We start from the raw sequence: 144179 nt of genomic DNA, 5'->3' as shown, positions 1-144179 counted from the left end.
ACAAAGAATAGAGACTAATGGATTAATCCATGGAAAGTGCCACAATGATCTGTACCTTGTCCTTGGTAGAACAGCCTTCCCACAATCCTCCTTCCTTCCTTCCTTCAAATTCTAACAAACAAGACGCTCTGGCTGAAAAGAATTCACTGAAATTCAAGCATCCAAAAATCCTAAACATGTTTCCATCCAGCAGTATGGTGTGACACAGGTAATGACACTTTGGACTTTGCTCCAGTAAATCCAAAACTGCCTTATCTTTTAATTCCTTCCTGTAAGAAAATATACATCTGAAAAATCTATTTCCAATACCTATATTAGGCATATTTTAATAAAAGTACACCATACAAATAAAAAGCCTGCACCAATGAAAAGCCTCAGTTGCATAAAATTAAGCACCTGTGATTAGGTGGAATCAAATTTCATTCTTTCCAACTGTAGTGGTTTTTTAAAAAATAATTTCCAGTGATAGCATTTATCATCATGTACCTTTCTGAAAGGAGAACACACTGACTGGTTCACTGTATTTTAAAGCTCCTGTGATACAGCCAGGAATTAGATTATTTGCATGTGAAAAGTTCTCCAGAGGAATGCTCTTATGCCAGTAATTCTGTGATTGTCAGCCCAGTGACCTCTGAATAGGCATTATACACATCTCCACTACCTCAACAATCATCTGTCTTAAATATATCTCATATATCCATTAAATATATCCATCACAAACACAAACTATATTTAGAGATCAACTCCATAAAGATCACAAAAGGAATTAAATAGCACAGCCTTTCAATGGCAGGGGACTTGACACACTGATGTAGGGATCATTTTTGGCCCAGTGCTCCATATTTCATTGCCCCTGACCTTGGAGGTAAAAGTCAATATCTGAGCTGCTCCACAGCTGCTATTTCATCCACGTTTCTGCTTCACTGCTAGAACACAGAATTATGGGACCATAAGGAAGGAGGAGAGGTCACAGGGGTGGCACAGATACAGCATCAATCACAGGTGTCATCTGGGATCTAAAGTTAACTATTTCCAAGGATAGAGGCTCCGCAACTTCACTCAGGGCTTCCCTTGGCAAACCCTCCCTGCAAGGGATGCTTTTCCCCTGCCTGCTTTCATCTTGCTCTAATCACTTGTAGTAGCTCTACATTTACTCATTCCTTTCTCCTTAACAAAAGCTCTATGCAAGTAGAGGTCTACTGGGGCAAAGCAGTACCTGTGTTGTAACAAAAAATTGCAGTTTTCAAACAAATATTCTGATTTCTTTTGCCCAGAAAATTGTGAGCTACAGCAGCTCATTTTCAAAATGCTAAGGGCAATGAAGAACTGTTCAAAGTTTGCAGCATTACAAAGGAATGGGGCCTTCCAGTGCCTTGCCTGGCAGGAGGAATACAGAATTTATCTGAGCAAATGCAGCTTCAAAAGAAGAAATAAGCCCTTAAAGTCCTGTTGATTTTTCTGTAGAGGTGGAATTAATTAATTGCATCAAAAGGAATTAGAGTTTTTACCCCTCTTTTCTTGCCAGCAGAGATTTTTAAGAAGCCAGGCAGGAATAGTCAGCTGGGTGTGACCCTACACAAACCCTTCCAACCTTTGCATCATTGCTGCTGCCAGCAGGAGCCAGTGTTCTCTGGGATAAAGATCCAGCACGTGGATTTGGGGGTGCACTGTGGGACAGGAGGGCTCTGCTCCTCCATAAAGTCAAAAGGAATCTCAGTTCCTGAAGACTGAAGGTCTATCCAAATGACCCAACAAGACTTTGCCAGATTTTTTTATTACACTGCTCACACTCATCCATACAGATGATAAATAAGATTTTACTGAGGGAGGTACCTAACATTACACCATTGCTCAAAGGGAGACACTGGTTTTAAAAGAAATATTCTAGCCCATCCTCTTATATTTATTTTTGAGAGAGTGAATTTTAGGTGAAGAAACTTCTGAGTGCAGCACAAGACAAGGAATCACAGCTCCAAATAGGGATTTCATAATTCAGAACTGTTCCACATGGCTGCCCATTCAATACACATAATTCATTATCAAATCCCAGCCCTGCTTGCTCTCTGTCTTGTTCCTTGTATGGGTTGGATTTAATTTGAAATGGTTTTGAAATGGTCACTAACAGCATTTAAATATGAACCTAGAGAAGTTTGGTTATGCAAAGTTCCATTAATAGTCCACATGTCTGTGCAATCTGAAGACCTAATTCCATCCCAACACCTGTTTTGTATTTAACAGCAGGTCACAGCCACAAAGGTTGATGTAATACCAGCATAAAACAAAATACTGTGTGAATATTCTCCCTCTGTTGAACTACTAGCAGATGAACTATTAATCCCATGATGAAATTAATGGGGCACTTCCATGAGTTTACACCAAAAAAAATTCCAAATGGCCTTTTCTTTTTGTTCATAATTTGGTTTCTTTTACATTTCATTAACAGTGCAGAGTTATTATGCGTCTTGACTTGAACTGACACTACTCAACCCCCAAACAACCTTTTTAATATCTGGACCATTTATTCCCTTAATAGTGAATTTTCCTGAAGAAAAAAGTTTCCACTGGAGTTTTATAGATCTCATAGAAATTGCCATATAAACTTGGAGAGCCAACCCCAGATCAAGTTAAAGAATGGGAAAAATAAATTGGTTTCTGGTGACTTTCATCACTCAAGGACAGGAGGATGGTTTAGCCTTGCCTGTCCCTCCCCATGAGTGTTGCTGGGGTGTGAGGCAGTGACTCTGTAGAGTTTCCTGTCCTGGCAGGTACTGGAGCCCAAAGGATCAGCCTAACCTTGAGATCTGACACACCTTGCAGCCCTCATGCTTCTGATACTCTGAGAAATGCTGAATCCAAGTGATTGGAAATAATCACCCCCTCAATGGAATTGTAAACTCACAGAGGAAATGATGCATTGTAGTTAGAAATTATTATTGTATTTCTCTGTATACATACAAATGAAATTCTAATCCTCCACGCCAGAGGAAGAATATCTAAAACAAAAACCTGATGGCATTCCCCCACCTTCTGTCCCTGTTAGTTACTGTTGCTTACACACTGAATGTTTCTCCACACTTACACATGTACCAGCACTGTTTTCATAAAAAACAATGCAAAAAGTGGATAAAACTTAACCTCAATAAAACACCGAAGCAAAACAGTGAATTTCAATATAAATTGAAAGAGTCAATCCAGCTAAAATACACAAGAAGACTGAAGTGTCCTGCAAGCACAATACCTGTAAAAACTGGAGATGGATATATACAAGGCAAAGTCAGAAAGAATTAAGCCAAGGTTCTTCTTAAATTAAAATTGAGTGAACTGGTATAAGTTTGACGCAAGTTCTTGCCAATTTCTGTCCATCTGTGGGATTCATTATGGGCAAAAATGCCTGAGATATTCTATGTGTGATTGTGTGATGGAATGAGGAAGCTGTTCTGGACCAGCAGCTCCTTAATGTGTCTGCATCACTGAAAAATAAAGTGAAGGCAGTTTATTCAATTTTCTTATTTTTGGATATACCTGGAAACACAGAAATCACCTGACAAAAGCCCCACATATTTCCACCTGTTGAAATAAAGTTCCAGCATCACACTTATAAAATATCTGAAGAGCAGAGCAGGAGGCAGTGCTGTCTTCAGAGATGTAAAACATCAGAGTAACAGGAGCTCAGGCTGACAGCTAGCTGGGCTGGCTCAGTGTTCACAACACTGTGGTGGAAACAAAGGGTCTTAAGAGCCTGGGATTGCCTTTGATTGCTATATTCCAAATAGAGCAAGAAAAAAAATATTTTTTTCTCAAAAGAGAAAAATCCATTGGGAAAGATGCAACATTATCAGGTTTGGATCAAAGTTGCTGTAAGGCCAAAGCTGAATATATTATTTCAAACTTATGGTCAATGAAAAGAGCTCAAACACCCTTTTTGTTGTAGGTACTCTGCTCAGGTTTTTGTTCAGTCCAATTGTACTGGTTCAGTGAGGATTTTCTAATAACCTCATTGAGGGGTTTGGCAAAAGTTACATCAAAGGGGTAACCTGACATTCAAATCAAAAAGATTTTGGAGTATAGAAAAATAAAAGCTTTTTTGACAGCTACTGTTCTGACAGACAAAAAGAAGTCAAATATCACATATCACTCATGCCCTGCAGTCTGAAGTTTAAGGCTTAAGCTTCAGCCTTCACTCTGCCTTGCTCACACAGCCAGGTGTGCAGGAGCAGCTCCTTTGAGCTGAGCCAGGCTCAGCCTGGAGATTTTGGGTTTGGGGTTTAGTGTGAGCACAGCCCGTTCTGCCTCATCCCAGCACTGCAGATGCCAGTGGATCATGGCAGTCAGACCTGGAGTCTTCACAGCAAGTTTTAAACTGCTCCTTTTAATTCTATTTTTAACTATTTTTTAAAATTCTTTCCATTGCAGATGGGAAGTAATTTGCACTTTTCATGAGACATTTTGGACTACTAGCTGCTTTGGTGCTCATCTCATACCCCAACCTCTCCTGTCCAGCCACAGATCCCAGTCTCACTGGGGCAGATTTGTGAAATTTGGGTGTTCAGCCTTCTTTTCTCCACTAGAAACCCTCTTTTCAGTGACACCACAATGAATCCAGATTAGGGAAAAAACACTTTGGGAATTCATTGGGAAAGTAGGTGCTCCTGGACTGTTTAGACATTGCTCCTGCCTAATCTTTCACTTTTCAAATGGAAGCACTTCCTTTGTGGGGCTGCTCAGCCCACTGCACAATTGTCTAAATCCCAAAGTCTCTTTACCAGTCACAAACAGTTAGCTCAGATGGGAATGCACAATGCCCTCAAGATCAGGAAAAAACCCCTCCTTTCCCCCTCAAAAAATACCAAAAAACCAACCAACTAACAGAAAAATCACCAAGAAAAGGATACAGAGTCTTATATCAGAACACAGGAGATAAACTTCTAATTACAGCCTGAGCTGGCAAAGGGAAATCACAGCTCTGGAGCAGAATGGGAGAAGTGCACACGAGAGTTACTGTCTCAACTACACAAGGTTGTAAAAGGCAACTGGCCTTTCCATTCCTTCATAAATAATAACCACAAATATTTGGTCTTTTTAAAAAAACTCAGCTGGTATAAAACCCAGCAGGAAGGCAAAAGGCAGCAGCACACAGGTTAATGAGCTGCTGGTACAGCTGTGCCACTTCAGGATCTGCTGCTGTCCAGATAATGCAAATTTCTCAGGCCACCCTGGCCACCATCACACATGGATAGGAAGGTAAAATCTTTATTCCACTCAGCTAATTTTGATTTTAGACACCAAAAATGCAAGGCAAGGGAAGCATTTCCAAAGCAAAGGAAGACATCAAGCATTTGAACTGCAGTGGTCTTGTATCACTGAGAAATTGGTTTTTTTTAGTGATGGAACAATATGACAACAGCAGAGCCAATCTGAATCTTTGCAGATCTGTAAGTAGGTAGCTATAAATTGCAATATATTCTGACATTCTTTACCAAATACAACATTAAGGTGACAAATTATACTAATACAGTATGATTTCAAGGTGTATCCACATTTGCAGCATGTGTAAATTTCTCAAATAGAATCCGATGTTTGCTAATATGGTACAATCTAAGTTAATAAGATCAAATTATGTCTGATCATACTACATTAGTAAATGTCACATCAAATTAGTCATTTTCAGAATTATAATGAAGCACAGAAAGAAACCAAAAATAACTTTTCCAACACAAGTAAGCAGTGCTGAAATTGAAAACTGAGCTAAATACCAAGCCTTCAGAGAATGCTTTTTGAATGCAAGATTTACCAGTTTTCCTTCTCAGTCTTTTTCCAGAGAGCTCCCATACAAGATGGAAATAATGGTCACAGTAGAGTCTTGTGCTAAGGTCACTGATAGGAACTGGAGATAAGGTCATGAAAGAGGAAAAAATGGCACTGCCATTGAAGGGCTTTCAGTCAAATTTCAGTGGTTCCAAGTAGGAAAATCCATGAAAATCCACTGAACAGAAATTCTGAAAGAGAAAGCCCCTTGAACAGGAAGTTGCTTAAGCAGTTATTAAACTTTCCTCTCCTGAAGTGTATTATCTGAACCACTGTAATTAGCCAGACCTTGCAAGATTTTATTTCCCTTCTCTCTTACTGAAACCTGACAGGTGCACCTGTGGTACAGCCCCATTTATTTGCAAGCATACAGAGTTTGGTTTCTTTGAACACAGCTAGAAAAACAAACAACTTCTTGGCTCAGAATCCCAGAGCCTGCCCTCAGCACGTTCCTCAGCCCAAGCTCCCTGGCCATATGCTGGATTCCAGAGCCACAGCTATTTTTTCCCATGTTCTTCCACAAACTTGGAAAGTTTCCTACAGATTTCCTCCCTGTCCCTTCACCTAAAGATAGGAAATATTTTTTGAAATGCCCACATTAAAGCTGGCCTGTCTTGTGGCAAAAGCTATCCAAGGAGGGTCCCCAGAGTCTCGAACCTTACCCTAAAAATTAGAAGGCTGAAGTCAGTCCTGTTGAGTCTCAGGGATGTCTCACACACAGCCTTTCCCAGAACCTTTAACAGGGATAAAAACCTGGCAAGTGGCAGAAGCAGAAAGAGCAGAAATTTGAAAGAAAATCCAACAGTCCCATATATACTGGGAACATGTGGAACATAATTTAAACATGAGAGTAAAGAAAAAGAGGAAAAAACAAAAACAAAACAAAACAGACCCCACCCCAACAACAAAAAGCCCCAAACAAACCCCTCCAAATCCAAACAAAAAACCCATTAAAGAAGGAATTTTCTCCCTATGTCAACAGTAAAAGCAGAGTCCAAGACTTCTCCAAGTCATTCTGTCAACTCCAAGTCACATTTTAATCCCTTTTGATGAACTAAAAGACATTGGAAGGGAACAAATGCTTGAGAAATTTAATTTCTATCCTCACCATGTTAAAATATAACCCATGTAACCCCAGCTATCTAAATCTTCTGGGTAAGCCACCTTTATGCCCAGTTGAATAAATTAGTGCCAGCTGCAGGCTCCAAGGCAGAACCATTATTCTCTACAGTGTTATGAAAAGTGGAGGCCAAAGAAGTGGTGAACACCTAAGTTATCAGTTCAGGGCTGGGTTTTTTTAAGACTAAAAATCACACTAAACAAGATGTCCACTGTTGGAAGGAGGATTTCTAGCTACTTTCTCAGAAGGTGGAACATATGTTCAGTATTGTGACATGTAGTGTTTAATATTAATTTTCTTGATTTAGCATACACTGGCATATGCTTCAAAGAGCACTTTTTCCCACAATGACTTTACCAGCCCCTGTTGCTCATGACTTTTGTTTATTTGCTTGATATTTTGTTTCTTTTTAATCTAAGCTGTCTGCATGAATTTTAACAGAATTATGGGTGTTTACATAAGGCAGTCTGTTCAGGGACAAAGTTGTTGATCCCTAGAGAAAGCATTGTTCCTATCCTGTCTGTATTTCAGCAGATTAGGTTTAAACCAGACCTATCATCAAAATACACTCACCAGCACATGAGCTTTACATGTGTTTTAGTTTGAATGAAATAGTCATAATAGAGCAGCCTTTTGTTATTAGTAATTATGAATACTTCTGTTGGATTCTAGTATGTCAGTGGACTAGAACCCTTTGTTGTGTTGAAACTAATGTCTGCATTATTCTGCATTTTCTTCTTCTAATCCTTTCTCTATCCTAAAGGATTTTAGCAACGTTTTACTGTCATTCTGTTATGAGACTTGTTTTCCCTTGAGCATGTGGCAATTTCATTAGGTACCTGAGGATTGGGTAAAAATCAAACAACAGTATAAGCTAAGCCAAAGTAAAAAAAAAACAAAAAAACAAAAAAAAAAAAACCCCATTAACAGGCCAACATTTCTCCTTAGCTCAATACAAAAATAAAAGCACATGGGAGGAGGAGGGGAAAGAAGGAGAAAAAAAGGGAAGCATTATTTTTTGCATTATGTTTAACTCCTTGCTGGCTGTTTTGTGGTGGATCTCAGAAGTGCAGTAGCAGAAGCCAGGCAGCTCAGTCCTCTGGTGGTTCCCAAGCCCTTCTGCAGTCCTGGAGCAGCCTCTGGTCATTGACTCTGCTCTAGAACTGGCAACAGGGAATGTAACTTTGAGGGGGAAATGGGTGGGTTTTTTATGGAGACACAAACTGTACCCTACAGTGATGTCTTTAGCCCAACCTGCTCTACCCTTATTGCCTCCTCGCCTCCAAAATCTTCCTCCTGGCTCAACTTGGCTTTAAAGGAGAGTATTGCAGAAAGTCAAGTGAAATTGTACTGGACTTGACCTGATGACCCAGAAGACCCTCCAAATCTTCTCCCAGTGTCATCATCTCAGCTAATCCCAGTAAAAAACACATTGGAGTTGCATGTGACATACTGTCCTATAAACTCCTCTCCCTGATCAGATCAGGCCACCTAGGACAGCATAGCCATTGTGATGGGACAGACTTTTGACCATTTTAGCAGGACAAATAACTCTCCTGCTCATTATATCAAGCCAAACAAGGGGTTCCTCCTCCTAGGACCTGCTAACATGCTTGAGCATTTTCTGAAAAATTATTTGGTCAGTCATGGGTGTTGTCCCACTGGCCACTGAGCCACTCCTGTTACAAACTGGTTCACATTCATCTCTCAGAAACCCAAGGGCTTGGACATGCAGTGTTTGCATTTCCCAGAGAAGCAATCTGAATCTAGCTGCCATCATGTAGAAAGGGTGTAAATTCAGGAGCAGGCTGGAGCTGCTCCGTGTAACGTCACCGGGCAATCAGGAGTTCAGCTAATTGAGCGCAGCTCAGTGACACCAGCACAGTGAGCAGCACTGCAAAGCTGGCAGCAAGAAGGGGCTTGGCAGAGGAGCCATGTGTGCTGAGGCTGCATGAACAGCATTTTAATCAAAGCCAGGTTTCCACAAGTCACAAGTCTCTTGGCTTTGGCTGAAATCTTGGGTCATTCTCTCGTTACACCCAAACCCATCTCTCAGGATAGAATGCTGCTGTGATTTTGCATGCAAACACGCACACACCCTGGAGAAAAGTAACTTCAGTAAACAGCAACTTCAATGAAGCAAGTTTTTCATACAGTAATTTATGCCCACAGCACACAGATAGTGCCCACTGGCCTTTGCTGGGCACGGAAAGATGGGACATAAATTGGTTGTGGAGTGTGCCAGTACAACAGCTGTGACAGATCAAAAAGGAGACTTTGAAGATGAAAATGGCTTAAATAAAACTGGCCTAAAATGAATTATTGCCAAATTAAACTTAATATTTTTTAAGTTTTTTTAATAGGGTGAAAAGACAGCAGTAACAGCTTTTCTTTGTGTTTAAGGAATCAAATTTTCAAAGCAAAAGGGGTTTAATTGGTCAATGCTTGTTATCCCTAACTGAGTACTGGGCAAGTCCTTGAATTGCCTTTGCTAATTGCAGTTTAAAACTTAGGAGTCGAAATAAGATTTCTCCTGTTGTTTATAAAAATGAGTCATGTTTATGAGCAAGAAAATTAAAACAGGTCTTTGTTCATGGCAGGAGAGTTCAGATATATTTGAAGAGGGAACCATGCCAAACCTTTGCTTTTAATTCCTCCAGGGTTATCCACCCCAAGAGCTTTCCCTGCCTAAACTTTCTGAGAAAAAAAAACCCCTCTAAAGTTATTTACACCCCCTTGGACATGAGAGGTGTCTGCAGGCAGATGGACACCCAGGAACAGAGCAGCACCCAGGGACCAGCTGGACTAAATGAAGCTCCCAGGGAATTTACAGAGTTTTCTTCCCTGTGAGCACAGCTAAAGATCTGCACTCTGTACGTCCTGACCAGCCTGGGTAGACACTATGAAATCTCAGCTTTATTACCTTCAGCACTACTGAACAATCCATTCCAGTCTCCCTTACTGCCCTTGAATTAAGGGATGGAGCAGCACTTTCATCTGTGCTGCCTAACGAGCAGCCCTCAGTGACCTCCATGTGCCGAGGCTGGCTGAGTGTGTTATCCTCTGTCTGAGCACATTGCACAACCCAACAGGACAGAGCAGGGGGTTCCACTGCTGCCCTGACAGCACCAGGATCCCCAGCAGCACCCTAGGGCTTGCTTGATGATGGGCTGCTGATTTTAAAACTCTGCAGCCACTAAAGTATCTTTCCATTTCAGCATTGGATGAAACGCAAGGCAAGGGGTGGTCTTGGAATTGAAAGGCCATCCAAAGCCCAATTATCCTCCTGTTTCTTTGGCAAGGCTAATCCACAGCTGGCCTGTGCCTACAGCACACCAGACAGACAGACACAAGGCTCAGCTCATTCCTTGGGCATCTCCCCCAGGGTGTGATTAAACAGACACATCCAGCATCTGTTTCTCTCTGCAGAGCTGTTCTGCACAGAGCAAGGAATCTCCCTATTTCCCTCTTACACGTGTGCATCAATAATTAATGAGTCCTATACAGTCAGTTGCTCCCTCCAAGAGACAGAAAACTCAAGATCCCTAACTCACCATTCACACTGTGCAGTGTTTTCAAGGCAGAAACCAGATCCTGGCCAGAGGAGTTAAAATAAAGCCCTTCTCCCAGCAAATCTCTGGGGATTTAGCCATACCTTAAAGCTCTGTGATTCCAGGATACTGCTGAAAATGTGCTCTCTGCTTGCAGGAACAAACAGCCAGGTGCCATCAGTCTCCTTCCCTGCAGGACAGACAAAGCACAGGAGGGCTGCAGTGAATCCCCACTACCAGGGCTGAGTCTGCCCTTGGAAAAGCAGCTCTGTGCTTAAAGGTTTAGATACCAACAAGGTCCACTTACTCAGATAGAGAAATATGGGCATATTTTTGTATAAATCTTTCTATTAATGTATCTTAACTTATCTGAGATCTATAGGGCTGTTTTATCAATATTTGTTTCTTCCCCTCCTGTTCCCATCTTTGGTTTAATCTCCTGAGATGTCTTCTCAGAAGATATTTTTGATATTTTTCTTTCACAGAAGTTTCATTTCATTTGATTTGAAAAATGAAATTTGATTTGAAATTTGATTTGAAATTTCATTTCATTTGATATTTTTCTTTCATAAGATAGGCACAGAGGGTAAGAAAGCAGCTTCACAGAAGCAGCAACCAATTAGTACCCCCACCAAAAAAAAATTCTAGGTTTAGAGCACTTCAGAAAAGCCAACTTCTTAAAAACTGCTATTGAACCCAACAGCTCTCATGAGAAAAATAAAGAGGAGAGGAAGAAACACAATTTTCACCCTACCCTAAACCTGCACAAACTCCAACCTCCACGCAGATTGGGCTCAGTCAAGCAAGTTTGCTGGAGCAAATTAATTAAATATGTGAGGGAATCCCTTCACCCAGGCCAGCTGTCCCTGCCCTGGCACCCCATGTACTCAGGGCACACAGCTGAGGCCTCTTCTGCTAAAGAGCAGCCCTTGAACCCCTTCCCTGCCAGCCCCAAATGAGGGCTGCAGAGCACACAAAAGGGGAGTGAGACTGATGGCTCTTGCTGAAATCTTGTGCAGGGATAACTATCGACTTTGCAGCTGAAACAAATTCATTTTCCAACCAGAAACACTTGCCAGACTGTGCTCCTCCCCTGCACAGTGACCACACCACATGCCATTCTGGTTTCCCCTTTTGATTTCTAATTTCTTCTTTTCTGGGATTTCATCACCTGGCAATGAAAGAGTCTCCAGAGGTTCCTGAAGGACTCTGAGCTCAGTGGATCTGCACCACACAGATCAGAGACATCAGATGGTGATTTTGCATAGTGTGATAGTTCAGATTACAGAGACACTCTAAGGACAATGTCCCAGAGGTCCCCAGCTTTGGTTCACCCCACAGGGAGGAGCAGGGAATGTGAATTGGATTGCTTTGGTAAATTACTCCACGTGCCAGAGGAAAATATCACCCTGACAGCAAGGGTATTGCCAGTAACCACAAAAGCCAGGAGGCAGAGGAAGAGGGGATAGGTGTGGATGTGGAATGGACCATGCTCTTTGTTCAGATTAATGCAGGCTGAAAGATTTGAGAAAGGAGATTTCTCCATGAATGTGTATTCTCCATCTTCTGTGAAAGCATTTTGGTCCCTCAGCCTCAATATTTCCCACAGACATGTTCACTTCTGACCTCTGGCCTGAATCTCCTGTAAGAACCACGTCACATTCTGCACCACACCCCTGGACATGGGAGGAATTCTCTGGTTTACAGTGGTTTTACTGAGAGGACAAAGAGGCCCATGTGGAATTACAGAAAAAGGATACAGTAAAAACAACATTCTTACAAAAACATGGGGCCCAGCCTGCAGCTTACTGTAGCTTTGGGGAACCAGGGGTAACTTGGTAAACTGGCAAAGTTCAATGGGCAGTCAGAGCAGAGAGGAAATCAGACATTTTAGCCTCCAAAACCAGCATGTGCTCGTGTATTTATCCACAGGCATTAAGGAGGGGGGGTCTAGTGCCCCATCAGGGCCACCAGCTGCCATACACTCCCTTCATGTGACCTCAGGACACCTTCACTGTCCCACCACAGACAGAGCTGCTCCTGCCATTATCACATTCCAGATCTGAGCGTGGATTCTGGTTTGCCCTGCAAGCTCCTGCATGCCACTTGACAGGGGTTTATGCCATTGTGCAAAGTTAATCCATGGCCTTCCTCCTTTGGACTGGGAAGAACAAGCTACAACTCTGCTCAGCACACACCCTCCTGGGCTGCAGCTTTTATCCTCCATCTGGATCTGCTCACTAAGGAAGCCAAGCCCTGTAAATATATTTTAAAAACATCAAGGCGTGTAAACGCTGCGAGAAATGATTACTGGCCCTCAGTGATCAAGAAGAAATATGTCCTTTCATAAATGTGAACCATCTGACCCCAAAAAAAGGGAAAAAAAAGAAGAAACAAGGGGAAAAAACTGCTATTGCTTGGAGTTGGCTTGATCCTGACTGTGCTACAGAGACCTGGCCCATCAGGGTGCTGGTGAGAGTCACAGCCTGCTGACCTCACTTAGAGATGTGAGATGTGGATGATCCTTTCAAATTTTCAACAGCTGGAATTGCATGGGCTTAAATATGTAGCCAGGTGGGTGACAATCCTAGAGACTCCCTGGTATGTGACTACATGAGAATGATTACTTTAATTAATTTCTGGGTCATTATAGGGATCAATTCTGGTGTTGTGGCCCATTAAGCAATTTGATTTGTCCCAAAGCACTTGGTCATTATTAGCTTAGAGCCAATAAGCCACAGCACACAACCATAATCAATAGATGAAAAAGAATTTTGAAGGAAAAGAAAGAAAAAGCATGGATTTTGATCTTACTTAAATCAATAATCTCCCAGAAATTGGTGGAATTCCCTGATGTAAAATCAATGTGAGCAAGTTCAAAATTGAGTTGTTTTGCTTTGTCAAGAAGATAAAATGGAGAGCTTGGGCTGTGCCTTTAAAGAGAGACGTTTATAGATTAGATTTTATTTGCAATATCTTCCTCTCCAGAGATTTTCTCCCCATTTATAACCTTGAAATAGCTGTGTTAGGAGCAGGGGGAGGCGGGAAGAGGATAGAGGGTTTTGCACATCTGCCTGAAAAGAACCTTTGATAGCACTTCAGACCACTCATCATTCACAAACATATTTACCCTCTGTCCTTACCTAAGACAGGGAAACTGATGCTCCATTTAAAACCAGGATTTTCACTGGGACACACCACTGAAGTCTGACCTTGATTTCCCATGGTTTTAGCATTACCCCAATGTGTGGCCTGGCCCAAATGTCACCTTTGGGGATGGGAATATGTTCAAGTGGGCAGCCCCATTGTCCCATTGGCCCTTTGGCCCATGCACTTTGTGCAATTCTCAGTGCAGGGGCACTTCTGAGTGCCATTAGCATCACACTGTCCCTCTCTGAGATAAATCCCAGGGTGACAGAGCTGCTGGCAGGCTTTAGGGACCCCTTGAGAGAAAAGCTGTTTAAGGATATCTAAATGGATCAAAACCATAAAGCAGGAATTTCCAAATCACAGACTAGCATGTGTACATAGATAAAACAAGCTTTTTTGCTACTGATCCTTTGAAAAAATTCCAAGATGTTTTTTGATTACTCAGTGGCAAATATTGAAGCACATTTCATTTACAAAATGTAAAAATGCACACAGCAGGTAAATGCATGATCTGCTCAAGCTATGCACAAGCAGAAGAGGATTCCCTTACACCTGCAAGTTGGTGAGTTGTAGAAACATCTTCTTTCAAGCACAACAGGAGACTGAAGAAAAGGGGTTTCACACCTAGAGTTTGAACTTGTGCTTGTCCACTCATCCAAGGAAGGCATGAGTGAGTCGTTTGGTCTCCCACTTTTGGATGCAATAAAACCCCTGAGTGCTACAAAGTGGTGATGTACACATGGATGTCACCATCTGCTTAAAATTTCAGAGGAAGATTTCGGTGCAAGAATAAGTTGTTGTGCTGGCTGCAGGCTCTGGGAGCTCGGTGTGCTGCTGAGCCCCTGTGTCAGCTGTCAGAGCCTGGGATCTTCAAAGGGTTTGGGCAGGGGTTACTGAGGGATTACCCTCAGCATGAACCTCTGGGCACTCCATTATTTGACAGTAATTGCCTGTTTCTAGCTGCTACAGCATTTCCTGCATACAGGAATCCTCACCTAACTGAGGCTTTGCTCATTTACAGGGTAGCAGGGAAGGAGCAGCTCTTAGGGGTCCTCAAAGAGCTGCAACTTCCACACTTTGTTCCCCCTGCAGTGACTTGTTAAACTCCTCCTTCTTCTGTGAGAAAGTTACAGCTCCAGCAGAATCTGTCATCACTGATAACTGGTAATGGTGCTCCTCTGAGCCTCTCTAAAAATCCCAGCCAAAAAAATCATCTCCTTTGGCTATCAACTGCTCCATGTATGTACAGAAGATGGAAACACTAAAAAAGGGTTTTAGGAGAGATTTTTTTGTTGTTGTAAAATATTACATCTGTGTCTGCAACAGTTCACTTTGGAAGCCCTCAGAAAGCCCAAGTGCTCACTAATAGCACGAGCCAAATGCTCAGCAAGGGAATTGACAGTGTGACTCTGAACCCACCTCTTCAGCTAAATCTTGGCTTAGGGGGGAAAAATGTGAAAAAAGATGCAGATAGCATAGAAAAAAAGCAGATAGCAACTTCACACCCATCCTGCCCACCCAAGTGAATATGTGCCCCTGTCCCTGTTTCAACTCTTCTCCAGTTGCTTTTTAATGAATGCTGACTGTTAGGATGGGAAGCACTGTCAGCATGGAATAAAGGGCATGATTAAGAGCACAGATTTTTTTCCAAATTATCTGTAAAAAACACTGAAACATCATTACAACCCTCCAGGGGCTTTGGGCAATTTAATCTCCAACACCATTTACAGGCTGTTTTGCTACAGCTACCCAAAGGATGACAGGGACAGCAAGATGTGATGGCAAATTCTGCTCTGTGGACACTCAGGGTGGGGATCTTTGCCTCCACCTTTCCCCATCTGAGATGGAGATGGAGAATATTGCAACAGGAAGGTGGAACATGTCCTGCTTTGAAGAGGAGACAAAGTTTAGTTGTGGGCACACTCAGGAGTTTTTGTCAGATATTTCAAAGTGCCAAGCAGTGCATGAAACCCAACTCTGCCATGAAGCAGAGCAGCAGTTCTGTGGCCTTGCAGAGACATCTGTGACTGATGTAACACATACCTGCACTTTCCAATAGACCTGGGAATTGGTGTTGTGTTTGTTTAAATGTTTTGCTTGTTCTGCTTCTCTTCAAGAGAATGATTATGGTCTTACCTTCTCTCATTCATTAAATCAAACCTTGTTCTCCTCAATGGAGAGCACTCCCCACTGGATACACTCACTCTTGTGCTGAGACCTTGTCAGCTCAGTTACAGCCTAAAGCAAAATTTTCTGGCTGGCTTTATGAGCTCTTCTATACAAAGGGATTACAATGGAAATTGCAATTTTTCCACTACTCTGGGAACCTGCCTACCCTGCTATGGGACTCTCAGTACCCACCAGCCTCTCACACATGCCCTGGGGCAGTGTGAAGTGACCACTTCCCTATCTGACAGCCAAACCTCATGACTCAGCCCAACTCTGCACTATGCTGCTCCACTGACTTGTTTTTATAGAAGAATAATTAATTCACAGTGACTGACATTGTTTTATTTCCAGCCCATCACTGACATCTTGTCTGAGTTTCATCATATCCCTCAAATTGCCTATCTTTTTGGGCTGCTAGTGCTCTTTATTCCCTCCTCTTTAGTATGATACTCATTATAATCTACTTTCTTATACTAAGGCCAAGACTCCTGCTGTGTTTCCAGGTAAAGTATTCTTTTACTGAGTGATTCATTGGGGAGGAGAGAGGAAAGAGAGAAGGAAAAGCCTTTAGATGAAAAATATCCAAGTTTCATGATTTCTGAGTCTCTGAAACAGCTCCAAAATTCCTTGGTGTTCTGGAGGCCTTTCCCTGCACGATGAAAGCACTGAGCTTTTGTATTGTTTGCTTTATTTTGCAATATTTTATGATTCTCATATATTCTGAATTGTGTTGATTTGTGACTAGTTTTTCATCATTACCCCAGGAGGAAATTTCTCTGGAAACACAAGCAAGAAACAACGCCCTGAAGTGAGACACTGCAAATGAGCAGCTGCCATCAGACAATGGATTCTCTTATTTACCCCGTCCTTGCAGAATGCTGCAGCATCTGATCACCTCAAAAATGATAAAGGGAAAACGAAACCATCCTTCTCCCCCTGCTTCCCCTTCCCATTTGCCTCCTGCAGGCTGTTGCACAGTGAGGAAGAGCCACACTCTTCTCCAGCCAGGGAAGCATGTTCTGTGATTAAAGAGGTAACCATGAACGTGAAACGTGTCAGCTCAGTTCCATCCTTCAACATATATTTTCTGGGAAATAAAAATCCTGCCTATTACAGAGCATCTAAAGTCCCTTGATTGGTAGTGAAACTGATAGAAATTATATATCTAAATCTTGTTAGGGAATCAGTCTCCAGCCTCTGTCTCAGATGCAGTCTGTGCAGTGAGGATATTAGCATCTCCTCAGCTCACAGGCAGTAATTGATCCACATAGATATAGAAACACTCAGATTCTGAGGCCATGGGAGCTGTTGAAATATCTAAGAATGATGACTCCATCTCCTTGCTCTGTCGTTATTCTTGATTTACAGAAATATAAATGAGACCAATTTCTCACCATTCATATTTGAGAGCACCTCCACAAAAACAGTGATTTTGTTGAGCACTAGAATTCAGGGACCTAATTTCCTGTGGATTTGCATCTGTATGCTGGGAGTCCCTCTGGATCCTCTAATAAGCACTGAATTCATGATACAGCCATTCTCTTAACTGGGCACTAATAGGATTTCTCTTCTTTGCCCAGATGCCTGCACTCATGAAAAGTGTTGAGCTTATTCTCCCTACCTGTCTGTCTAAGCAGCCACCAAGGCTCATTTCCACTAAGAAACTGCCTTCACTAATTTAAAACATTCATATCCTCAGCTGCTCTAGCAGAAAGGGTATAAAGCCTAATACAATTAGTTTCAAGCCAGCTTTACTTACATTGGAAAAAAAAAATTACACTGCTTTCAGTTCTGATCTCCCAAAGGGCTTTCATCATTTCAAATTCTGTTTGTACATCCCTGGAACTACACTGACATCAAGTCAGCATAAGTTAAGTGAGAATCAGTTAATGGAAATTTAATCTATATCATTTAAATTTTGTTTATCAAAATCTTGGCTTCACTCCAGCATTAAGGGGTAGATGCTGAGTGTCCTCCCTACAGCTGGTAGAGCCACTCCCCATGTGTTCATGGGACTAAAATCAAATCTGCACATGCATCCATATCTAGGGAAAGTGGGCAAAAACCTGGTGTCAACACTGTGGTTGAATACATAGGGCAAAATTTCCACCTTGACATTTCTCTGGAGCAAGAAATAATGATTCCACCAGCTCAGAGGGCTCTTTACACGACCCACATCATCCCACAAAGGAAAATGAAACAAGCAAAAACTAATTTTCTTGGAACTGGCTTGACTGGGTTTGTAAAGGCTTTTAATAAAGAAGCACCAACTTCCAAACCTATACACAAGCCCACTCCTGAACAACAAGTGTCTGATGCACCCTGCATTTTTTACCTGTTCTTTTGCTTCAAAAGCAAATGGGCCTTTTTTTGGAGTATATGTGGAGTAATGTCTTTTGGACAGCTTTCACATTAGGTGTCATTTTATGAAGCTGATATTCTTGGCTACTCACACTGAAGCTCCAGTTCTTATAAGCACATTTTAATGCAGCAATTTATATTCAGAATGAAGAACCTATGGTTATCCCATCATCAGAAATCCTTATGAGCTCAATTTTTTGCTCTTTCCATCGTGGGGGATTATGGATTCCATAGAAAAATAAAACAAAGGTTTTTTTTCTTTTTTCCTTTCCTTTCCTTTCCTTTCCTTTCCTTTCCTTTCCTTTCCTTTCCTTTCCTTTCCTTTCCTTTCCTTTCCTTTCCTTTCCTTTCCTTTCCTTTCCTTTCCTTTCCTTTCCTTTCCTTTCCTTTCCTTTCCTTTCCTTTCCTTTCCTTTCCTTTCCTTTCCTTTCCTTTCCTTTCCTTTCCTTCTTCTCTTCTCTTCCTCATGCAATTTATTTTTGCAATAGCAAGTCTTTATGTTTGGGGGTGTGGGGTTTTTTTTTAAACCAACAAGCATTAGTTGTGTGTTACAAGTTGGGATGGAACATGGCTTTTCCCACAGATGTGTTGACCTGCTGGCCAGATGTGTACTTTGGCACATTGAGTGCTGATTCTCTCATGTAAAGATCCACAGATCAGACACTTTGGGTCTGATCCCTGTTTGCATCTAGGGATGCAAACATCTTGCAATATCAAAAAGTACCAGATAAGGGTTCCTTACCTCTATACTTTATTTTTTTTCAAAGCATGGAGAAAACCCTTTAAACTCTAAATGATTTATGTGAAAGCCTTGAAGTGCCTATTAAACATGCTCAAGTAGGGAAATTTTCTCTAGTGTGAGGTAGCCAAAAAAGAATAATCTGATTCTTCTCAGCAATACTCAGAGATCTGCTCCTTACTCACAAGGAAATGACACGTCAGTGTTGTTCCATTTGCCAGAATATATTTGTGTTTATGAAGGCAATATGAGCCTGTAGCTCCCAAGGCAAATTTATTTTTCCCAATTAAAACTGCAAAAAGGCACCATCTCCCCCGCTTCAGAAATTATATTTTCTTGAGAAAAAGCATCTTGATGGAAAATTCCAACTCAGCTCTTCTCAGATTAAAGGAGCAGAAAGAGCAGCGTGAATTCTGTCATGGTGGGTGAGGACATCCCTGGAGGGCAGAACCTCTCTGCACAGAGCTGCACCAACCCCTGGGGGCTGCACACCAGCAGACAGCTCCATGTGTCCTCTCTTTGCAGAATCAAGGCCTCACCTGGTGTTTCTGAGTTTTCATTTACATAAGTATCTGTGAAAGAACATGATCTAAGTATTTTGCTCCATTTAAGCCCATAACCCCAGTGGAGGAAAGAGGAGCAGAGAGAATTTATGCCAAGATAGAAAAGGAGGTGGTTTTACAAATGTCTCTGTCCATCAACTTAAATTTGTTTGTCTTTTTGTTGCCTTCTATACTATAATTCCTTTGCACAGCAAACTCCCTGGGCAATACCTTCAGATTTTAAGTATTTGGGTATAGTGAGCATTCTGAATTTTTACAGGGTGTTCCACCTCTTTCCTGGATTCTTGCCATGGCTTTGCAAGTCTAAAGAGATGAGAATGGACCTGGGAGTCAATCCAGATATTTGACATCAGATAATGCTGGAGAGGTTTCATCCTGAGCCTATACTCTTCACTGATCCTGCTCAGGAAAGAGAGAATTTGCTGTATCTATGGGGAGAAAATGCATGTACAGAAATCTGGAGGGCAGAGAAGATTCCTGAATCCCACCCATAACCCATTTCAAGAGAAATAGAACTTGAGCTCTTAAAAAAAAACCAAACCAAACTACTCAAAGCTATCAAAGATCCTCAGGTCTATTTTCCAGAGTAAGTTTGCTTTGGCTGCTTTGAAATCCCAGGGCTTGCTTTCCTCTCTGTGTCTCACTGTTAATCCTTCAGTCACTTAAACTGAGACAGAGTTTGCAAGAAGCTTCTTGAATGATGCCACCTAGAAAAATCCACATGCTGTCTGGAAGCAGTTCATTGAGAATTTATCCATCACTGATAGCAGAAATAGACACTCACAGCATTCAATCCAAGCATGTGACACTGCAGGAGAGAGCAATGCATGCTGAGTATTTGTATTTATGAGGAAATTAGAATGGAGAAAAGCTGGGCTTTTGGCTTCTGTCCACCACTTTCCTTCACTTTAAATGTCTGCCCAGGCTTTGCTGTACCTCTGCATATTGTATTAGCCTGGACTTACAAGCTCTGTTTTCAGTATTAACCTACAGAGGAATTATTGGAAGGCCCTGGTGTGCTGTGTATCACATAAACCCTCACTGGGCTGCCATGGCAATAGGCTGGACACCAGCACTCATTTTTAAATGCTCTGGGGATTGGACTGGTACTTTCAGGGAGACTAAATAACTTGTCCCAAACAAAGTTACTTAGAGCTCAATATAATTACATTTTCCCCTGCAGAGGTGGCAGCAAGAGACTAAACTGTGTTCTGGGCTTCACATTCAGTAACATCACTTTTCTGCAAAAAATAAAGTCAACGTCATAGTTTATCCTCATTTAGGATTACAAAATATGCTCAGGGTCCTGTGCAAGATGATTAATGCCTTCAGCTGGCAGTGAGGCAAATGGGAGTTAGAGATGCTCAGGTTTTCACTTTAGTTAAATAGATTTCTGCCTGGACACAACCCCTGGGCTGGAATCCCCGTTCCTGTGGGACACCAGTGGCTGGGGCTGCTGTGCAATTAAGGAAAAGCTCCTGAGAAGAGCCAGGCTGCACCAGAACAGTTCAGGAGCACCTGTCTCCAGCAGTGCTCATCAAAAGATGCTCAGTGAAAAGCTCAAAATGAGGATCTGCACAGACCCACCATTCTCAGACACAATTTGCAGAGCTCCATTTCTGCTTTGTGAAGGTGATGCCGCTCCCTCAAATTTCCAGCACTGGGACAATGGCATCTCCCTGCAAGCAAAAGGTAACACTGACCTTTGTTGGAGTTGTCTCTCTAACCTGCACTGCCTTTTGGATCTTGTCCCACACTCTGAAATCTGCCCCTAGCACCAGCAGCACAGACAAATAGCATTTCCAGCCTTCCAAGAGAAAGGGAATGAAGGACAAAAATGTCCTTTCATTTTTCTTTTGCATGCTGGGCTTTACTGCAGATTTATTAATGTCTGGGCACAATCATTAGCATTCTTTAAAAAGTCTAACTCTCCAGCCAAAACTAAAATTAATTTGATAAATTCTCCTTGACTCTCAGTTATTAGGTGAGTGCAGAAAATGTTCATAAACATGAAGGACCTTGACATTGCATACTGAAAATTGCCCTCATAATAAATTAAAGATTACTAATATAATTTCTCATTGCACATTTTGCCCTGCTCCTTCTACCAAAGAAGGTTTATGTATATATTTCAAGCTCCCCAACTTTTATGTGACTGAGCTGTGTACTTTAAAATCTTGTCTTTGCCAAATAGTTCTAACAGCAAATGGGAAATAACAACATGAGCAGAACTGCTCAGCATCACTTCAAGACTTCACAGTGTGCTACAGTTTGGTTCAGATGTTCACAAAGATATTCTAATTAAAAATCCCAGTGGATTTGCTTTCTAAGGAAACTACCATTTACATGATAATGTTTTATGTCTCAGCAAGAAACTGCAAATAGGCCCTGCAAAGAGAAAGAAAAAATGCCAGTGCTGCAAGGACATTTATATATGAAAACTGGGTCAGAAATGATTTACAAAGATTACAATTATTATGAATACTGTGTTTTCAGCTGGAAAATTTGGTTTTTCAAACTGCTTTTTAATTTTGATGATCTGATTGGAAATCTGGCATTGTGACCTGAGAATGACATCCCTCAGTCCTTCCATCTCCATGCAAATGAGAATTTAGCACCATGAGAGTGATGAAAGTTTGTCTTAACAAGAAATGGAAGTTGTTGTCCAACATGAGACAGATCTGAGGGGTGAAAAGCAGTTTCTTGCTGGGCACAGGTATGAGATGTTGTCACTAATGTCATCCTGAGAGATATTTTCCTGAATTTAAAACTGCAGAACCAAACTGTACTGTGTAGCCACGTGCATTTTACTAGATTATGCCAAAATCTCTATAAGTGGCATTTTTTTATTTGGTTGTTTCTCTCTCTCTACATTATCCTTCGTGATAGCATGCATATGTCTCAATTGTAAGATAATTTTTCATACATTATTTTGTCTTTTTATAAATATTTACATTGTGCTGTTTCTTCTGAATAAATAACAGTCTCTGTCTCAGTGTTGATCACACTTTCACTGCTTGTAAAACTGTACAACATTTTCACACATCAGGTGAAAGTGATAAAATGGCTCTTTTGCTGGTGTGCAGCACATTAATTCAAAATATTTTTTTTTCATATTTTAAACAGCTAATAGATATCCATTTTTCTGTAGAGAAATGAAATATTTTGCTTTCTCTGACAGTTCTCAGGATCAATGCCACCCTTAATTACCACAAACCATCTGAGATCTACTGACTGAGGTGGAGATACACCATTCTAACAAGAGAAGACCTCCTCTCTAACATGCTGTAAAATGTGAAGATTTCCTAAAAATGTAGTACAATGAACTTAAAAGCTAAACAGAGAAAATGTGATCTTTCACTGCCTTTTTTACTTAGGGATCCCAAATAATCACAGTGACCCAGTCTTCATATGACTGACTAGCAGCTGGCAAAGACACTCCAGGAAAAGGCTTAAACTTTCAACCTGGACATCTATCATAAAGTTTCATTACATTTTCAATGTTTTTTCCACAGTGAGGGCTCATACTATGATGCTTTTGTCTTGGGCCATTTTAGCACAACCACTCTAAAACAAAATTTAATAACGTATATTAACAGAAGTTCAATGTATATTTATTTATATATATATATGTATGAGAAAATTATTCTTTCTCCAGGTTCTGCAGTCTTCAAAGGGCCTGAATTAGTTGAGTTCAAGTTGCCAGGAATACTTTTCCAGGCTCACAGAGAGCCTGTGCAACAGAAGGGCAGGTTGTTGAACAACCTCTGTGCTGGTGTTCCCACTGGGATTCCCTAGACAGCTGTGTTGGAATGAGATCCCAAACCTCACATCTCCCTTGCTCCAGCAGTTCCTTGAAATCTGCAGAACTTAGAAACCAAATAGAAAAAATCAGTCTGGTGATGTATTGTATGATTAATTGTTCTGTAATCATGATTACAGGGCTCTCATCTCAGGTAACAGTAATTAGGATTTTCATTCTCCTGAACAAATTTGTGATAGCAGAGCAAATTCACTGCAGTAACACTGGAGAGGCCACATGCAAAGCCTCTCCCTATCCTCACCAACCAAGCCTTAAAATCCATATTCAAACATGTGATTATTGAAATAAGGCACAGCCTCAGTTTATGTAGTGTCTAAAGCCCAAGGGAGCTGCAGAGGAGCCCGAAGGAGGTTGGGATGGATCCTCTCTGCCTGCACATCCAGAGGTCTGGAGAGCACAGGGAGTTAAACTGGTTACCCCAGTCCTGTGTATCAGGCTACTAATGCAGGAAAAGAAGGGAGGAGGGAGAGGCAAAGCATGGGAAAGCACAGGGGAGAAAATAAAAACTAAACCAGACTATAACTGCTTAGTAAACATAGTTTTTTCTCACCCTGGGAAAACCCTGTTTTTCTGAATGTATTCTGCATCATAATGGCACATGGAACAAATTAACTTGCAGTGATGACCTACATTAGGATCAGAAAAAGACTGTTCTAAAACAAAGTTGTGAGTGGATGTTGTCAAAATACTGAGCTGTTGTTTTCTTACAGCCTTTAGGATGATCCCCTGCAGCAAAAGGCTTCAATGTACTCAACAGCAGAGTGTGTCTCTCAATAGATTTCAACCATTTAAGTCCTCAAATCCCTGGGAAGCATGGCTATCCCTCAGTCATTAGCCTCATTTGATCTAAGGACAAGCACAAACAAGAGCAAAAACCAGGAACTGCAGGAGTGGAAACAACATTTCCCAGAAACATTCAGTAGGTGTGAAATATTTGGAGTCCCCCAGCACAACCACATCAAACCAGTGAGATGTATATGTACTTGGCACACCCGTGCTTGCTTTGAGATTGCTTTAGCCCTTTTGGCTCATCTCCAAGGTGAGGGAAAGCCAGTAGAGCCTACTCTTCTGCAGAAGAGGCAAAGCAGCGTTTGTTTGTTCAAGCACCCGGTGCTCATAATGAGTGAAGCACATAGAAATTGCTGGCAGAAGGGTCAAGATCCTGGCTTTGAAGCCTTATTTTTTGTGACCTAAAGAAGGCAGAGAAGGGTTTCAACTGGGATGTTGAGTTCCAAGCCCACAAGCAAGCACAGAATCTTCCCTTTCCCTCTGGCTGGTTTTAGTCTCTCTGTTTTCAGCAGTCTGGCTCTGCCTTTGCTCACATTCCCTGTGTCCCAAATTCAGGCTACACCCTGTGTGTGGAAATGAGCTTCTTGAGAAAAGCTCTGCAGAGCTCTCCCTGACAAAAAGCTCCAGTGTGCTCTCCCTGCCACTCCACTCTCTGAGGCTCTGGAAGCACAGACTGACCCACAAACCAGCCCTGCCAATGAACTTAAATATCAAGTTGCAACTGGGAGGCTGCAGTTGACAACGCATGACACAGGGAGGTATGACAAGACTGACAAGGCTGAAGGAGTGCCACAAAATGTCACCAGACAATATCAACCCCCCTGGGGCCTGCAGCTTTCCTGGGGAAGGCTGCCAAGGAGGCAAGAGAGCACCACTGCTGACTCCATGGCAAGGGGCCTCAGTCAGTGTGAGAGACCCAGAGCTGTCGTGTTTAAATCTCTCAAGGGTGGTGGAAAAACAGCTCATGAAAGCAAGGGAAGCAGCAGGGAGACAACTCTGGAGGCAAATGTTGGAGCATCACCGAACCATATGCAACCCTACAAAGATAATGGCCCTAAATTACCCCTCACTAGCCTTGGTTCATTAAGAACTCGATAGAGCTCTACTGGTGGCACTGGAAGCCTGTTCAGGGAGCCAAGAGGACTCTGGATCAGGCCCTGGGATTGGAAAATGTATTAGGTCATAAAGTACTGTTCCATATTTTATAAGGGAACAGCTATCAATGTCTGCTCCACCCGCAGAATATACAAAAACCAGCTGGAAGCACAAACAGCTGTGCACATCCCAGCCTCTCTTCAGCTGCAGCTTCTTTCAGATGCTCCTAAACTCATGTTAGAATGACATTTCCACATCTCCCTGTCTCTAAAAGGACTCTTAAAACACTGAGAAAACAATTATGTTTGGTGACATATGTGAGTAAAATAATTATAGCATAAATGAGATGCGCTTGACATTATTGTCAGTTATTTGAGCTAACCTCTGGGTATGCAAAATGGGGATGATGAGAGATATGTTTGCAGGCAGCTTTAACAAGTGCTTCTGATATCACAACTTTTCAGTCAAGATTTCGGCACTTGTTAGCCAGATTTGAAACTATTCTATGAACACAGCCCAAATCAGAGCATCCATTGCTTGTGCATGAGATTCTTTCCAGAACAATGGGCAACAGGGATATGTAGAGGGTGGAGGTGCTGCTAATGAGACTGCTACTTAATGCTGAGACAGAAATTTTTAAATCTGTTCTAAGTTACCAGATTCTTTGGCAAAATTCTTCACTCTCACACACAAATTTGGTTTTGATCACACATTTTGTGCTATAGATACATTTGCCAATGGATCTATAGCATCCAATTCTACCACAGTGTCACTGGCACTTCCAAGGAGGAAGAGAATCTGTAGATGGATGGTTCCATGGTGCATCTGGATGGATTTGCATTTAATTTAGTTTTTGGTTGGGCACAAATGGTCCTTCTGGCATGATTTTCCTTCTCCTTTAGCCATATAAACTAGAATATGTGTTTCATTGAACTGTCTTCTTGATCCCTGAATCTAAATACCAAACAACTGATGAAAAGATTGGTTTACTTTTCTGGCATTATACCCCTAGCTTCCTGAGAGTAACAGATGGGTATTTAATTGTTATAAGGCTTCTATTTATTTTCCTAGAGATAAATGATAAAAAAAGAATGCTGTACTTCACAGAGTGCCCTTAAAATATAATGTCTCTGAGTGGAAAGCTTGCCCAGAGTTTTCCATAACACACCAAATTAAATAGAAGCTCTGTTTGAAAGACTCCCAGAGTGCCTGAGGCTGTTTTTAGTGCTGCTCACATGGAAACGTCACAGCTCAAGTCTCCACTGCAGCCCACACAAGGCCAATATTGGTCCCCAGGAACTCAACCATGGCCTGTGCTGGTGGGGAAATGGATGTGAGTCTGCATGGATCATTGGGAGATTCCTGCTGGCTGAGCTCTCTGGAGTAATGCTAGCCTCAGCACAGGACAGATTTGAGTGATTCACTGCCTCTGACTATGGCAGAACTGCAGAAACCTCCACACAAGAGAAGACTTCTGGAGACTGGTGCTTGCTAAAGCTCGTAGATCTCATTTATCTGTCCTCAAGTTTTAGGTGCAATGTTTCTATCATCTGATTTTATCCCCACAATAAGAAGGAGAACTAAAACAATCACCCAGTAATGACAGAAAAGCCCAAAGGTGATAACATCTGCCAATTTAACAAGAAAGTTGCTGTGATGTAGAGGAATTGCTGGATGACAGTGCTGTGATGACAGTGTCCCCTCCCAACTCTTACTAGGAAAGCCTCTGGAGAGGAAGGGCCCAGAGAACAGCAGTGACCTGAAGTGTCTGAGCCACAGAGATCGAGCCTGCTGGAATTAGTTTTAATAAATATGCTAACATGGAGGAAATTCCTGAAAAGTGGACGACAGCTCATGTGGTGCCAAGAGTCAAGTGGAGCTCAAGTGTGAGCCAGCTGGCCAGCATCAATGCCAGCCAAGGCAAAGCTGATAAAAACACTGATTAATAAAGATAATTAATTGAAATAATCTAGTAGAGAAATATAATTAACGCCAGTAATCATGGCTTATGGTAAACAGGCCTCATCATATAAATCTGATGTCACTCCCTGATGAAATTACAAATTTGCTTGATAAAGAGAACCACAGAGATGCAACACATGGAGTTTGGTGAATCACAGGACTCAGCAGAACTCAACTTGCTGGTTATAAAACCATTATGAAACATCTGTAAAGAGAGGTTGTTTGTAGCATGACAGGTTTACAAGGCAACCAGAGCCAGTGGTTGCAAAGCCCCAGCAATCTGACAAGCAGGATCAGAATATAAGGGGTTAATCATGGGGATCAACATGCATTATTTATCAGTTTTGGGCTCTGAAAACAAGGGATGTTTAATTCTACCAAACTCAAAGTTTGACAGCCATCAGTGAGGAATGTAGGTCATCATACAGGCAGCAAGGAGGACTCCAAGAAGCAGAGGGTTGGGAGAGAGTTAAGAAACTGAATGTGAGCCCTAGTTCTAGAAAAGAGAAAAAAAAAGGCAAATAAGCAAATTTGACCTTTGGATATTCTAAAAGAAGAGAATTGGGGGTGGATTCTTACCTCTGCACACAGCACCAGCAAAACTGTCCTGTTTTAGCACTTGCATTTTTTAAGGCTGCTGAAAACTTGAATAAGGAATGAGTCTAAAGTAATTTAGTAAAATGTCATATACTTTTTATGGAATTCAATCAACCTGGTTAAGCAGCAAAACAATGGAAAGGTGATTGCAGTGTGTTTATACACACAAAAGGAGAAAAAACTGGAGGACCCTTTCATCTAAAGCAGCAAAGCATGACAAGAAGGAAGGTCTGAAATGCGAAGACAATTTTAAGGAAGCAATCACAGCACATTTTAATTGGGAAAGTTATACCCTGCTCATAGAAAATACAGAGGAAATGGTGGGTACTGCAGTTCTCAGTCTATACAAGTCAAAACTAGACTCTATTTGCATTTCTGGAAAAAAAGTTAACCAAATATAAGTTTTCAAGCTAAATATAGGGGTAACTGGCCTTCATTAAACAAAATGCCAGAGTAAATGATCTAAAGATCCTTTCTGGCCTTGAGCCAAATGAATCTAAAGTAACAGAGACTGCCTTTTCTTTAAAAAAAAATCACATGATGACTTCTGGTTTTCAGCCAGTTGAGAACATGCTCTAAATTTTTCAGAGTTTTGACTGTTTTTTCCATTCTGCCTTTAGTATGTCAAACAGAGCAGCATAAATATTGATAAAACATTTCCCACCAAAAAGGAGATTGTTCAGTCAATAATTTCCATTGGCATTCATATATTCTTATATGTTTATGACTGGCTTTACAAAGTGCTGGACTTCTCTCAGCATTTCTTGGTGCAAAACAGACCATTTTGTCATTTAAACATGCACAGAATTTTGGTTTGTACTATTTTTCTTACCTACTAGCTGCTATTCTCACAACTATTCTCTTTATCTTTCTAGCACTACAGTCACAAAGTAAAAAAAATAATATTTTGTGAGTAATCAACAAAGTGAATGAACTTGACATATGAAGCTGATGTTTATTCCTATCTTTGCAGCAGAGTTACATCAGTGCCATCTGCTAAAGTTTTAATTTGTGTAGCACATGACAGGATCATGTTAAAGTAGAGCAGTTTCTCTTTGCAATCCTGTGTGTGGTGGGACATTATTTGCACACCTCCATTGCTGCACAATACATTGGATTAACAGACAACCACATGGATTTATGCAAACCTCGGATCCAAAAATAACAGAAAACATAGAAATTTAATTGACCTAATGGGATGTGACCTCCAGGGCCAGTTTTTCCCAGCATTTCTGATCTCCTTGTCTTTCCCACTGTTTTTCCATCTTGCTGGGAAGGCCCTTCTGTGCTGCTGGACCTCATGGTGCTGATTCACTTGGTCCAAAGGGCTCAGCATAGCTCACACCCACGCAGCAAACAACTGAAGGAACAACATCCTTTTGTCTCACCAGCAAGATCAAGGCTGGTTATTTTTTTTTTTTTTAAGTGATACGACCAAATATGAGTTGGTTTATCTCATTGGGGAATTCCACTTTGGGGAAACAAAAGATGAAGTGGTGTGTTCTAATGAAAAGCATACACTGCTGCAACCTACAGGCCACAGCCAGAATGCATCTGCCAAGAAACACCTTCCTTTAGGTGGGAAGACATTTTTCTCTCTGTTTTCCTCTCAGTATTGTACTGACTGTGGAGTTATCCCTAAATTGTACAATATCAATGAAAGGAGAATTAAGACTCTATTTCCTGGTCTCTAACAAGCACCAACATGTCTTCCACCCATCTCCAACCCATGCCAGGTGTTTACAGCTATTTCCTTTTTTCTTTCTAGCGCCATAGTCAAGAAGTAAAAAAATTAAATCCTGCTCCACACATTTGTTTAAGGTATATTTGGAGCAAGTACATGGCAGAGTCTCAGTCAGAGTTGAGAACTGCACACAGGCTCCCTCCAAGTTAAATGAAGGACTCAGGGGGACTCAGCTTGTTGTAAACTTGGGCACCTTCCTTAGATTTTCCCCATCTACCAACTTTGAGACCACAGTTTGTCAAGCAGCTACATCCAATTCAATTCCTTTACTACAGACATGTGAGGAAGCAGTGAAAACACTTGGAAATATCTCCTCCTCCACCTATGTGAGCTCACAGCCCCTTAGTTCTGATGATGATGAGGCAAAACTCCTTCCACAATCCTGACCAAAGCATGTTGTAATTATGGGGAACATCAATCTGGGACCCCAAGGAGCAAGATGCAGGTTTTGCCTGGCTGGTGGTAGTCAGACTCACCATCTACCCCTCCCTTCACATCATTTTTCTTCTGTAACCATCACATCACAAATTCAAAACCAAGGTGGCTGATTATACTCCACAAATAGTAAATAGCCAAGTCCCCTAAAAGGTTGTACATCTAGGACATGAAAGCTGAGCTTTTCCAGTCTTTCAGTGTTTGTTTGTCATTCATGTGGCACCTCTGTGCTTTAGAACATCTCCCTTTGTACAGGAACATTTTGTGTGCTGTCAATGATTTGCTTGAATTATACACATTTCCAAATAACTACATGATCCAGAAACTAATGGTAAGCTCAGAAACCAGCAGCAGTTTGTAAATCATTCACAGATCAACCAGGGAACAGAGCCTTGAAAGTACTATTCAAACAGCTATAATGTACTTAATAATATTGCAATAAAATTTTGACACTTGGAAATCAATAGGGTCTGACAGACTAAGTATAACTCTGTGGTCACAAACAGGAGTATAACTAACTTCAGAAATATTGTCTAGGCTGGAGGAAGATGAAAATTGGCCTTTCCCTTTACTGAGGGAAGAAAACAAGGCTTTCCTACTCCGTGTTCATGTAGAGATTTCAACTCCCTGCCGCCGTGCCGCTCTCCTGATAAGAAGCTGTTTAATCTCCCTGACCCAGGGAACACCAATTCTGCTGATTCTCCATAGGAAGTCAAGACACACAACGTGCCTTCATCTCATCCCAGACGTGTCTGGAGCCCTGAATGAGCAGCGTGACAGGACATGCAGCAGAGCTGCAGCGAGCCATGAGTCAGCCTCCTCCGGCCATAAACCCCAGTCATGGCAAAACTCTCTCCCCTTTATTCCAGCTGATCCTCTCCCCTGATTATTTTTGCAATGTTTTAAAAGAACAGGCCTTCTCCCTCAAGAAGGTACAGAGTCTCTGGGGAGACTTGGAGCAGTATTGCCAACTCACATGATTTTTATCTTGAGTCTTGATGGTTTCTGAGTGTTCTCCAGCCTTGGCTGCCAGAAGCGTGCAATGACATGAGAAACTCCGCGAGCTCCTCTCTTAATTTTTATTAACAGTAATTTTCTAGACTTTATGGTTATACCCTAAAGACCTAGAAATCAGGACACAAAATGAAAAAGGGACCAATTTAGCCATTTTAACTGTGATTTTTAAGATTACTGTGTAATTCATGAAAACCTGACTCAATATATTTTTCTATTGAAGTTGGCAGCACTGTTTGCATTTCATCCTTGCTAAACTGCCTTTTAATATTATTCTAATTTAACTGTCTAGATTATTAAACAAATTGGAAATACAAACTCTGTATCTGGAGGTAGAACGGCAACCTGAGTAATTTTTTCAGGTAGAAAGGACTTGTTGGCACTGGATGAGAAACAGCCATGGGGATGGTGGGGAGAAGAGAAGGAGATAGGTCCTAACTGGAAAGGCAGAGAAGAGAAAGAGTTTTCTTCTCTTAAGGGAATGACCCTCCATGGAGCCTCCCAGAGGAAGAACAGCTGTTTTGGCTGAGATGGGCTGGCAAGAAGCAAAGACATCTTCTGCAAAGCGGGTCCCCAAGCACATGGCTCATCTGCTTCTCCTCTGGTTTCCATAGGACAGAGCCAGCTCTGAGCCAAGGAAATGCTGCTCTTGGGGCAAAGAGCAGCCTGTATTAACCAGCCTTGAACCCAGAGGGGCAAATGACACACATACATGATGCAATTCTTGCAGTCACCCTGCTCCCAAGCTGGGCTGGGCTTCTCTCCCCCTGGCCTGTCCAGGTGCCAGGGGCTGAGCACGCTCTGGGTGCCTCCACAGCGTCGCTGCTCTCCAGCACACCCAGGCTTGCAAATGAACAGAGGGTTCCAATTGTTTCCTCGAGCATTCAGAAAGGGTTTGCTGAAGTCTGCTGCAGCCAAGTGATGCTGCTGGCAGTGCCAAAACCTCTCTGATGCTAACAGAGCAGCCAAGCTCCCATAAAGGGGCGCTTTGTTGGGGACAACTGTTGTGACGCTGAGGAGGCACATGACCATCAGAGCGGCTGTGTTCCAGGGGGCAGGCAGGAGGTTGTGCACAAGTTGTCTTTGCCTCTAAGAAGAGCTGCTTTGACAGCAGTCAGACAATGGCTATCATTGCTCCTGGAGGAAGTGCCTCTGCCCAAAAACATCGTGGCAGATACTCTGTGGGTGTGTGTTCCCTCACTGAGCTGTGGCATGGTCACTCACTGGTGCCCACAACGCTCCTGTGTGATGCTTGGCACCTTTATAAAAGTGTTACTACTGGAAGCATTTAATTAACTGATAATTTTAACCATCAAAACAAACAAAACACAACACAACTGTTTTGCTCTGATGACTTTGGAGAAAACCGCAAAAACATAACCTGGGCATTCCCTGTAGGCACCGGAGGCAAATGGAAAGGTTGCCAGACTATATTTTGCTTTCAGAGGCTGTGGTTGTAAAGTCAGCCTCCTACTTTTAGAGAATCTAACATAATTTTTGCATGGGAGGAGGCAGTAACAGCTTCTCTGGGCATTATCTTTGAGACAAAAATCATTTAGCAGATGTTAAATATCTCTGGATAGTAATGGGCCAGTGAAGAAAAATGTGTTTTGGTTAAGTGTTCATTACCACTGCAAGTTTCACTTGCTTTGAAACAACTTGCATATTAAGTAGCAATAATGTAAGCCTCATTAGGGGCTTCCCATATGTCTGGCAGGGAAAGGATACATAGCCCTGGCACTGTGAAAAAAATCAAAGCTATTCCCAGCCTCTGGCAATCCCACCCTGCCACACTCCTGGGCTGACCTGCAGTCATTCCTCCTCCCCTTTATGAATAGCTACTCACACATCTTCCCATCTGTTAAAAACTGCATTACTCTGTAAGTGCAAAATAGCTGACTGGTATGTCCATTACTAGACTGGACTGCTGGTGAAATAAAGGGATATTCAAGGGAGATGAGTAAATGCATCAAAATGCAGCACTAAGGAAGCATTCATCCCACCACAAATGGAGAATTATGCTCAGCTGCACTGAGCTTGGTCCCAGAGAGAGGGGGAACAGACCTGAAGCACTGAGCATGATAATATGTATGTTAATATCAATGGGGAAAGGGTTTTGACAAATTGAACATTTAAGTATGCAAATATACATTTGTATATTTGCAAATGTAAATTTGCACACAAAGATGTAGATTCTAAGTGTACTGAGTATTTTGGAAATGTGGAGATTTGGCTCTCTCTGGGGAAAAAAATAACAAAGAATCAGGATTTTGTGTATCAATAGCCAGACCCAACCAATAATGGCACAATTTCACCCAAAACTGTAAGATGCCTCACATTTTCAATCTATAACGCAAAACAACTTTAATTTCTTTGAAGCATGCATTTTTATGAAGTTAAAGGAATCAAAATTCTGACCTTGAAACACAATCATATTTATAGTAACAAATGACAAAATACTTACAATTCAGTTTATCGTTAAGCCTCAGTTAGATGAGATTAGCTAATCAGGCAGTTTATTTTCCAAACACCTATATGCTGCTGTTGTGTGTTTGTTTGTAGTTCTGGCAGACAGGCTTTACAAGGATGCACAACATGATTAAGGATTTATTTACATTTTCTTTAACATCAGCAGCATTATTTTATAAATGACACCTCTAATCACCAACCCAATTCTGTGTATATAATGCCAATAAATTCAGAACACCGATTTGGTTTTTTGATGAAACTTTGCTGCTTTTATGTGCAGACCTCTGGAGCCTTATCTAACCCTCATTAAAGAATCAATGGCTTTCACAGACATCTGGGCATTCAACCAGGTCCCATCAGTACTTTTTCAATCACTGGCAATAACACAAGAGCAACAGAGAACTTGCAGCTTCACCTCAAAATATAAAGTCTGTGGTTTTAGAGCCAGTCCTTGGAGAGGCAGAGGTGAACACACTTGTTTTTACAAAGAGCAGATCTCCTCTTGTGGGTGGATTTTTAGCAGTAGCTCTGAAATCCATGCACATTTTATCTCAGTTTCAGACAGGCATAGTGTGAAGTTACTTGGTGCACCTGAGTAGACCCACTGGCTGCCATTGCTAAATGTGAGAACCGTCCTCCCTCCTCCTTCAGCCCCTGCTCCAACCTCCTCCCTGCACAGCCTGGTCCTTGTGAGATCCCACTGAGCCAGTTCCACACCTAATACAGCACAAAACTGTCCACATTTCCCACCCAGTCAGCAATTTTACCACAGTTACCTTCAACCCACACATGTCCACCCCCAGAGCCAACTTACTGCCAAGGACTGCCACGGTATTACCAAAGAATTATATAAAATTATCAGCATCAAATGCCTTGAGCCTGATCTTTACCCTGCACAAATCAAAAGGAACCATGCTGGAGCATGAGACAGCCATAAGTGAGGGGATATTCAAGGCTTCAGCATCCCTGGGTACCCCAAATTTCTCCTGCCTTTGTGGGCTGCACCCAGGCTGTCCACTCAGCACCTTGAATGCTGCCTCTGAGAGGGGAGGGAAAGGAGTCAAAGAGAAACAAAGAAGGTCATCCACCAGCTGTTTCAATCCTGTATTTTAACCACAGCTGCCAAAAACTAAGAGCTGGAAAGACTGAATAGGTCACCCAAGTCAACACTCTGTATTATTTTCATGAAGGCTTTTATCCAGTTTATATTTAAATGATTCAAGTAATGGGGATTCCACAATACACCAGAATTGGCTGTTTGGAACAAACCACACTGCCAGCCAGCTTACATTTCCTTCTGCTCATTTTTCATGCTGCTCCCACTCACTGTGCCTCCCTCTACCAACCAATACAATTTTTCCTGTGCTTGCCCTGTCCCTGCCATGCTATGCTCAGGATGGGATGAAGCCAAGGGAAAGGTTGAGTCATGTAAAATGCAGCTTGAAGCACAATTTTTTCCTCAAGATCTTGGGAATATTTTCTCCTTGGCTGCTGGCATAAAGCACAACAATCCTGGGAATATCCTGAGAGATTTCAGGCACAAACTGGTGAACATACTCTGCCCTGCTGGCTGTCTCCAGTGTCACTATTGATATCTGAATTGCACTCCTCCCTGAGCTTTCATTTAAGCATTCAGGGTTCTTTTGAGCATCCCTCTATGTAAAGCCCTCCCACTCCACTGACATCCTTCTAATCTGTCCAAGGGACCTTTTGTTCTCCCAACCCACTCCAGAGAAACAAGGCCCTTTACAAATGGCAGACCATCCCTTCAATTATATTTCTATTGTAATGCTGCCACATTAGTTCCACTTATCCTTGGTTAATAGTTCAGCTTATATTCAAAAAGCCATTAACATAAAATCAACACAGCAATTTTGTATGAATTCTCATATCATTAATCCATTTAAAGTGGATACACAGTTCACACTCCAAATTCACTTAATTATTGACTCAATAACATTTAAAGAGACCATGGTCTTTGGCTCCGCTGGAATGCAATATAGTTTTTATTCCTCTCTCCCTACCTTTATAGGTTTCCTGCAGAAGTTAGTTCTGCAAGGTTTGGGTAATGCTTGGAGGTGTCTCACCTCACCTCACCTTTCTGAGAGAACTCCCCCTGCAACCACAGACAGTTTCAATCTCATGAGGAAGAGCCTGCTGCCTGGTTTGCTGGGGAAAGAGGGGAAATGTCCATGATGGGCTGCACAAAATGGGCCCCATTTGCCCAAATTCCTCTCAGATGGCAGCCCTGGGCATCCCAGCCCAGAGCATCCTGGGGAAATTCCTTTCAACCTTCTCCATTGGCAGGGACTGCACGAAGCCCTCAGGTTTTCCTGCCCTAGTGGTCAAGCCCTGCTGAGGAAGGGAAGAGAATTCCTCCTTCCTCAGTATTTGATAAAACAAACTTTATAGTTCTGGCATGGGCAGTGAATAGATCACAATAATTTCTAAGCATACACACAAAATTAATAGTTTGATCAAAACTGTCTATAAAGAAGCTGCTTTTCCTCCATAATTTGATTCAGTACTTCTTTTTTTCTCACTTTTTCCCTGTTCCTCTTTTCTCTCCTTGTCATCATCCACAGCAAATGATGTTTGTGCTTCAGCTGCTGTTACAGGCCAAAAGCAATCAGCGAGCGGCAGGTCCTGCATTTCACTTTGAAAAATGTCAGGTTAGGACTTGTTTGAATCCTCACATAATTTGTGTCACCGTTGGAGGCCTTTCCCTGAGACTTGTTTTCCTCCAGTGGCTCTGGCAGGATTTTGGAGCGTGAACAAAGGTCTGGGGAGGATCAGAAAAACATCTGAGAGCTGTGAGGAAAATATGTTCATGGCTGACAGGGACCAACACCCTTCCAGCCTATCCCTGGGTGCCTCTGGTGCAGAGGAAGGTCCCAGCAGCACAGTGTGCCCAGCTGGATTTTACCTTGCTGTCAAACAAGGCAGGACTATCACTCTCAAACCATAGCTAAGGAAGTCCATGCTGGATGTGCTGTTTGCCAAAACTCCTTGAAAACTACTTTGAGCCATCCCTGTGGGTACAGCAACTCATTTGATCACCTTAAAGCCACTTCTGCCTGCCCTGGCCATGTGGGAAGCTGCATCCCACAGCACAGACACATCCTGAACGCCCTTTGTCCTCTCCAAGCCAGCAGGACGAGCCAGGAATCCCCACTGCTCATATATGGTACATTCACAGCACAATATTGGCAGGAAAATTCCACTATAATAGACTCAAATAGAGCCTAATTGCATCAGATTTTGTGCTGGAAATGGTCATTGGAGCCTGTGAGGCCACTCTGCTTCTCCCTGCCTTTCACAGAGAAGTGAATGCTTGAAGATCACACTAATGTACCCTTGCCACAGACATCAGCAAGAGCAGAATCAGGTGCACACTGCTGTAGGTCATAAGCAAACATTTTAATCTGGATAGTGTGGTAAAGAAAGAGCAGAATCTCGCAGCACAGACAATAATGGTAAATGTGTGGTTTCTCCTTCTCAACTGGGCCTTAGGGTGTTTCCCACACCTTCACCATACTTAACACTGTTTCCTCTTAATTCAGGTACATGGAAATTCCCAGGCGGCATTTTCTTGGGATTGCCTTTAAAAGATTGCATTGTACTTGATACAGCTAAGTGCAGTTTTGCACCCATAGTGCTTGCTTTGTTATAGCTCTGAGAATGAATATTGTTTCCTGTTTGAGATCCAAGACATATCTGCAACAGTAAAAACAGTCCTTTCTTCGTTTAGTATCTACTGATGCATCTATTTCTGTCATAACCTAATGCTGTAGCCCAACTTTTACTATAAAATGCAATAAAAACATTGAAAGGAGTCATGAAACTGCCCCTGAAACTCTGTGACATGTCATAAACCCTGAAAGACATTTCCATGATGCCCTTCCTAAATTTGTCACAGATTTCCTAAGCACTGTGTTTAGCAAACACAGCCCTCAAAAATTCCTCTGAACAAGACCCAGAGCCCGGTTCTGGGCATTGAGCAGATCAGTGCTCTGCAGGCACCAACGTGTTTGGGATCAGGGCTGCCCCTGGGAGATGAAGTAGCTCAGCCCTTGCCTGTCCCTACCTGTGCAGTGATCACCACTCCTGGCAGTTTGAAGGGTATGACAGGACAGGAGGAATTGACTAACACAGCTCCCAAACAGCTGCATCCAGGCTGGAATATCCATTCCATCAATGTGTGACCACAGCAGGGCCTGGACCTGCAGCGGCCTCAGGCAGGGCCTGGACCTGCGGCGGCCTCAAGCAGGGCCTGGACCTGCAGCGGCCTCAAGGCCCTTCACAGAGAAAAGCAAGGCACAATTCTTCCCAAGGATTTCTGAGATTCACATTCTCTGAACCTCAGAGAAAGGGAAAACACACTTGCTGTGCCTGTGTTGTGCCAAAGTAGAATGCAGTATGGAGATTATTTCCCCAGAGTGATGGTGTTTTGTTCCTTGGCCTGTCAGGGCCTATCAGTGTGTGTGTGTCGGGACTGTCGCTGGCAGTCATGAATTCTGTGCAGGGTGTGCAGAGTTGAGTGCTTGGCAGATTCAGTTTAGATGAAATGTATATAGTATAGTATAATAAAGTAATTAATTAGCCTTCTGATATCCATGGAGTCCTCCTCATCATTCTCTCCCCTTTGTTGGAGTCACCTTTGATTTACAATACTCCAGCTCAGCTGAGCCTGTGGAGTGTGGGACACCTGGGAGAGACAGGGGTTTTGGAAGAACCACCACAGCCTTATTTCCACACAGCATTCCTAAGAGAAAAACACCCCAACAAACCCATGGTGTATGGGTACAGCATGTGAGAGGGTCAGGGTGCAGAGGGCACCCCCAGCCTGCTCCTGGCCAGTCCCTGTGCTGGCAGAGGGTGGGTGCCACAGGCAGCCCTGGCAGCACTGATGGCCTCCCTGTGCTGCTGCTCACACTCAAACACTGGGAGGTGTTGGAGTGTGAGCAAACACTGGGATGTGTCTGGATACCAGGGTACTGAGCTCTCACCTTGAGCCAGCACGGGATCAGCAGCAGGAGTGGAAAAATACCTTCTGTCCATGTGTAGCCATTCATGCCTCCTGGCTGCTGCCCCCTGCTCCACTCCATGGGACACAGGAGTTCATCCAAACCACCTTGCAGGGCTGCCCTGAATTTGGAGATTCACGTCATGCTTCCTGTTGGGCACCTCGCCACCCTCATAAATATGTACTGAAACCATGGTCCTGGTTCCCAGAATAGATCACATCATCATCAAATCTGGAACTATGTGGTTAAACATTATCTCTGGCTTCACAGGCCCAAATATTTGCTGTGGAAAATCACAACTGGAAGGGACAACTTAAGGTGAAGTGATCACAGATTTAACTCACATAGCTTTTAATGAAAAAACTTCAGAGAAGGAAAGGAACTGAGTCACTGCTGGGCTCCTCTGGGGCTTGTGCCAGCAGTCCTCAGCCAGAGGGATGTACCTGTGGATGTCTCAGCTGGAGCCAACTCCCAGCTGAGACAGCTTCCCTCTTCCAAGGAGAACTGAGATGCTCAAAACACTAGTTTCAGAAATAAAGCAAATTTCCAGGTGTCTACACTCCCATTGACTTTGGGGGGATGAAGGCTCAGAGCCCAGTTGTGGGCCTAGAGATCATACACAGCTCTAAATCAAAGCATAAGCAACAAGAACTGCCTTTACCTGTGGAAGTGATGCAGACACTTCATATACCTGCCAAGAGCATTTGCACATGGCAGGCACTACACAGGAGATCTTACAGCAGGATCTGCTTTGTCTTGCAGAAACAGGACAAAGAAGAGCAATTCTTTGTTTAATTTCCATTCTTGTATGAGAACAACATAATCCTGATTACTGTACACTCCTGTTGAAGGGTAAGATGCCTCTATGCTTACATATTTTTTCAATACAGATGAAAGAAAAATAAGAAAACATGTTCATACCAATCAACAAGGCAGATTAGGATTTTATTCATTTTATGTTTTAGACAGATGGGCTTTTCTTAATGCCTTGCACTTTCTCTCTCCAGTTTTTTTTGCAGTTAAGATGCCCAGAAAACTATTAAGTATTTTTCTATCTGTGCTGAGCCCTGCCCACTCCACAGAAAAGAATCCCATCCAAAATCCCATGTCCAGCCCTGCTTCCCAGAGCAGAGAATTCACCCTACTTTTTGTAGAATTATGTTTCTTTGGTAACTCAGCTCTACCTGAAGTCTTTAGATCCTCTCATGATTTTCATCTACAGCTCTATGATCTGCAAAGTCCTGATAATTTCTGCACAGATAAGAGGTGCAGAAAGACTGAACTATTTAAATATAACAAAATCTATGATAATGAAAGTATTTAAGGCCACATCCACCAAATCCTTGATGGGGCTTAGACCACTTGAACTTTATCAGTAAGAGCAACTTATTGCAGCTCTGGGTCACAACTGGACATCTTGTTTCATGAAGAATATGTTCAGATGAATTTCTCTTCCACAATAGAACAGACCAACATTTCAAAATTCCTGGCAAAAGAAATTTTTGAGGAAATAGTTGCTTTGCATTTATCAAAACATTTGGTTTTGGCATGAATTGCTTCTTATTTTTGACAGTTTCTATGACAGTAGGAAAAATATAATTTGAAATTCCCCAAGGGGAAATTGCAGTTTCTTATTTTACTAATGCAGACATAGACCAGACCCATGCTGCTGTAATTTCCTTGTCATTTTTTTTCTTTTTTTGTTTCTTTTACAACAACAGCAACAACAAAATGACTAAACAACATGATTTCACAAACAGTTTTGGTTCTGGCAGAATTCAGACTCAATGAACATCCTTATGAACAGTTCATTTGTGTTGTCGAAGGTACCAGTCAACACCTGCAGCTGAACAGGCAGGTTTTGCTTTGCCTTTTTTGCTTGCCATGTGCCTGTACTGCCCAGCACCCTTTCTCACACTATTTTTTCCCCTCCTTCCTTTGCTCCATCAACACAACCTTTCTGCAGCAGGGTGGGATGTGAAGTTTGAGTTGGCCAAGCTACAGTTCAGCACGGGACTCCACAAGTGCTGGGGTTCTCTGATCCTGAGCAAGGATTTAAAATGAGAGATATTTGGTGTCACATGAGGCAGTTTAGTTTAAACTGAGGTTTTGGAGATGAGCAGGAACTTCTGCAGCTCTTCAGGAAAAAAGGCCCATCTAAATTGTTATATCAGTTGTTCAAGGGGGTTTCACAGAACTCATGAACTACCTTGGGGAGGGTGGAGTGATTATTTTTTTGCTCTGCATCAAGTACAAATTGCTGTTCATGTGGGGTTTGGCTTTAGGCTGCTACATATTTTGCTATTGTCTCTTCCTTCCCCCAAAGACATTGAGAATTCCTCTGCCTCATGTTTTATTTACAAGTTTTTGTGGGTTTGTGCTTTATCAGCTTGAGTGGGTGGGAGAAGCTCAGTTTTATGGATTTTTAATAGAAAAGCAGAGAATAGCTCACCTCAAAATCTTACACTAATGGTTTGTAATGTGTCAGGAACTCTCCTACTTTCTAGAACATCGAATATATATTTCTCTGCTTTGGGTCCTGAACTGAAACAAACTTTCTCTGAGGAGGATCAAGTTTGAACACCACACAAAACAAAAGAGCACTGCAGCTCTGGTCCCACAGTGATTTGAGGCTGACAGCTTTTTTTCCACTGTTGGTTTTGCTGTATTTGCTGGATCAGGGTAAAGCTCCTCCTGCCTTACTCAGGCATCAAAGATGGGAGGCAGATTTCCACCCTCAGAGGATCAGGATCCAAGGAAATAACAACTATGTAAAAAAATATTGCACATGAAGGGCTTAGAAAAACACAAGAGTGTGCAGAACTCCTCCCTTTTTCTGGAGCAAAAGTTGTATATATGATGATTATTTCCTTGCTTGGTCCAATCCTTTTTATCAGAGCCCCTGGCTCCACCTCAGCACGTGGCACAGCAGGGGGATCTCTGAGGGATTCTTCCAAAACCCAGGCATGGACCAGCCCACCCTAGTCAACACATGGAAAAAATGCAGCTTTCTGACCCCTCAGGGGCTGGGAACAAGCAACACTCAGGACAGAAACATTCACCTCTTGGAGCTAACAAAGGGAAGGGGTCTGCATGAAATGTTCTGTCTGTGCAGGTGAAAAAAGCACCCTTGCTCTAGCTGAGAAATTTTTTTTTTCACCACCCCTATTTTTTCAGCTGCATTCAATACAGTTCTATAATTGCATTTAAATCAGCACCCTTGGAGCAGGGTGGAGCCCAGGTTTGAAAGCCAAGAGTCATTTGAAAACATCTTTCTCTGTGAGCCAAAAACTTCTCTTATTAGATAGGGCCAGAAGGATGGGGAAAGCTTTAAAGGAAGGTGCTCATTGTGAAGTGTCCTGTGAGCCAGAGCTCCCACAGAGCCCCTGCTCAGCAGCCCCTGCCTCTCTGGCTGTCCTCAGCAGCAGAAGGGTCCCTGTCCTGTCCCTTTTTGCCCTGAGCCTGGGACTGGCTTGCATTAGCAAGGATGTGCTGGTACAACTTGACTACACACAGCCCTAAGGGAAATACAGCTCACACCCATAAAAGAATTCATTTGTCAGGATAGCTAACTTGGGCTGGCTCCCTGAGCAAACCAGCTCTTACAGAAAAAGGATGGTGTTGCTGTGTAAGCATGTCTCCATTAAGGCTTTTCTCCAAAATGGAAACAAAGGGATATGTAGAAAAATCATGCTTCTGTGAAGTGGTGAAGTGAGGGTCAGCATTTGAAAAAAAACTAAAAAAAGACTTGTTTTGCAAAAGCAAAGGTCTATAATCCTGATCATTTTTCATTTCACTGAAAGAAATCATGGGTGGATACTCTTATGAAACAGGTTTAAAGGGAGGTCACAAAAAGATGATGGAAATTGGCTATTTAGCATAAGAAAAACTCATGGTTTTAAGTATGGCATGATTTTACTCAAGCAACTAAGATGGGTGATAAATATTAAATAAAACATAATAACATTCTATTATTTATAATGCTTACTGCAAACATGAGGATTTGAAATAGAAAATTGAGCCAATTTTATAACTACTAGTGATAAAATGTTTTAACCTCTGCATTAGCTGTTACCCATACTGTACCTTTGATTCCACGAATCGATCTTAATTGATTAAATGAAAGCTCTTCGTCTTTGGATTTTATTGCCAGCATATTCTGCCACTTTCTACTACAATCCATTTTGGAAGATACCTGATGATCCTACTCTTCTCTTTTCTTCACACTTTCATCCTCTCATTAATTATCTACTGCCAGCCCAGCTTTCTTGCAACAAGGGACTCCAGCACACAGGCACACCTAAAATGCAGCACATCCAGCACAACCAAGAGCAAATATTCTTTTCTACTCGAGTCTCTGCCTCAGTCAATCGTTGTCCAGCACAGAAGACCCCTTTGGTTCATGTGTTCTTTTCCCTTGGATGTTCTTTGGGCATTTTTTAACAGGGACTCAATGTAGAGCTGCTTAATAAAGAGTTTTGTATGTGCTCCAACACTCTATTTAAATCTTGTTAATATTAAGATGTTTTTCCTCTGAAATTTACCCTGGGTTTCAGGGTACAATTCTCCTCTAGAGAACCTACAGTGTACCTAAATGAAGGTGAGGGTAGCAGAGAAAACCCCACAAACTTGGATAACATGAAAGTTGTAACTGCATTTTTCAGGCTAAGGAATTTATTCACCTAGAAGGGAAATATTCCCTGAGCAAACAGTCAGTCAAACACCTAAATTATATTTTGCATATCTTTAATCATGAAGGGATAGGTACTCAAGCACTCACATAATGAGCAGTGTACTACAACCAAGTTAGTAGAGGAATACAGGCCTGTATTTGGGTTATTTGTCCCTAGGTGCTTCAGTCAGAGCTCATCATGCAAACTCAGAATGTAATATATAATCTGACCCATATATGCTACTAGAGCACTGCACAGAGCACTGGGAAAGCACAGAGCAAGGGGAAATGTGTGAGCACAATCCCAGGAATCTTTATTCATGAGAGCCAGTGAGGTAGATAATGTGCAGCCATGGTTTAACCCCAGACAGAAACTCATCCCCAAACAGCTGCTCACTCTCTGTCCCCTTGTGGGATGGGGAGAGAAGCAGAAGGGTAAAATTAAAAAAAAAACCAAAACAAACAAACAACAACAACAAAAAAACCCAACCTCAGACAGCTAACAGGTAAAGCAAAGTCCACACCCACAAGAAAAGTAACTTCAGAATTCATCCACCACTTCCCATGGGCAATCAAGTTCAGCCACCCCAGGGAAGCAAAGCTCCATCTCATGTAACAGTGACTTGGGGAGGCAAACACCTTCCCACAAATCATTCTGATTGTGTTCCCCTTTCTTTATTTCTCACCCCAGCTTTAAACATGGAGCATCATCCATATGGCCTGCAATATCTCTTGGGTCAGAGGGGCTCACCTGTCCTGGCTGTGTCCCCTCCCAGCTCCTCGTGCACCCCCATCCTCCTGGCAGGTGTGTGGGGTGAGGAGCAGGAAAGGCATTGACTCTGTGTGAGCTCTGCTCTGCAATACCTAAAACATCCCAGACTTACCAATAAATCCAGAACAGAGCCTCAGACCAGCTACTGTGATGAATATTAACTCTACCCCAGCCAAACCCAGCACATGGGCAGAAACCAGTGGTGCAGATAATTAAGAGAAAATGGAAATAAGTTCTTCAAGGGAAAAAAATGGACAATTCCCTTGCTCTGTCACTGCTTTGAAAAGGCAGTGTTCCCATAAAATAAAAAAAAAACAAAACCCTGCTTGGTTTTGAGTTGCCCTAATGACTGGAAATGCTGCCACCACCAAGGCTCAGGAATGATAAATCTGGAAAAAGTCTTTTTCACCCCACCATAAGAAGGAAATTCAAATGTGGATGGAAATACTCATCCACATAAGACACAAGCCTTGCAGCCTTCTAAGGTCAGCAGTTTTTGCAAATGACTGCCACACATGTTAGCATGGCATGAAGGCTGTCCCAGAGCAAACTGAACTTCCCCAGCTCCAAAAGCTTCAGAGAGGAGAATTACAACCTGCAGATGATGCCTTGGTTACAATCCAGTCTCCAACAGAAAATACACTGAACCAACAACAGGGCTTTGCTTATACTAGAACACAGTACAAATCCATGCTTGTTTTATTTTTCATAAACTGATGCCTGCTAAGCTTTTTTCTCCTAGAAAATGTCTCTTCCAAGTTCCTGCTGCACTTAAGTTTTATCTCATATATAGATATTTATCTTATCTACTGCATGAGTCAAGAAGGGGAGGAGGCTTTCTTATCTATCTTAGCCAACAGGGAAGAGCTTAATGAAAAAACCTTATTGTTCTTCAGGAGCAATCTGCTCCCAGCTCTCAGCCAGGCACTGATACCCAGTGGAGATACACTGATTCCCATCACACTGCTACAAACATTCCTTTAGATCCAAATCACACATCTGAGCTCTTCTACAAGGGCTCAGACAGCATTTCACCATCTTTTTCCCCCTCTTCTGCTGGACTTCTGAGGTCCATGCAGGTGTTATTGAATTCCTCAGCTGGAAACTTGCTTCATAAATGTTGAAGATTGTTAAATGTGATAAAGTTCACCGTGTTTATACATGAAAGGTGACTGGAATTAAACCAGCAGTCTGTAATGGTTGTTTCTCACTAACTCCTTGTGCAGACAGCTGTCATTCCAAAACATCATCTCCAGGGCAGACCTTTATTTGGGGCAGGCATTAATTCAGAAGTTAAGATTTCTTCTGTTTCAGGAGAACTTGAAGTCCACTTAATCTTTCTGAAGAAATGCAATAATGAGTGCAACACCTAAAGGAGAACCAACAAAAGTCTCAAAAGTCTCTTCTCCTGAAGCATCAGGAAGTATTTTGACTTTGCTAATTTATTCCTGCAAAGGGAAACAAGTAAACTAACCCAGCATTTGTCAGTTTTCATGTCTTTAAAATTTTCATGCAGTCATAAATGCAGATATAAGATTCTCTTAGCCTGAGTTAGGAACACCAGAGACTCAATTAATCAGGTGTACAAAGGGCCAAAGCCCTGACTGGTTTTGTTTTTCCTTACCAGAATGCAATTAAAACCCAAATTCCATCTTCTCCTTGCATCAAATTTGTGAAAAGGAGCCATTTTCCTGCAATAAATTCCTAAAGATTCCGTGACATGAGCAGCAGAGCATAGTACAAGTGCATAATAAATCAGTCCAAATCCTAGCTGTGTCTAAAAGGTTTATAGAAAGCTCTCTATCCATTTTGCACACTCCAAAATCTGAATTATAATTAATTTCAGGAATCAACCAACCTACCCCTTACTTTAAAAATGTCAAGCTAAGGAGTGCATTATGTGAGATTACAATTAAACACAAGTGGAGGCGCGCGCACACACACACACACGTCTTCCCACTTCAATTCTTTGGCCAAAAAAATATTACAGCAGCCTTGGCAGATACTAAATGATCTTTTCAAATAATACTCCCTGATGATGAATGCTGCAGTTCTGCAGCCTTGTGCTAATACAGAGCTTTTCAGCAGTGAGCAGGCATCATTTGACAACTCCTGCATTAGCTCTAATGACATACTGATGGCCCTGACACTCCCTGCTCTCTGGGATGCACTACCCCATCTGGAAAGAACTCCAGGGATAGAAGAGCCCAGCATGCTAAATTATATAAAAAGAATTATCAATGTTGGCAAAACATTAATGAAACATTAGACATAACTGTTTTGTAGGACGATGTTGTTATTTACTCATTTTCTTGCACAGATTAAAGGAGTTATTTATAGCTGCTGTCTTTGGCCCTAATAGTGCTTCTAGTCTAATATTGCCCTGCTGAAAGGCAACTGGGCTTTCTCTGCCTAATCCTAAATATTGGGGAGCCTGGGCTGCAGTCACAACATCCTCAAGAAACCCAATTTCCCATTTAGAGCAGAGCACTGGTACCTCTCTGCCATGGCAGCAGCAGCATGCACAAAGGAGGGGCTGTGTGGGCACCCCCTCTCTGGGCAGGTCCTGCCCACACCCTGGCTCTGCCCTGCAGTGATGCCCAGCCCTGGTGCTGGGAGAGAGGACATCCAGGTCATGCACAGCACCTGGAGTTAAAGCAAACCCAAAGATGAGCTTTCCCTCCCTCCTCTGACCTTCCCTCCTCTCCTGCCCGACAATTCCACCAAGGGAAGGCAGCTCCTTTCCCTGCCTCGGCTCCTGAGGTGCTAATGAAAAGGCTGGACAGAGCCTGTACAAGGCAATATCCCAAAAATATCATTTTGCTTCACTGTCAGCTGCAAGGGGTGAGGAACAAAAATAACAGCTCCCTAATTTTATGTGGGCTTCGAATAAAAGCTCTTCCCCTTCCATTTTTCTACCTGTGGAGCTATTTTTGTCCAGCTTACTAGGAGAATTTCTCTATTCTATTATGCCTAAAATATTTTGCTTCTTTAATCACTGCACAGGGTTGGTTCCCACCTGCAGTAAGTAAGTGGACTGAGCAGACAAGAGAAATTTATTGCAGCCACCACCAGAGATCAAATTCATCTCTCATCAATTATTTGGGACACTATTGTTTCCAGCAGTTCCTCCTCTTAATAAAACTGATCACAGCTGAATGTTTGGCTGCTTCTGTAGAAAATGCCAAGACTTGTTATTTCATTATACATGTATTCTTCTTACCTGTATATTCTGTGGAAGGATTTTATATATAAGTGATGAGCATTGTCTGGTTGACAAAGTGTGACTAAAGTACAAGCCAAAGAGCTTGAAGATAAATTCATCCTTGCAGTGCTGCAGCTAATTTTCTATGCAAAAATTAATAAATGTGCTTTTCCTTTGCTCCTCCATGAGAGGCAGAGCTGACAGTTTGGTGTTTTGTGGGGAGGAAAAATAATAATGCAGAAAAAATCTGGGCAAAGCCATCCCCTAATCCAGCAGTGAAAGGACAACACAGGGTTTGTACAGCCCTGCAGGTAAGGGCTGACAGAGGCACAGGATGGCCTTGCCCCTAAGGAATGGAACAAAATGCAGGCATCAAGTGATGCAGACTTAGAGATTACATTGGGTTTTTTTCTCACGTGTAGGGCACAGGATATGATCTATTCCAAAAAAAACCAAAAAATCCCTTTTAAATCCCAGCCCACCTCTACAACAGCTCATGGGGATGGGAGAGCAGAGTCAGACAGTGCAGAGACAAGGAGCAAAGAGGAGAGACAAGAGTGCCACAAAACCAACCTGGGGAGGAGTGGAAACACAGCAGGATGCTCTGTCAGCTCCAGAGGAGCAGCAAACCCCATCAGGAGCCCCAGCTCTGCAGGGACATGACCCACAGGGGCTGGGGAGGAGCAAGCTGCAGGCAAACCCTCCCCTGGCACAGGGAGCATCTGGAGAGGGACTCAGCCATGCCAGGGAGCAGCCAGCCTGTGCCCAGCACCCTCCAGCTGCTGGAAGGTGAGGATAGACCCCAGCATTTATCACTGGGAACACAGATGACTCTCTTGGAGGAGCCATCCTGAGAGCTTCCCAGAAGCAGGAGATCACAGTGGCACAGGAGGGCATGGGCAAGGTGTCCCTGCCACCCTGAGCCTGGCACTGCTGGAAGGAGCTGCTGGGAACAGGCCTGTTTCAGATGTCTCTCTTTAAGCGTGGCACTGCCTCAGGAGGGATTAGAGTGAGCAGCCAGGGCTGCTCCCCAGCCTTACAGGAGCTCAGCATCTCATAAAAGAGACACTGGCAGCTTTAGGGACCCTCAGCATGCAGGTCCAAAGCAAAAACACTTCTTGTCCTTGAAGAAAGGGCTTTGGGCTGCTGCTGCAGGACTAAATCCATGTTCTCATTGCCCAGAATGAGAAAGCACAGAGAAGGAACTGAGAGCCCACAGAAGCACAGGAGAACAAAGCATGTTTCTGAGGATTTTAAGCCTTTGAGTTAGTGAAAGTACCGTGAGAAATCCCTGCAAGGGATGAACACAGCAGAAGGGAAATCTGGAGACAGAAGCTTGGTTGTATCTCAAGGACTTTCCTCATCCAGCCTTTGAGATGCATTCACTTGTTGTCATTTTATTGCAAATCACATCCTGGTGATTTCTCATGGGCATCACCTTACAGCACTGACTCCTTCTTCCTCAGAGCACAACCAACAAACACCATCTCTCTCCTCACCCACCTAACCCACTCTTTTGTAGCAGCACTCTTCTTATTGGACACAGCTGTGGCTTATTAAGGGCAGGCCTGTTCTAATCTTTGGTGATTAGTACAGCTGCAGCTCCTCAGGTGTGACATTACCTTCTGCACTGTGCTCTTACATTCTATCCCCCCACGTCCACTGAGTGTGATTTGCTCTGGTTCAGAAGACCAGCTCCAAAACCACTAAAATGAGTGCAGTCTTGCCATTCACCATGAGGACTTCTGGATTATGGTTTCATCTTGCACAAGTCATTGCACCTTCCTTTTCACTCACTTTATCACTTTGGAAAGCAAGAATAAATAAATCCCACTACTTGACTGAATTACCTTTGAGATTTCCCAGTTCACCTTTGAGGCCTCCCAGTGGGAATTAGAACTCCTCCAGTCAGAGCAGTCTAAGACCAGCACAGGCAAAGCACAACAGGAGACCTCAGCCTTGGGTGTCTGATTAGAGCACCAGGTTCCAGTGGGAAGACAGTACTTACTCCAGAATATAAAGAAATTGTCTTGATTCTACTAAAAAAATTTACTAAAGAGACAGATAGTTGAAAAATTAAATGGCATAATTGCAAAGGTTAACAAACTCGAGGGAATCATTAGACAAACTGTGAGATCATCAGTTTTAAAAAAGAGCAGAATCAAAGATAATGGAACTCAACTGTTTCAACTCAGTTTTTCTCATTTTCCTCAGCTGAGAAAACATCATAAACCCACGTCAAACACAAGTGTTAAATGGTAATTTCTACAGCATTTCTCCTTGAGCATTAGGTTTAAATTAGGCTTTATAAGGTAAAGGCTGGTGACTGTTTAACCTGCTGTAGTGGAAAAGTATTTAAGGTATTAAACAAGATTTTAAATTATTGTTATAACCCATCATTTTCTAATCCCTTAACTCTTTGGGAGGATTTAAAATAAATTATATAAGCTTTAGTAAACAAATAAATATACCCTATAGGAAATGAAAACTGAAGATTACCTGGGAAGGCGACAGACACACTACAAGTGTGGTTGAAGAGAGTTTTCCAAAGTATCTCAATGAATTAAGAACCTAATTCTTATTTATGGAAACACTTAGGAGCTATGATAAAGGACAGATTTTCCTCAGCAAAATTTTAAACTAAAAATACATGACAGAAGTACTTACTTTATGATTTTTATGACAACAAAAATACACAGTGCCAAAAGGCTCCTGGAGCTCCTGATTGCTTTCATTTCATTTCTCACCACAAAAGTGAAACAAGAGAACGAAGGGGAGATTATATTGCCAGCTTTCTCATTATTAATGGCAAAGGAAATAGCTGCCTTAATGCATTTGATTACATCTTAATAATCACAGTCAGCCAGCTCCCTTTTAAACACACCAGATTCTGTAACAGAAAAATATCTTTACGGCGACCACAAACCGTTGGGCCCCGACCACTGACAAGTTGTGACAACTGCACTGAGCCTGCTGGGAGAGTATAAATGTAAATAGAACTGGCTTTGCACCCACGTGAGTATCATCTGTCACCAGGGCAGCATTATCAGAGCTCAGGGAAGGCAGGGCTGGGGCTGCACAACTTTCCTGAGGTGCTTTGGGAATCCTAAAGAGAGCAGAGCACCTGGAAGGAAGGGCTGCTCTGTAAGCATGGTCAGTGCCAGAGCTGCCCTCTGAATCCCTGATGGTTACAGGCTGCCCTCAGGGATGTTCCTGGGGGAAAAAATAATGTTTAATACTGGTAGAGCTGTGTGAGGAAAGAATTCTGTACCTAAAATGTGCCCAAATGCTGAGATAGGGTTATCAAGTGTGCCAGGCTGTTAATAAAACCTGATCTTTAGCAGAGAAATAAAAATCAATCACTGGAATGTAACTGAAACTTCCCAAGCCTGAAATAGCCTTTCTTGGATTTGAGCTAAAGAAGTGCAGAAGGCTTTCAGGAGTTGCTTGACTTCTTTTTTCCTGTTCCACACCTCCCTGCAAGGTCTTGGTCTCTTTCTGAAAGCTGACCAGCCAGAGCTTGCAGAAATTGCAGTGTGGCTCACAACTGCTCCAGCCTGGACCTTTTGTCTGGTGCCCAACAGAACCAGAAGTCAGAACTGAGCCTCCTTTGTGAGGAGCAAGTCAGCAGCACCCAGAAAGAGCAGGAATGCAAATCCAGCACTCAGCTAAAACACAGACCCGACAGTGACAGCTGCCTCTGACCACAGCTTTGTGTTCTCCTTCACTTGCTGTGAAGTGAAGGAAATTAGAAGTTTGATAATTAGATGTTTCTCTAATAAAAATATAAATCTAAATAAAGTCACATACACCAGCCCATACAGTGGGTTCTCTGCACTCAGATGTGCTGGAGAGAGCCAGCAAAGCAGAGATGCACAATTTTTTCTACCCACCAGACTTTCCTGCTGCCCAAAACCCCAGGAGCACAGTCTCAGCTCCTTTCTTAGTCCCTCACAGGTGGTTGTCCAGAACGAGATCCTAGAGGGATGGAAATGAGAGAAGTGGGAAAATGGAAAAAAATAGAACAATTAGGAAGAATCAGAGGAGGAACAGTAGTTCAGCACTGCCCTGAGACTGCTGTAAAAGGAGGCTGCATATGGGAAGGGAATAATCTATCCTTCATGTGTGTGGTAGGTTAGACAAGAAATAATGAGATAAAATTACAGCTAGGGAAATTCAATTCAGACATCAGGAAATGCTTTCTAATGGTAAAGAATGTTATGTCCTGAAACAGATAGCTTAGGGACGCTGGGGAGTAGATGGTGTTGGTGGTTTAAAGAGGCAGAGGAACTAAGTGAACTCCTCAGGTCTCTTCCAGGCCCATTTTATTTAATTTAGGGTAAATCAGCTCAAATTTCTCCATACAGTCTTGCACCTATATGACCTCTAAGTTTGCAGACATGGTGGATGTGCTTAATTCTGAATTACAGTGCCTAGGGATTATTTTTTAAGAATAGCATATAAACCTCTTGATTATAATTTTAGTATTTTATTATATACTTTTATCACAATTTCACCCAGACTATAGCTCCATTTAATCCAAGAATGTCATCTAGCTACGTGGCCTTCACTCTGTCAAGAACATCAGCCATTTCAAAGAATGGTTTTCAACTGCTTCCAAAAAAACATTCACTGGTTACAATGCATCAGGTCTCTGGATTTAACTACCTCAAACAGCTCAGTACTGTTCTCTGGAATGGCTCAGTTTAGCAGTACTCTGGCTGGAGAGTTTCTGATAGAGTGCATTGTAAAAATTCTGTGAGAGAAGCACTTTTTGGGGTGATTTATTTAGTGTTGCCACTTATTTTTATCAAAATCATGAGCTAGACAGCCGACCTAAAGAGGCAATAAAGAAAACCTTAGAGTTCCCCTGCATGAAAAAACCAAAGAAAGGCTGTGGTGGTGGTCACTAAAAATCTGATCTTGCCATCCATTGCACACACTGGCATCAACCCAGCAAAGCACTTCAGTGCATGCTTAATTTTAAGCATACAGGTAGAGCCATTTAAACTAATGGAATCATTTAAGTGCTTTGCTGGATCAGGGCCAGCCTCCTCAGCATCTTGCAGTGTCAAGTACGCAGAGCAAGGGCTTCATCTAATTGCATCAGGCTTTAATTGACAAAAATCAAAGTAATGCAGCATTCAGACTGAGCCCATCTCTCTCAGGCTGCTATTCTAATCACGGTGAGTAGCACAGGGTTGGTTCATGCTGTCCCAGTGCCTCAAGTTGGATTTGATCCACCATGCCTCATCTCTGGCATAAGCTCTTTCCCAGCAACTCTTGTCTAAGTTTTCCATCCAGCACACTCTCATCAAAACACTCAATTTGTTCACCTGCCCCAGTGATCACACTACATAATTATGTAGTCTTTCATACCAAGGGTGTTCTATCACCTGCTATTTTCTCCTCCTGATATACATTCAAGATTAGGCTGTGCACTCTTTTAGAATGGGATTTTGCTTACTTTTTGCAATTTTTCATGCATCTGTGGAAGTACAAAAAAAATTAATTGGGAGAAATGTTTTGATGCTGCAGCAACTGAAGAGAGCAGATCACACAATGGACAAGCCTAAAACCTCCATAACCTGAACCCTCCCCCTCCTTACAAATATAACTTACTGTTCAACTGCCAAGCAAAGGAATAGTCTGCTCACAATGACACAATAGTCTCACCTCTATTTAAGCTCTTACTTTGCAGTTCTGAAACAGAATATTTGAGGGGGGAAAAAAAAGGGAACCAACACAACTAATTTAGCGTGGATGTAGAATTAACTTCTCACCACAGTGTGTTCCTTTAAACATAGTTATGAAAGGGAAAAAAATGACACATCTGGGAATTTGTCAGACTGTTGCATTGAGTTAATGCAATTACTGAAAAGGGTTGATTAGAGAGCTGTGAGAGGAGTGTGGGCAGAGTACAGTGACAGTGAACTGGGGGTGCTCTGCATCTGTACAGCCACATTCACATGAGCAAGGCCTTTGCCTTATCTGCTTTTATCCAAGCATGAAACAAGTGCAAGGCTGAGCCACAAGCCAGAAACAGAAGATACAGCAAGGAAAAGAGCAGCTAGAAAAGATGGGAAGAAGTTTCCAGAAACTCAAGGGGAGTTTGCAACATCTTTTGCCATTATATTTTTCCACAGTCACCATTAGAAAATAATCATCTTTAATCTACAGTTTATGAGCAGACCTAGGTCTGAAAGGCAAATTTCCCTAGAAAATAGGGAAAGAGTAAGAAATACTAAAGAAATATTAAGAGGGAGGTGGGAAGAATCATGTAATTGAACCTTGCAATGGCAGCATTTCTGTAGCAGCTCTCTGAAATGTAACTGTGCTTTCAGAAATGCAACCACATTTTCCTGTGCTTTCTGCAGGAAGCAAAATTCTGCAGTTAATTGCTCAGGAAACAGCTTTACACAAGACCTAGAAACAAAACTGAACAGTGACCAACCTCCCAGCAGCTGAAGGAGGCAAAGTCCCCCAGTTCTGTTTGTCTCATCTCTTTGTTCTCTGGTAAAACCTGCCCTGAAAGCATCCCATAACACAGGCAAGGAGGCAGGAATAGTTCAAACACAGATCATATTTAACATATCAACACATTTTAGCTTGCAAAGAGGATTCATCTTCTTTCAGTCTGAAGAAACATAAGTATGGAAGAAATCTTGTTGAGTTTCTAAGCTGTTACTTTCAAAAGGAGGCAGAAATGTGTAAGTCACGTGCAGCAACTTGAATGATGCAAAACTTCAAAACCAACCTGAAATGGGTCTTTCTGAAGAAAGACTTTATCTGTCAGCAATTCTGGAAATCTTTGACTTCTGTGATGCCCTTCTAGAATGTGAGCCTTTGTATACACACTTATAAACCAGGTGAAAAAGAGTGAGCCTCAATGCAGACACTGAACTGAACGTGAATTTGGATACAGCAGCAATTTTGGAACTCTGGATTGCAGGTACACCTTCACATCTCACTGATAACACCAAGTCATCAGCACACTTCCAGGCTGGGTTATTCCTGGGGGTGAACCCTGAATGAACACACGAGGTTTCCAATTGCCCTTTGCAACTACCTCGCATGTAAGGCTCACTTTCTAAAATGACAAATATTAAGACATAAAAATCAATTCAAGGAAAAACTAATTTTAAAATGTCAACAAGACCTTCTCTTAGCATTTACTCAGATCTCATATCAAGCTGTACAACTCCACAGTGGCTGTCTCTACCAGGGTTTTTCCCTAAAAAAACCCCCACATTTTAGCTGTAAAAGAAATCAAACACCTCTTTCTTCTTTTTATTGTGACTGTCCCATGGAAAAGACTTTTAGTTATTAACTCAAAATTTAGCCTTTAATCATATCTGCTGAGAGCAGGCCTGAAGCTGTGATGCAATGCACAGCTTTCCTGCACAGCATATGGTATTTGAAAAGAGAGTAGAAGGGAAAAACGACAGACAGGAAAAGGTTCAGACTTCTGTAGCCTTGGTTTTGCACTGCGTGGTAATTATACTGAAGAATTCATGACTCACTTTGGTGCACTACTGTGTGCTGCTAAATTAGAAGTTTGGCAAGGACACCAGACAAATGATGAAATATATAATATTGGTTTCTCTAGCATAGCTCATCACTATAGTCCCATGGGGTTTCAAAGGGCTTTTTTTAGCACTCTGGGAAAACAAGGTCTTTTTTAAACATGAAAAACATATTGAATCAAAAATGTGCTGTATGGAAGTCAGCAGAAATAGGTAAAATTCCTCTTTTAAAAAATCAGCCTTTCAGGTAGTTTGAGTAATTGCTCTCTAAGACTCATTTCTGAGTCTACACAGAGCATCTGACATGGAGACTACTAAAAGCTGTTGTGCATTAAAGCATAAGTGTGATATGGAGATGAAGCTCCTCCACTATATAACATTCATAAGAAAATGTTTTCTTTACACCAGCTTACAAATGTGTATTATCAAAATGATTTACATAAAGGCTCCCCAGTCATTTGACAACTGCAACAAGGCCAAGCACACTGGAAGATGTACACATTGGGATAGCACTTAGGTTAACTCTTAAATCCTTTTCTTCCAAGGACTGCAGTCAGTCTCGAGTTATGCAGCACGTTGGAATTAATCCAGTTTTGCCAGGTGCAGCCAATCCCCCATGTAATGCTGCTCTAGTTATTCTGATTTGTAATGAGAAAGAAGTGGCACCAGTCATAAGAAAGAGGAACCAGCATTAAAAATATTTTGCTGCGTGACCCAGAATTAACATCTCAATTTATCCAGATAAAAACCAAATAAAAATACCCAGCTCCCCACTAGGGCAGGGATGGGAACCAACTTCTACTGGGCTTTCCCTATCTTTTCACAAGTTTACTGCAACGTGCAAGTGATCATAAAGAGTTTCACAGGAGCCAGAGGGTTTGACCATGGAGAGAGTTAAGATGTTAGCAGAAATCCTGTCTGTGAAACTTGCCATTAACTTCAAGACCTCCCTGCACAAACCTGGCAAACTCTCAGAAATATCGGATGTTAGAGCCTCCATATGCTAAACCACCACTGCTCTATGCCATGTACTTTGTTTAAAGGCAAGCACAGAGATTGCAAACAGCTATTTTTAACTCTTTTCAGCGTACAGTACATCTGTTGTGTTTCTGATTTCCATTAAAAATGAGAGTCATTTACTGATCTGGCCATCATCCAGATTTCTACATGAAACACATGGACTAAGCACAAAACAACACTGTTTTATGTGCCTGGGTGCATGTATTGTATTTATTATCTACTACAGTGATCAGAAGTACAGTTAAAAATGCTGTGGGGACTTTGAAGGAACAGATATCGCACTTATCTTATTTCCTCAAAGTCTCTGGACTCAAAACCATCAAGAACAAGGCTGTGAAACCTTTCTTTATGTTTACATGCTGCTGCTGGGACAAAAAAATCCCACTGGCTTTGCTCACTGGAGAAGAGGATCCTGGGGCTGGGCACACAGCTCGGGGTGCAGCAGATACCCTCAGCACAGCTGCAGAGAACACCCATCAAGAAAAGCCTCCAACAATAACGAGCTGCTGAAGGCTCTGCCAACGTGGACCTCAGCCAGTAAGTCAAGCAAATTAAAAGCTGCAATCACTTCTCTGACAATTCTCCAGCAAAACTTGTCCCAAGCTTTGCTTCCCTGGCGAAAAAAACAGAGGATGATCAGCGTGCACCAGAGGTCAGTGGGCTCACACTATCTGAGACCAGCAAAGGGAGGGAATTAAAACACTGTGAGGGCATCACTGGGTGCCCTGGCAGCAGCCTTTTAGGAGCTCACTCCAAAGGCTGCTGGAGTCAACTGGACTCTCTTTGTACATGCCACCAGCTTTAGGTCACATCTCATTGCAGGGCTCCACTGTCCTTCTCTCTGCTGATTCCAAAGGCAGCAATGCAGCATTAGAGAAAAGAGGGACTTTCAAAGAAGCACCAAGTTAGGGCGAGAGAGGTCACGCACCACAGCACTGCTCTTATTGAAACTTTCAGAGGAGAAAATATAAAAAAATTCACTCAAATTTGAAAATTAATTCCAAGGTCACTGTCTGGGCAACCTTTCAGCATTTGTTTTCCATTCTTGCATGCACAGAAAACCTTTTTCTAACCAGGATCCCTATGAAATCAGCAGGCCCAAAACGTGAACAGCCAGATGTCCAGAAAAAGGTGAAATCCAAATTGTGTATTTGATTTCTGATGTGATTACATAACCTGTCCTGGAGGAGAGGAGCTGAAACCCCGAGCTTACACAAGTGACCCAGATGGAGCTTTGCTCGTAGGGCAATTCCTGTTATTATTAGCAGAGGCACATCTGGCTGGCCAGGCCAGCCCAGCACAGCCAGCCCCCAGCACTCACAGGTCCCAGACCATCACCACCATGGAACTGGCAGCAACTGGGGCAGCTACAGGGCTCATCTACCTCCTGTGATCATCACCACAGAGCCCCTCACCTCAAGCAGGGCAAGCCCACGCGCCCATCAGGCAAATGACAAAGTACAGTCACTTCAGAAATGCACATTCCCAAATCTCTCCTCTTTAAAGACAAAGCTTAGGACCTTCTCTCACTGTGATTTATTCCCCTGGCCCTTATGTGCTGGCAACATATGGTAATAATTTCACAGCCATTTTCAGATGATGCAATGAGATTAAATGACATGGCCATAATAACAAAGAGATGGCAACATAAATGCAGACTCTGGGAAAAGCTCCTTGTTTTTTAGCTCTAAATACGGGTGTACCATTTCTTTCATATTGTGTTACTCCTCCATGGCTGCCAGACTTGCCAGACTGACAATAGCATCTTATGTTACAAAACCTACAGTTTAATTTAACTTCAGTGTCCTTCAGAGGTTAAATTTCCATGGGAAATTACTTCTAGAGAAATATGGCTTGCATATGTTTGTGCCAAAAAGCCACTTCTGCTGCTTTTCTTCACAACTGTGATCCGTGCATATTTTATTTCTTGAATCATGACTCAGACTAAATAAAAGTTCAGCTTGGGTTTCAAGAATGCAAATGTGAATATTCAGCATCCAGGGTATTTTCCCACTATTGGCATTAGTCTGCCCAAGCTGAAAGAATGGCACCTCTGGAGGATCCAGCTGGCAGCAGCCAGAGTTGCCCTTGCCCTCTGAACACTGGGGTCTGGAGAGCAAAGAAAAGAGGAAAATGATTTTCTATTAAAGGACTTCAGCAGGGACTGCCACTCCTGTGTCTCTCACCTCTTTAAGGCTCAGTCCTTTTTTCTCTCCTCAGTCTCCTTTACTGCAGTTTGTTCCTCAGCCCTTCTTGGCTGTCAGGTGCCTGCAAGTGAAGAACAAAATTCCTTCAGTTGGCACCTCCTGTGGGGTACAGCCAGGAGCACATTTGCTGTCTCCCCCCATTTCCTGCTGCCATGGCAGGAGCAGACAAGCAGCTGCACCAGAGCACGGCCTCAATAAATTTAATGGTGGAAAAAGAGGCTCCAGGGCACAGAAACTGCCAATATTTCCCTCTGGGGCAGGGTTATATATTCATTTTGCATGGCGAGGTTTGGGTAGACAGGGGTGGCTTTGGTGGGAAGCTGCCAGAAGCTTCCCCTGTGCTCAGTGGAGCCAATGCCAGCTGCAAGACTGATCTGCCACGGAGCCCATCAGCATCTCTGGGATCCCTGCTTAAGAACAGGAATAACCCCACAAAACCTCAGAACTGCAGCCAGGAGAGAAGAGGCCACGCCAGAGCAACAGCCCTGCAGACACCCAGGTCAGGGAGGGAGGGGAAAGGGCTGCTCCAAATGTCAGAGCAGAGACTTGCCTGCAGCCTGTGGGGAAGGACCATTCCCTGTCCCCCTGTGCCACTTTGGGGGCAGCAGGTAGAGAAACCACAAGTGAAGTTGAGCCTGGGAAGAAAGGAACCAAAAGAAGGCATTTTTAGGATTTTATTTCATTTCATTTCTCATTATCTCCTTCTGATTTGACTGGCAAAAAATTAAACTTGTTTAGCCAAGTTGAGACTGCTTTGACTGTAACAGTAATTGTTGATTAATCTATCCCTGCCCTCATCTCAACCCTGAAGCCTTTTGTTATATTTTGCCTCCCCTGTCCAGTGGGTACCTGGTGTCCATCTAGGGTCAATTCACCACAGACTATTTGTATTTTAGTGTAAATAAAACTGAACTCTGAACTGTTTTGCAGCTATGTCAACCTCTCCCTTCTGTGGATAAACCAAAATGCCAGATCAAGTGTGGAGGGGAAGGTTCTTTGCAAGGGAAATGATTTGGGTTCCTGCTGGACCCATGAGATACAATGGCCACTTCACCCTCATTTTGCCACAGGTTTGTGATACCAAACAGGTGGAAAACAGACTGATTAAGCTCTGTGACTTTTGTGCTTCCTCTGTAATGGGATCACCCTGGAGTGTGCTTGGGCATCTGCTACACCCCCAGAGCAGCCTCAGCCCTCACTGGGGCTGCTGTGCCCTGAGCACCAGTGCAGAGGGGCACATGGGGACCCTCTGACCCTAATTCATGTGCTGACCTCCACATCGAGTTTCCAGCTAACAGCTACATGACAAGACTCTGGAAAATGGCATTTTCCTTGGTGCAGAAAGGACCCTGTGGACTGCAGGAGTGCTTCATGTTCCTCTGCACCACTCCTTAGGCAGCAGATGGGACCAGTCACACATTGTCAGACCTCCATCAAAGACTCCTCCCCATCCTTCACCCAGCTGTCAGGAACACCCCCAAGTCCTGCCCAGACTCCAGCACTTTCCAGTGCTCTGCCCTTTGCCATCTGCAACCCCCACCCACTCCTGCCAGGGGCACACAGCAAAGCCTCCAAGCAGGTCTGGACTACCCACAGCGCTGTTTCTGAGAGATCCTAGAGGCAGGAGGCACAGCCTACCTGTAATTATTATTAGAAGGAACTTGTAATTATCTTTTCTGGGTTGAGAAACAATAAAAGAAAAGAAAATGAAAATTATAAAGGAAGTGCTCATATTGCACTACCAACACCTACACAAATGATTCTCAAAGCTGCTCTCACCTTTTGTTATTCCCTTGTTTCATTATTTTTCTTTGTCCTTCATTTTCAGCCCTCCTGTATAAGACATTTTGCTCTCTTGCTTCATAATTTTGTTCTTTAATTTATTTGTCCCTATTTCCTTTCGTTCTTCCTTTGATCTTTATCCTTTTAACTTTTGTTTTTTTCAAAAGCTTTTTTGTAAACTCTGCCAGTTTCAATGTGCTGTCTTTGATGCATTTTTGAATTTGCTGCTCCTTTGCTCTTCATGCAACTTTTATTTTTCTTGCTGGTTTATTTGTTATCTGTGGGACAGAAGCAATCAGATGTCAGGAACCTTATTGCATCCCTGCACACTGTAACTACTAAATTTAATTTTCACTTTTTTGCCCCTAGAACTTGACTTGTCACCTGAACTACATTTGTAGTCTGGAATTCTAAAGTGGGCCCTTTGGATAACAAGCAAAACACATCTGTGGCCTTACATGGAGGTCTCCAATATCATTGATTTGAGTCTTGCAGAACTTAGTCCAGCAAAGTGGTGATCATTAGTGAGTTGGGAAGGAAGTCTCCTCACATTTATGGTGTTATTCACTATGAGCTGAGCAGGACCTCTGCTCCTGGTGATGGAATTATGTGCAAAGGATCCACCAGCCTCTCACTTCAATCTGTTCAGACCTTGAATATTAAATTTCTGTTGATTTCAGTGAGCTAGCAAGGAGGACAAGCAGGTTTTGCTGGCTCACCTCAAGCTGAGGGAATCAGATCCAACTGAGCAAGGCCCTTTCAGTCCCACCAAGGCAAAAAGCTTTGAGCCATGGCACTACCCCCTCAGGGATCTCAAGCATGAACCCTTTCTCAGAGCCACACCAGGGCTGAATGGAATAACACCTATGCAAAATGCACAAAGTCCCACCCCTGTGCCCTGGCTAGCCTGCCAGAGAAGGGCACTACCTATACTTGAAAAGAGCAAGGGAGCTGCAGATGTTTGCACCACAAAATATGAGCATAGCAGAGCTTTGCAGCCACTGTCACTACAACGCCCTTGGAATGATCAGCTCCAGTACCATCAGCAGGTATGGCTCCTGAAGGAGGATTCACAAAAATGAGTCAACAAATCAGCATTTGTATGTATGGCAGTCATGTCTGAAGGGTTCAGATGAGATCCTAGCCCTGCCCTAGCTGACTGTGCTAGGGTGTCTTGTAAAATATTTCAGAAAACAGCCACTGCATTGGCTTTTACCTCTTCTGCTTGTTTTCCTATGAGAAAGGACAGAAATCAGAGCAGACAGCCATGTACAGAGCACTAATCCAAAAGATAATGGGAAGAAACTTTGCAAGGAGAGAATTCAATTCACTTTATAACGAGCAAATGTTCATTTCTCACAGTGACATGCAGAATGAGCAATGCTGGGTTCCTGCAGGCTCAGCTCTTTGTATAAAGGTTGTGATATTTTGTCAGCAAGGAAAACAAAGGTGCTGAGATGGGCTGGTCAAAAATTGACTGAGCCTTGTTACTCACTGCAATCACTATCTTGTCACTATGTCTCTGTCTCAAAGTTTCAGTTAAAACTAGTGAATCGCCACACTGAAAAAGACTTCTTACCTTGGAAAAAAAAGGGAATTACAATCACTGACAACAACAACAAAGACTTCCTATCTGGCTTTGTCAAAGGTCACTCAGCAGTTAAGTCCATTTACACTGTGACTTCTATCAGCTGTGAAGAACACAGAACAAAGGGAACACCAATATTCACTCCTCTGGCTTCAAAAAATTTCCATGGAAACCTTTTTTATCCCCCCTTTCTTTTTAAGTTACCTCAATCTTCAAAGAACCCAACAAGGACAAAGCCTGCACTGGAAGCCACTTTCACTTTGCATGTCTGACATTCGTGTTTCCAGCCCACCTGAGAGTCATAACCTTGACACATTTCTTGGCAACTGCCTGGAGTTTTATCTTCCAGCAGTGAAGGTAAGTGAGCAACTCCTTCTGCCACTGCATTACAGGTGCTGTGTATGGATGTTATCCCCACCCTCCTTCCAGCCTGGATTTCACCTGAGGACACAGCTTGCTTGCTGTAGGCTCTGTACAAACCCAGAAGACAGAAGACACCCTGTCCCAAAGCACCCCTCTCTGAAGAGACAGAGCAGATAAATCAAATCTTATTACTCCGACTTATATGTGGAAAACCATGTTGGTCTCTCAACTAAATGACAAACCCAAAGGCAATTAGGTCTGATTTACAAGGGAGTCTATGGCAATTATGCCTCCAGCTCAGGCACCTAAATTGTCTCAATTGTCTCTGGTTTTGGACCCACGCCTTGGAGAAGCCCAAGGCCTGACAAGAAAAAAGGGATACAGAAAAACAAACTTGCCCCCAGCACCCTGCCACATTCCCAAACTCATAGATCATCCCTCCCCCATAACAGCACAACAAGGGCTACACACCTCCAACCTTCAACAGCAAACGCAAAATAGCCACAACTAATTGCTAAAATTTACTATTGCAACATATCAAAAAGAACAATCCAGAAAGTGAGACAGTATTAAAAAAAGCCCTTAGGAAAACAAAACCAGATTAGCACTAGAAGAGCAGAAATCACTGACAGCAAAACAGTTCCAAGAAAACCCATCCTGCTGATGGCAAGGGAGGGAGAAAGACCCTCAAGAAACACCACCTCCCTTGGCAAAATAACAGCAGACTCCCCACAGCTCCATCGAGGCTGAGCCAGCCCTGGCCCTACCCTAATTTGGGCTAGAATGGGTTAATTCTGAGCTCAGGGCTGTGCAGCAGGAGCTGCACACCTGGCACTGGAGCAGCTGCCTCAGCAGGGCTGCAGCAGCAGGGGAATGCCCTGGCACAAGGGGGCAAGGAACAATTCATCAGAAAGGATGCTCCCAGCAAGCCAAGAAAAAAGGACATTGCCAGGTTTAAGGGGCTTCATGACTCAAGGATTCACCCCAAAGCCCAGTGTGTCTGATCTTCCTATAAAGGATATTTTTAGGGTTCTGAATTTCTCATGGGGTTAAAGTTAGGAGTATGAATTATTCTCCAAAGAAGCAAGACCTAAAACACAACCATTTCCCTCCTGTAGTGGCTTTTATTAATAGATCTCAAAATGCTCCAGGGTATCCTTCCCATCAGAGAAGGAGGCAGAACTGAAGCAACTTCTCAGAATCACATTGGCAAGGAGCATCCAAGTTGGGGAGAATCCTGGTGTCTCCCAGAGTAATTCACAGCCTATTAGGATACACTGCCTGGTTGTAAGGCTTTCCCATGAGGGTTTCTATTAGTGTTTTAATTTCTATTTCAGGCTGTCACATGCTTAAAATGTCTTGTGGTTTGCTCTCAATTTCTCAGGTGGCTTTTTTTTAAATGATCTGATTGAAAAATTAGCCATCCAAGAGGAATAAAGCTCAAGTTGAGGTGTCAAAGCATCCATCCAAAACAAAATTAGACAAAAAAAAAAGAATTCCCAGAAGAGATTCTTCAATATACAATTAAGCTGTTCATATTTCTGTATGCACTCAAATGGGTCCGTGTGTGAGTGCACGCTGCACTAGGCAGAAGCTTTCTGTGTGCATGGGTAGCTTGTTTTAGCAGCAGCATGCATTTTTTCCTGGCATAAATCAGGTAGCTTCCTCAATTTCACTGAAACTGCAAAATTATTTTATGTGTAGTTTAGCAAGCCATGTTTTCTATGCTTTACAACTCAGAAAGTCCACAAGGAACACAGGCTATTTGATCACAATTAATTTTAGAGGAATTAGTTGCTGTAAGAAGATGAAATTATGATAACTCAAGCAGTGCATGCTCTTATGTCATGCACATCAAGATAATTTGTTTTGACTTGGTCTTAGGGATAATTTTTAGATAAGAACACAACCTCCTAATAACTAATTTTCTTTATACCATCCTACCACTCAGGAAGGTAATTTCTCAGCCTCTCTATAATGTAGCTATGTGCAGGATCACTACTCCACTTGAATGCCTGCAGCAAATGTGATCCCTCCACAGGCCCAACCCCATCACTCCAGCAACAACAAGAATTTTGTTCTTGCATGGCCAGGAAGCTCTTTGTTCCAAACAGTGGAAGAATTAAGCATTGTGGCCCAGATCCTCAGCTGATATAATTAGATGGCATTTCATTGAAACCAGGGCCAGCTGATACCAGCTGAGGAGCCAGCCCTTGATCTGCAGCAGCAACAGCTGAGAAGTAACAACCAGGCAGGGAAAAAACAACCTCCTGTTCCACTGCCTTGATAGAATAACCAGCTCAGTGCTTCCAGCAGGTTGGTCAAGAAATCCCTGGGGGTTTAGATCATCCAGAATATTGTATCCCAAATTAAAGAATGGGAACACTCAAAAGGAAAAGGCTGGAGCTGGAAGCTTTGGCTTTCTGAAATCAGTTGAGGCTGGTGATGCATTTCCACACAGAGCCCCCCTTTGCCCTGAGGATCTGACAGGACCAGTCCCTCCTTTCAGCTCTGTTGAGCTCCAGCTTGCAGCTCAGTGCCCCTTCAGGCACCCTTAGCAAAGCCACCTTGGGAAGGAGCAGGTGACCACACTGCCTCTATGGTTTGGGAGTGGAGATTTGCTCAAGATTCATTCCAAAAAATACCAAATACCTAACAAAACCCTGGGCCAGAAGGCAGCCAAAAGAACATTAGTATGCATTATTGAAAAAACACCAGCACACCACTTGAAATGTGTGCTGCTGATTCTTCATACACAGAAAAAGCTGACAGTGAAATCAAGCTTATGGAACCACCTCCTGCTCAGTACCAAGTGTATTCCTCAGCAATAAAAGTGATTTTGGCAGTGTGGGAGGTGAATATGCAGTACCCATCAGAATGCCAGTGTAATCTGTGTTTATAAGGCAAAGCACCAATAAATTAGGTCAGCACATCAGTCTTCAGAGGGAGGAAGGAGAGGGAGAGCAGGAAGAGCACCCTGGGCAGCAAGGCCACAGGGGCCAGGCAGGGCTTGTGATGCCCTCAGGACTTCCAGCATCACAGACAGAGGCTCTCAGGAAGGAAAATCCATTTTGCCATTAGAAGTAACAATAAAAATATTACACTGATTCAAAATGTGCAGTCAGGCCTGACTTACAGCTTGCCCTGCTGCATTCAGGCTTTACATCAGAAGGCTGTAAACCGTTATAGCAGAAAATAATAGCTGGGTATGTTTGCTCACCCCAAACCATGTTTCATTTGTTCACCTGAACACACTGCCACCAACACTGACCATTGTCACTGCTCAGCGAGGCAGGCAGGCAAAAATGGGGAAAATAAACATCTACCCAGATTTCAGCAGCAGATAAGGTATTAATTCATGCACAGAACAATGAAGAAATGCCAGGACATACGACAGTAACCCCTCATGAATTCTTGATTGTATTATCAAATAAAAGCAATGGTAGAACATGCAAAGAAGTGCTGAATGCCAGTTTGTAATACCAAATTAGGAGCCTGTTAGATCCAAAGCAATCCTGGCTTGTGATTGTAGCAATTCAATGTGAAATTCCCAATAACATTCAAGTACTTCAATAAAAGAGAGGAAAGATTTTAATTCAATGACCAAAAATAAGAGTTGATGTGAATGACTTGATTTCATTTGTATTATTGAAATGAGCTGTATGCAATGACTTATTGATGTCATAATATTCCATTAGGAACTTATTATTTTCTTGTTTACATAATGCCAGCAATTACAGGGGTAATGCTGGTCCAACACACAGCACAGCAGAAATAGAAAGCTCTTTGCCATGTACTGGAATTCCATATGAAGGTGTAGAGTTTAGTGAAGGAGAAATATTTAAATATTCCTTATTAAGACCAAGTTAACTTGGAAAACTAAATGATAAACAACTATCTTCTAACAGCTGTCCAAATCAGGCATGATTACAAAGACCCTGTGGCTCTATGCACACAAGTTTGGTACTTAAAAGTCTGTTTGAACAATAATCAGCAGTTACTAAAAATTTTGGGGGTTTTATCAAGTCTTGAAGGCAAATATTTGAAGCCAGAGGAGGTAACTTGCATGCACTTGAACTGGAAGGGAAGGGGCCAGGGCCTCACAGTACATGGGCAGGGATGTAGGGACACAAATCCCCATTTCTTCCCTTGCAGCAGAAAAAGGGAGCACTTCTCTAGCAGGGGTGGATCACTGACCCCCAGATCCCAGCACAAGAGCAAACTCCTGCACCAAGCCCACACTTGCCCAGGGCCAGCAATGAGGTTGTCCTGGGAGGCTGCACCAGCCTTGGAATACCTCAGACCTGGTCCCTGAGCCTGCCTGTCACCTGGCACCCAATTTCCAGGCTATCCTGACCTGCAGCCCACTCCTGACTTCTCCCAGTGGTTTCACACAGCAACAATCTGTGGTTTCCTGACCACAGCCACCTCAGCCCTCCCAGCCCAGCAGGTCCTTCCATTCCCATCTCCCTGGCCAGAACCCCAGGCTCTCTGCCAGCCCCGTGGAATGCAAATGTGAGGTTGGCAGTAATTCTGTGTCCCCAAAGAGATGATTTACAGAGGTGAGAGGGCACAGTGACTCCAGGACAGGAGCAGGGCTGTGCTCTTGCACATGGGAAAGGGCTGTAAAAAACAGGTGGGCTGGCATCCTCCCTGTGTGATGGGACACAGGGGGAACCCACAGGGGTTTGGGAAGGGCCAGCTGAGCTCTGGCTTCATTCCCTGGGCTTCACCAATCAGCACAGCTGGGAGGCACAGAGGGGCTGGAACACACTGCTGGTGCTGATCCTTACCAGCCTTCAGGACAGGGGAAGAAAGGCTCAGAGAACAAGGAACTATGCATTTCCCATCATCCAAAGCAAAGCTGCAGGCTCACTCTCTGCCAGAGTTCACCAGCTGGCCAGAGCACCTCATTTCACAGATGACCAATCAGTGGCTGAAGGCGTTTGTAGATACTGAAGTTGAGAAACAAATGCAGAGACACAAGGCAGCTCTTTTACTCTTTTATTCACATCTCTGGGGCACTTTGGTCCAGGCAAAACTTGCACACAAAGGCCAGTTACAGAAGAGAAGACAGTACATCTACCAATCTCACATCCTGAGATAAAACCCAAGTGTTGAAAAGGCTCAAGGAATAAACAGCTTGTGGAAGACTGGGAGATTCAGTTTACAGGCAAACACAATTGAGATGAAACCATACTTAACTCAATAGCCAATATGCACTAAAGGTCACACTGATGAAACAAAAACATGTTGTTTAGAGGAATTAGTTACTTTTTCACAGTGTTGTCATTTTCACCTCTTGAAAGTCATGTAATTAACTACATCTAGTTGCTTGCATTGTATTTCAAAGCCAGTCTCCTTTTCATTACATAGCTCTTACACAAGGAGTTACAACATGTTTGACACAATGTTCTTTCACTGTGAAGTAAATTAAAACAATTTTAACTTAAAAAACTCATTTAAGTAATTTGCAACTTTCTCCTCAGACCTGTTTAGTTTCACCCTCATCTAACACCACAGGCCTTAATTTTAGTAGGTCCAACACTAAGAAAATGTAGCCAAAATTTGCAACTCACAAATTCTACTGTGCCTCGTTAAAGGAGATAATGTGTTATTTTATCTCTCCTCACTTGAAGTGCTGCAAACAGCTCCCCCAGAACTCCTTAAAAAACCACAGTAGAGTGTAACTTAAGTGATACACAGGGAACCACTTACCCTGCACTCACCCCTCGCTGCCTTCTGCTGCCCTCCTCCATCAGCCAAGTAGTCAATGTCCAGACAGCCTTTGTCAAGCTGATCTTGGTGAAAAAAAGTGAGAAAAGACAGAAAGCCTTGCTTCTGGCTCTGTAGCAAAATGTTTTTCTGTGACTGAGTGCACCTGTACTTGAAGGATCCAGCTGTACCTCTGAACCCTGGGACCACAAGGTCTCTCTAGGACAGCAACTTTTGTCTCTACACAAAGGTGCAGAGCAGTCCATAGGATCATGGTCCTGTTAGGTTTTGTTTTTTGGGGTTTTTTTGGGTTTTTTTTGGTTCATCAATCTGTTTTTCCTGCTGGAAAGTCAGTGATTTCCCTTGTGCAAAACAGGGTGACACTGTAACACTGCGCTGCTTCAGAGGAGTGCAAAACACGGGGCTCTGCAGAAGTGCCAGTAAGGGAACAGTGCTGGATGGAGGAAAGACTTTTTGAGGAAAGCAAATACTTCGATGTGGTTTAATGCAGGGGAAAACGGACTGCCACATTCAGCATTGAGATGATTCTGTGGAAAGGTGGTGGTGGGTCGGGGTAAGCACTTCATCTTTCTCAGTCCTCCTACAGCCCAACTCAGCAGCTGTTGGAGCCCTGCTATGGACCACAGAATCCAGGGCAACGCTGGCCAAAGACAGAAATCTGAGTTCCTGCCTGATTCTGCCACTTCTGGACATCCCTGCCTGATCACCTGAAGAGCCAGGAACAGCTCGTTCCTTCCTCCAGAGTGCCCTCGCTGTCGGACCGCTGCCAGCAGCACCTCCGGGCTGCGCTGGCCCCACGGCCACCCCTCCATCAGCCCGCTGGGCCGCCGGGCACGGAAGCAGCCGGAGGGAGGGCAGCTCTCTGCCGGGTTATCGGGTTATCACCCCCGCGGGATCTCGGCTTGGACAGAGAGGGGCAGCGGAGCCCGGGCTGCCCTTGCCGGGCGGGGCCCGAGCGCAGCGGGCAATGCGCCACTGGCGGTGCCAGCCCGGGCACACACACACACACAGACAGACACACAGACAGACACACACCCCGCGCTGCTGCCGCTTCGCTCTGCTGTTCCTGCCGATTCCTCTCTCCTCTACCGCTTCTCTTCTTTTCCCCTTTATATTTTTATTTTTTTTTCCCCCCAAACCTTTGTGGAACAGACGCCCTCTCCTTGCCCCAGTTGGAGCTGCAGTAGAATGAAAAGGGGGGGTGGGAGGGAGGGAGGGAGGAGAGGAGGGAAAAAAACCCTCTTTTGGTTGAGGTTTTCCTGTTACTATCACTGTAGCGTTTATTTAGCCAATCTCCTAACTATGACGTGAGGAAGGCAGGAATCATGGCTCGCTCATAATATTTAACACACCCACTGAAAGCTGGAGCTGCAGAGCTACTAGTCCAACCAGTCTCCAGAATTCAGTGTGGCTGAAAGAGGTTTTCACTCTGCACCTGCCAAAGATCTCTCCCCCTTTTCCTTCTCTCCCCCCTTCTCTCTTCCATTCTCTCTCTCTTTAAAAGAAAGATCTGTAAGACCCAGCAGAGATCAAAGACCTCTTCGCTAAAAAGAACCTCTACTGATTTATATTAGTTTCTTTCCTCTAATCCTTCCTTCTCCCCCCTCTTTTTTTTTTTTTTTCTCCTGTGCCATATTTAACCTTTATGTTGCAGTTGTGCCATCAGACAGTTTTGCAGCCAAAAAAAAACAACCCAAGCCAAAGCACAAGCCCAGCTCGGATACAGCAGCCACCCAGACTCGATCTCAGTTGAACTTACTAATCTCTCCCAAGCACTGGACGCGATGGATGAAGAAACTGGAACCGCTCTAAGAAAATGATTTTCCAGCCAATGTTCTTAAAGAGTCTGAGAGAAGAGAGGGAGCGAGAGAGAGCGGGGAGCGCTTCTGCTGCATCACTGCTCAAATCCAAGGGAAAGGAGTCAGCGTTTCCAGCACAGCCAAATATTATGGATGATTTTTTTTCTTCTGTCGCCTTTCTGCACAGGTTTTCTTAATATTTTTCTTTTCCCCCTCCTCCTCCCCATTTTTGTTTAATTTTATTTAATCAGCGCCTGTGTCTGATGCCGGTTTCTCTCCGAGAGCCAGTTTTCCCTGTTTGTTGTGATCCCTGTAATAAAAAGAGGGAGAAATCGTGAACAGATGGCTTTCTATATTACCATGCCGCTGGCATTGTTTTCCTGTTGATTTTAAAGGCTCGGTCCGGAGCTCCTTTTTTTTTTTTTTTTTAATTTTTTTTTCCCTTTTATATTTTTTTTTCCCTCCCCCTCCCAAGTTCTTGATGATACTGAGACATGAGGACCTATCGGGTTTAGCCTGCTTATTTCCCGGCGCCTATGGAGGTAACTTTATTGACTTGATCGCTCGCTTCCCGACCCGAGAGGAGCACGCCGGAGCCCCGGGGGGGCTCTGTCCGCCGCCTCCCCTCCCTCCCCCTGCCCCGGTAATTCATCAGCCGCCCCGGCCATGAAAATGCTCCTGGTCCGCAAGTTCCGGGTGCTGATCCTGATGGTTTTCCTCGTCGCCTGCACCATGCACATCATGATCGACCTGCTGCCGCGCCTGGAGCGCCGCGGCCCCGAGGGCCGCCCGGGCTGCTCCTGCCCGCCGCCCGCGGCCGCGCCGCCCCGCGCCGCCGCTCCGCGCTGGCCCAGCAAGCACACGCTGCGGATCCTGCAGGACTTCAGCGCCGAGCCGGCCTCCAACCTCTCGTCGCAGTCGCGGGAGGCGGCGGCGGAGCGGGCGGCGGGCGGCGGCGCGGGCGGCGCGGGCGGCGGGGGCGCGGCGGCGGCGGCGGCGGGGAGGGCGCGGCGCTTGATCGGCCCCGGGGCGCCGCGCCCGCCGCCCCCCGCCGGCAACGCCGCCCCGCTGGCCGCGCTCTTCGAGCACCCGCTGTACCGCGCCGCCCTGCCCCCGCTGGCCGACGGCGACCTCCTCTTCAATGTCAACAGCGACATCAGGTTCAACCCGCGGGCGGCCGAGCAGCCCGAGTGGTGAGTGGGAGCGGGACGGGCGGGGTGGGGACGCGGCGTGTCCCCCTTCCGTGGGAATGCGGGCTTTAGGGTGTCGTGGTTCTAGGGTGGAAGCGGGCAGAGGGGTTTCGGGGTCACCGGGAAAAAGAGCAACCGTTCGCATGCTCGCCCGGTCGTGTTCCTTCGGAAAATAAATGCCCTGAAATACAGAATAAACACGGAGCGTTTCGGGGTCACCGGGAAAAAGAGCAACTGTTCGCAGGCTCGCCCGGTCGTGCTCATTCGGAAAATAAATGCCCTGAAATACAGAATAAACACGGGAGCACGGGAAGGCTGGAGCGCTGAGGCCAAGGGGTCAGTCTGCCCCATCTGCAGCTGCAGCCGAGGAAGATGCTGCCAGAAGAACGGTGTGAGGAAGAGGGTGAGCTCACAGCGAGCCTTCCTCTCCAGCACCTTCCCAATTTCCCACCCAGAGGTGTAGGGGCTGAGCAGTGAGGTCAGACAGTAATACTTAAACTTTTCTCCAAAGCAGGCTCTAGTGCAACAAAGGCATTCATCCTGGCAGGTATTTCCGCTTTCAGGATCTGATCTGTGCTACATTTTTCATCCTCAATTAATTCCCAGTGCCCTGCACCTCCGCTGCTCTCCAGCCTTCAAAGCAGTCAGTTGCCTCTGTGAATCGTATGCCCTGCTGGCTCCTAAGAAATGCTGAGAAATTCAATGACTGAAAAATCAAAAGGGTTGTCTAATACAACAGCACCCTCTTCCAAACACACTGACATTGTAATGTTTAAACAGCTGCATTGTACCGTGCAAAAGCTCTGTCAAGCTGCAGAGCAGCCAGCATGATCTAAACCTTTAGAAAGAGAGGATAAATAATTCTGATTTCCGCCCTATGAGCATGTGAATTGTCGAGGCCCGTTCCATCTAATAATCCTAACTGACTGTGAAGGGAAATAACCTGGAAAGTTTTGGGTTCTCTGAAAGAAAAAGAAAAAAAAAAAAAGTCACAAATGCCTGAACATCTGGAGATGACTGTAAACACAGAGAACTCTGGATCAAAATATGGGTTAGTCTGTTCAGTAGGCGAAGAGTGAAATCAACATGATATCCACAATGCAGCTGCCTGTTGTACATATTTTCCTTAGTGGCTGCAGCCAAGATTCACAGAACTAAAGTGAATTTCAGAAGGTAGAGATCATTTTAGTTAATTCTTTGCTGTAGTAGGTTCTTACTGCTCGGGAAGGGGCAAGATCAGTCAATTCTTCTTTAGCAGCCAGTTCAGAGTGATGTAGTTTCTCTCATTTTCCCTCTTTAAGAGGAGGAGGAGTGGGTGCATTGGGCACCACAACTCAGGTTCTGCTGAAATCTTGCTTTTCTGCCCCATGTCCCTGTAAAAAAAGGTTCAGGATGACGCTAATATTTGAGTCAGACCTGTAAAAGCTGTGTGCAGCATAATGCAACCTAAACACAAGGTAAAACTTGAGCTCTGTGTTTCTGCTACAGAAGGGCCTCTGCCAATGCTCAGTGATGCTTCTCTGAGTTTTGCTCCTGACTTTCATGGGTGTTAAGTCAGGCAGGATGAGGGGAAGTGGGAATCCATCTCCCCACTGGCCCCAGGTGAGAAAAGGCTCCTGGTGCAGGGAGGAACACGGGATCTCTCTCCCTTCTGCGGGGCTTTGCCTTTCCAAGTTGTCACATTTTGAAACCCTGTTTCTTGATGAGTGCTACAAACTGTAACATTATTTCTTTCTCCTCAACTTTGGTTTTTTTTTGGTTTTTTTTTTTTGGTGGTAGGCAAAATGAAGACCATCATGAAGAATTTTTGCCAACTGGAGAGACCTCCATAGACTCCTACCCAAACTGGTTAAAATTCCACATTGGCATTAATCGGTACGAGCTGTATTCCAGACATAATCCTGCAATTGAGGCTTTACTACAAGACCTTGTCTCCCAAAAGATAACCAGTGTTGGTATGTTTGGATATATGTTATTTTTTTATCATTATTTGCTCTTTGTTCAGGATGTCACTGCTGTTTGAGTATTAATATTTTGCATGGCTTCTCTCCAGCATCCCTGCAACTTTGCTTTCTGACTTCCCTGCTCATTTTCCCTGCTAAACATAAAGCGATGATTCCAGCTCTGTATTACTGTATTACCTGAATAATTGCCAAGTCTGCCAGCAAGACAAACCCCATTGGTGTCAGAGATCCTTTAGTCACGACCAGGCTGAAAGTGCCCTCTTCAGTTATTTAAAATAAATACGCTGACAAAAAAAAAAAAAAAAAAAAAAAAAAAGGGGAGGATGGCAGAAAGCAGACAGCATCTTGCACGAGCTAGATTTGCATTGCTGGCTGATTATTATTTAAAAGGCTGTGCCTGGCAGCCCTGCCTTGCCAAGGGAGGAGAGGCTGCCCTGCAGCCCCGCTGCGGTGGCACCGCGGGCTCTGCGGCTGCAGGAGCTGCAGCTTCCCCAGGCATGGCAGGGAGCCCCAGGCAGGGCAGCCTCCTGCTGAGCAGGGCTCAGATCTGTTTGCTCTGCCTCTAAATCCTCAACAGGGATGTGCCCATGTCAGCCTGTGGCTCTGGTTAAACAATGTGACACCGTTCGGGGCTTTTCTGCAGGGTTGTTTAATGGCAACGTGTGTCTTCTTGAATTTGGCTGGGTAGCTGCACAGGGAAAGAAATGTCACAACCTCAGATGAAAGCCCTGGGATACTAAACAAGTGCACACCCCGTGGTTTCCAGAGGCAGGGAGTTGCAGCACAGGCAGTGGTTTCCATCCACCAGGCAGAAAATGGAGTTACTTGTGCTGACCACAAAGTTGCAAAGTCCCTTTCAGAGGGATGAAATAGCAGGAGCTCTGTGAAAGTGCTGATGGTGTGTTGGCACCGTGGGATGAGGTCAGCAGGTCTTTAACCCTGCAAGGCAAAAATTCCCCTGGCTTCAGCAGGAAATGGTCTGGGCAAGAATAGCTCAAGCAGCCCTAAGGTTTACAGTTTCCATTGTGTGAATCACAGCAGCTGCTGAGCAGGAATAAAGGAGATCCTTGGTCATCAGGAGTGGGCTGATTTAGCTGGTTGGGATGGAGTAGGTGTAAAATGCTGGATGCCACAGGAGACCTTCAGCCCAGTGAATCTTGGCTGTGCTCAGTGCAAGGCTCTGCTGGAGCAGCACTTTGAATAAAGCAGTTTGTGGTACCCAGGTGCCATCCCACATGTGGCATTCAAGGGTCCGGTGGACTTGTAGCTCAGGAAAGAGGACAAACACAGGCTTGTTTATTAACCTGTGATGGGTTTTCTGTCCCCAAAAGCCTGGATCAGATTCATTAAGGGGGTTATATTTGCCCATTAAAGCATGTGTTTTCCCTCCCCAGCTCAGAGGTGACACTGCAGGTAGCAGCAGGCTGTCCATGCTCCTCTGGCCTGCACTGGAGGGTGATGAGGGCACTGTATGGACACAGCCTGAGTGATTTTCTCCAGGACAGCCCTCCCTTTTCCTGACCTCGCCACTCAGTACCCACCAGTTTTTGGAATATTCATGGCACATGCAAATGGGGATTGAGTCAGCCCTTGGTAACAAGTGTGTGAACATTGCTCCTTGGGCACATCCACTGGGGAGGGACAGATGCAGTCTGTGCCCATCCCTGTCCCCACAGAGAGCAGTGCCCAGGCTGTCCCCTGAGGGGCAGAGGTGAAGCCCAGCAGTCTCATCCCTTGAGGTCTGCACAAAGAGCAGTGGCTGCAGCAGTTTGTGCCACATAGCTGCTGAGTATTGATCTTTGCTCACCTCCCCAGCAGTCCAGAGCTCAGCTGCAGTGTCTGTGCAGGAGGAGAGGTCTGCAGCAAACCCAGCAGTGCTTGAGCCATGGAGTCTGTCCATCCTGCAGAGCAGGGGGTGGCTGAGGTGCATTAGGGACATAGAAGCTGGTGGGAAAAAAAGAGAGGAACAAGCAAAAATAGTAGTTCAGTGTTCACTCTTCACTTGATCTTCTGGGCTTGGTGTTCACTTGTGTTTCTGGGCACGTGGCTTCACCTCTCTCTGCTTCAGCTGGCCTAGCAGCAAAGAATTATTACCATAAAAATGGGAGTGAGATCCTGACCCTGGTGACGTCAGTGGAAGTTTTTGCCATTGACTTCCCTGGGGCCATGATTTCACCTAATGTGTCATACAGATGTATCATGGGGTTTCCATTAATTCTGATTTTGATGGAGCTTTCTGATCAATGGGGGGAAAGGGCCATGGGAGCACAGAGGAAGATTTATGGTTGCTATTAGCAAGTCCCTTTGGGATTGTCTCTGTTAATGTTTGAACAAGGCTCTTAAGGGCATGGTAGGGCCTCTTATGCCTCTAACAAAAACACAGAGCCATGGTTTCTAGCAATGAATCAGGATAATTTCCATAAATTAAACCACGAGGTGTGTTTGGTATTGTTGTTGGCCGCTATGGGAACTGACAGGGAATGATTCCTACACATAAATCCCAGTCTAAAATCAAGTATATGGAAATGGAAGGGGACTTTTGCCAATATAGAGATGCCAGGATCTGAGTTTTGGTGTTAGCATACACTGCCTGACCCTGTGGGGATCCAGGAGCTTTGTCAGCTTGCAAAGAAAGAAAGAGCATATTGCTAATACACAATTTAAAATTATTTTTTGCACAATGCAACTTCTCTTATGTTGCAAATTCTTTGGATGTTTAAAAATACATGTTTTAAAGTAATTCCTGCCAGTTTTCAGCTTTACTGCAGAGCAGCAGAGGGATTCAAAAACATGTAAGCTGATTAATAAAGAGTAATATATTTGACCAAAGGACATTTATAGGGCTGTTACATTCTTTGCATATTCCTGCTTATCTTCTAATTAGCCTTGGGTTTTTTTTTCCTTATGGTCAATTTTTGCTGGTTTGTTTTATTTCTTTTCAAGGCAGCTGGAAAGATGTCAAGTTAGGAGTATAAAATAAATTGAAACCTTGATAATGCCTGGTCTTCAGGCTCCTTTTAGCAAGCAGGACAATTAAATATACAGGGTTACATGCATTAGGTGAAATGGGATATGGCTTTATCCAGTTTCTTCCCAGTGTTCAGATTTACTCTGGCTCTAATAGAATTAGATGATTTGCCTGATACCTGCAGTAATTAGATCCAAGCTGCAGCAAAGCAGCATTCTTGGCCACGCTGTGATTTCTCTGCTCACCCTGTATTATTTCTGGGTGAGAGTGGGGAGCAGACTGATCCCCCACATCTGCCAGGACCACTCACATCACTCTGCCATGTGCAGTGGTATTTTGAAATGAAAACGGTGACAGAAGCAATTCCCAGGAGCAGGGAGCACCAAGGTGACATTTTCTTGATGTTAAAGTTTAAATGGAACAAATCCCTGGATGGGAGGGAGCATCCCATCCCATCCAGCTCCCACAGTGACACCTAGAGCTGGCCTGGGAAAGGACAGGGTTACCCGGGCCTGGGCTGGGCATCTTTCTGTGCCCTGCATCTATATATACACATATTTCCTATTCATTTTGTTCAGCATAAAGGGATAGCTCTTAATTTGATTTAATTCACCGAAAATTTCCTCTTGCCATAAATAGGAGCCTACAGAGAATTGTTTTTCCACTGAGCACTGAAGCCTGGCTTTCAGAAGCACATGCACAGGGCAATTGCACATTTCCTTTGCCTTTCATAGCTGCTTATTGCGTGCATAAATAACCATAGTTAGCTATTTTCTTGCATATTTACAAGATGTCTGTGCATAATTGTGGCAGCACTATCAGCAGCTTAGCACCAGCTCTGGCATGGGCCATTGGAGGGACACTGTGGGCTTGGTCTGGCTGTGCAGAGGAGATTCCCTGGGAGCAGAATAGGCTTTGTAATTCCTCTGAGGAGCTGGGGCTTATCTTTTGATTCTTTAATTCTGTGGTTGTAAAGAGAGCTGACTACCTGTCTGAGGTAATTTGTGAATCTGTGATGCCTTCAGTTTGTGCAGGCAGTAATTAGAAAGCAAGTGTGTGAGATTACTCACACTGGGAATAAAAGCTGCAATTACCTGAGGTGGACTCTGCTTCAAGGCAGGGAAAGAAAAGAGAAAAGGGAATGATAAGACTCTAAATATTGAACATAAATTCTGGCTCAAAAGAAAATCGTGAACATCTCATCCAAGGGAAAGGAAGAAGTGCTTTTGAGAACTTGTGAAAAACAATGAAATGTAGCATCTTTGATTTACTGAGTAAGGAAACAATGAATCTGCCAAAGTCAACAGATTGATTTAATGTACAATTCCTGATGAAAGGAGGAGACTTAAAATGTGCAGCAAGGCCTCAGAATAATTTCACAGATCTCTTCCCCTGCAGAAATCTTTCACTTTCTTGACTAAAAGTCCAAAAAGTCCTTTCAAAACAAGTTGGCAGAATTGGCCGAGCAAGGACAAACTAAGAGATGATGAGGGCCTGAATTTATTTTTAAATATGTTCTTTACAGCTTGTACAGGGCCATGTCTCCAGCCTGGGGCAGAGCATTACTTGTTAAAGCCAATCAACATGTTTATGTTAGATTTAAGCTTGATCTATAAATAGGAATCCAAAATGGATCTGAGCATCCTCTGTTTCAGATGTGAACTGCATCCCAGGCTGTGACTGTATCTCACTTCTCAGGCATTAGCTCTGCATAATTAAATACATTTTAAAATGTTTGTTGGACGCTGACCAAAAGAATCAGGAAAAGTTCAGAGATCCTGTTGGGACTCTCTCTCTCCATCAGAAAACCATATGGTTTGGACAGGCTGGTAGCATCAGGGCTGTCATGGAGCAAAGCAGAGGAGCTAGAAAGCCAGAGCAGTTGGAATCCCAAATCCCTTTGGGACAAATCCCACTGCTGCAGAGAACTGATCCTGCAGCACTGTCAGTGCCAGGCAGTAGCCAGGAACCCTGTAGCATACAGCTTGAGAAGATGAGAGATGATAGCTGAGACTCCTTTTGTATTGGATGGGGTCTCAGGGAGGGAACCCAGGACTTGTGCTGGTGAGGTGACAAGGGGGGGAAGTCACTCATGGCAGGTGGCCATGGCAACAACTCAGGGATGGAAATGGAGTGGGGATTTTTGCAGGCTTGATCCAAAGTCTGTCAGAGAAAACAGAAGGAATCCCCCCAGTTTCACTAATCTTTGGACAAGACTCTAATCCCAAACACTCAAGCAAAAAGATATCTCAGGAAATTTTTTCCAAAGCCTCCTGAAGTCAGGAAGATTTCTGATCACACCCTAGAGCCCTTACACTGGGTTAATAGGAAAGGTTAATGCTGCTTTCCATTTCCTTCTACTTTGGAGGGAAAAGAGAGGCTTTGAATTGCCTGAAGATGAAAAGTAATGATGGCATTGGGATTTGTTTTTAGCAGTGTGCCAGTATATCCAGGAGCTGTGTGAGACTTGATTTGAAGTACCTGCTGTGGGCTAGCAGGTTTATAAACCCTTTACAGAGCTGTTTGTGACCTATGGTGTTACAGTATATTAAAATACTTCAAAAAAATAAAAGGTGAATTTAGAGTGTGACTAGTGGTTCCTTTGGAGTCAGCACAGCCTTGTGTTGCAAGGCTTTTGTAAAAATCCCTGGAGCTGCTGATCACAGGTGTGACAGAGTGCAGTGGTGCAGCACCCTGCACTCCTTGGAGAATGGGATGTGCTGCTCCTGGGTGCTGCACATTCTTCAGGAATGGGCCTGTGGGCAGCAGATAAAGGCACCAGGATGACTGGGACAAACCTCTGGAAGATGACAGGCCACAGAGGCCAGAGGGACCTGTTTAACTGAGGTTGGGCAGGAAAGGGAGGAGCACGGCTCCGAAAAGCAGAGGAGAGCCAGTGTGCAGATGTGATGCTAAGTTAGGATAGGACAGGGGAAGTGATCTGACCCAGAGTGGATCATCTCCAGTGACATCTGCTCTTCTCTGGCATTGCCACCCCCAAAATTTGGGCACCCTGGGCTGCTCCAAGGCTGGAGTTTGCAGGTACAGCAAGGTACAGCAAGGTTTGCAGGTACAGCAAGGTCTTGTCGAGCTCAAAGGAACGGTCCAGGCTTAGGTGTTCCCCTCTCTGCAGGGATTACAATGTCAAAATCCAGCCTGGATGTGGAGGGGGGCCTTGCCTCAGCCCCACCCTCAGCACAAATGTGGCTCTGGAAGAGCACACAAGGTGGGAAGAGCTGCAGTGAGTCTGGGGCAATGGGGGAAGCCAAGGTGGAACCCTGGCAATGGGGGAAGCCAAGGGGCAGCTCTGGCATTGGGGGAAGCCAAGGTGGAACTCTGGGGGGAAGCCAAGGGGCAGCTCTGGCATTGGGGGAAGCCAAGGTGCAACTCTGGGGGGAAGCCAAGGGGCAGCTCTGGCAATGGGGGAAGCCAAGGTAGAACTCTGGCAATGGGGGAAGCCAAGGTGGAACTCTGGCAATGGGGGAAGCCAAGGGGCAGCTCTGGCAATGGGGGAAGCCAAGGTGGAACCCTGGCAATGGGGGAAGCCAAGGGGCAGCTCTGGCAATGGGGGAAGCCAAGGTGGAACTCTGGCAATGGGGGAAGCCAAGGGGCAGCTCTGGCATTGGGGGAAGCCAAGGTGGAACCCTGGCAATGGGGGAAGCCAAGGGGCAGCTCTGGCAATGGGGGAAGCCAAGGGGCAGCTCTGGCAATGGGGGAAGCCAAGGGGCAGCTCTGGCAATGGGGGAAGCCAAGGGGCAGCTCTGGCAATGGGTCATTTTCCATGCTCCATGTGTGTTCCACCCTGTCCTGCCCTAAAGCACCATGGGACACAATCCCCACCAGTGTCCCCCTCTGGTTTCAGAGTTCCAAAGCATCAGTGGAGGAGCCAGCAAAACTTGTGTTGAGGTGAGGCTACTGGTGCAAGCAATTAAGGCAATACAATAAGAAGGATCTAAAAAGATGAGGGAGATGCTTTTGTCTTACTTCAGCTCAGTTCCTTCTGACAGGAAACCAGGCTTTTGTGTCTCATGGAAGAATTATTCTGAATTGTTAATCTTCTTCATGCATTTCCCTGCTTGGTGATGACATCTTCACTGTTGAGTTTGGCTGCTAACAAAATCATTATCTGTTGAGTGGCTTTAATTAGCTGAGAAACCAGTCCTTTCAGTATCTGAAGCTCTGTGCCTAGAGAAGGGTGTGCTGGAACTCCATTTTTTCCCTTCTTTGCATTGCTGTGATGGCAGGGGGGTTAGATTAGTGGATTTTAAGGTCCTTTCCAACCCAGACCATTCTGTGATTCCATGTTTCTAGCTCCAGCTGCCCACACTAACCAGGGTTGCTTCCAGACTGCACAGATGGTTCCAGGGCACCACAGGCAGGGTTTGGGCTGGAAAGTTTCTGCTTCTCATTGTCCTCAGGCTCTGAGCTGGGCATGAAAAAGCCTTGTGCTCCTCCTGCCCTCAGGTGCAGCTCAACTGACCTGTCCTGCACAGAGGGGGGAGTTTAATCCAGGAAATCTCTCTGCCTCTGCTTTACCTGGTCAGTGCAAATTGCTCAACGCCCTTTAATTTCTAATTATTTATTGGTTCCTTTGGGATAAAGTGGAAAGGCAAGAGAAGGCTGGGATCAGCAAAACAGCAGGAGAGGAGGGATTTTATTCTAGGAGAAGTGTAATTACACTGACCAGATTTGCATAGCATTTTGTTGCAAAAATAGAGGTTACAAGTGCTGAAAGAGAGCTGATGACCTATCAGTGATAAGGCACAGAGATGAGTAATTAAAAAGATGTGCAGCTGATGGCATTGGTTAGAGAAAAAACATGTACAAGCTGTATAGGTGGAACAAGGGCAACCCTCAGCCAGAATTTACAGAGCAAGATAACTTGACATTTATGTAGTTCTCCAGTTGACGTGGCTTTTGTCAGAACTGCAAAGAAAGGGATTGATTATCTGATGATTCCTAGACAGCATCTTTAGAAGACTGACTCATCCACACAGCCCTGCTGGCCTTCCCAGCACAGAGATGCATTTAGGAGCCAGGCTATAGGTCATTTCATTCATTAGGAAGCTTGTGGTTGAGGCAGCAGAAAAGCAGTTGTTTTCTGAAGTATATGTTTATCATTTTTAAGCAGCCTTATCATCAAGTAAAATGCATTTTTATGAATTCTTATATATATTATCTAAAAAATCCTAATTTAAAAAACCCTATAATCCAGCTGTTACTGTGACATTGTCCAAGTGTTTCAGAATGGTATGAATGAGTATCAAATTCCCATTAGCTCCCAGCTGGGAGATGAGCAAAGTCACTGTCCTTGTCACCTTCCTGTGCCCTCCCAGCCAGGCCAGGCTGCTCTGCACAGCTCTGCTCTCATGTATGAACCACCTTGGGATCCCTGGAAGGTGATGGCTGGGCTTGGCTACATTTCCATTGTGCACAGAGGAGGGGAATTTACATATCTCTGCTGCTCAGGAACACTTATTAAAATCACAGCAGAGATCAGAGATTGCTACAGTATCTGCTCATAGTTTTAATTAAGGAGCTGTCTGCTGTGCACTGGGCTGTACATCCCAGCTGCAGCTGTCTCTGAGAGAACCCCATCTCCTTTCCCAGTGTGACTCCCTTGTTAAAAGGGACTCCAAAAGCAAGAGATGGAGAAAACAAGACTCCAATTCTCTGCTCCTATGGGTACTGTTCACCCGGGATGCTTATGGAGCCCATGATGGCCAGAAAAAGGCAAAAAATGGTCAGGAAATACAATCCATGTTTAGCCCTGGTCAGCACTCAAAGCTCTTGCCTGTACTCTGCTGAATAATCTGCTGCCCAGCTGGGATGGCCCTGATCACTCTGATGCCACAGGGCTGAACTGATACAGAGAACAGCAGATATGATTTGGTTTCCAGGAAAATGAGTGTCAGTAGATCCACATGTCTCATTTTAAAGCTCTTTTGTGTTTTCCCCCACAGCAATGAAATCAGGAGGCACCCAGCTGAAGCTGATCATGACATTCCAGAACTATGGACAAGCATTGTTTAAACCAATGAAGTAAGTTTAAAAAGTCTGTGATTTAAAATGTGGAATTGTGGTGGAGCAGCCATTTTCTCAGCTGTTAAATTTTGCTGTAGGATCTCCCAAGGTTAATGTGTCAGGTTCCTGAGCCTTGCTGCTGAGCCTGGAGCTTCAGGGTCTGTTGATCCCTAGTCCTGCTAGGCTGGTCTTGGGAAGAGATGCTGAGGAGGCTTCAGAGACATTACAGTCTTCTCAGGAATGTTCTTCACTCTGATCTCTGTGAAATCTCCTGTCATAAATACAGGATGTTCTCAGCATTTCTATCTTATGTAAACTTATTCCACAGGTCTGAGCTTTATCTAGTGTCAGCGCTCCTCTGGAGCATGGCCAGACAAGAGAGATGATTCAGAACAGCTTTGGGAAGAGCTGAAGAGTATTTGTCTGATAAATTAGAATTTAATCAGTTGATTTATTGTTTTTTGCATTAAAGAGTTGTATTAGTCATTTCACTGAGTCTATGCTGAGTCTGTGAAAATGAGTTTATCCAAGAGTGATACTGCAAGGTAATGACTCTGGAGAGAAAGGGAAGGACTAGGATTATGCAGCCTTGATTTGTGCCTGCCTGGATCCCATTGAGATGAGAGAAGTTATTCAGATACAAAACAGACTCCTGAATCCTGACCTGTATGTTTGTGTTGTAAGAAGGAAAATGACTCTGTGCTTGCTGTAGAGGGTTCAGCAAAGACACCCCAGGCTGCAAAGTGTTTAATGGAGCTATTCAGGATCTGTGTCAAGGATACCACTGGAATCATAAATTCATTTCCTTTTTCTGTTCCCACTGTGGGGAAGTTCAGTTAATTTCCTCTAAGATTATCCATAGAGGACTAAAGTAGCTGAGAATGGGAGGTTTAGAATATGTGTTAGAACTGTAGTGGGGAGCACAGCTCAGGGGGGAGCTGCTGGTTAAAGACTGAGAAATTCCCTGTTCCACAACAGATTTTGCTGTAGATTGACTTCAGACAAGTACAGATTTGACTTGATTTTATTTGACTGCCAGAAGGGTCAAAAAATTGGTCTGACCTTCCTTTGACCCAAGTTTGAGCAGGAGCCCTCCCTATGTGCCTCTATCCTGGGAATCACAAGAAAATCCTGTGAACTTCCAGAGAGTACAAGGCATTTCTGCACAGGCCAAATGCCTCTGTGTCATTTCCCAAATGGCACACAAATCTCTCCATGTTTCTAGGGGATTGCTGGCTGCCTGGGTGAGGCTGGAGGCAGCACAGATGATACTGGCAGCTCAGAGGGAAGGTGGTAGCAGAGAGCATCTGCTCCAGCATCTGCCCTTCCTCTCCCTGTGCTCTCCCTGAGGGCTTAGATCACCAGGGCATGAGCCCATCCCCTTTATCTGCAGGTTTGATGCATACAGGCACAATTCCTAATCATTTCTTGTCCCACAAGAGCTGGGGGATTCAGGCTGCCTTTGAGTATTTGGCAGAGTCGTGGCTGCTCTGTTGGATTTTCACATAGTGTGTGACATCCTCCTTCTACATCTCCTCAGATGCAGATAATCTCAGCCTTTGTCATTGCTATGACATTGTGATCCTGGGAGTGCTAATGAGGTCAAATCAAAATACTGCACAATGCACAGCCCCAGCAAGGTGATGGATGACAACAGAGGTGTAGCCAGGTCCCTGTGTAGAAGCAGTTACTACCACCCACTAGAACAATAACAGAAAATGATCATGTCTTAACCATTCCCTTGGCTTGATTTGAGGGGCAGCAACCCCCTCTTTTCTCACTGCTCTTTGCACTGCATAAACCCCTGGAAGGAGCATTCAGCAGCTGCTTTTCCAGGCAGCACACCTTCCAGGAGCAGCACTGCTGCAATTGTGCTGAGTGTGGCTGAACACATTAGTGATTTGGAATGAGGGCGTTTGCAAGCATTTGTCTTCACTCTGATAACAGGGAACAGGGAGCCAGATGCTCAGCTAGCATAAATCTTCCTAGCTCCTTTGGCATCTGGTCCCACTGGCCTCTTTCTCCACCTTATGGACTGTGGTTGATGAAGTTCTTGGAAAGGTTTGCAGCATCATTTCTTTATACAGAAATAAGCAGCCTAGAATGAAATAAAGAAAATATAAAAACTAAAAAACAGGCTTTAAATCTATGAGACTTATGCTTGTAGGATCTTCTTAAGGCCCTGGACAGTTTCCATGATGTTTTTTGTGCTTCCCCTTTTCTATAGGGTATCCTTTTTGTCCAGCCTCACAAAGCTGGATGTTCCTTCCCAGGACAGGAGGCTGTAGGTAGCTCAGAGACATTTCTGCTCATCAGGGCTGGCAGACAATTTTTTTCTAAGTAGTTTATTTGAGAGCCATAAAATGTCATCCTGATGGCTACTTCTGAGATGAGCTCATTGAAGGAAGCTCTTGGTGGGTACTCAGGTTGTCTCCACCTGGTGCATCACACATTTCACTTGTTTCTGTGTTATCAGCTCCGTGGCTTTTCAAAGCAGCAGAAATCACATTTTTTTTCCTCATGACTTGATAAGCCTCTTCAGACAAGCAGCCTCCTTCCTGAACCCCAGGTAACACAACTATTAGATAGGGCTGAGTGTAGGATTTCAAGCCTGATCCCAAGGAATATTGATAATCCAGAGTTTCCCATCCTGTCTGAGATCTCTATTCTGTAGACATGAGGCCATTCCCAGGCTCTGCTTGGATTTGATCTGCTGGAATTGCCTGGAAAGCTGTTTTTGCCACACAAAGCTGTACTCAGTGTCTTCCAAACTGAATTAATACCTGTTGGAGTGGGATTGCAGCAGATAGCAGAGACCATGCCAGCCCTTCCCTGACACAGCTGGGCATCTGCTCATGGGAGGGGAGCTCTCCAGACCTTTGGCAGTGCCTTCCACAGGGCAGCCACAGCAAAATGTGCTCCCTGGAAAACTGCTGAGCACACTGCAGAGCTCCTCTGACTGGCTCTGCCCTTTCCCAGCCTCCCAATTCCATGCTGAATTTATCCAGGGAGAAAGCCAGCTCCGAAAAGCCCAGGCAGAATTTGGAAATGGGGAAATGAGAATCAGCCTTTGGCATCTTTTGCTCTGTGTCTGACATTAACTGACAGCTCTTCATCTGGTCATTGATTCAGGCTAGTGGAGCAAATGAGGGAAGTGTAGCAGTCAGGGAAATGTGATAGCAGTAAATAAAGCCTGATCAGCTGCAATTATTTTATTTATCCATGGCTCTGCATCTTCATTTCTGAAATAATTGCCCATAAAGTATTGCAGAAGAAGCCAAATCTATTTATAAATCCTATGGCCCAGTAATAATAATTCCAAATGCATGATAGAAAAAGCAAGTATTTGCTAAAACTCCAGGGAAGATTTAATGTATTTGCAATGTATCTTACAGTTAATGTGTACTTTTATTTAGCTCATAACAGTTCAATCATACAAAATTATTACCATATGGGACAGGAAAAAAATAGCAACCTCCCTCCTCCCATGATTAGTGTATCTAACTGTACTAGTACTGTACATACAACATAATAAAATTTATTTCCATGACTGCTGATATCTGCAGTTGCAGCTTTCTGTATGACTTATCAGGTAGGGATGGGTAGAGCCATAAATGTCAAAAGATTTTTGGCTCACTTGTCCAAAAGGAGCATTTGTAGCTTTGTAGTTTTATTTGGTTTCCCTTTGTTTCTGCTGGCTCGTGGAGTTAAATAGCTGGCTCAGCCACAAAACCAACACACAATTTTTTTCCTCCCAAGGCTTTATTCTTGAAGAGGGAAATTCTGCTCCAGCAGAGCCAGCATTAGGATTCCTATTGCACACACTGGTGCCAGGAATTTGAGAGAGGTTTTTACAGTTCCTTATGGAAAAGCCAAATAGGATCAGATAGGAAATTATACCTTGTTATTGGAGTTGTGAGAAAAGCGTCCTGTGGTCTGTGTTTAGGAACGACATCTCTCATTCCCATTTTTATAGACTGCATTGTACAAATGTGTGCAAGGGGTATTCATTATAAAATCTTTGAGGCTTATTTGTTCCATTCAAAGAAATACTACTGTATCTAGTGAACTCAGTTTTGATTGAACACTTAAAAGCCAGTTTTGGTTCCAGCTTTAGATTTTACTTGATATTTTTAACATCTTCTTTCTTTTCTTCTGATTTTACAAGTCACAGTACAGGATTAGAAAGAGCCACATGACTTTTCTTCCAGTAGATGAAATTTGCAGTTCAAGTCTTTAATAAAGTAGAGCCAATTAGTCTCAGGGGGATAGCAGGCCAGAAGAGGATTTTGGGGTTTGAAATCCAGTCCCCGTGAATCATGAGCATTCATTAACTGATCAAACACTGCTGACTGTGTTATTTGTAACTTTCACTCTCCCTCCTGAAACTTGCTGCTGTGGAAATAATGCTGCCCATGGGAGCATCTCCATGTTCCTGCAGCCTTCAGGGCCCTGACCCATCCCAGTGCCAGCCACAGAACTGGCTGGTAGCCACAGTCTGGGGCAAACTGCTTCTCTGCTGAAACAAGCACACCCACCTTTCAGCGCTGCAATGTTCCCGGAGCTATCTCATGGCTCAAAGACACAGCTGGGCTGGCATCAAGCAGCCAAGGTCATGGAAAAGCTAATACTGTCCCTCAGAGGTGTGGATGTGACACCTGGAGATGTGGTTTAGTGCTCAACGCCGTGTGCTGGGTGTTGAGCTGGGAGCTGGGCTTGGCAGAGCTGTGTTAGTGGTTGGACTCAATGATCTTAGGGGTCTTTCCCATTGTAAATGAGAATATGATTCAGTGATTTTTGTTTCAATTGGCAAGGCACAGCTTTTCACTGGTTTTTAGGTGTCATCCTTAGAGTGACAAAGGATTAGCAACATTCTTCAAGGTTCTCTTTGATTTGCTTTTAGGACTGTTCAACAAATAATGCATCCTTTGATGGGGATATTAAATAGTCCAAACAATCCCTGTAATGCAAACAACTGTTAATCACTTTCATTTCCCACAGTTCTATCCCCTGTCTGAAGTTGTGGCTGTTGTACCTGGGAAGTGCAGCCTCCAGGCTTGATTATCATATCAATTAGGGTGGTGCAATCCTTCTGCACTGGTGGCACTGCTTCCAAGCCAGAGGAGTTGAAATGAACTCCAGGATGGAGGCTGCTGAAAGATTGCTTTCCTTATTACAGCGCATCTCATGCTGTTTTGAGGAAATACGTTTTGCCAACCTGTTACATGTGAGCTGGCAGGCATCCAGTATAAACACACTGTTATAAGTCAACATAGCAATTAAATCAAATTGCAGTGTTTTCTCTGAGCAGCTAGAGAAGTGAGATGTGCATCCAGTAGCTGCCTTGCTAGGAGCCTTGCAGGATTAGCGCTTTGGCACTCTGGAATGTGCTGTGTGGCACCCAGCTGATGGCCGCTGGTCAAAGCACAGCCCAGCCTCTGAGGTTTGTCCCTGGGCTGAGCAGTGTCACTGTGCCACTCACTGCCTCTGTGCAAGGTGGGTCACTGGAGAGCTGAGGTTCAATGAACTGCTTGGAAAGGCTGAAAGTGGCAATCCCAGCACTCAGTTCATGTAGGAGTATTTTAAAATTGCCAGGAATGCTCTTGTTATATCATGAAGAGGAAGTGCTTTCATTGCTGCTGCAAGGAATAATCAGTAATCAGATATTCTATGGACCTCATCCATGAGATTTGGGGCTTTTTAAGGGCATTCAAATCCTTGCCAGCCAAATCCCTGCTGAAATGTTTACCTGAATGAGACTGATAGGCACATTTGATTGTACTTATATCAGGAATAAATCTGGAGTTAACTGGATGAATTATATCCTTTGATATTTAAAGTGCATGAGATCTGAATGTGGTCCTAAATAAGGACAGTGGAGGATGCTGTGTAGTATTTTAGCTCTTTAACTTTTGGTATATTATGCATGAACTGTTTTTCTCTTTTATAACTAATCCTGTTCATGAGATCAGACTTCTTCAGTATTTCAGTGCCAATTGTGTTTCAGGACTCAGCAGTGCCTCTGGTCCAAATCTCATTTATGCAGATTGGAAAATTTGTGGTGACTTCAAGGGGAGCTGGATCAGGATTGAGGCTGACTGATGGCCCTGGACAGCAGTGAAATCCAATCTCTGTCCACCAGTGTGCTCTGCATTTCCCCTTGCCACAGCTCAGCAACTGCTGGTTGGAATATTGATCAATCCCATCCAGCTCAGGAGCAATTTGTTCTCAAATTCTGCAAACAAGTTCATGGAATGACCCCAGAGTCAGTGTCTGCAAGCCCAGGTAGTTCAAAGGTTGTCAGTTCAGATTAGGGTCTGCAGGGACCTGTGACAGCAGATTTCAGCGTGCCAGCACCAGGAGGGGAAGATAAACCTCCTTCCCTCTCTGGGCAGCAGCTCTGCTGTGCTGGCCCTGCATTATCCCCTCCTGGAGCAGGGCAGGATCTGCTCTAAGCCAGGACTGGGCAATGTGAGTCCCAGTGCTGGGAGGGACCAGACCTTCTTCAATCAAACCAGGGCTGTTTGCTGGATATCACCATCTCCATGGGGTTCAGCTCCTTCCCAGCACTGAGAAGCTGCTATCCACCACTCCTGGTGAATTATCTCCAAAATCCTTCCCTCCTGACTTCCCCATGGCACCTTCAGCTCCTGACAGAGAAGACTTTGCTCTGCAGCTCACAGAAATGCCAACACCACAATCTCTGTCTGGGGCTTTTTGCACAGCCTTCCATTTCTCCTCAGCTCGTTTGCTGCGCTGTTTTTTCCAGATGATAACAGAATGCTCAATATCTCTTTTTGCTCTTGTCTTACACTGACACAAATGGGCACAGGTGCTGTCTGTACCTGCCCCTTAACACTGTTTGAAGGGAGACCTGAGTCTGCAGTCACATTTTACAGTACAGAATTGTCTCTGCTTGATTAGCTGCCTTCTAGGTACTCACAGAATCTTGCTAATTAGTCTTTGGGAACAAAGATATGCTGGTGTTTATTTTTTCTTTAAAAGCCAGTTATTGCAGCAGCTAACTTTTCTTTTTTTTCTTTTTTTTTTACATTACCACAGTATATTAGGAAAGAACCATCTTCAGTGTCTGATTTTAATCAAGCCACTTCTTCACTTTAATTTTCTGCATACCAAGAAGTGCAATCCTGTGGCTTTGTCTTTTAATCAGAGAGGCACTTTAGCTCCTCAGTTCCTTACTTCACACAGTTTACCATGTATCAATGGTGCAGAAAAGCAGAGAGCTGGTATGAAATGCACAGTCTGTAATTTACTGCTGAGTAGCAGGGCTTGGCACACAGGGGACTGGTAGAGCACTGAGGTAAGATGTCCTAGTAAATCTAAGCAAAAAAAAAAATGTGTCCACAATGTTTTCAGTGGGATATGCAGATACTGCTACCCTGAAACATTCCATGGGAACTTGTCTCTGTTTCTCTACAATTTATAATCCTTAAAGTAGTCTCCAGAGGCTGAAATTCAGGGAGGGGAAAATGATTTGTGCAAGACTTGTGGCATAAACCACAGGCTGTTTTCTCTCTGGAGCAGCACACACGGCTTTGTCCTGAGGATGAGTTGCACCATCCTCATGTTGCCCTTTGGGAGGAGTTATTTTTGGATGTTTTATGGAGCTAAATTGCTCTTTCTCTGCCCCTGGTCTTTATCTCACACAGAGATAGCTCTGGGGATCACCAGCGCTTTGGAGGAGGCAAATGGGGATTTGGCCACTTGCTCCAAGATTTGTTTGAAGTTTGTCAGCTCATTTAAGCCTCAACATTTCTACAGGTTTTTGAGTTAGGGCTGCTGGCCATCCAAAGGGGCAGGAGATAAGCAGCAGTGAAATGGATCTGATGAAACAGCAAGTGTTGGACTGAGGACCTGTGCCCAGCTTCTCAGAGGTCACCAGTTCAGGCAGCAGAGCTCTGTGGTCTGGGACAGTGCAAAAATGCTGTGGCATTTAGGACAGACCCACAGCCTGTCCTGCAGGTCGGGACAGGAAGGTTTGGCAAAGCTCAGGAGAGAGGGCACAGCACAAACCCAAATGACGCCCTTGGCATGGTGCTGTGGGTGACTCACTGCTGTAAAGCAACAAAAAAAGTGTGTTTCAAATAGCCATAATAACTGTTAATAACACAGAGTTAGGGCACATTGAAAGTTCCTGAGTTTTTATTTTTTTCCTTTTCAATAGTCTTAGTACTTTTCTTCTTAATTTACAATTTTTCACCCTGCTGTAGTATTCTGCATATGGGTAAATAAAAGTGAGAAAGCCTGAAGGACTCATTTGCATGTGAAGAAGTAGCAGAAACACAGAGTAAGTAGCATCTGCAAACGTGTGGGAGCTGGAGAGTAGCAGGGGGACAGCAAAACTGTTGTAAATAGAAGCAGCTTAAAGTGCAGGATTATGTGCTATGGATAATAAAACACCCCAAGCCAGCACATAAGCCAGATACTGTTCTCAGCAGCATCATCCAAGTGATCCTGTTTGCACTTCAAGGCCCTTTTTGTAAACCTTGCTAATTGGTAGTCCAAATTCTTCCTGCCAGGGTGTTCACCTGGCCAGAGGACACATGAGGCTGGCCATGGAGACCTGTAATAGCAGAAATATTGCACACAGACCTCAGCTACACACAGGCTGTATATGGATTTTAAACTGCTTTGATTAGCTGGCACCAGCAGCAAAAGAGATGGAGATTTTAAATAAATCTGTAGGTTTAATGGGAAATCTGGCAATAATTGGTATAATTTTCTTTGATTTCCAGTATGATTGACTTGTATTTAGTTTGAGTCTATCTCATGATACACAAAAAGGGAATTTCGACCCAGTATATTTGTGTTTTCTATATTCTGTGCCTGTTTGAATCACCACTCTAAGACAACCCAGCCAAGATTTTCAGACAAACCTCTTTTGCATCTGATTCTTTAGGGGGTTTATTAGGCAGAAAATCTGATTCCCAGGGCATAAAACCCAGAGATTTTTCAGCCTTTCATGTTGCAAACCCAGGTTTTGTGTCAGGGCCCTGAGTGGGCCCCAGCCAAGAGGAGGGAGAGCAGTGCTGTAGCTCTGAGCCAGCTCTGCCTTGTGGGCTGGCAATGGCAGACAATTATAGCAAAATCCTGATTTTCTCCATAAGATTGAGATGTGGGGCTAGGGGCTGTTGGCAGTAGAAGGATGGGGAGCAGCAAGAAGCATTTGTGCCAGCCCTGGAAAAAGTGGGGACAGCAGCTGTCCCTTCAGCTTGACCCAGTGCCACCACAAGTGCAGAGTCTGCTTTACCCATTACCTAATTTTCCTATTTCCAGAGCCAGCTCCAATTTTTTTACAGCCTCTCAGGTACAGGAGCTGGGTAACTGGGATTTTAGCCCAAACCTTGCCCTTTCATGCTCTGCCTGACCTACTTGTCACAGCCCGTGGGGAGCCGCGGGGGTTTCTGCTCTGCTTGTGCTTCTCTTCCAAGAGTCAGGCTTTTGTGCCCAGTGCTGTCATGGTGCTTGAAGTTATCTTGGCATACTCTGGGTATTTTGGTACAGAAGCTGGTTTTTCTGTGCTTCAGTAGCACTCAGGGCACTGCTGCTTTGCCTGGAGCAGTGCAAAGCTCTCATGCTGCAGCGTGGAGGGAAGTGCCAGTCCAGAGTGAGCCCCCAGCCCTGGGCTCTGTGAGCACAGACAGGCCCTGCTCTGTTTGCAGTCACTGAGAGATGGATTCTGCAGCAGATCCAGGCCACCTATTCAAGTCCAGGTTCTTTTGGCACCCGTGAAATTGTCTGACAACTTGTGAGCGGGCAGGGTGCCATGTGAGCAGATGGGCTGGCTGTCCTGGCAGCCAAGAGCCTGGGATGCTCAGCTGGCAGAGGGGAATGGGAGCTGAGCTCCTCGCTGCTCCTGTCCAAATGCCTGTCCCTGCTGAAGTTACCCTGGGAAGAGCAGGCCCAGGGGTGTCTGGCATGGCCACGGGGTGTTTCACAGCAGAGGTGATACCCCCACATTCTGCCCTGGGCTCCTGTACTCCATCACTGAGGATGAGGCAGTTTCTGAGGTGCTTTCAGCCTGAGCTCCCCTCTGGGGACAGCTGGCACCTGCCACCATCCTGTGTCCTCCAGAGACTCACCTTGAAGGCAACAGCATAGCAATTATTTCTTTAGCTACCTCTGCTAGGTGGTTTCCTGTGAGAAGTGAATCCTGAGATAAAGGGATTAAAACATCCTCTCTGAGGCTTCAGAAATTGTCACAAGCACTTTCTCCAGGGAAGGCCTTAATGCTCATCACCCTGAGGGGCAGCTCTCCTCACACAGGCATGCACCGCATGATGATTGACACATCACTAATTAACTGTTATTAATTAACCCCATCATCTGAAGGGATGGGGAAGGAATTCCTCGCAGGGCTGGATCCTGTCATTTCTTTGAACACTGGAGTCCCCTGCTCTGCTGCATTCCCACACCCATCTGGCTTTGGGACTGAAGAAGCTCATAAAGAAGGCAGGACTAATGAACAGCCTTTTACAGGCCCCCATCAACTGCCTTCATTTCCTGGCAGCCACAGTTCAAACAAGCTTTGCAGGAGAGCAGCTATTTGTATCTATTACTCAGAGTTTAGAGGAGGAGGAAAATGGAAAAAAAAACAAATTGAAGAACTGCTTGTTGCCTTTCTGCCTCCCCTTGTTCCCTGCTGTGTAGGGTGTGATGCTGGGAGGGATAAAGGATCTGTCCCTGATATAACACAGGTTCCACATGTCCCATCCCTCCTATTGGAATGGCTGTGACATAACCCCAAAATTAGAGCAGGAAACCAGTCCAGCCTCTCCTTGTTTACTCCATGATGATTCCCTCCCTCCCTGCAGCTCTCCAACCCCAAACTGTGCTGGAGGGCCCAGCTGCACCCAGAACAGCAGCACAAGGGACAGGTCTCCTCCTGCTGACTTCAGCTGGGCTTTGCTGGTGTCCTTGAAGACTTTATTAAGACTTTATTAAGACTTTATTTTGCTCTCATCATCTTGAGCCAGCCCATATCTTGTGCCAGTTCTGCCTAGTGGCCACTAACAATGTCCCTGTCAGGCAGCAGCATGATTATAGCTTTATTTCACTCATTTTGTCTGCATTTGCCTTTCAAGGAGCAACATTGCAGCGATTCTGAAGTCTAAATGTGGCCTAAGGGCAGAAATTGCCCTGTTTGCCCACAAACACCAGATTCCTGGGGTGATGCCAGTCTCAGTAAGACATCAGTGGTGCTGATAAGCCAATAATCATAACCACTGATCAGTGCTTTGCTGATGTTCTGTTCTGGGTCCAATATTGTTCACCCTACACTTTTGCTGTTCTGTGCTGCATCCTTTGGCAGGAGAAAAACCTTGTCAGTGATCAGAATGCAGTACCTGGGCTGCAGGAGGTGCCCAGACCCCTGTTATTCTTGGTGTGGCTGGCTCCTTTTGCTCAGGGTTGTAAATCAGTGCTCATCCCTCAGTTCCAGGCCCGGCAGCATGAATCCTGCCATTTTGTGTCTCTGCAATTGGGAACAGCCTCCTGTTGCTGACATCTGAATCACATTTTTAACAACAATTTCCTTTGTTATACAGAATGATGCCAAAGCAAACAGTGGTGTTGGAGGCTCACTGTCTGGTTTAAATAACACAGACCTTTAAATGGATGAGGACTATGAACAATTTTAATGTAGATCCTGGGTTTGTGTTGTTTACTTGCTTGTGTTTGAAGGATTTTTTTTTGTTAATAATTTCCCTGGCAATGTAAGCCTGTCACTCTTGCAGTAGGACAGTTTGGAAAAGCTCCCTGATCCCTCTTAGCTAATTGTACTCTTATTATGTTATTGGATTCTCTCATCTTTCCCTTCTCCTAAAAAATGTATTGAATTGCCTGATATTGCACAAATTCTTTATTGCAATGTCTTCTAGATTTAAAAGCTACATGTATTGAAACTATTTTGGTGTTACCAAAGCTATTTAATATCTGTGAACTTAAGGAATATATTTTCTGGCACTCAGCAGTGACTCCAAAGCCCCAAAGAATTGCACTCAACAGCCCTGAATTTCAAAGCCTGACATCACTGTGAGCAAGGAATACAAATCCATCAACAGGAGCAGGATTTTAATTGCTTTTGAATGATTCTATAGAAATCTAAAATTCCTTTATGGGATGAAAAAAAACTCCCAATTTTTGTCCGTGAAGAGGTTTTAATTCTGGTGAATAAAATAAGTGGTTGCTGGAATAATACAAGATATTTCCTCTCTGGCTGTGTAGCTGTTCCTACAGCCCCTGCCTGCTGGGATTTTATCCTTGAGCAGTGAGACATCAGAGTTCATCAGATATTCTACATGGCAATTGCCAAGCCAGGAGAGGCTGTTTGGTGGCTGGAAGATTTGTGCTTCTATTGCATTCACTGTTAAAAAATGAGACCACCTGCATGCTTTTGCAATGTGACCTTCTCTAGCTGGTCATATGCTGTGTTTTCTTTGTGATCTGATCTGATTTTAAGGGTAATCAAAAGACCAACAGTGCTTTAAAACCCAATAATACCTTGACTCTTCTTTTACAGTTTTCATTTCTTTTTTTTTTTCCTTCTCTTTTTTTTTAATGAAAGGAATGAAAACCTTTGCAGACATTTCTACATCTGGCTTAGCTTCTAGTTACATGCATCCTCAGGGAGTGCTGGAAAATATTACTTCTCCTGTTTAGAAGAGCAGTAAATGAGTCATATTTTCCAAAATAGTTTTCAAGGAAAGGGATGTCAGAAATTGTTTGTATTTTCCTGTTTAATAGACTTAGTGAACACTTAAAATCTGGTCTGCATCAGGAGAGGAGCAACACCAGGGTGTGAGTGGCTCCTTTGCCTTGGCAGATGGCAAAAGCCTGCCCAGGTGGCAGTGCCAGGGCAGAATCCACAGCTGAGCCCCCTAGGGATGGGGCAGCCTGAGGGTCCTTTCCCTGTCCCACCCCTTTCTTGTGTGTGGGGTCAAATGCTGTGGCCCTCCTGGCCTGCAGAGGAAATAAAATCTGCTCTCTTGTCTCATCCCAGCATTTCTGTGTGTGAATCAGCTGGAGGAATCCCCTTCCCCTCCCTAAAATATTTAGGATGTCCAAAGATATCCAGAGCACCCAGACTGGAGACCACAGTGGAGGCTGAGACCCTGAACAAGCCTCAGCCCAGGCCAGGGCACAGAAAAGTTTCCATATCCCCCATGTCCCCCCAAAGCAAATCACTGATGAGCTAAACCTTCTCAAAGGTGTTCAAGGACATCAACAAACATGGCTCAAGTGGGGCCACAGCAGCATCTAATACAGAAATAACATTTCCTTGACCAGGGATGGAAAATGTTGCTGAACTTGTTTCAGGGAAAACAAAACAAAACAAGGCAATCCAGCATTTTATATTTTATTTAGCATTACATTTACAAAAAGGTGATTGGTTGCAGCATTTGACATTCCTCCCTGATATTTTCCTGGCATTTGAAGCTTCCTATTGAGGGCCTTTAAATACTTTTAATTATTTTCAGGAACAAAAACAGCCATTATTGTATTTTTGAAAAACTGTAATTTTGTCCTTTCTTGCCTAACCACCTATCTTAAAAACACTTTTTAAACAATTACTTTTAAATCGTTTTGCCTTTAAATTGACCATAACAAACCAGCCAGATCTCTCCAGGATTAATTTTCCACCTAGCTGAAGAAATTAGCTCTTGCTTTCTCCCTCCCACCTCGAAGCCGTGCTAGCATGGTTACCTGGATACCCTGCCTGTAAAGGATGTATGTGCTGAGGCAATTTAAATAGCCTGATTTGTCATCTAACTGCAGACATCATTAGCAAAGCATTATCTGGCTGGAGCACTGTAGGCTGAACGTGGATAACTCCTCTGTATTGAGGAAAGATTTAATTTAACCACCTTGTGACCAAATATTGTCTGTCTTTAATGGGGAGCTGCAGCAAGGCTGGTGTGAGGAGTACAAGAGGTATCTGGGTGGGAAGTTATTTTCCTGTGGTGTAAAACTATTGGGAATTCATTCTGCAGCAGGAGGAGGACAGCTGCTTTTAAATGTGTTGGTGCAGAATCTACTGGTTGGTTTATTTTGGGGCAAGGAAATAATTTTTGTGTCAAGGAGAGGAAGAAGGGAAGAAAATAAGAGCCTGGTTTTTCCTTTTTGCTATGTAACTTTTCTCCTTGTCACAGTCCCCGTTTCAATTTATTTCTCTGGTTATCATCTCTGGTTTTAAAATGGCAATTCCATCAGGATGGAAGGATCCCTATAAGTAGATTTTTTAAAAACAAGCTGGTGAAGTTACAATGATGTTTCGAAATACGTGACAGAGTGTAAAGCAGAAAATAGTGGCCTCCTCTGATAAGACCTGCATGTCAAAAGGCAGAAATTGGCATTTCCTTGGAATCTGCCTGTGGAGCATGGTCAGGGATGTAGTCTGGGCATAACAATAAGGAACATGTAAAAACAAATCTGAGTTTAAGGAAAAGTCCTTTTGTAGTTCTCAGATCGCTTTTTAGTTGAGGACTGAATGTAACATAACCATTTTAAGGCTCTATCTGCAATCAGATCATTTATTATTGAGTCCTGTATGATTTGAGCAACTCAGCTGGAGTCTGGTGATCTGTCAGGTTCCACAGACCTGCAGCCTCCCATCGAAGGCAATTCTGCAGCTACAGCTGAATTGAAGAAGCACCACAGTTGCAGAGCTGCCAATTTTATATTCCTGAACATTCTTCTTGGCAAATCAACTCCCAAATCATGTTCAGAAATCATAGTCTTAAATGAAGCACGGCTGCAAAATATTCTGCTGATCTATGGTGCAAGTCCTTTTCCTTTAGTCATAATTGATGTTACAAAATATTTTATGGCTTCTGTCATTAGTATTCCCAATTGGCTCAATCTACAATTTATCTCATGCTGTAAAAAATGCTAAGAATTTTCTACTGATTAGCAGCAACAGTAGGGCATGTTTCTACATTTATCAACATGGGGTATTTTTGGGTGGGTAAGGAGTCTTTTGTCTTTAAATTATAATGTGTCTAGACATTCTATTTTCGTTACAAATCTAGCAAAATGAAGATGCTTTTCAGGTAGTAATTAAATTCCTTCAGTGACATAAAGTCTACTGTGCACAAGGCTTCAGGATGATGAATATATTTATTTCCAGGAAAACTGGAGTATTTTCCTTGCCATTTGTAGGACTCAGCATATAAATAATGCAGGCTGTGCTGTGCTGATTTTCAGTTCATCCCAGGAAATTATGCCATTAAAAATGCCACAGTTCTTTCAGGCACACACAGACACAGCAGGTAAAGGGAATATTCATGTGATGAACAGTGACAGAGGCAGCATTAGCTAATGCATAACCTTGCAAAGCACCCCTTAGACAATGAAATTGTTTGCAGTAATTATTGTGTGGAATGAGACTGTTGTTTAACTTAACATCATGGCAGACAAACTGTGATCCATCAAATTTGTAACCCAGGGTTAGGACTTGGAAGTGCAAAATAAGGTGAAGGGAAATGAAGAGCTCTGGAGCCTCCCCTGCCACCCCAAACACACACAGTCGATGAGTGTGGTGAAAATGGAGCTTCTTTTAAGCAGTTCTGGAAATGTAAGGTCCCCATAAATTCCTCACAGCCTTGCCTTTGTCTGTGAGCATATGTTGCTTTTTGAAATCTGCAATTCTGGTGTTAAAACCTCCCCTGTACAGAAGCAGCCGTGGCTCTTGCAGTGCTCAGAGAGCAAAGATCACTCTGTGTGTGAAAGCAGCATCGTGTCTGTGCTCGCTGAGGTGAGAGTGGTTTGTGTGGTGGAAAAAGGAAAATTTGCCATCTCCCATCCGTGGGCATTACTTATGCACAAGCAGAGCTTTAGTACGTGTTGCAAATGGAAATCAAGTACATGATGTGCCTGGAAGGAGTTTATCCCACTATTTATGGGCTGATCACATTTGGAGCTAGAACTGGCTCGGTTATTTTTAGTTCAATAACGTTTCAGTAGTAGTCACATTTATAAAGAAGTGAGAAAATTCTCCTGCAATTGACAGACCCTTCTCTCTGGATCTCATTTCCAAGCTCAGTGTCCCCACACTCTGTGTCCCAAGGAGAAGCTGGCTGCCACGTGCCTGTGTGATTGCAGGTCAAGGAGTGGCAGCTCAGACACAGATTTAAACCCAACAAAGCAGCTTTGTGGGTCTTTGTGCCTTTCCTCCTTCCCTCCCAGCCTGCTTGAACCACATGCTCTGCTCTGGAGGTGGACCAGGGTTGCTCTTTGGCACCCCAGGACAGGTTTTCCTATCCCTCTGAGGTGATACCTGCATGGAGTGCAGGTGTTTGCCTGGTGATGTTGGAGAAGATCAGTTTTCAGAGCTGGAGCTGGGTGGAACTGGCACAAAGGAGATTTGTGCAGGAGGGAATTCAGCTGGGCACGAGGCTTGCTGTGAAAAGTTTTGACTGGATCTCTCAGAATAGTTCAGAAAGAAGAAAAATCTCACTTTTCAGAAAGAAAAGGGCTCATTTTTATTTTCATGATAAAAATCTTTCTTTCTCATCTTTCTCATCTTTATTTTCTCATCTTTATTTTCATGATAAAAATCAACAATTTCAAGATATTGATCTTTGATATTCCTCAAGGAAGAAATTCCAATAATTTTAAAGATGCAGATATGGTACATAGGTATTTCATTAGCAGGACTGAGTCATTGTTCCTTCCTTCTTACAAAGAAAAGGAATTAAAAACCATTGAAAATCGTGAAATAATAAGGGAGAAGCATATAATTTAATATGGTCATCTATTAAAAATGCACACTGTGCATAAATAATCAGACATATCAGCAGGGAATCCACAGCCATCTAACAACTAAGTTGCTTTGCAGTTGCCATCTGACCTGTAGATAAGTGGAAACAATGTCTTCATTAAGCTTACAGAACTGAAAATTAATCATTAGCAAAACCAGCACTGCAAGATGAAGGAGAACTCTTGCTATGTCCCTGGGAGCTGTGTGCATGTACCTAATGGCAGGATTTAAACTATTAAGGTCATATCAAAAATAGATCTGCTATTTGTCCACGGGGCTTACTGGTCAGCTACAAAGGCAATCAGATTTAGGATGTCATTTAAAGACTTATTGCATGTTCTGGGAAGAAAAGGTGTAGCTGGAAATATGCCCTAAAAGACTTGACTTTACTTGATTTGTCCTCTTATTTTCTCCTCTAGGTGAAAAGGATTAAGAACAACCGAGTGTTTAATTCTTATGGTATTTTATACAAACAGTGGGGTTTTGGTTTTTTTTGGGTTTTCACTGTCCCCACTGCTCTGGCCTCTGCCCCTGTCAGAGCAGTGGGGACATTGAAAACGTTGTGACATCGTAGCACCAGCATATGTGATGCTGGAAATCAAAGGCTAGAGCTAATATTTTTAAAGAGGTGACTAAAAAGATCTGTATATGTATAAAAAATGAAATGTCAAATTTAATCTTTGCACCTTTGGGTCATTTTCCTTGTTTTCCTGGAGGTGAGCAAGGAGCCCACTTTGTTTTGCTTCTTTTGGTATCTTCTTCCACCTGTTTGAACCAATAAGCTGATTTAGTCCAGAGGTGCTCTGGCAGTCTGTAACTAATCCTGTAATACTTCCCTGACATTCATATTGATGTGGAGCAGTCCTGTCAATACAATCACTGCCTGTGAGCATGGAAAACAGCACACAGGGGAAAAAAAGAAAAAAAAAAAACAACAGGTTTAATTCTTGCCAATATTTGTGATAAAATGAAGATCTTCAACTTTATTGGAATTTACTCAGGCATTTGGTAATAGCAGCCTATTGGAGGTTGCTTAAGGAGGGAACTCGAGGGACCTGTAATAAACCACAAAAAGATGGTTTGTGTATTCTTTGCTGTCTGAGATCTCAGGTCCTGAAAGTGTCAGACACTCACTGTGCTCTAGACTGAGTGGAACTTCCAATATTAATTTAATATTCTTCAGCTCCTGCTCTTTCTTAATCCTGCATTATCCTCCTTGATATTGGCAAGAGCTATGGAGGATATTATGGGTGTATTCAAACTAAATGCTAAAACCAGAGGTTATGTCTTCTGTCCCCCTCATCCAGGCATGGATGAGAACAGGGTGTTTGCTGTCACAGGTGGCTCATTCAGTTATTTGGTTGAGTCTGCATCTGCTCCACAATCCTCTGGAGTCAACAGGGAGCTTTTCCCATGAATTCACCGCCCTTTACATTTGAGTACACGCAGGTCAGGTCCCACTTTATGAACTGGCTCTGTCTTTCCTGATCTAATTCACCTGGAACTCATGGGAAACCTTTCACTGAGTAGAAGGAAAGTTGGATCAAACCCAGAGGAAAAGCAGTAAGTGCTGCAGGAATGGGACAATGAAGTCCAATGGTTAAAGCACACAATTGCTTTGCTCTGCCATTTGCTTATCCACACAGGAGGAAAACTGAAATACAAGTGTCCTTGGCTTTGGGAAAAATATCATTCTGTCTTTGAAACCAAACTGCTGTGGGCTGTGCACACACACAGCTATCACTCTGTACATACAGTAGATAAGCTTCACATTTTGTAGACATTTAAACACAGTTTAAAATTCAAGGAGAGGTAACCAGACATTCAATGTTAGAGAAAAGCAGCTGCATGTCATAAATCAGCTCCATAAAAAAAGAAAAAAATCTGGCAACGATATCATTCCACTAAAGCTTTTACTCCTCATCTTTTGCATAATTTTCCTCCCCTCTCTTGTCCTCTACTCTTGCCTGTTTTTTTCACGTGTTGTTTTTTCTGAGCTCTGCTTTTTTTTTATCAACCCTCTCACACTTTATTAAAATCTCCCCTTATCTCACCAAACATCCTCAATGCAGATAGACTGTAAAGTTTAAATCAGCTGAAATGAATGTCTAAGAGTGGGGCACACCTGTTTCACATTGACCACTGGCTCAGCACAGCAGAGGGAAATGTTCCCTGTGTCTGCCTGCACACACACACACACAGATCCCTCTCTTTATCTCCACTCTAGCTCTGAGTGGGTGCATTTTTGCAACCCACCAAGCGTGAATATTGGTCTGCACCTCGAGCGTGGGAGTTCACCGAGTGATTGCACTTGATGGGAGATCTTTATATAAAACAGTGATTGCCCTGAGCAGCCAAGCCAGCCACAGCCTTCCTTCCCTTGCAGTGCCACAGAGATCTTCCCCTAACATCCTTTTGCTCTTTATCTTTTCATATGGAATATTTTTCAGAGGTTTCAATAGGTCTTTTTTTTTAAATTATTTTTAAGAGGAGTTTAGGCCAATACTGAGCCCTTTTGAAATCCTGCATCCGCTGTCATTTTAAATGATTCTCCTCCAAAGCTGCACATCCATTTTTTCCCTAAAATGCTGTGTCTATAACTGGGATAAAAGGAGGAGAAGGATGATGCTCTGTGGCAAGCAGGGACTATATTTGCAGCTCCCCAGCATCAGGGCCCACATGGAGGCCAGAAGGTTAAAATCCTCCTTCTCAGTGGAGGTGGAGAAGAGGGAAGAGATGCTAATATGGTTTGATTTTCCCCTGGGAATAACCCAATGACTCCCTGTGGGCTGCAGAGCATGAACCCACACTTCATGCAGACAGTTGTAAGCTTAAAGGACCCTGATGTGTAATTTCCAGTGTAATTTGTGACTCGTGTGGTGCCCTTAATATAAAGTGTGGATTAGCAGGGAAGGTTTCCAGCCTGGAAAAGGAGAAGTTTAGAGAGAAAGAAAAGGGGTTTTTTTATAGGTCTGTAAAACAGTGTGATTATTCTGTGAAAAGGCTACTAAAAAAGCTTCCAACCCAGTATGCACTTTCTCATGCAATAAATGAACAACCAAGGATGAGGAAGATGGAGTTAACTACATCAAATTTAGCCAGGAAGTGAAACATTTGAGTTAATACCAAGATAATCCACTACTTCTACTCTGTTCTACTTGAGAAGCTAAGGCATCCTCTGAGTGAGGCTGAGGAATGCTGTTCCCAAGTTGTTGAGAGGTTTAGGAGCACCCAGGAATATTTGCACTTGTAAGTCACCTTGGCAGCCTGCAGGCAGTAAGTAACTCCCTGAGAAATGCTCAAAGTGGTGATATCAGCACATTGCCAAACATGTAACCCTCTGCAGATGGAAATAATCCAGGTGGGAGATGTGTGGGTGAGGGGAAATCAGCCTCAGAGGTGTACTGAATCACCTGCAGGGCTTTGCAGTGGGATGGGGCCAGTGCCAGAGCTCAGCTGGGGCATGGCCAGCAGCAAAATGCTGCTCCATATTCCTTGTTTAGGCAAAATTCTGGTTGGGAAGAAAACACATGAGAAAATGAGGGGTTACCCATGAACTGCAGAAGCAGCTGAGGGCAGAGAATAAGTTGGGCACTCTTCACAGAGATTGTGTTTGCTGGCAGGAGTGGTAATGAGGCAGGAGTTAAAATAAAATAAATGAGGAAACAGAGAGGTTGCAGGGTTTGCTTTATTAGAGCAATGAAATAACCACACCATATCAAAGCATCTCTCTTTCTTTTGTAACCATGAAGCAGTCTGAGGCAGGCAATTACACCTCCTTTCCAGCTCAGAGAGGCACATCACCCTTTGCCACAGGTTAAGGAATGTTAACAGCATCAGGAAGGTGAGTTCAGGGGTGTGTGTGCTTTAGTGGGAACTCACACCTCTGAGGAATTGGAAACACTCAGTCCTGGAGAGCAATTATCTCACAGGAAGCACATGCCTGCTGTCCTCAGTGGCACAATTATGGAAGAGTCTCAGGATCTGGGATTGAAGCAAGCTTGAAAAGCAGAACTGGGTGAAAGTCCTCTCTGATGGGCAGAAGGATGGGGCACCAGTGCATCCTCTGGCCCCTCTGTGGGGCATTCTCAGGGGAAATGATGTGTGGGAGCTGAGCTGTCTGCTGGCACTCACAAGGTGGGTGCTGATTTGCAGCAGGAGGTTGCACAAGATGCTCTGATCCCCTATTTCTCATTTTGTACTGAAACTTTGATATACATAGCTGGTAAAGCAGCTTCACAAATAGGATTCAATGCTCTTAAAATATTGGTGCACACACTATGTAGGCTTTGTCCCATTAATGATTTTGATGTTAGTTATTTGTCTGAAGTCTTGGGGCGCTCAGTGCAGTTCCATATCCAGCAGCTCTTGAATGGTAAACTGGAAATCTGAAGCCAAAAGTGTTTGAACTTCTGCATGGGCAGGTGGGAAGGGAGAAGGGAGCATGATCTTAGTTACTGGTGCTGGTTACTGCTTTAGGGTCCTTGGGACAGCACAGCTCTCCTACACAAATGCAGATATATAGGTCAGCCATGACACAAAACAAAAGATTTTTCTCTTTTATTTATTCTTCTGAGCCATAGGTTTTATTCCTATTACATGATCTTAAGATCTGCAACTTCATGAGTGAGAGGGAGACACGGGGTGCAGAAATTCAAACTCTCCACTACAAATTGGAGGAGGGAGCCTGAGCCAAATGTGCTGAATAGGGAGTGCAAAAACTGTGGTGCTTCCAGAGGTGTCAATACAAAGTTCAGGCAAATTTTGTCCTGGAGAGGAGAATGTTGCTTCTGTACATTGTGCTCGTGCAAGTTGCTCGTACTGCCCTGTGGCCCCTCAGCACATTCCTCTACCAGGCACAGCTCAAAAGGCATTTCAGGAGCACAGGAGCTCACAAAAGTTGTCTGAGCCTGTCTAGATCTCTTTGTTTTGGCCTGTGTGGGGCAGAGACATATAGAGTGTGCTCCCTGTTGGTGGAGGTCCCCTCAAAAAGGAAAGAAGCCCAGAAGTTTCTCTCCTCCATTAGGTGAAAAAGACGCCTCATAGGCCTGGGGGATTTCACCTCAAACTTAAGGATAGCAAATTGGGCAGAAGCCAAAACGTCCTGCCTGGGCAATTTACTAGAAAAAGAAGTGAACAAAGAAACTAATTGCTTTTGTGAGTTGTTTTACCAGGAACAAGAACCTCTTGCATCTTGGCTCAGTTTTTCTCTGTTTGTTATTTTGCCTTTTATTAAACCTTTTTGTTTCCAACACTGCAACAGAAGCCATCCTGCTGATTTTTATGCCTCCAAAGGTAGCTGAGCTATCTTGGGTGTGTTATAAACCTCTGAGAGCTTATGAGACCTGGCTGGAGGAAGTTAATATAACAGAGACACACTGAAAGGCAGGATTTGAGCCTCATTTTTCGCTTTTAAGGAGTCTTGATCCCCCCAGAGAACTGCAGGCCTCAGGGCCAGCCTCAAAGGTGACTTTGGGGCCTACCAAAGCCTATGGCCAAACTGACCTGTGCTTTTGGCAGAATGCTTTTTGGGAAATGATTTTTTTCCCAAAAAAGTTGTTGTCATGGGTGGAAAGAAGGAGAGGAGGAGGAGGAGGAGGGGAGGAGGAGAGGAGAGGAGAGGAGAGGAGAGGAGAAGGAGAAGGAGAAGGAGAAGGAGAAGGAGAAGGAGAAGGAGAAGGAGAAGGAGAAGGAGAAGGAGAAGGAGAAGGAGAAGGAGAAGGAGAAGGAGAAGGAGAAGGAGAAGGAGAAGGAGAAGGAGAAGGAGGAGCAGCTCTGAGCCGGGCTGAGTGGCCAGGGCTGCTGCAGGGATCTTGTGCTGATCTCTGGCTCGTTCCTGCAAAGTGCTGAGCACAAACAGCTCCAAGGAAGGATTAATTCTGTGCTTGGCTGTCAAGGACACACACAGTTCACTGGCTAGATGTGTGCCCAAAGTTAAGCATGTGCTTAATGAGGCTCGAGTGCTTCGCTCAGGGCAGGGCTGAATCCCTAATAGCTCCTTGGTTTTGCAGCTTTTGCTGAAAAACGGGGCTAAGATCTTCCTGCTATCTGGGAGATTTTGAGGACAAACTTACTAGTATTCATGGTTCTCGTAATGATAGCAAGGAAACTCATGAATAAAAAGGAAGAAATTATGTATCAATACATCAGACTCGCAGTAATTACTTTTTCTAACCTATAAACCTATTGTGAACCCAGGAATTTCAATGGGCACATACATCACGTACAGTGAGAAGAAAAAATCCAAAAAGCTGGAAGAAACTTGAGCTGTGCTATGCTTCTAATATGTTTAATGTTATTGTTCCATTAAATCCCTGCCCTTAATGACCCCAGACATATTGAATAACATTCTCAGGGCTGAAGAAATGCTTCAGACTTCTAATTTTACACATAATTTTTTTCCTCCTGTGCTCTCAGACCTCTAGAAGTGTTATATATTGAAAAACCTCTGTAGAAAATATTCTGCAGTCTGAAGGGAGGCTGCAGGTAACTGGGCTCACATGGAGCTCTGTTTGCTCTTGACAGTTCTTCAGAAATAGTTTTTGCAGCTGTATCGTTTTTCATGCTTGCAATTTGTGGTGAGCAGACAATGTACAGTGGAGCCTCAAAGGGATAAAACAAGGGGAAAGATGACAGATAGCATGGGCTTGGCATGGCAAAAATGCTCACACTACTTGCTTAAGAGCACAAAGGAATCTAGGCCATGCAGGGACAGAAGACATTCATGGTGGTATAATTTCTTAATGAAGATGTCTTTAAAAAGACACAAAATATCACTGCAACACCTCATTAATGACATCTCCTGCTTTTTTAATTGCTGTGAGGATTTTTTCTCCCTGCTGTGACAACAGCATCGACCATGTTAACATTGGCACTGGGAACTCTTTCGTTGTGCTGTCAAGTACCTTTTAATCTTTCGATTCTTGTATGTCAAGTCAGGTTTCTACCTCAAGGATGAACCAAACCTTATTTCTGGGTCAAGAATTTTGCTTTATCTGCAGCGTAAATTAGTGACAGGAGCTTCCCAGAGCTTGCCTTTCTTTTCACACCGTGACTCATTATTTTTTCTGTGCAAGCCCGGCTTGTTCTGGATGATGGAAAAACATTTCTACCCAACAAGCACTGCCACTTAGCCACTCTGCATCAGTGTTCACCTGCTCTCTGCATCGCCCTCCCTACCAGCATCTCAAAGAGGGAGACAAAGATGAATTTCAGCCAGTCCCACCTTTGCACCCCTGTAATTCCTGGGGGTGTGTGCTGCCTCCTGTGCAATTCACTCCAGTATGGATTGTAATCCTCCTGCTGAGCTCCCTGAGCAGGGGAAGGCTTCTCTAAACCAGAGTGGGAAGACCTGAGCTTCTGATTTTGGAAATACACACTTCAGTCCCCACTGCTGGCCATAAAGCAGCTGTGTGTGCCAATGCCTGCAGCAGGAGCAGCCCTGCAGTGGTTGTGAAAAGCAGCTTTATTTCCCTTACCCCAGCATCCAGGGGGGCTGCTTTTCCATAATAACTGAGACCAGCCCCTTAATTGTTAGAAAAACTCATCTTACCTCAATTTTTTCTAAAACTTGTGTTATTTCCAACACTATGCCTGCCTTTTACATTTAAAGATTCCTTAAAGAAAGGCAAAAAAAACCACCTCACTAGTGTTTGCAGGGTGCAGGGGAAATAGAGGCAAATGTTACCAAGCATGATCCTACTTGTCTGGTCACATCATGTCCAAACCACAGCAGACAGTGTTAGATATTGCTGTATGTGCTGGATTGTACATTGCATGCCTCTCTGTGCATCCATCTGGAGCTGGGTAGCACTGGAGCTCATCTCTCTGGTTTTGTATGGCTTGCCTGCTCTGTAACAGCATCTCATTAATGTGGCTTTCTTTGCAGCCACCTCCTAGACAATAACAACAACAAGAATAAGAATAAGAAAGAATAAGAAATAATAAGAAAGAATAAGAATCACAACAGCTCAGAATCAGTGAATCTGAGCTCTGACCAGGCTGAGCTCTGCACCCATCTCACTCCATCTTCTCAGCCAGGGGACAAGAAGGGGACCAGTGACACCAAAAAGCACAAGTGGGGAGCACATCCTGACAAATGTGCTTACACTAATACTTTTTTTTCCATTTGCTTTTCCTGTGGTGACAGTCACCTCCTTACTGGGCAGAGCTGGAAGTGATGTTCTGAATTGCTGAAGGAAATTTTCCCAGTTGATCAAACTCTTACGTGTTTTGTGCTGATCAAAGATTCTCTGCATGTCTTATGCATTTGAAAGCACAAAAGAATGAATGAGAAAAGAGCTATTCTTCTGAGCTGGTAGACAATGAAATGATGATTGGTGAGATTATGCCTTGACTTTACTGTCAGCACAATGTCAGTAAAGGCAGCAGTATAGAGAAGGTGCATTTTGAGATATTAATACTACTAAAAGAAACAGAAAAGCCCCCAAAAAGAGGAAAATGTCTGGGTGTGTTATTATTTTTATACTTTAGTGGAGAAGGAAATGAATTTTTCATATTCTTGGATCATATTATTTGCCCTGATTATTCATCCCTTCATATTGTGTCTGCTTGTATAGGCAGGAGTGGTAACTCAATGTTTTGCTCAGGTGAAAACCTGCTTTTATACATCCATATATATTTTTTTAAAAATTTATTTATTTTTGTATATTTACATGTAGACATCTAGTGCATGGGATGGCAGGAACCTTCCACTGGTGCTGCCCCTAGCAAGGGACTGACTTTTCACAACCTTTTTACAAATGCCCTGACCTGTGCAGAGGAATCAGAGGTTGCTCTTTTGTCTTCTAGCAACAGTGCTGGTTTTAAAGGCAAAGCCTAAAATAGGCTTCCAGGGCTCTGGGTTGGTTGGATTTTTAGTGAATTAAAAATAAATTAATTGTGCTTAGTAAAGAAGGAGCTTCTGAGCTTAGGAATCTGCAGGATGTTCATTCCCAGGTCTTGGCTTGGGGTTGCTCTTTTCAGGAATGGGAGCCATTTGCTCTGGTGTGTTTGTCGCATGCATCCCCCCTCAGAAAGGCACTCACATCAGCTGCAGCAGGTGTCTCTGGGGTGGTTTTGCCTTGATCATGGAATGAGGGGAAAGAGCAAGGCTGGAAGGAAGCAGGGGAGGAAGGCCAGCACGCAGGAGGGCTGTAGCTGTGTGATCACAAAAGTACATTTTGAAGATCATGTTAAAGCAATGTCTGTCAAGAATGGTTTAGCTCTAGCTGATCTCATCCTGGGGCCAGGGGATGGGCTAGGTGACCTCCTGAGCCTCCTTTTGCTTTTCCACTGGAAACAGAAAGAAAACCCACCTCAATACTCTGTGTCCCTGTGGATTTTTGTACCCTCTTCTCCCCACTGTCCTTCTGTGCCAGGTAACAAGGTATTTATACATACAAGTGTGCTTTCAGAAGCTTATTGTTATTCTCTGCATAAGTTTATGGTTTATATTAAGCTAACTGGTCCTTGAGCATGTGCTGTTGTCAAGCTCTCTCCGTCTGCTCAGGAGAAAAGTGCTCTGGGGCTGGCACACAAGAGCATGATCTGGGTATTTATCCTTTTGGCAGTATGCTAATTATTCCTATTGCTATCACATCCCTGCTCGAATTTCTCTCTCTCTGCCACAGTAAATATTCTCTCATTTTTCCAAGCTGCAGAGCTGCTACTTAAACTGGAGAAGCCTGAATATCCTGCAGGGGCCCATATTGTCATTTGGTTGATAGCAGTGAAAGGGGCCAAACATCCTTTCTGTACCACTCAAATTGCATGTCTTTGCATTCCTGCGTTGGCCACTCATTTTCTGGCCCATATTCTGCTCTTGTAAACAGCTCCTATCGTCCCTGGGAGTGCTCTTTGTAGCACAATGCTTTGATAAAGCCAGAGCCATCAGCTGCCAAGGCTCCATAAGGAGGCAGAAATAGGCACCAGATATCTCTGCTGCTGTAGATGTAGCTGCATTAGCCGTATCATTTCTCGTCCTAAGGACTTACTAAGCCATTAAAATGTATTATAAAATTAAATGGTGTTTTTCCCACCTGTTCTAACTGGTGCCAAGTGCACTGAAAACCCTCCCAGAAGATACAACTCTGCATGCAAAATCTCAGTACCCTCCTAAGGACTGCAGCTGCCTCAGAGACACCTTTTTTTTTTTTTTTTTTTTTCCCATGGGCTGCCTCCTTTACTTAGAATAATAAGCTTTAGATGATCCCAGGGCACTCTAGATCCCCCTGCTGCACAATCCAATTTGACATAAGTGTTGCATGGAGGGGAGGGAGGGAGAAAATCTCGCAAGCAGACACCGGACTTTCAGTCTGAGTTTCCCATTAGTACAAAGAAGTTCATCAGTGGGGGCTTGGGAGATTTCATGCCTGTCTGTGCTGGAAGAAAGGCTCTCTGGAATTGATGGAGCATCTGTGCTTCAGTGGTGTGCTGGATCAAGGGGCTGCTTGTGACTTCCCAAGTCCATTCCAGGCGATAAAATCATTGAAACTGCAGCAAACTGCTGAGCGGCCACCTTTTAGTCTTGCAGTAACTATCCTTTGAGTCTGGTATTAGCTATATTTTTATCATTTAGGTAACATTGTGCATGAACTGTTAAGCCTGCAACTGGGCTTCAGGACAGGTATTTAAGTGCTCCACAGGAAGAGAGGAAAGCTGCTTTCCAAAGGAGAAGAATAGCAACTATAGCTGTGGGTGGACCCAGTTAATCTCCTGTTATCTGTTCCCATAGCCAAATTATGCTTCTATCAGTGTTAGTCCTGTCCCTGCCAATGCAATTACAAAGCCTCACTGGTTTATATCTCTTAGTGAGTTTGCTGCTGCCCAATTCCCCTTGCTGGGTCAGGCAGGGGCTCTGTCTGCAAAATGGCCTGACCCAAGCAAACCTGCTCCCTGCTGCTGCAAAGCTCCTTGTCGTGCTCCCTAATCATCCCTAATCCCAGCAGCTGATTCCCCTGATTATGTGTCAGAACACGAGGGTAGCCTGTTTAAAAGGAGCTGTTTTCCAAGCAGCAGCACTTCCTCTCCTTAGCTCAGGGATGTGGCTCTGACACAAGAGGTGTCTCAGAGATGTCTCTGGACTGCAGCATCGGAAGACAGCATGTGTCTGTCAGGATAACACTTAGCTCACTTTGGGCTCTTTGCCCTATTTTCTAGCTTTCTGGCTGCTGTACAGATAATAGAACCCCTCCAGAGCAGAGGAAGTCTGGCACTGAGCAGGATTCTTTCGAGTAATGCACGGCCCTGGTGGGTATTAATCCTGGTAGTTTAGGCAGGTGTATGCTAGTGATCCTGGAAACTAAATACAGATTTCCATGGTAAAGGTTTAGTTTTTATAATAACTGTTTTCTAAAATACCAGAGCGTCTACAGAACCTGCAGTTGCCCTGTGGTGACTTGGTTCATGAACAGCAAAAAGAAAACTCAGAGAAGTTATTAATGCTGAGACTGGGGGACCGAGTAATTGGCAAAAAAAGAAAAAAAAATGCTTACAGAAACATTGAAGAGAAGCTTGAAATATAAATAGGAATAATTATTTCTCAAGCTTCAGAAATAATTTCCAGTAATTTTTGAACACAAATCACCATTTGATTTATCCAAATACTACTGAACACCAAACCAGGTCCCAACCATATCTAGAAAGGAGCTGACTCACCAGATTTATTCATGACTGTTCTTTTATCAGAGCAGCTTTCTTTCTTATGTTTCTAAGCATGTCTCACTTCTATAGCCACCAGATCAGATCACAGTTGCATCTTGTCTTGTGTCAACACAAACGTGTCCCTGTCCTGCTTAAAATCATTCTTTGCTTCCTATGTGTTTTCTGAGTTGTGCCATGGTGGGAAAATCTTCATGGGCTTTGATTCCCCTTAGTTCTTCCTTCTTTGCTACACGTGTTCCCATGCTGATTTGTCTTTTCCTCATGCTGTAATTGGGCTGGTGCCACCATGTAATTTTTAACTGTGTGCAGTATCAACAGACCTCCATCTGTCTCTCCTCCAAAGCTTTCCAGCCTGCCGTTATAAATATCTGCCAAATCCTTCTCCAAAGAGAGGATCACCAGATTCCAACTGTTTGCAAAATAAGAGCTGCTGCCAGAAATCCTCTCCCACTGTCTGCAACCTGTGCAGAACCTGTCCCTGCTCGGGGTGGGATGGCACTGCTGGCACTGAGGGGCTCAGAATGGAATTCACTGTCCCTCAGAAGTTGTGGTGGTCTCTGTGCTCAAGTATCTCATTATATGTGTCATTTTATTAGACAATAACCTTCAATACCCATCAGATAACAAAATCAAACTAACTTGTATGTAGGGGTGGGTTTTTTCCCTTTTAAAATGCAATTCTGATTTAAAACATGCATTGGTGTGGATCAGTTCCAGTGTTGTTTTAAGAGATGTTTTACTTGACCTGGAAGGGTCTGGGAGTTCATTCCCCTTTCCCAGCCTGTCACTTAGGGGCTGAAGACTAGTTACCATGATCTAAAGCTGGAGTAACTGATTGGACTTGCTGAGAGAAGTTTAATCTTCCACCTGTCTATATTTTTACATCAGAATAAATCATTAGAATTAGCAAAAACCAGACTTGATTAGATTGTGCACAATTAAAAAAAAAAGGCAATTTTTAACATGGATAAAATAAAATTATATATCAATGCAGTTGGATGAAGTAAACATTCTAGATTAAGATGGACGTGCCCTTTGACACTTGAAGCCATTCTCATATCAGTCTGTTAATGGCATTGGTTCAGAGCTCTGTCAGGCTCATGTGGCTTTGTGAGTTCAGTTGTGTTTCTTGGGCTACAACCCACACACATGTTAGTGTTTGCTGGTGGTGTGGCAGCTTGCTCTGGCTGGGGAATTCCCAAGGAACCTCTTCAGGTGCTGCTGCAGACATCAAATTAAAAATAAATGTCTGCTTGAGTAACAACCTGCCTAGTTAAGGTTTGATCCAAGAAAGCAGGTTTCTGTTGTATCTGTGGAAGATTGGAGTAAGTCAGCACAAAGGATATTTCAAGGTTGTTTCAGGAGAGGGTTTCATGTTTGGATCTGCTACATCTTAGATCTGGAGAGCTCTGCAGAGGAATATAAGGAATGTAAAGCATCTTGGGGGGTTGGTAAATCCTCCTTCCAGTCTACTTTCTGAATAACATGGTATTTTCAAGAGGCAGAGAAGTGGGTACCATGTGTTGGACATGGGCATGGACCATGTGAAAAGTGGCTTTTCGTAGAGGGAGGGGAAGCACCTTAAGCACTGAAGAAACTTGGGAGTTTGTTTCATGATGTGTCATCAGGTTCAAAAAATACTGGTATTTCCATTGTCTAGATTGCACTGTGGATTCGGTGTCCGTTTTTGAAGGTTTTAGGGCAATCATTTTCATTATTTCCTTAGGAGGGTGTGCAACCACTTAATAATACTTTATGACAGCAGGAAAATTTGTACACACAAGCCTGAGCCTGCAGGACAGCTGTGCTTATTCTCAAATGAAAAATATCCTCAGCCCTTGCTGGGGGTGAAAGGGAGCACAGGGGCTGGGCTGGGGCAGGGCTGTGCTTGCAAGGCTGAGATCCAGCCCCCAGCTCAGTCTGATTTTCTGCAGCAAGATTTTCTCATAAAGGAATGGCCATGGTTTCTTCTGAAGTGTCCAGGAGATAAAAAGCAGATGGCATTGATTAGCTAATAGTAATATTTTCTGCACCTTATCTGCTGTGCTTGATGTGCGTAAAGCTTTGCAAAATCTTGGGGTGAGGATTTGTTGAAGAAATCAAATCTTAAAATCTTTAGAGGAGGGAAGGTTACATACAAATATGTGATTTTATGGCCAGCAGAAATAGGTTAATCTTTTTTCTTTGAATTAATATTCAGGGCTCATTCCTTCATTTTTTAAGGGAATATGCACAATGAGCTGGCAGCTCTCCTAACTCTTGCCTTGACTGCTTAGCAAGAGGCTCTGCTCTCCCCTCTTCCTCTTTGTGGTGCTCCTTCCCCTTTTGCATTTCTTATGGAGAAAAAGCAAAATACTATTTTTTATTTTATGCCTGGCTCGCTTTTAGCTTGTGTCTTTGTGAACTCTTTGTGGCCTCAGCAGCTCCCTGGCAGGACTTCTGCCAAGTGTTGGCCACCTCCATGACCACTGCTGTGACAATGGTCAGTGCCATTTTTCCAGAGCATCACTGGGGTGTTTAAGGTCACTCTGACCTTGAGTTCTGTTGGACACAAGTACCTTGATGCTGTTCATCATTTAGGGCAAGATAGAGTACCTTGCCAAGATGTTAATATAATAAAAAGGAACGTCTGAGAAAGGATATCAGGCTTTCAGACCCTGCTGGGTGCACAGCAAAATTTTCATGCAGCCAAAAACCACAGGACTTATCTGGTTTCTCCAGCAGCTTGGAGAGTCCCAGGTGGGTTTGTGGACAGACAGCAGCTCTGGCAGTCACAGTGGTGGGTGGACACAGCTTCAGGTCCCAAACAACCCCAAAATTAGGACTTCAGGGGAGGTTTGGGCTCTGCACCAGCACGATCCCAAAGCCTCCCATGCACCTAGGTCCCCATGCAGGAGCTGTATTTTAATTGCCAGCAGGCAGCACGAGTGACTCATGAGCTGTCAGCTGGGCCACCTGTGGCAGCAGAGAATGAGAAAGAGCTTTGTTTTCCTCTTCTGGAGAGCTGTCCTCCCTTGCAGATGCTCTGCAGGCAGCTTTGCTGTGCTTATCTCCCTCTGAGGACTTCAAAACAGGTAGAGGTGGGACCCAGATGTTGCCTTGGTCAGCTGCTCGAGCTGTGCTCCATCCAAAAGGACTGGAAGGTGCTTGAAGTGAGACAGACAGAGCTTTGCATTTTTCATGTTCTGTGGTGTGGAAGCTTTAGCCTTCCTATCAGGATGACATTTTTTATTGGTTCTTAAACTGAAGAAACAACAAATTCTGCATCTTCTCTCAAAAACACTCTTGCTAATGTTCTTTGAAACATGACAAGTGTTGTGGCCATCAAACTGCAATGATCCTGTTCCTTATAAAATAAGAAAAACATGTCACTTTTGGCTTTAAGTAGTGCAAAGGGAGAGGCATATTCTAGATGGGAGCTGCATGGCTGCCAAAGATGAAAGAAAAATGTTATTACTTTTGGAAATTTCATAATTACAGTTGATGATAATTTAATGAAATGACATTGTCTTCACCGCTATCGCTAATGAAATGTTTGAGAGTGATAAAACAGATCTTGTTAAATAGAGCGAGAGTTTTGAGTGGAACAGCTTTGTGACAGCACGCTGCCTGCACAAGTCTTGAATTCCTATTTTTTGTTAGAGTAGCTCAAAAAAAAGAAGATTAAATGAAGGCTGCATGGCAAATAATGCACAAATGAGGTATTTAAAGGTCTTCCATTAGGCAAACAATACTGAACTCCTGAACAGCATGTTGATGACTGAGCACTGCTCCTTAGGAATGCTAACCCTTCATTAAAACACTTCCCTTGTTTTCCTTTGCAGGCAAACCAGAGAACAAGAAACCCCGCCTGACTTTTTTTACTTCTCAGACTATGAGAGACATAATGCAGAAATAGCAGCATTTCATCTCGACAGGCAAGTGGAACAGATTTACATTAAAAGGGGAAATATTGTGATAAGTTGCTGCACTTGGCCATTCCTGGAACTGAATTACTTTTTAAAAGGGGAAAGTGGAACAAAGGTGGGCAAATGCCGTGAATAAATGAAATGGCAGATGATGAAAGAGTAAGTTAATAATTAGGAAATGCAGCTTACCCTGGGAATGAGAAACCTGGCAATAAGTAATTGTCAAAAAGAAAGAGAAGTTATATTGAAGAGAAGCTGAGAAATTAATTTCCCTTGTGATCTTGCAGCACATATGGAGAGGACCCATCTCCCAGGGAATGTGTCACGTTAGTGTGACAGGAGCCTGGCTCACCCCAATTAGCTCCAGGGCACAGAGATCCAAAGGAGCCAAGGGGAATGGTGTATTCAGAGGAGTCCTTGAGATGGAAGGGGATTCACAGCAAAAAGCTGGGACTGTCCCACATCAGGACCATATTTATGCCACAAGTTAGTGGGAAGGAGAGGGCAGTGGTGGTCATCTCATGCTCCTGTTGCTGAAAATGTCCCCCCTCCAGACCCAGCGCAGGGCATGGCGGATACCCCAAGACTGCAGCCCTTCCTGCCTTCCCAGATGAGGGGTGGGAATTGCTAATTAGTGATTAACAGTATGTCTGGAAACTATGGCATTTCACTGAAGCATCTTTCACACTGTGAAAGGCCAAGAAACATCTTTTTGAAAGTGCAAAGCTTTGGGGCCACAAATTATTTGGGGGTTTGCATAGCATTGCTGCCTTGTGGAATGGTGGCTGGGGTATGGGAACATGTCGGTGGGTGGCACAGGGTAGGTTTTCCAGTAAGAAACAATCCTGATCCAATCCTTCAAGGATCTTCTCTATTTCATTGTTGTTGACCTTGGTGTTGATCCCTTCTGCTTTATATTTTATATTGCCGTTTTAAGCAGATGGTGCTGTAGAAAAAAAACATCAGTGGAGTTCCTACAGGGGGTGTGTTAAATATCCACACACTAAGCAGGAAAAGCAGTTGCTACCCAATGAAGAAAATCTGAACAGCAGACAGTGGATATAAAAATCCTGCCTATGGGGAGACTTTGTATGGTGTCTTTGCTCTTTTACTGTATGTAATAGCAGTGCTTCACAGGGAGGTTTTATGATCTATGAAGGCAGGGGAGTTTGGGGTAGGGAGAGGCTCTTCTCCCAGCCTTTGCCTGTGGGAAGATTTTTGGTCTCAGGGAGATTGTTTAGGTTGGTATAAGGGTATTAAAACAGAGAGGAGCAGAAGGAAATAAATCAAACACATACTAAGGCTGTCAGAAAAAGAATTACATGGTGTTTATGGAGGAAAGAGGCTGAAATCCCATTCCCCAGCTCACTTAAAAACTGGTGAGCAAAATGCATGTCGTACAATCATGAAGTAGCACGAAGTGAAAAAATAAATTTTTGCTGTCTCTTGTTTTTGGAATGGTATGTATCTTCATTTTTATCATGGAACAATGCCCTCCATATTTTCTTGTATTTTACTCCATACTACGTTGGCAATGCAGAGCTCATCATTTCAGGACATATTTTATAATACATTACATGAGGAATTATCCAGTTTAAAGTGACGGGCTTTATACTCCTTAAAGCCCACAGATAAATGTGCCTTCAGAGTGTAATGAAGCTTCCTAAAACCTGTAACTCTCATTACACTTTAATCCTTTCCATAACCCACGTCTGCTCCGGCTCTTGCAGGATCCTGGATTTCCGGCGCGTGCCCCCGGTGGCAGGCAGGCTGGTGAACATGACGAGGGAAATACGAGATGTTACTCGTGACAAGAAGCTGTGGAGAACATTTTTCATCTCACCAGGTAGTCCTGGAAATAACTCTCTCTTCTCTCTATCCCGCTGAACACATACTTAAGGAAACGATGTGTAGATTGCTTAATTGCTCAGATATTTCTAATAAAACTGTCTTCTAGAGCTTTGAATAAAAATAAATGTGGCGACATAGCTTACAAAGAAGACTTTATTGTTTTGAGTTGAGTGCCTTTTCCCCTTGACAAATTATCTGCAGAGAGAGGCTTTTATGTTCACCAAAGTGTATTCAAAAAATGTTTTATGTAGAACAGTTTCTAATGCAATTCTTTCTGGTGTTCTCAGTTTATCCAAACCCTTATTACCTAGCCCGTTAGTTATTCAGAAGGTTTTTTTCCCACTGCAATGTGATCTGTCACTTCTGTTGGTCAGATGCATTTATTTGTGGGTTTGACTACAGTACCAAGCCTAATTTCTCAGAGCCATTCAGGTTTTTTTAAACAGGAGTTTGGACAAAAAAATCAGGAAATAGATCTGTAATATATCCTGCTTCAGCTCAAATTCTCTGTTGGGCTAGAAGTGACCTGAATTGTTCACAGTCCTCGCTCTTGCTTTGAGGCCTGACCCAGAAGCTGATACCACTCACTCCTCAGCCTTTCACAACATTTTGTGGACCTGGTCAAGGATGGACCTCCACAGGATGGGAATTTTACAAGCACAGGATAAAACCCTATCCTGCTCACCAGAATATACAGCTGGAATAGGGAAAAATGGGCAAAGGTGGGAAAAAGTGGTAACATCTCTTATTTAACATCTGAGATGCTGAGATGGAGAAATTAGGACTCTGAGTTAAGGCACAGAAATATTTAAGCTTGTTCTTACATATAGAATTGATAGGTTTTATGTTCACTTTAAAGCACCGTGCCATGCTCCAGTAGTTTAATTCATATTTTTTCAGCTGTGTGCAAGTGTGCTTTGCTGATCTGAGGCTGTGACTTGTGTAAGAGGCAATCTGGAGCAGAAACCTCTGGAGATCTCTCCCTTGCTCTGTGTGTGATTGGCCAGAAGCTGTTTATCCCAGATCCCTTAAGTCGAGATCCAAAGACTTAATTACAGTTTCTCCCAATGTAACAGTAATTTATTGCTGTCAGCTGGAAACCAGGGCCCTGTCATTGCAGAGCTTTTGCTCTTAAAATGTTTATCACACTTTTCTGATCCCCAATAAAGTCATTATTATGGCTGTTATTTTTAGTTCATATTTATGTTCATCTCTGCAGGACACAGTTGAGCAGACAGTTATTTATTCCAGGAACTTCACTTGTAAATTACATTACATAATTGCAGAAGATTTCATTCTACCCAGTATTATGAGCATTCCAATTTTATATGCAGTTACAGTGACAATACATGTTCACCAAACCTGGTGGACACAACATTTCTGCATTTGCCTTAGTTACTTTCTCTCCTTCTTTGTTTCTCTATATCTTTTTTGGTTTTGGCTTGATTTTTGTAGGTAAATACATACAAAAAATGGCAAAAAAAAAATCTTTTGACTGTGCACAAGGTGCTATAGCTCACTTTAAACATAAGCCATTTTATTCCTATTTTGGCAAGTAAGATGTGGATTAATAAGTTTGCTTGATTTTTAGTGTTCCTAGGTTATATTTCAAGACTTAGGGATGAACTTGAATTATTTCTGAGAATTACAAAACTGTTCTCAAGTAGAGAGCAGCTTACAGCAGCCAGAGCAGGGCAATACAGAGTTAAGGCTGCCAGTTCTGATGAAGATCTTTATCTTGCCATTATGAAATTCCAGACATCCAAGCATAATCCTTTATTCAAATTTATTTAGAGGTCTCAGATAAATTCAATTAAAATATTTGATTAACTATGAATCAGGCTTTTCTGGAGAATAAAATGCTCAAGCAATTAATTTTTCTTTCCATTTTACATTTCCTGAATCAATATACTTTGGTTAAATCATGTTGGTTACTTGTCAGAGTTCTTCCCTACAAGTCCACAGCTTAATTAGTCAGATTCTCATTAACATATGCCCAACCTCTGTCTTGTATTTCATACTGACCTTAAAAGGCAAGGCATTAATTAATTCTTAATGAAAAAATGACAAAGATCCTAAATTAAGCTTTTAGAAACAGCTTCCAGCAGGCAAGCAGGCAGCAGATTGAGGGCAGGGGAGGAAGAGAAGAGGCGAGACTGGGGTGAGACTCGTGGTCTGGAGGGTGAGGATGAAGAGGGAACAGGGAGCCTGAGGAAGGCTCAGAGGCTGACTCGCCCTCTGGCAGATGAAGGGCAGCTGAGGCTGTCGGTTTTGAGGGAGAGCTGCCTCCAAAGGTGAGAAATTGAGGTGAGACCTCTGGGTGCATGCACAAACCAGGCTGTGCACCAACCCTAGGGCCTGTACAGGACCCTCTGGGACTCCCTTTCAGGGGGCTCTGTCACTGCATCTCCATCCCCAGCCGTGCTCAGTGACAATTAATGGCCATGGGGACACTTGGTGCCTGCTGGCAGAATATCCCTCTCTGTGCGCACATACACGGCTCTCAAAATTAAACAAGCACTAAGTGAAATTGATTTTATAGGAAGATGTTCCCCTTGAGCTGGGAGCCCATGGTTTGCACCCTCAGAGGGTGATTATTGATAATATTAATCAGTCACAGGACCATGGAATACAGAGTTGGAGGGGGCCCATCAGGCTCATCGAGTCCAGCTCCTGGCCCTGCTCAGGGCACCCCAAGGATCCCACCAGGAGCACCTTGTTGTCTCCCAGACCCGTGTGGGGATGTGTTGGAAGAAACCCCACTGCATTTCCACTCCTGGGCCACCTCCCTTGTCCCATCAGGCGTGGAAATCAGGGCCAGGGAGCCACAGGCAGCTTCAAAGCACAGCAGCATCCCTGCCCCCATGTAAAAGTGACAATGGCTGGGAGCAGGCGGGTCGGGGGATGCATTAGGCTGCGCTCAGAGAGAAAGCAGATTGCAGAAAAGTGCACTTTCAGGCAGTTTGGACTTAAACATGAGAAATGGAATTAGGTCAGTAATTATTTAAATTAATTTTACATCCTTTGCAGCAAGGCAGACTGCAGTAGCCCTGCTACTTTTACAAATGAATGGTAATTTGCTAGGAAAAAAGAGACATATTAATGATGTCAGCCTTCATTTTGGAAGTAATTGAGGCAGCAGCTTAAAGAAATCAATGTTACACAGCTAGTAAGCACTATGTTTTTGTTCATATTAACCAATTCCTAGGGATTATGGATTTTTTTTTCCCTCTCAGCATACAATAGCAGTTCTGAATTACCTATTATTTTGAGCAGGTAAATGAAAGATCTTTTCATGCATTGCTGTAGTAAATATTCAGGATTCTTTCCAGTACTCCAACTGCACATGCTTGCTAAATGTCCTCTATTAACAGTCGTGCAAAGCTGAATAAAAGAATTGCTCTGCCAAGCAATTTGCTTCAAGGTATCCCCCTTGTTCCTTTTCTTCCTGAGAAGAATTATTGTTCAGCTATCAGGAGGATGCACAGAGAATTTGCAGATGAGTACACAGACACTCTAGTTCTTAATTGTTGTAATTAGTTGGAGTTTCGATCACCAGACCATGATTTTTGCCTGCATTTCATTACGAGTCACATCCATTCCTCCTCAGATAATGAAAATCAGACACTGCAACATGGAGTTCTCTTGTCTTTCTGGTGCTTTGGGGAAACAATTTTTGGTTTGTAGTGAAGAAGTGTTTTGCATGTTGGAAATGCTCAGCACTTGGACATTCCAGCATGTATAAACATCCCTCCCTGTCTGGTTTGCTGGCACTGCTGCTGTTGCCATTCCTGCCCACCCTGCAGGAGCACAAATTCCTGGCTGTTGCTCCTTTTGCAGGTGTACTTATGCAAGAAACACCTTTATCTGGAGAGAGGAACATATGGTTTGGGCAATTTCAGTGAGAGGAGAAGGGCTGTGCCCCAGTAGGGAGCTCATCTCCCCTTTCTCTCTGATTTTTGCTTCAGAAAGCCAAACCCTGCTCTCAGCGTGGGATTGCCATGAAGAGCTGGGCTTGTGTCTCTAGCTGGAATTTCACCCTCAGCCTGCTGTGCAGAATGTGGGTCACCTACTTAGCTTTCAAAGAGTCTTGCTACAGCACCTTGAAATCTTAAATGAGATCTGTGGTTTTCTATATTTGGTGCCTCTTTTTTTTTTCCTTACATTTTTAAGAAACCTTAAAAATGAATGTTTCCCCAGATAATTCAGGCTGCTTTATCTTACTGCTAGTATGTAAGGACTAGGACAGACATAATAAAATGTCTTTTCTGTATCAATCAAGGCAGTTAATTTCTTTAGCTTGAGATCCAGCATCCTTTCACCTCCACTATCCCCAGAAACTGAACAGGAGCTGCAGGGAGAAGTACCACAGGTCTGAGCCCATGGGGGGAATAACTGCTGGCAGAAAAAGATTTGCCATTGAATGTAACTTGTCAGTGAGAAATACACTTGTGGTTTTACTGCAAGCTCACTGTCTCAATGGCAGGACACATCTTGCCATTGCTCAGGGCACTGGATGCTGGAGCAGGCGATGGGGCTCCATGGAGGATCAATAGCTGGAAGATGCTGGCAGGAACGAGTGGGATGAGTGGAAGGCAGCACATGTGCTCACTGCACAGCCCCGCAGCAGCAAACAGCAGCACTTCCCCAGCTCTCCTCAAGACTTACCTGGATACCAGTGTGATTACTGATTAGCCCCAGTTGCTTTCGTGACAATACAGAGCAGGGTTTCATTGTTCCCCAAGCTGAATACAGAAGCAAACTGTTAAACAGAGTATTTATCTTCCCACTGAGCAAAATGCTGTGTTTAATACAACTCCTTTTTCTTGAAAGGTCAGATTTACATAGTGAGCAGCAGAGGCTGTGATGGCATGGGGAGTGTTTGCTGGGACTTTTGCTCTTTACAAAACCGATCCTGGAGGAGATAAATGAGCACTGGCTTCCTGCTGCCAGGTGGAAGTCAGGTCATAGAAACCCTGGAAGATAAGTTATCTCCGGCAGTCAAGATAAATCTGCATGTTTCCCTCCCTCCACAGATGAGGGGGTGATGCTGACACAGCTGAATTAAAGCCCCAGCCCCACTGCAGCTTCAAATCAGCAGAAGCACAATTTTTAAGAGAGGAGATTCTGCTTGGTAAAACACTTAAATTGCAAACTCAGAAATACAGACATGTTTGAGTGATCTCTTCCTTTTGTAATTTCTGTTCTTCCTTTTCTCTTCCCTGAAGTACTTTTCTTTTCCTTGAGTAATTGTCAACAAGCTTTTTGGGCACAGAGTAAATATTTGTGGACTTAGCCAGGATATATTTAACTACTATGATCCAGCCCTGTAAATATAAATGTACAGTTTGGGTAAGTTGCTACTGAGCATGGATGGATAGGTGGCCCTTGTGAGTCAGCCACAGCAGGCTGATGCAAAAGGGCTGTCTTAGAGTAAAGTAATCACAATTTCATGGACAAATCAGGTGGCCATCAACAGAGAAAGCTGGGACATCAGTGGGAAGCTGGGACAGATTGTCAAGTAGCAACACATCAGCCTTGTAGTGTGGATATTTGGTATAATTCCATGGTTTAAGAGCCAGCCCCAGATAATGCAGCTGATTAATCAAAAGCATCACGAGACATTTTTGCTGTTCCATGTTCCCCTACCTCTCCTTCCTCAAACACAGCTCCTTGCTGTGTTCCTCCCTCCCTCCCTCCTGCCATCCCCAGAGCTGTCCCTGTCCTCCTGGCTGACCATCTCCCCCTGGCAGTGCCCCCTCTCCTGTGGGCACTCTGCTGGATGTGGGTTTGGGCTGGGGTGTCACAGTGACGGGCAGGGCTGTGTGCTGCAGGGCATCACTGCCATGCAAACCCACACTTCCCTTCCTGTGGCAGGCAGAAAAATCACCTCCTGCTACACCCAGCCCTTCCTGCCTCATTTGCACTGAGCCTGCCCAGAGGGAGAGGAGCTCAGAAACAATATTTGAATTTAGAGGCCTTGTGGGGAATTAGGAAGCAATGTGACTCCTCAGCTTCATGCATAACCATGAGGAAAAGGCACAGTCTTCCTCTAATGACATTTTATGTGCATAAAGCAATGTCACAAGAGTTGTAGCACACTGACAAGAGCAGCAGTGTGCTCCTATTCCTGTTCACAGTCTGGTATTGGTGGGCTTTGGGGATGAGCTGCTCTCTCTCACCTTCAGTGAATTCCTGTGGGCAGGATGTTCTTGTAAAGATGTGGGTGTTCCTGTTGGTGCAGAAATATGTGGTGGCAGTTTTGGGGAGGCTTTAAGGTAACACACTGTCCAAAACCTGCTGCAGATTCTTTTTCTGTGGTTGTTGGAGTAATGTGAGGTGTGGAGGAAGGAATTAGTGTTTGAGATGTGTGTTGACAGCGTTACGTCCGTGCTATTTCCACCTTCCTTGCACACCCCCACAGGACTCTGGATGGTAAATAATTCTCCTTGCAAAAACTTCCAGTTCTTCTCATACCAGCGAGGAAATGAATGAAATGTTCTCTGGTATTAAAGAAACAAGCCAAGATTTTGAGAAGTGACTTAATCTTGGGCGCATGCCACTTGTTCAGCTGTGGGATTTGGGGTTCCAGCCTGGGGTAGCAAATAACTCCCAAGGAATGTATCAGTCTGGGAAAATGAAAGGAGAAAGGACAGGATTAAAAAAAAAAAAAAAAGGTTTGGGGAATATAAATAGGCTGGAAATACAGTGCTTTGCACAGGGCATGATCCCAGCCACCGAAATAATGTCTTTCTAGTGTTTTCAGTGGAGGAAAACTGTGTGGTAACAGGGGTTTGGATTTATTTTTGCTCCTACATACACCAGTGCTTTTATGAATTCTCAATACTAATTTAAGGGTAGGCTTTAAAGCTCTTTTCCTTTCTTTCCCAGCCAACAACATCTGCTTCTATGGGGAGTGCTCCTACTACTGCTCAACAGAGCATGCCCTGTGTGGGAAACCAGACCAGATCGAAGGGTCCCTGGCTGCTTTCCTGCCTGATTTGTCCTTAGCAAAAAGGAAGACCTGGAGAAACCCTTGGAGGCGTTCCTACCACAAGCGCAAGAAAGCAGAGTGAGTAGTGGGGAGCAGAGCTGCACAGGGTGGCAGGGAAATAACCCAGTCCCTGCCCCCTGGGAAGGGACAGGGCACTGCACGTGCCAGGAGCTGCAGTTTGTGGTCCTGAGCCCAAATTCAGTGGCACAATTCCCTCAGGGGACAGGTGCCCCCAGTGGCATGGACAGGATGCAATGGGACCTGTCCAAGCCCTGTCAGAGGAATAAAGATGCACTGCTCTCAGCAGCCCTGAGCTGTTTCCACCATGTCACTGATGGTGCAGCTAGTCTCCTAAATCCTGAAGCAGATAGCTTTCAGTCTTGTGATTTTCTTCCTTTTTCATCAGTTACAATCTTCTTTGCATGCCTGCATTGCTGGAATTTGCTGCCCCTACCCGACCCTGCCCTTAATCAAACATGATAAAAGTAGATCTTTGCAAAATAACTTTTTTTTGGTCATTTTCACTAAGCTTTGTATGTCTCATAAAATATCAAAATATTGCCTTTTTCAGATGGGAAGTTGATCCGGATTATTGTGAAGAGGTTAAACAAACACCCCCATATGACAGTGGGACCAGAATTCTGGATATAATGGATATGACAGTTTTTGATTTCCTAATGGGTATGTTTCATCTCTTTCAAAAATTAAATGCAACATTTAATTAGAATAAGAACCATTTCTTTCTGCACTGCTCTGCATAGCTCAGCAGTTTGCTAAAGCATGGCTGAAGCTGCATTTACTGTATGTGCTTTTCTAGATGATTATGGGAAAATGCAGATTTACATGGTTATGTATTCCCATCAGTGCAGATTAAAGGAACAAAGATGTTCAGAAATGCAGAGTGGTGATGAATGCAGGTCAGGCCAGTCTCCTTCACAACAGTGAAGGGCTTCACCGTTTGCTTTAGTGAGTGCTTTGCCCCTGTAATATATGGCTCCTGAATGCACATGCAAGGACTGCTCATTATGGTGCTTTGTTTTCATCCTGCAGGAGTGTTCTCTGCTGCTTCTCTATAAAATGTCAGGGCTGGGGGGGAAGAGGCATTGCTTTGTCACAAAGGCAGCTGTGGATTGTATCAGGAATTTTTCTGTTTATGTAACCTGATCTCAATTAAATAATTATTTACAGCCAGGTACTAGCGATCCATTCCAAGCCCAATTCTCATTCTCATATGAAAACTTTCCTGCTGCAGCAAATACACCTCTAAGTTGCCAGCCTACATCCTTGATGCTTGGGCACATGCCAGCATGGGCACATCCTGTGCCATTGCCCCCACTGAGATTCCTGCAATAGGCTGCAGCAGGAGAGGCCAGGTGACAGCTCAGGAGCCATATGTGGCATCTATAAGTAGCTCAAGACCCCTTCCAGGGAGACAAAATTCATAGCTTGGCAGCAGTGCTCTGCACATTGGCCTTAGAAAGCAGCTCACGCAGGGGGAGCTGTGCAGCTGTGCAGATCAGCACCATCCTGATCCATATTTTACAAACATGAAGCTGTTCTGGCTTCCCAGGCAGCCAGCAACTGGGGCAAACTTCTTACCAGAGGAAAACCAGGATGTTTGGCTGGGGTTCAGGAAGCTGAATGCAGTATTAACAAAGTGATCAGGATTAACACCCCTGCTCAAAGCAGGGCATTTTCTCCTACCCTTGCACATGTGAAATGTACCATGCCAGCTTCACTCACCCTGCTGAGCCCAGGCTGCAGCAGCAGGGCTCCTTGCCAGCAGGAAACACGGCTGCCCTACAGGTCACCAGGCTCCCCAGGCAGCTGAGATGCTCTTTGCTGGAGAGGGGGTTCCTTGGTGCACCCCAGGAGGGGCTGCTGGAGGGGGGAAGGTTGGCTTTGCCTCCTGAAGGGCCTTTTAGAGTTTAAGTGTAAAAGCCACAGAGAACTTGAAAAGCTGCCAGGGGTTTCTCAACCCTTCCAGTATCACACACTTTGGGTGTCTACAGGAGGAGCAAATGAGCTCTGCAGGTTTGATGCTTTCTCTGCTCTGTTTTTGGGGAGCACTGGGCTTTTGCACTGCCCTGACCTGCAGGCTCAAGCCAGAGTGAAAATGGTCTTTTTCTTCTCTTTGTCCCGTAGGTAACATGGATCGACATCACTATGAAACCTTTGAGAAGTTTGGAAATGAAACTTTTATTATCCACTTAGATAATGGAAGAGGGTAAATACCTTTAATAATCCTTCTGGGGTTAAAGGGAAAAAAAAAAAAGTAAGTCTTTAAAACAGCCTTTGTTACATTCTTGCTCTTATCTTTAAATAGGTTTGGAAAATATTCCCATGATGAACTTTCCATTTTGGTGCCTTTAAACCAGTGCTGCAGGTATGTTTTCCCTCTGGAGGTGTTTCCTGGTTTGTGCCATTGTTTCCACTAGCAGGACTGAAAATGTTCACGTGAATCTTTCATTGCACACTGTGGAGAGGAGGAGATGGAGTCATCCTGCCCAGCTAGCCCTGAGCATTGGCACTGCCACATTCAATGCTGTGTGGGATCAGGGCCTTGCAGGAACACAGCTGTGAGACACTGGGAGAGTAGCTTTGGGACCAAATACAGATCCCATAGAAGTCAAGTGACAAAATCCCAGCTTGTTCATGTGCTTCTCAACAGCTTTCCTTGGTGCCCATGGCCAGGGTTTTCAGAGGGTGACATTTAGAGTTTCAGCCCTGCAGGGTGAGCCTGAGGAGCCTCTGCTGCTGTCACACATCCCTGCTCAGTGCCACAGGTGCCACACGTGTCATTGCCAAGGTGGACATGGCCCTGTGAATGCTGCACCAGCTCCACTCGGTGCCTTTCCAGGTGAGGGATGCGAGGGCTGCCTGCTCTGCCCCTTGGATCTGTGCTCCAAAACCTCTGCACCTCTGAGGGCCCCCAGGGATCAGTGACAGGTGACAATGCCAGCTGCTCGCTAGGACTGTGGCAGTGCCTGGCTCTCCTCATTTCAGATCACAGAATAAGGCTCTTACACTATAATTGTAATTCTGGCCATGAGCCTTTTAGCGCTGTCAAGATCAACAGTGATGGAAATAACTGATTTGCATTTTTTTCCTCTCCTTTTCTTAGAATCAGGAAATCTACCTATCTGCGATTACAGCTGCTAGCCAAGGAGGAGTACAAGCTCAGTCTCCTGATGAAAGAATCTTTGCTAAAAGACAAAATAGCTCCAATCCTCTACCAGCCTCACTTGGAGGCGATGGACAGGCGGCTGCGGATTGTGCTCAAGGCTGTCAGTGACTGCATAGAGAAGGATGGCTATGACAACGTGGTGGAAAATGACTTTAACACTGATGTTAACACTGTTCCCACTGAGAGGTAGTGAAATGGCAAGACTACGTTTTTACCAGCCGAGTCAAGAAGATTCAAAGAAGGAAAAGAAACAAAAGAACAGCAACAAAAAAAAATAAAAGTCTTGCAAAAGACTGTGTATGCTACTCTGTGAATTCAGTGAATTCAGAAATGAGATATAATTGTTCCCAAAGTAGGTAAAGTGTAGACTCAGCAAAGGATTAGTTCATTAAGAAAAATAAGTCTAATGTGATGCTTTTCATTAGTTCCTGAAGAGAGATTATGAAAAGATTCAGAAAATACTCGATCATGGACAGACAGCAGTCTGATAGCAAAACACCTCCTGTCCTTTTTGTATAGAAAGGAGGCCTTTACTTAATATTTTGTATTTATATATGGTATATCTATGAAACCCCAGACCTACCTTCCAAATTTAACTAAGAGGGACAGCATAGTTTTGTGACTCACACTTTATTTGTGGTGACAGTCCACTTAGTATTTTGTGTTAACCCTTTAAGTGCTCTAATCCACTGTATCTTATTTAAATTGAATGCTTATTTTCCCCCCAGCTACTCAGCATTTAAAGGGTTAAGGCATTATGAACTTTTAAAGGCAAAAAAATAATAATAATAATGATAATAATGATAATAAATACAGGGGTTACCAGAAGGGAATTTCACTAATTGTGCTTTGACAGGAATACTTGAATGTTGGTTTTACAAAGTGATGTAAAATGACAAGTTGTACTATTTGTCCATAAGGAGGTGGCAGCTCTTATCTTTCTAGACTATCATAGCTGAGCTGCTACTTTTCAATTTTGCTTTTGATAGTTTTGTGTAAATATATACATATATGGGTAAAAAGCTGCTTTCAGCAGCTCTAGGCTTACTTTTGCAGCATTTTTGTGGAATTGTTTGCAACGTGGTAAAAGTGCAATAAAGATATGCAAAATGTGTAGCCATCTTGTCTAAATGGATTCATTCATCTTGTTCAGAGCAAAGCTCTGTGCACCAGCCAAGTGTCCCAGAAGTGGTTGTTTAAATTGTCATCCCCTTTTGTAGAATAGCAAACGGGGCTGGAGCAGAGAATTGGGTATTAATTGGTGATTCATGCACACTGCAATGCCAGTAAGGGCTGGGGTATTGAAAAGGGTCAATCTTTCCTATGAAAACATTGTTTTGACTGTCATTTCAGCATCCCTTCCTCTTGCAATTATGGCTGTGGAAACAAGTTATGGAGCAACACCTCTCAAAGATTATGCCTTGACACACTGCCCAGAGGATTTAGAAACACCAGTGCCTCTGACTTGGGCTGCAAAAACCTTTGCACAACCTAGAAAATCCCAGCCTAAGTTAACTGGAAACATGGTATTCTTATCCAAATAGCCTTGAATCATGCTCAGCTGCATTTATTTAAGATTTGTGGAGACTCTCAGCCCAAAAGCAAGCTATAAATTGAACACGTGGCTGTATTTGACTTGTGAAAACATGGTGTGGTACAGCAGGAATCCCTCATCGCTCCTCTGGGTGAGGAGAGAATTTATTGTGACAGTGTTCATCACAACTTTAATTCAAAGCTGCCATTTATTTCATTTGATGTCTTTTTTTCCCCGGGATTCATAACCATATACTTTAAAAGCCAGGTAGACTAAAATGTAGACATTTCAGCATATTAAAATTATGAATGAGAGAAAAGGCTGCTATATGATCCCATCCACTTCTTAGGTTGATATATTATCACTAAAAAACACATGTATTTTATATTTTATTGCCCATTTCGAATTCCCATGGTTCTCACATACATGGCATACAAAGACAACAGAAGATCTCAAATTGTACAGCTGTTCATGAACTTGGAAGTTTTCTGGTTTATTCCATGGCTTTTTTTCATCTTTGAAGACTCACATATAATAACAAGGATTCCTCTGCAACACAGCACTGGAACAGAGTTCCCTCCCCATTAGTCCAAAAAAAAAAAAACCAAACCAGAACATGGGAATATTAAAAGGTGAAATGGGTGGTATTATCCTTGGTCTATCTTCATTTCCTGGCTGTTGTTTTCCTGCAGGTGCAGCTTTTTCTCACCATGAAATTGTGCCAGGACAGCAGAGGAGTGATAGAATCACCTTCCCAGGGCAGCTCTGTTCTCTCCTTCTGGGCTCAGCTCAGCAAACCTGGTTTGCTTTTGGAAAGCAGCACTTGGCAGCCTCTTTGTTCAAAGAGGATCAGATCAGTGAAGGTCTTGGCTCTTTAGGGGCTGGGTGTAGGTCAGGGGCTCCTGGCAGGGTGGTTCAAGCTTCTCTCTCTGCAGAAGGCTGCCTGGTGCTGTCAGGGATATGAGCTTATTGTTATGGATCTGGTTCTGAATTCCTACAAGCAAAATCAGCAGGTTTTTTTATAGATTAAGTGTTGTAAAGTATGGAATAGGTAGTGTTTGTACAGGGTGTAAAGAACTTAAGGCCATTAATCCTTGCCACATTGTAAAGAGTTCTGAGGGCCTCCAGTTTCCTTCTCCTGGACTTTGATGCTCCCCCTTGTAAGCTCTGTGCTGCAGCTTTCTAGACTTATAAAAATTCTTCTCATTTCTAGTCTTAAATCAGGCCTACAGAAAAGCTGAAGGGGAAGCTTTTCTTTGGCATGAGACGTGCACATACCTTGGAAGGATGGAGAGCCTGGCTCACATGGAGGAGAGGTTTCCTTTCTCTGGTGCCTCTGATGAGAAACTGGGCTGAATGAGCCCCACGTGGGCCATGCAAGTCTGGACTCACTGCAGGGTGCTCAGGAGATGGATGGCAAGAGCTGAGCCCAGAACCCACCTGTGGTCAGGGTAGCTGAGGACACAGCTCATCTGGAGGATACTGCAGGGCTGGAAGGGATGATTAATTAATTAAAAGGCTGTGCAGTTACTTCTCAGTATCTACCAGGAAGCTCTGGTGTGTTTGCATTCCCACTGCCAGGCAGCTGGAGCTTTGACTCATGTTCATTTTCTAGGATTTTGGGAAGGGAAAAAGAATAATTGCCTTGTTCTGTCCTTTTTTATGTGGGCAGGGGTGGGTGGGCATGAGAGACAGGAAACTGCAGCCAGGGAGTGAACTTGTGGCTCTGCCTTGCAGTTCTTGGGGTAACACAGCCCTGAGATGGCTCTGTACAGCCCAGGGAGCGGCAAACCCCCACTTTTGGGGTGCTTCTGCATTGCCCCAAGACACAGCTGGTCTAAATTCCTTCTGGAAACCTCGTGGGTTTGCCTTTAGGCAGAGGATGTTGCTGTCTGAGCCCGTGGCTCTGAGAGGGCTGTCATAGTGTGTTTGGTCAGTAATCAGGAACTGAGGAGGATTAGTGTGACGTGGTGTAACATCTCTTTAGGAGCCCTACATATTTACCAGACAAAAATGTTCGCTCTAGGAAGATAAATAAATGTCAGAATTCAATTGGTTTGTCTCTGAATCTCAGAAGCTGGTGTAGCAGCAGGGCCCAGACAATTAACACACTGAGAAATCTGAGATAGCCTGTCAGGGGCATAATGTGTTCAGCACAATAAATACAGTATGCACAATAAATAACAGATAAAAATAGATAATATATTTCTAAAAGCACCTAATTACAATGGTATCTGACAGCTCAGAGTAGCTTACCGTATTCTCCTGAGTAATTCGGAGGAGAGCTTCATTTGTTTTTGTGGTTTTTCTGTTATTTAAGCATCAAAGGGAAATTGCAGGCAGAAAGCTCTCATTGTTTGAAGTAGGTATCAGTGTTGTGATCAGCAGAGCCCGTGATGTATACACAAGCTGGAGCCTGAAGCAGATTGCAGTGTAAGCAGCAGCAAGATGTGCTGTGTAGGAGGAGGGAAACTGGGATTTCAGCCTGGCTGCTGCCCTTGGGCACTGAACTGAAAATGAACTTCAGTGGGAGTTCCAGGGAGGAGCATCCAAAGGGTGTTCGGGTTCCATCTGCTGGGCCTGTGCATGGTGTAGGTCCAAGGGGGACACCCTGCTGTACCCTGCAGTGTGGCATTCACATCCTCTGAAAAATAGGATTATGCACCTTCCCCCAAGATTTTTCTCCAGGGAAGCTGAGAAGCTTCAGAGAAAAGGAAAACAATCCTTGTCTCATTTGCTTCTGCTGTGTTGTGCTCACATGTGGAATGTGTTTGGAGATTGTTCACCCACAGGTGATGATTGTTTCATTGCTTTCTGCTGTGAGTTGTTTCACTCTTTGGCCAATCAGGGCCAAGCTGTGTCAGGACTCTGGAAAGAACCACGAGTTTTCATTATTATCTTTTTAGCATTTAGTAAGCATCCTTTCTGTATTCTTTAGTATAGTATAGCATTCTTTAATATAATGTAGTATCATAAAATAATGAATTAGCCTTCTGAGAACATGGAGTCAGATGCATCATCCCTGCCTTTGTTGAGGCATTCCCAGCAAATACAACACTGCAACAATGGCTTTGTCCCCTTGGCACATCCAGGCCCCACCTAATGACTGCCAGCAAGGCTCTTGTGACCCCAGCCTGGAGGTGCTGGGTGTCCTGCTTATAGCTGGACATACAGTAGAGCATTGATAATTTGCTTCCTGAGGGAGCAAATCTTTCTTCTAGCACTGAGTGTATAACCACAAAGTTCATTTTCCAGAAATTACTCCAGCTATAGGTTGTTTCTATGGAATTTCTTGCCCATGGTTGTTTATTTGGGGCCCAATACACAGAAATAATTGTGCACAAGGAAAATTCTTTTGAAACTAAATTGAGTGTTTGGAGGAAATTTTGAGTGTTGTGGGATGAGTTTTCACATGGAATTTCAAGTTATTACCAGTTGGAAGCTGATGGATTTCCTGAGAATAATATTTTTTATGCTTAAAGTCTTCACAGGTAGCCTCCAGCCATAACTCTGTCTGACCAGATCAAACTCAATTATCTGCTCCCTTCTCCATTTGCATCAGTAAAGCACCACTTCAATGCTTTTGGGGGCTGGCTAGAAAAAAATTAAAAGCAATTCAATTTGGTGGGTCAAAAGACTTGAGAATTGAGGTCAGACAAGTTCTGGCCATGGTTAGAAATTAAGCATCAGCAAAAAGGAGGCTGTTGATTTGGCAGCACCAATTCCTCTTCCCCCAATGCAAGGGCAGAGCAAAGATTTCTGTCTAGAAAAGAGCTGCTGGAATACCAGGTGCTCCACATTTTTAGACATATTCAACACTTTCCATGGTTTTCTATTTATGCTACTCTGATGTAATTATGATGACCAGCTAAGGGGGTTTTGAGCAGGAGGGGGTGAATGCTCACATCTGTATCCAATCTTCTCTGTGAGGATTTGGGTGCTGGGAGATCAGCTCCTCTCTTTCAAATGACCTTACTACACAATCAGCCCCATCCCCTGTCACAATTAACTTGTGTTAAGCCTTGAATCTTGCTCAGGTATGGGCCCAAACCCAGCAGCTTGCAGATGGAATCAGCAGCTGGAACCAAAGCAGAACATCTCAAAACTGGAGATGTCAGGTCAGAGCACTCTCCACTTCCGTGAATGTGGGAATCTGGGTCACGTTGTGCCTTGGCCACAGTCATGAATTTCATTAGAATCTCATCATAAACTCCTCTGACACTTCTGGAAGGGTGCTGACTGACGGACACATGCACAAAACCACCTATGGCATCTGCTAGTTGATCTTGACATAACTTTAAAATACATCCCAGGGTGCCTTAAGACAAAGAATTGAAAATCTCAGCCCCCCAGCTGCTGTGGCTGTGCCAGCACCAGCCCTGTGTCCCTGGAACATGGTGATCCCTGTGCACCTGCTGGAGCACCTGGGTGTCTGCAGAAGGTGCCATAAATCAAGGCAGGACAACAACCTGCCAGCATCCTCTGACTCCTCATGCACACATGAATGAGAAATGAGAGCTAAAGCTGAAAGCAAAATGTGAGGAATGCAGCTGAGGGAGCTGGGGGAAAGAAACAACCCAAAAATTACAGAAGCAAGCTGATGGTCAAATCCATTCTTGTGAACACCACTACCTAAGGAACAGCACTTATTGCTGTGATCATAGGCTGAGTTTTGGAGATGGAGGACAAATCTGATTGTAAACTAAGCAAATCAGGCTATCCAAAACTGCAAAATGCTTTCCTTGTAGCTTTCCCTGGTAGTCCTTCACCATAACAAATTTATGGACCAGGAGTCATTGCCACAGGGAGCATTTACAAATAGCAATGATAAAAAGCATTTCTGGTTTATCCATTGAGTGAAGTTTGCATTGTTTTCTAGATCAAATCAGAACCCTTTCTGCTGATTTTTAAGCAACTCCTTCCTAATCAGTGAAGTTAGTGAGAGTTTCACAGACGTAGAATTTAAGTGCATTATCTTCTTCACTGCCACATTTACAGATGAATGGTCTCTCTGACATTCCCATGGCTTTCTTAGTTATAAGCTTTAATTATTAATTATTATTGTTTATCTTTTCCCTCTATTTCTAGATGTTTGCTTCACTGATTTGCACTGGATTTCCATATTTAATGGTTGTGGTTTTTGCCTGAATAAACACCAACATTCATTATTTATAACTTGAGGCATCTATAGCCAACTCTTTTCATTGTAATTAGGGCTTTTTTTAAATGTTGGAAGTGAACTTTAGCTTCTAGTTTTGCAGCAATTTCCTTATATTGATGGTGCCTTCACTTTGTGACATGTCTGGTAGACTGAAATAGGAGCTTGAGTGATAATCCCTGGAAGTGTTCCAGTCCAGGTTGGATGGGACTTTAAAAACCTGATCTAGGGCAATGTGGTCTAGGGATGTTGGAATGAGATCATCTTGGACATCCCTTCCAACCCAAACCATTCTAGGATTCTGTAGTTCCTGTGAAATCACTTATTCCTTCTTAAATTTATCTGGAAGGATTGAAAATGTTGTTGGCAAAAGCACCCCCCTTGTCTGGTGTAAGAAATAATCCAATCTCATTGATTCAGCCCCTACAGATCCTCCTGACTCCAGCTGTCATCTTGGCCCTTGCATTGAACCTGGTGTTTCGCACTTCCAGCACTGCTCAAACACCAGGGTTTGTGTAGGGTTTTCCCCCTGATTCCTTCATGTCCTGAAGGCTCCAGCAGCTCTTCAGAGCAGGGCAAACAACAGGAGCCTGCAGGAGCCTTCAGGTTTGATGCAGGAGATGGAAGGAAACTCTTCTTTCTGGAGAAGCTCAGATAAGGTTAGAAAACGTGTCATGACTCACGTTTCAGTGATAGCCAAGCGCTGGAACAGGCTGTCCAGGGCAGTGGCTGAGTCACCATCCCTGGAGGGATTTAATGATGAGGTTCTGAGTGACATGATTTACTGGTGGACTTGGCAGTGCTGCATTAATGGCTGGGCTCAATGATTTTAGAGGTCTTTTCCAACCTAAACATTCCTGTGATTCTATAGCTCTAGTGGAAAAATTGGTTTTGTGCTGTTCAGGATGTGTGGTCCCCACAGTGCATTTTTTCACCTATTAAAGAAGCAATGGCAGAGCCATCCCATGAAGCCTGAAATTAGGAATATTTTCCTGTTACAGCACCCAGTCTAGTGAAGTTAATGGAAACCTTCTCAGCTGTTTCAATTTTCTTTGGATCCAGCCTACAGCAGCTGCAGAGATATGGAGCTGCTCACCTGAGCTTCTGAGAAATATCTGAAAACAGGGATGTTAAAAATTACAAGTGTTTTTTTGACCTGGTGGTGGTATATGTGGTTCCTGGTTAAAGAGTAATGCCATAGCTGTTTACCTGGGTTTCAGTTTTGCAACAGGAGAAAATAGATATTCCCTACCAAGGAGGGAGGGTAAGAAGTCAAAAGAAAAAAATATGGACAACACCATCCTGTGCAGTCTCCAAACCAGCTGGCAGGCTGCTGCATATTTATGACAACATCTCACACATCCTCACCCTTATTAGAGCATCCTACCTCAAGCCTGTGATGGTTGATTAGCATTTTGAGAGGTTGAGACACTATTTTTGCCAGGTCTCCACACTTTGCACCCCAGACTGAATGATTCCAACAAGGAGCGCTGGCAATTTGCAGGGATGTTGCCTGTCTGACAGCATCCCACAGCAGCCTGAGAGTGCTTCACAGTCCCCTCTGGTGCTAGGAATGGTGGTGAACTGGCTGTTTAGACTCTGCTTCAGCCAAACAAGCTTCTTATTCATTCATCAACCTTCAGGCCCCTTTGCAGCAATTCAGCTAACCCTGCACAGCATGGAGCTGTGGGTTATCTGTGCTGCTTGGCCATCTGAGGCACCTTCAGAGCAAAGCTGTAGGGACAGTGGTGTCCCACTGCCACAAAGGCTATGGAAGATGCCCAGGATAATTCAGAGCATAAATAAGTTTAAAAAGTGACATAAAACAAGGAAACATGCTTAAATAGGAACACTGTTTAAATAAAGTCAGCAGTGCAGCAATATCAGTGAGTTTTAAAGAGCAGCTCCTACTTCCACAGCTCCTGTGCTGCACCAGCATGCTTGGCACACCCTGCTCCCCTATTCCCAGGCACATGTGGGTGTCCAGCTTTGGCTGGGAGTGAAGTCAATAGAAGGGCTCCAGCAATTATTCTGGTTATGAATCACACCTTCTCACCAACGTCACTCAGAGGAAAATATCCTCGCTGTCAACCTGTTAGCAAGACTGGTGCTACAAGCCCATCAAAACCCAAGAGCTGGTGAAACTTTTCTGGAAACCTCTAGATCACAGCATTCAGAGGTGTTGGTGCACATCCTGCAGCTGTGGAGCAGGTCTGTGGGAGTTCTATGGGTCACTTACTATGGACTTCCCACTACAGGAATATCCTGTAGGTGCTCTCCTGATGGGTTTCTGGCATCTGAATTACTCTGGTAAATAATGTATTTTTAGAACTATCCTCTGAGTCATTAAAAGGAGAAATAAAAGCTCATTATTTGGTTCACTTGAGCAAGAAAAGTTGCTTTCCTTTGAGGGAAGGATCATGCCTGAGCTCCGGATACATCCTGGAGTGGAGGCTGGTGTGGGCTGCCCATGCCTACCCCTGTGCTTTGGACTTTGCTGGTCTATGAAAACATGACATGGCAAAGCATATTTGAAAATACAGCTAAGGGCCCCTTCCCTTGCTGCAGCATGGGTCTGGGGGTGGCTGGATAAACTCCCTCCCTGCCTTTCTCAAGGCATCTGTCCAAAAGCATTTTTTTCTTTCTCTCTCTTTCAGGGAATGTACTACAGGGAGCTGCATTTTCTTCTTTCTCTGCAACATGTTCTAATTTATAGGATGAGATTTGTGATAATTGAGTTCAGAGCTGAGTGCTGAGCCTTCCCCATAGCCCCTGGGGTTTTCCTGGGAACAAGATGGATTGCCCAGTATGCTTCACGCAAAAGAAATAATGAATGAATAAATAAATACATGAATAACAGCATGGCTCATTTTGCCTATATCTTAGCAAGAGGGAAAGCTAATTCTTTAAGTATCAGGAATGTGCTCATTATGCAAAAATGACAGAGCAGATGCACATATTCAAAATACATATATTAAAAATCTCATTTTAGCTCCTGTAGGACAAGTGCAATTGCAAAATTGGGTGCAATTATATTTCTCTTCCCACCTATGGTGTGTTCTCTTTTGAATAGGTATTTATTTGAGCTGGTTGCATCTAGAAGCATGGAGTTTCCTGTGATTGAAAAAGGAAATTATTATCACTACCAGCTTGTGATACTTTACATCAGAGCCTGGCTCCAAGATTGTCTGAAGTGACTACAAAGGCTCTTTTTGAGTCCAGCTGGCTTTGCATGCAGGCAAGGGCTGGTCTCTTGTGCAGCCATGCTAGGCATGTGTTAATAGCCACACAAAAGAGGACACAATGCAAGTGGGGCTGTTCATCATAACTATAATTTAATCCAAATAAATGATGAACTGATAATTGGATGTCCTTGCCATGACTGCCCAGAGCCAGAGCCCTGGGCAGGGTCCCTTTCATACAAATAAATCAGACAAGGAGTCTGCTGTGGGCAAAGAGATTAATCTTTGGCATGAGCATGAACAATAGTGGAAATAAGTGTTGCTCATGAGACCATTGCTCTGTGTCTGACTGCAGAAATATGCTTGGTGCTTGCCAATGAAAGGAGCTGCTCTTTCCTGCCCTTACAGTAGCATTAAATATTGTCTTTAAAGATTCTGCATGCCCAGATTTATGAAAAGGCTCTGGTGGAGAAAACCTGACTGGGTCTAAGGCAGCTGCTTTCATAATGTACACACTTCCACTTCAGCAACATAAAACAGAGGTGGAGGTATAAAACCAAACCCAAACAAGGACAGAGACTTTGGGAAAAGACCTGGAGAATGGACCCACCCGGGCAAGGAAGATGAACAGAGTCTTCCATGGGAATTTAGCTGCAGGAGTAATCCTACAGTATTTTTTTTCAATTGACAGTAAAAGTAGGATTTATGTCCCTAAATGCCAATCCCTACACTATCTGGAAAAGCCTAACCTTTTCTTTAAACTTACGAAAAACAGGGCTTCAAAGACCAAAAGTCAGATAAACAGTAAGGAAAAGAGCTTTTTTTTCCACAGGGGAAAAATTAGTAAGAACAAGAAGGTGATGCTGAAAATGCTCCTTAACAGAACTCATTCCCAACACGTGGCCTCACAATAATTTAACTGAAAATCCTGTTCACCCCTGCCCAGCTGTGGTGCCCTGGCAGTGATGCTGCTGCTGTTGGGGTGGTTGGGTTCCCTCTGGTGCTGCCCTGCACTGGTGATACCTGATCCACATCCAGCCCTGCACTGTGCACTGAGCAAAGCGTGGATTTTGTCTGCTGCTTTGATCTGTTTTTAACTGATGCTATTTCCCTGATTCCCCTGGAGCAGGCAGAGCCCCAGCAGCATCAACCAGGCTGGATCTCCACAGCCCCTTCCTGCCCAGCCTGACCTGGGGGAGCTCTGGCTCCTGCACACACCAATTCTGCTCCTGCACACACCAATGCTGCTCTTACACACACCAATTCTGCCCCTGCACACACCAATTCTGCCCCTGCACACACCAATGCTGCTCCTGCACACACCAATTCTGCTCTTACACACCAATTCTGCCCCTGCACACACCAATTCTGCTCTTACACACCAGTTCTGCTCCTGCACACACCAATGCTGCTCCTGCACACACCAATTCTGCTCTTACACACACCAATTCTGCTCTTGCACACACCAATTGTGCTCCTGCACACACCAATGCTGCTCCTGCACACACCAATTCTGTTCTGCACACACCAATTCTGCTCCTGCACACACCAATTCTGCTCCTGTACACACCAATTCTGCTCTTGCACACACCAATTCTGCCCCTGCACACACCAATTCTGCTCCTGCACACACCAATTCTGCTCCTGCAGACAGCAATGCTGCCAGAGGAAGGGAGCTGCTGCCTGCCTAGTCAAGGTGCTGTGTAATTCATGTCAGCTGAAAATCTCCTTTTCAAGCTTTGGTGAGCCAGGATTAATTGGAGTTTGGCGTTGCAGGTTCCCACTTGGCTCCATTTTGTCAGTCACATATTATGTGTAATCTGAAGCCAGCTATTTTTTCTCCTATTTCTTTTTCTGGTCCAACAATAATTCTCTTACCTTTTCTCTCTCTCCCTCAAGCAAACAAGTTAATGACCACGTTTGCTGTTAATTATCCCTAAAATAAGTGCAGCTCCATAATTTGAGAGTTGGAATGTCTTTAATTTAATGAGAAGCAAACTTAAAAGAAAAAAGCAGACCAAACAAAATGTAGCATTTTGAATAGTACAATATTCAGCATCTGTGTCTCTAATTTTATATCTGGAATGAGTGTTGAAACCAGGGTGATGGGTACCAGTGAGAAACTACAGCAAGAATGTTGGTTACTTATGTGAAGAGAAGAATCTCTGACAGATTATTCTGGGGTTATCATAAATATATCCAGAAATAACAGAAGACAAAAATTAGCTGCAATTGTTAACAGAGAACCCTGTGTGGAATAGGAAGGGAAAAAAAACCCCAAACTGTGCTTCTGGGACTATTTTTATTTCTACAAAGAAGACTTTTATAAGATATTTAATCCTCACCATCACACAAGAGGAAGGTTGTCTGCTTTCCAAGGTTTAATGAGCAACACTTCTGAATACTGCTGTGGACTTAGAGACCTTCTAATGAGTATGGTGCCAGTGGAAAGCCACTGCCTTCCAAACTGAAAGAAAATATTACTTAAATAACAGAAAATCTAACGTTCAAGACTGTGCCTGGGAAATCCAAGAGCCCAGCCCTGCCACAGGACCATGAGGCTGACACAGGCTGCAACTTCAAGGTATTTAATTGGGGCATTAATTGGGTATTTAATTTAGTTCTGCCCCATAAGGTGCCTGGGCCCTGTGTTTGTTCCTGATGGGGCTGCTGGGCCAAGTCCTGCTCTGTCTTGATTTGGACCTGGGCACAAATCAGAGGGGATTTGTCAGAGGGGAGAGATCAAGACTGAAACAGTCTGCTCTCCTTCTCAAAGGGTGAAAGGAGAAGACAAAAGTGCAGCTGAAATCAGTTTTCTAAAAGAAACTAAACCAAGACAGGTTTGTTTTTGGGTTTTTTTTTTTTTTTTTGCAATCTATTCTTTATTTCCTTAATTAGCTAGGACCAGCAGAAGCAACACAAATAGAGTGTGGCATTTAGCTGGACAAAAAGCAAGATGAACTTAACTTCTAATTAGACCTCCTGTATGAAGACAAAAGACATTTTCCAAAATAGCTAAATATTGTACTTTAATCCATAATTAGGGCAGGATATTGCCCCAGAGGGTCATGAAGGTAAGAAGACATGGACAGGGAGAGAGGTTTTTTATAGCTGGGTTTTTTTTAGGAGATCGTTAAAATTGTCACTAGAAATTTACTGAAAAAGACAAGTTTGTGGGCAGAAGAACCACAGAATGAGGGAAAAAAATGCCACAGGAAGGAAGAAGAGTAATTCTAGGAGTAAACAGCTACTTTTAGAAAATACCATCTGTCCTGAATATGAATTTGCCATATACTATGACTCAAAAGATTTTTCCATTGAATTCCCAGCTTGGTCTTTGTTCAAAGTTGAAAATCTTAACCTTACTTAGACAAGGTCACGTCCCATCATTAATGCATCCCTTCATCTGGAGCCAAGGGTTACTGGGGAGGAAAATCTCCATTTCCAGAGTTCATCTCGACTGCCCCTGTGGTCTCATGGTGTCACTGGGTTTTTTCACCTCCATTTGTCCACCTCTGGAGCCTGGCAGAATCTGTATCCCTTGGGGAGGGTGTGGGAGCCTGGTCCCACTTGCTAATGCACATGGAAGATAGAGCAGCATGTAAACACCAGGAGTCACCTCACAGTAGATGCTAAAAATATGATATTTTTATCATATTTCAGCTGGCAGAACATGGACAACAGGCAGAGATGGAGTGGCCTTTGCCTTTGGCATGGGAAAGATCCTGGGATGTCCAAAAGGCACAGGGGAATGGACTGTTTTAGGTAAGAAAAATATGTTAATGAACAGCTTCAAGAGCCATTTATATTCAATCTTCTAATTACCCACAAACACTGGAGGTGGGAAGTTGTCTTCTGAAATATGTTATTCTCCATCAAAGATTGTTTTCTTCAGGGTTTTCTGTGATATCAGTAGGAAATCAGAAAATGAGAGGGAAAACAATTAATAGATATAAACATCAATCAAGTTGGAAAACAGGCCTAATGATTTGATCCTTTGAGGGAAGGAGGCAGGCTTTCATCCCTAAGTCCTAGGAAACTCTTAAAGGATGAAGAACAGAGCAGTGATGGAAAAAAAGCCAGACCCAGTTGAGGGTTACATGGGAACAAGCTTAGACAGAGACTGTCCCCAAATGGCCTTGTTAGGGACAGAGACTTTTCCCCTACATTTTCCCTGGAAAGATTTGCCTTTGAATAATAAAATGGAGTTAGGGACAAAAGCAAGCAGGGACAAAACCAAGCAGGAACATCTTGGGACTTCTGCTGCTCAGAGTGACCCCGGGATGCGTCAGAAATTCTCTTTTCCCAGCCCAGCTGTTGAAGAAGGAGTCAGAGCTCTTCAGTTCTTGTTCTCAAGGTTGTTTATTGTTTCTTATCTATAAAATTCTTTCTCTGGCCTGCCAAGGTCCATTCAGCAGGTCAGACAGAGGCACACTGGTGTTATCTTTTTATACTAAAAACTACGTGTACAATATTTATAGTAACTTCCCAATACCCATCACCTATGTTAGACAGTGAGCTTCTACTCTAAACCAATCCAAAAGTGCCACCATCGCAGCAGAGGATGGAAGCCAAGAAGAAGAAGGAGAAAGGCTGGACACACCCAGATTCCTCCATCTTGCCTCCTCAATCCCCATTCTAAAACTCCCCAAAAATCTATTTTTCACCCCGGGACAGACTAACTATTATTCTACTTAGACCGTCATGGCTTGCAGATCCTCATATAAGGTTAGTAATTTTTTACATGGGTCATAATCAAAATCACAGGCATCTTGGGCTCTGTGCCAAGGTCTCTGAGCCCCTGGCAGGGGTTCAGGCAATCCAGGACAGCCAGAGCCGTGTCCTGAGTTCCAACAGGAACAAAGAGTTCTCTTGGGTAGTTCCCCACACCCTTGCAGAGGCAAGAAGGGGATTGTCCCTGTCCCACCCTGCACATCTGGAGGGGCCCAAACTGCTGATGCCTCTTGTCACCCACCCAGGCCAGCCCCAAAGAGAAGGGCAAGAGTGCCCAAGAGGGGTGTGTCACACCAAAAGTTTCTTGTTGTTAATCCTGGCTTAACGTGGTTTTTAATAGGGCCCTTTTTATCTGAACGTGATAGGGGACAATGGATCCATCAGCAGAAAATGAGAGTGAGGGTGCAAATGCTGGGTTTGGCTAGAAAATAAAGCAGCAGGTGCTGTTCCACAGTGTTTGAGGTAAAAGTGACCTTGTCTGGAGATTGCTGAGTGTGGTGTGGCACATCTGGGACATAGAGCTTGGCTGATTCCTTTAACTCTGGTTTCACTGTGCTGTAACTTCAGTGTTTTCCATGAATTTTCCACCTAATTTATCCAGACAGACTTGTGATTGGAGTTTTTTCTTCATTTCTTTGTGTCAACTCAGCAAGTCCTGCTCAGGGGCTCTGCTGCTGAGCAGCACTTTTCCCCACCAGTGGCTTTCTGGCTTTAAGAGGATTATTAGTGCAAAAAACATATCCTCCTTACGTTGATGTAATGGGCATTTCAACACAGCCTCACTGAGTTTTCCAACACCAGCTGCAAACACTTTTCATGCTGGTGGCCACCCATTTGGACATTCAAAGTCAGATGTCCATGGAAATTCTCCAATTGCTTCCTATCAGCCTCACCCTCTTCCCTCTTCCTGCAGAACTGGAATAGGGATGCCCAGGGCTCACTCTGTGGTGTGGCTGTGGACACACACACACACATGGGCTGTATTTTACATGAACACTGTCCCTCCTCCAAACCCTGCTCAGCAGAGGAGTCCAACCACCACCTGCTCCTGGTCACCAGCACAAAGAACAAATGATGCCTATGGAAGGAGGGAGGGAACTTCAGGGAGCCACTGCTGCTCTTAATTAGCAGCTATCTCCAGCAGCTTTGTCTGATTAACGGCTGCAGCTCACGCTGTGCCTGTAGAAAAGGTGCAGGCAAGGTGCTTGGAAAGTGCTTTGTCCCCCATAATTACTGTGGAGACTGGAACAGTTGGCATCTCTTGTCAGAGTAAATATTTCAATCCTTCCCCCAGCTCAGCTCTGTGCAAGCACTACAGATAGCAACAGGTCCTGGGAGCTGCTTTGGGTGTTGGGACATTGCTGGGGCAACTTCCAGGCCAGACCAGGCTGCTGAAATGGTTTCAGAAATGTGGGGTTGGGCACGTCAGGGAGATGTGACTTCAAAATTGTGTCCTCCCCACCACAGATCTTTGGGCATAAAGGTGCAGGTAATAACAGTCACCAGCCACAAATTTGGAGATCTTGTCAGAAAAGATGTTTCACCAGCCCCAAACATGGCATTACTATGAACAGGAATGCAACAACATTTCCCAATCAAAGCTGAATTACATGAAAATTACAATAATTTCATGGCTATCGGGACAACTCTGTTCTAAACCTTGCTTCCCTCTCCTTCTCAGTAAGTTCACTTAATTGCACATTCACTGCAAAGTAAAGAAAGGTTTTAAAGTACATTTACCTTGTAAAAATATCAAATCTTCTTTAGAAACGAGCACTGGTGAATTATGAATGAAGGCATGCAGTGCTGAAAGTTCCTGCTTATACATTTTTAAATGTAGCCTTTCACTTCTGATAGTACTTTTAAAAACCCACTGGGCTGGAGCTCACATTCTATTGCAGAAAACAGCCACATTCTTTGCCACCACATTCCCTGTTCTGATGGAGCCACAGCTGCTCCAGTCCTGCTGTCCCCCTTGCAGCCTGGAGAAGAGGCAAAGTCTGAGCAAAGGTCACTCCAAAAGGGCAGGAGAGGGAGAATTCATTGGAAATAGCAATTGCAAACTGAGAAGAAAAAGTAAAGATTGCAAAAGTAAAAAAATTTAAAACCCACAAAAATTAATTGAGACAAATTTTTAGTTTTCTGTTTTGACTTGTTGCTGGGCAGGATGGTCGCTGGTGTGGACATGCACAAGCTTGAGATAAGAAATAAGTAAATTCAAATTACAAGAACAAGGGGCAGAAGAAAACTTCCAGCTTTTCCTTTGCTCTCATGCACTGTCTTTATCAATCTTTCTTCAGAATGATTTTCACAGCTCCAGAGTTAAAGGCCAGGAAGAGACCTCAGTCCAGATCTAAACCTGATCTTCCTTCTGTCAGCATTTCACTCAGTATCCCCAGACTGATCCCATAATTATATGACCACAGCAGTTACCTGAAAGGCAGCTCCAGTTGGTTTGAAACCACAAGGAAATGACAAAGTGATGATTTGCTCCCTTGGCCATTCTCCTACTGCTCTCCATTCCACCCCAGTGCCTCCTCTCCAGCCTGAATGTGTCACTGCTGTGCTGTCCCCTTCTCACCACATTACACAGATCCTGCAGTCACATCCCCTTGCAGCTTTCCTTTCAGCTCAGCTTTTCCAGTTTGGCAGTGCCAGTCTCTGCTGAGCTCCTGTCAGCCCTCCCAAACCCCTCCATGCATGAACAGTCCCAGCACAGTCACCAAAACCAAACCTCCTCCTGTCTGCCTCCTCTCCAGTCAGATCCCACCTGGGAAACTACCAACTTTGTAAATCTAGGCCTTATCTAGAAAATTTGTTTTCTAATTGATTTGCAATAATGATAGTCCTGTCCATGCATTTTATCTTCATAGGGTTCACTCTTCACTTCTGGGATGACAAAAAGTCCCACGAGCAGGAATGGCTGGCCTGGTTCTAATGCTGGTGGAGCAGCAGCATCCTTGTAGTTCTGGACTTTACTCTGTTCAAGCTACCCAAAAATGATTTCTCATGGGCCAGAGTTTTCCTTGGCCACTTCCTCTGAGATGCTTAGTGGTGAGAATAATTAAATCTGATTTTCCCTCTAGCAGATGATGCCCAATGTTTCCTAGCTGGGTGGACCAGGAGGTAACAGCCAAGGCTGTGTGAGAAGAGAGTGGCTTTCCAAATACAGAAAGTATCTTCTGGATACCTCTCCCTTTCTCATGGCTGCATCAGCATCAGTATCTCCACCTAATATTAGGCCAGTGGTGTTGCTAGGATATGTTTTGTCTTGCAAAAAAATTTCTTTTTTGTTTTTCTTAACCCTTCCTGCTCTGGATTTTTGGATCTGTATCTCCACCTCATTCATTTTCTGTACCAAATGGCATCCAGTCTGAGCTGGCTGCTGCCCATCCCTGCACACACATCTTCCCATGTGGTGTAGATTGCTTTTTTCACTCCAGCTGGTGAATGTATTTCATCAGAGGATCAAAAGCAGGCTTTCACCTCAAATTGCTGTTTTCTCTCTTAGGTGAAGATTTTGCATTTTAAGAATTGGCATATTCCTATTCCCATTTTTCTTTCCTTTTCTTTTGGTTTTTCCATCAGTTCCACTTGACAGTGATCAGCTTAGTGAAATATCTCCTTTGTAGCACAACATATGCACTACTGGGTTTGCTCACTAAAATTTTGCAGTCAGCAACCTGTGCTTCCAAGATAGAAATACCCAAACAATCAAACCAGGTTTTGTACTCGGGTCTGTGATTATTTCCCAGTCTGACCTCTAAAACACGTTGCATTTCCTTACATAGAATCCTGGTTACAAAAGGAAAAAAAAAATCATATAGAATAGTATAGGTAGAAACTTAAAGTGCAAAATGTCTCAAGGCACAATACAGTATAGTGTACCAGGTTTTACAAAATATGCATAAACCAGGCGGATCAGGCTCCCACTCCTGCACTTAAGGGAATTACCAGC

General features: G+C 43.7%; 1 protein-coding gene across 1 annotated transcript; it reads left to right on the top strand.

Moving 5' to 3' along the window:
* Positions 1–68645: 68645 nt before the first annotated feature.
* Positions 68646–126729, top strand: FAM20C (FAM20C golgi associated secretory pathway kinase). The gene is made up of 10 exons (XM_036392345.2): positions 68646–70276; positions 72053–72228; positions 81169–81247; positions 113498–113590; positions 115312–115427; positions 122324–122504; positions 122998–123107; positions 124572–124653; positions 124753–124812; positions 125551–126729. Exons 1-10 carry the CDS (start codon positions 69750–69752, stop codon positions 125801–125803), a joined length of 1677 nt encoding a protein of 558 aa, XP_036248238.1. The 5' UTR covers positions 68646–69749; the 3' UTR covers positions 125804–126729.
* The last annotated feature ends 17450 nt before the right edge of the window (positions 126730–144179 follow it).

This window comes from Molothrus ater, chromosome 16 (genome assembly GCF_012460135.2).
Source record: "Molothrus ater isolate BHLD 08-10-18 breed brown headed cowbird chromosome 16, BPBGC_Mater_1.1, whole genome shotgun sequence".
In the NCBI taxonomy this organism is placed as follows: domain Eukaryota; kingdom Metazoa; phylum Chordata; class Aves; order Passeriformes; family Icteridae; genus Molothrus; species Molothrus ater.
This window is presented reverse-complemented; position numbering and strand designations above follow the sequence as displayed.

What these genes read in the sequence shown, in the direction of transcription:
- FAM20C (XM_036392345.2), top strand. Translation starts at nt 69,750, where the DNA reads ATGAAAATGCTCCTGGTCCGCAAGTTCCGGGTGCTGATCCTGATGGTT. An exon ending in CCAAAAGATAACCAGTGTTG is followed by an intron (nt 72,229 to 81,168) that starts GTATGTTTGGAT and finishes TTTCCCCCACAG; the next exon opens with CAATGAAATCAGGAGGCACC. An exon ending in AACATTTTTCATCTCACCAG is followed by an intron (nt 115,428 to 122,323) that starts GTAGTCCTGGAA and finishes TTTCTTTCCCAG; the next exon opens with CCAACAACATCTGCTTCTAT.